We start from the raw sequence: 102,507 nt of genomic DNA on the forward strand, positions 1-102,507 counted from the left end.
GGGCCAACTGGAGCCCCAAACATCAGACCACCAGCAATACTTAGCACCAACGAGACCCCCAAGACCCCACCCCCTAACATGCCGCATACCAACACACTGTCGAGTCGAGACATTAATACAGAAATTATAATTTTTTGAAGGCCAATCTGCTCTGTGTGCTTCGGTTTCACTCGCTTCGGATCGTGGCGGCTGTTCGGGGCTCCAACCTCTTTCTAATGTCAATTGCTACGATACTACGTCGTCGATTGCTTGCTCTTTTTTTTTTCTCGCGGCTCAAAAGCTTTGCGCAGGCGCAATAAGAGAAATGCGACGCTTGTGTTTGAGAGAGTACGTCACTGGAGGAGCTGGTTGGCTCCGAGGCAACATCGTCACGTCACTCATTCGCTCGGCTTCGATTTTTGGCGCGCAATTTGAAACCTGAGTTAATGCCTTGCGTGTCCAGTTTGTCAAATTTGGCAGTGATTACGAGAGGCAGACAGACTGCTACGGGGATGGAGAGCCAGTCTCCCGCCAACGGGCGTCGACAGTTTGCAATTCGCCACGCGCCAACGCAAATGAATACGCTTTATACACCCGTACAATATTTATACCCACTACTCGAAGAGTACACGGGTATATTAAATTCGTGTAGGTGTATGCAGCAGCCAGAAGGAAGAGATTCCGATTCTATAAAGTCTGTACTTTTCCTGTATCTGTATCTATACTTGATTAGCATCAATAGATTTAATAGTCATGCGCCTGGCAGTCTCGTTTTGAAGATACTTGAAAGCCGAAAATGCAGAATAATAAAGAAAGTTTACATCCACTAGATTGCAGAAATACATTGCGATCGGATCACGATTAAAGCCAGAATGCACAACAAAAGTTGAAGCGCACCTGGCTTTCGAACAATATTATTTCTAGCGCATGCTTTTAGGATCCGTTCACAATCAAGTGTCGATTTTTATGTAATTTTGTTGAGATTTTGGTAATGGAGAGAAAGGAACCTATAAAGGCTGCATATTCTGGATCACCATCAAAAGCCGCGTCAGGCAAGTTCCTGGATGTTTAAAGACTTTTTCAAACTTTGGTTGTAAGATGAATTCTTTGAAAGATATACTCCAAAATTCTACATTGTATAGCCCTCATAAAATGAAACGGTCCTCAAGGGTATCTTAATCTCCGGTTCCCAAAACAAACCTCTCTTAAATGTTTCTGGCGGCAATTATGGTCAAGTATTGGAGGGGTTTTGGTGGGGGGCCAGGTTAAGACGTTTGTGTAATCTGAAAGGAATTTCTTGCGATATGAGTAGGCGATTGTTCATTGAGACACTGGTCGATGTTCGATTGGTTCTAATAAGCTTTGACAGGCATTCACTTAGATGTTCTTTCTTTATAAGAAGTACTCCGTGTGCCCAAATGTTATGGTCTGTGATGCCCCAATGGAACTTACCTATACCAAGTTTTTACTTGCTTAAGCTCTACCTGTATAACCTGGAAAAATATAACTATATAAAGGTTTATCTTTATCGTAGCATTTTCAAATCCCCAAGGTTCATAAAAACATTCTTGTTTGTCATTTTGTTTTGCTTGAAAGCACCTCAGACTGTATGACTTTAAGAACTTCCAGTTAATGTTTGTTCAAAGATTTTAGATAATTTTAAGGTTTTGTCTCTATCTTATTTTTGCTTAGTAAATTGCTCCACTTTCGAAGTCCACAAAAATTTGTCAATATTTTCCATAGATTCTTCCCATATATCATTGGATTTCCTCTCGGGACTGGGCAACGAAGTTAAGTTTTAGACGATCCATAAAGTGGTGGATCGGCCACAGCGTCTAGACTTCATTAGCCGTGTAATTTTGCGGAATTTATGTGGCAGGCACATTAAAAAAACACCGATAAACACTCGCACGAGAGCCAGTGCCCGGGGCCCCGGGACTAGGCGAATATGCCTAAACTGGTACTCTGTATAGATACGGAGGGAGGTGGGCTGGTGGGGTAGATGTAGAAAAAAGCTATGGTAATAAAATACTTGTTCCCAAAAAAGCTCAAAAGCACGCATACACTCTGACACAGATTCATTTTCATATTAGCGATTTTGTTTTATCGAATTTTAATCGGGAATAACTATGTTTTGGTGATATTGAGAATGATTTTGTTTTGTTTATATGATCATCATCTGTTTATGCGAAAATATTCTTTTAAGAAATAAAAGTAAGAAATTCAAGAACTTTTTATAAAACTCCTTAAAAAATCGTGGAATTACGATACTTTTCATATAAAAATATTATATTGCAAGTTAGAACTTGAATGATCATCAGGTCACAAATGTGCAGCGCTGGCATTATCAGTGGAATGCAATTTCGGGAAATTTTCCATCACGAGACAATCGACGGCATGAGTGGAAGAGAGGGATTCTAAGAGAACACTAGAGATAGAGAACTCGAGAGAGAAGAGTAAATTCGGAGATAACAGCTGCGTTGCCTACGTTTTCTTATCAGCAATGCCAAACGCGAAACCACCCAACGAACCAACCCACCCAATCACTGACCCATCCACAATCCACACACACACACACACCCCACAGCCCCACCTCACCGCCTCCATCAAATACCCCCCTCTGCCCCTGACAGACCGCTCTCTGATCAGCTTTCGTCGAAGAATGTACAAAAGGCATCAAATTTAAATTCCAAATGTATAAAATAGGTAAACTATGGCTTTTATTTCTTGATATCTACTGTATATACACATATACATTAGTGTGTGTGTGTGTTTGTACAAAAAACGTGAAGAGTGAGCGGCAAAAAAATAAAATAAAATAAAAGGCGGTTGGGTTGTTTCGTGTTGTGTGTGAGTGGAACGTAAGTGGGAGCACCGTGTGGAACTTGAATGGCCAGCAACGGAGAGCAAAGCTTGTTCTCTCTCGCTCTCTCTCTTTTCCGATTGTTGCTTTGCTTCGTTTCCTATACGAACGACGTAATACAAGCACATACACACACACACCAGAACGACCGCCTTTTTGCGCCACGAAACGAATGAACGATTGAACGACTGAAACGACGAATCAGTGTTCACAGTCGGCATCCAACTTTCCAACTAGAAGCAGCAGTGTTAACGATAGTCTTTGCGCGGTTAAAAGCCACGAGGTCGTTCATTTAAACACTACTTACCCCACCGTCCACCCACAAAAGCCACGATCGATCATGCGTTTGGCAAAAAAGAAAATAGAAAAAAAAGTGAAAGAATTGTGCGCCATCAGAAACATGTGAAAAAAGTGTCCCCACCAAAAAAAACAAAATTCGAAAAAACTAAAGCGTAAAAAGAACGCGTTCCGTAAAGCGTAGCGTAAAGCGAAATAAAAGCAAAAAGAGAAAAAAAGAGGGAGAGGGAGAGAGCAACAGCGTATATATGTACGTAGCACGATGCTTGGATGATCTTCGTCTCGAAGAAGTCACGTTGTTGTATTTTTCTATATAAAACGTATGGCGGGTATATGCGATTTTTTATTTTTTTGGCTTTGGGGGGAACAAATTTCAAATTTCAACACGCACACCATTTCGGCGGTGGTGGGGTTGTGTGTGTGTGTGTGTGTGCGCAAATTGGAGTAAACCTGAAACGTGTTTATATTAAAAATTTGGTTTATTCCCCTCCCATTTGAACTTTAAACAACATTTTCGGTTTTCATTGAATTCTCATACGAATTCCAATTAAACGGTTGTATGTGTGCGTGTGTGTGTGTGCGTCCAATTGGCATGAATTGATGACGTGACGCGATCATGATCCAAACACACTCTCTTTGAGTGCTTCTCTTTCAGCCACTCTCTTATCGTTTCGCGTGTGTGTGCCTTTGTGTGTGCTTTTCTCTTCTTTGTTGGGCTTTGCTGCTCTCTTGTATTGTTTTTATTTATTTCTCTTGAATTTGATTATAATTTTAAATATTTTTGTAAATACAGCTTAGCAAAAACCGCCGCCCAACAAAATACCCAAAACCCAAAACTGAGCAAAAAGTTATGCCTCATCAAAACCTGTAGGGATCTGATAATAATCCATATAAAAAGTCAAGAAAGCACAAGTTTTGCTCAAAACAACAGCATCATCAACTATAACCAGAAATACCCCATAAAAAACCCCATTAAAAGTGCAAAAATACAAAGTAAAACAGTGTAACAGCAACTAAAAAACATAAATAAATCGTCATCGGCAGCAGACATAATAACTATTATCTACAAAATATCACAGTCAACAAGGAGCAACAGTTTGCTGAATAATTTCCACAACCATTTGGCACTTTTTTGGCGGGTAAATAACTAAAACTATAACTAGAACTAGAACTACACAAATGTACACATAATATTGATACTATACAAAGAGCAGAGCTTTGGAACTGCTGTAGATCTATAGTTGCTAAGAGAGGGGTCTCCAATTTATGAATTTCTTTTAAAATGTAGAGCCTTGACACAATAGAGGTTTAAAAGTAACTTTCCTTCAAGTAAAGACCTATTCTTCACTAAAATTTGTTGCCAAATATATTGTATTGTCTTTGATAAATGGTAATAGTGGATAGATGTTCTATGAATTATTTTGGTTGGGTTGGTTCTACTTTGCGAATTTTTCTGCTCTTACCAGTAATATTTCAGCAAGGAACAATAATTTTTCTTTCCTAAAATTCCTCAAAATATCTGGAAGCAAAACCTTTTGCTTTTTCAAGATCAATAAGAAAGTGAGTTTCATTCAAATGATGAAAAGCAAAGTCACGTTCGATTGGCATTCTATGGCACTCGTGCGGGGTTTTATTAGTTTGGTTTTTGTGTTCATTTTATTCGACTATTTATTGTTCAGAGAAGGGAACCTGGGCGGATCGGTGGGGAGATCTTAATTAGAGCACTGCTGATAATGGCTCTAAAAATAGAAACTTCAGCGCCACACACCATCCACTGATAGCGCACTGGAGCCCCCGATCCCCAATCCCCGAGTGTCGTGTGTCACGCTTGTACATACATAGTCGTAGTTTGCTTTTGCTGTTTATGTTTCCCCGATTTCCCCCCCCGATTTTCGATTCTATTCGATTCGCTTGCAACTAGTACAACTAAAGTACTAGCATGTTTCTGTATTTTTAAACCACATTTTGGGCTCATTATTGACATTGAAATGCGATTAGGTTTCATTTTCATAAATGGGTTGAATACGCCACTCGGTTTGCCTGTCAAAAAGAGTTCTTTATGATAAGGGTTTCTTTTTTTTATACATATGTGTATCGTGGTACGGCGGTACGGTGCCAAGGTACAGAAGCTGATGGCCCACAGTGGGTCTGTGTGTGGCTGTTATCATATCTTGAGTGTTTGCTGGCCACAACGGTAGAACGTGCCGCACTGATAAGGTTTGTGGAAAATGTGCTAAAGTTTGTTGAAAAATGTTGCAATTAGAAGATGGGAGAAAGTAGGGAATGGAAGAAGAAAGGAGTGAGAGGAAGGCAGGAAAGATTACTTCCTTGGCTGCACTTCTCTCGACAGAATGATGGAATATTTATCAATGAAATGTGCCAAAGAATCGATGATGGTTTAGTGTCAATTAACGTTGTCATGAAAATAAATACCAAATCAAACCAAATATCATTTTCATGTGGAACTAAACATGCATGAAATAACCACCGATCCGCATCACACAAACACTATCGAATCCGCATTCAGTTGCTACCTCAAGATCATCCTCAATTGCGATGATTAACTGAAAAGAGGATGATCACATCACAAGTTTTCCATCTATCCATCAAATCGTCGATCGATCCACTGGTGGGCTTCGGAATCGTTTTGCTCTTTAATTATTTTAATGAATTCTACAAACATTGCACGCGCTCTTTTGCCTACTTCCTACATTTGCATTCGCTGCTGCTGCGCTGCCGCTGCATTCCTCCTTCGGTGACTGTGAACTATTGCACATTGCCTTTGTGCCGCCGCCGCACACTCTGGTGCTCCCCGCTCTTGGTTCTCCCTTGAACCGCTCTCTTTCCTAGCGCGTGTTTCTCTCCCAAGCCGCCACGTGTGTGTGTCAGGGGAGGGGGGGAAGGAAGAGATAGAGAGCGGGATGGAAAGAAAGGGGCCAGAGGCTCTGGGCTGGGCTGTTAGCTAACTGCACTTTCAATAAGCTTTTATTTGAATAAGCTTCCGCGATAATTGACTTAATAAATTATTAAATATTAACAGCGTAGAAAAAACCAGAATGCAGTGGGAATGCAGGCACTTGTCGCTGGAGAGGCGAGTGCTCCCAGCTGCTGGAATGAAAAGTAATGAGAAAATTATGGAAAGCATTTCCCTCTTGCCCTTTTACACGTGTTGTCCCCCCCACCCCCTATCTACTACGCAGAAAGAAATTGCAAACAAAATTAGGAGTAAAGTGGAATGCAGATACAGATGGAAATTGTGGCATAAATAGATTTTGTTGACCAAGGTTTAGATTTTTGGCATTGTCTAGGGGTTAAAGCCGTATAGCTTGGGGCAGAGATAGGAGCAAACGATAGGAGAGAGAGAGGGAGAGATAAGCGCAAGCCACAAAGAGAGACAGAGAGGGATAGCAGCATACCATAGCAACAGTTATAATGTGCATAAAAATATGATGTGCATTTTGCTGTTGCTATTCCTCTTTATCTTTGCTTTTATCTGCCGCTCTCTCGTTGCTGTTTTTGATAAGAAACGCACTGAGAGAGAGAGGTGAAAGGGGGAAGGAGCAAAAAGTGAAGGATAACTGGAATATAATTCAAACGTTTCGAAACGCTGGAAAGTAAGTCCATTGAAGAATCCGTGGAATTTGAAATCCATTTAGGATTCAGGGGAATCCAGTGGAATAAGATCCTGTAAAAGTAGAACCTAGTTTTGTATTATATTTTTTGAGGACTGCAAATATTTCGAACGGATTGTATTCCTTTAATTTCAGTCTTAAAACGACCTCTTTCTGAAACTTTAACGATCATTCAAACAACTTTAAAGTTCTTAAACCCCGTCTTCCATATAATTTTCTCGAAAAGAGTATAAGAATGCAATCCAATTTCAAGCTCTTTATCAGCAGGTTAGCTTTTGCTCGGAATATACTTAAAATACTTAAAAACCAAAGGTCGTTCCGGCGTTATGGAGGGTGACAAACCGCATACTGACACACACACACCCATACAGAGACATGCAACACACATGCACAGACGAGTAGAGTATAGCGGACAAGTGACTTCGATGTGGCCTCGTCATCGACATCATCATTATTATCATCATCATTATGATCCCCCACATTGTAGGGTCGCGAGGTGCTTGGGTTTTGGGCTCTGGGCTCTGGGCTTGGGCTGGGGCTGGGGATTGATGTCGTCGTCGTCGTCGGCTCATTAGGCAGAGGGCCGACCAGACCAGATCAGTGCAGACCATACCAGTTGTTGCTCTGTGTATTGTATCTTCGATGCCGCTGCTGTCCGATCGACCAGCTGTCAGTCTTGCCTTTTTTTTTTCTCTCTGTTTTAGGTTTCTTTTTTTATGCTGGATTTTTTCTTTTTTTAGTTTTTGGCTGGGGAGAGACCTTCTCTCGAGAGTTGACTTACTTTGCTTTATAATCCTGTTTGACGGGTTACGGCTGCTGTGGCTGCTGGGGAGTAGATCTCTTTTACTTCCACATTGCTGAACCAGGTCTTATGTGAGAGGGGCAAGAGCCAGACCAGACCAGGCCAGGCCAGGCCAGGGGACAGGCATAGTAGGCATACGAGTAAGAGTTTCCGTGCATACGAATATAATCACATGGTTTTGAGGGGCAGAGCCTCGCATCTGGCAGATAGTTTTGTGATCCCGGTTCGTGATCTTTCGGTGTCCCCTTAAAATGATAAGCAGAGTTACAGCAGCAGCAGTGGCAGAGCTGTCAAAGGAGGGTCAAGCCATGCCGCAGGGCCTGCCATTGTGGCGGGGTCACCATTGTGACCTTTTAGTTTTTAATTCTTTCTAACGTTATGCCGGGATTCCTTTTTATTGAATGTAGAGAAAAGGATACACGTCATAATTTTTCTGGATTAACCTCAAGCTCAGACTGAAGTCCTACGAATGTCGGGGTCACCAATTTGAGGGTAGCTTAATTTAATTTACTGATTTGTCGTTTCTAATTAGACATTGAATGGATTTTTTTTCATTTTAGAATCCTTTGACAAAACTACTATAGGTCACCCTTTTTTGATACCCTTTTCGGGGTCACCATTTGATATAGGCCATATATTCTCCTGACTTTCCGTTTACTTACCCAATACAAAATTTCCTATGTATTCTTTTGATGTTTAATTTTCTGGGTCATCGTTTTATAGACACATCATTTTGGGTCACCATTTGGTTGTGGCCTTTAACTTTGCATTCTTTCTTTTAATGTTTAACCCGATAATCTGTGGATTAGCCTAGATTAGGGTTAATTTGTTTAATTTGCTTTCTATTTATAGCTAGAAAACTATGATTTGACCTACTTTTCAGTGATTATCATTATAATGGCCTCCGCTCCAATCATCACTCCCTTAATGTGTTGCCTACGCCCCTGACTCCTACAATTTCGTGGCTTATCATCTGATCTCCACGGAGAGGGCAAGTTTCGTCTCGGGTCTTGGGAGCAGATGTTCTCAAAGTCAAGAGAATCTTTTTTGGTAGAACTGTAGGCGCAGCGCTGATAGCGGAACCAATACATATAGAATATTATGTTGTGTGTATGTGGGATCAAACGGAACAAATGAGAAAAGCTTGTGCGGAAAGCAGAAGAGAGGAGAGCCGAAAAGAGAGAACTATTAAAGGAATTACGTAACAAGTGTTCGGTTTATTTTTGTTTTGTTCTCGCTCTGTTGTTTTTCTTTTCTTTCGTTTCGTTTCGCTTTCTTTTCTTTCCTTCTTTTTGTTCTTATTCTCATTCAGATTCTGGTTTTATTTTCATTATATCTTTTTTTTATTGCCATCTTTATTTAGTTTGCTTTTGGGTGCTTTTCTTTTTATTATTATTTAAGATCTGTTTTTACCTTTCGTTGTCTGTTATGTCTCTATATAAGATACATAGTATATTGTTTGTATGTGTAGTGGTTGGTTGTAGAAATTTTCAACTTGTTGCGTGCCCCATTTACCATAACAATTGCCACACCTCCTTAGAAATTCGAAAACCAAAAGAGACAGCCCGAGTCATTTCCCTAATGAGGCGCTTGTCAAATGAAATTTTCGTACGTTTCGTGCTGTCCGTGACATTGAAATACTTTGCCCCCTCTCCCGCCCCAAATTTCCCCATACACATATTTTGTAATATACGAGAAGGAATAGATCTCGTACAAGACTATTTTCAAGGCTAATTTTTCCAACCGACACACCCACGCCGAGGGGAATGAATCATTTGATTTGTGAATATCTTTTAAAGATTACATATGGTTTATGGTTTGGTTTCTATATCGTGGGTTATGTCTGTCTGCCCAGCGGTTGTTTAGAAGTTTATTTACCCACCATATACTCGTATTTGCGATCATTAACATAATCTCTCACATGTTTATTCGAGAGTTGTTTTCCATTGATCTTCTAATTATCGGATCGGATCGGGGAAAAACACCTACGCAAATATGCGTCAGTCGAATGTTTTGCCTTTAATCTGATGTAATAAATGATATATGGAATACCCCATCTCTTAGTCTTAATCTAAATCTCTCTCTTAATTGGCTTCTCTTTTCATATCAAACGATAGGGCAAAAAACAAGAATCTACTTCCCAATCCACTATTTTCCCATCAATACGACGAATGAAGCTTTGTTTTTTCTTACATTTTGTTTTGATGTTATTGTTATTCTGTTCTGTTTTGTTTTGTTTTCTATAATATTATCAACTTCTATTGCATAGTATTCAATATATTCGCATTCGCAGTCGCATTTGGGGGACGTCTGTGCGACGCAATTTGCGCTTGGCCGAAAATACAATTCACTCGAAGATTATATTTAACAGCCAAATATGCAAATAGCAGCAAATGCTCATCTTAATTTACTTGAATTAGTTGGCAGCAATTAGAATTTTACACTCCCCCGAAATGGGTTATTTTTAGGTGGGAGAAACGCACTCTACGTCGCATTTGATACCCAGTAAAACGAGGGTAAAAGCGGTTTGTTGCCTAAGAGGGAATCATATGTGATCAGAAAGATGATCTGTATCTAGCCTTTAATTAGAGGATTCTGGGAGGGTTTAAGAGAGATTTTGCAACATACGATAAAGTTTCTGCCCAATAGAAATTAATGCTGTGATAAAGAAAGATATGATAACAAATGGTATGATGTGAAAAGGCATGACAAGAAATCGTACATTGAAAGTGGGAATCCATGAATATAAGGAAGTATACAGAAGAGTATGGAGAAATCAGAGTAAGTCTTCTAAAGGCGATGTTTTTTTTTAGCAGTTATAAGAGAATCCATATAGCCAAGATCATGATAGAACTATGGCAGGTAGCATGTAAATAATATATTCATAAATAAGGCTATAATTTATGTGGGATGTATTTACATATTTGGTTTAATCAGGGAGCGTAAAGAATTGCGTAACTTTTATACTTAGGTCGATTGCAGAGTATTATACCACGAATTAACCCTAACAGCAGGCGAGAGAGAAGTAGGTAGTCGAAGATCAAGAGAACATAGAGAAAGCAAACCAAAGACACGACCCTCCGAAGGTAGCCGAAGGTGTGTGTGAACCGAAAGCATTAACCGAATTGTTGCTCGAAAAGGTGCTTCGTTTCCTCTCTCTCTTTGTCTCTGTCGTTGAAATCTTGAGTAGAGAGTATATGCCATTCGATCATTGCTTCTGCTGTACTTTGATGTGTGTTTTGTGCTTTCTGTGTTCCCCCTCTCTCCCGCTCTCTCTTTCTTTCTTTTTTTGACAGCCTCTCAGAGTATTTCTGCTTTGATTTTTGTTTCTGTTACTCGCGTGGTGTTTTGCAGTTGTAGTTTTGTAGTAGTGGCTTAGGTCAGGTTGTTGGAATGTTTTTCTACCTTTTTCTGTTTCCAATTCGTTTTTGTTTTGTTTTTGTTTTTGCTTAGGGTTGGGGTTGGGGTGGGGGCACCATTATTTGCGGCCATAAACCTTTCGCTGGAAAGATATTATATAATGACAAAAACAACGACGACGGCGCGCGACCCTATCTAAATAATTACGTTATTTAAATACGCACACAACCCCATGCATATATGTATGTAGATAGTACATAATTCGGATTGTTTTATGGGTTTTTGGCAAAGTCTAAAGTTTGAGACAGCAGGCAGCAGCCCAGAGATGATTTCCTAGAACAAAAATCGTTCGTTGAGGCGACGCGATGTTCAGGTAGGCCGACCGCCACGAATGATTTTTAGGTACAACGAAAGAAAAAAAAGATCCCGAATGAATGAACTTCCGTGTTCTCAAGGCAAACGCTTTAGCCCCCGCCCGCCCCCGCCCTCTCTCATTCTATCACTCTCTACTCGTATCTACCTCTCTTCCTCTCTATTTATGTGTGTCGTTCAATGAACAAAAATATATGCGAATCTACGCACACGCAGATATGATTGAGTGCCGTGTGTGCGTGTGTTTAATTGAGTTACGCGCCTTTGCACACACACACTTTTCAATTTGTTTACAATATCACAATGAAGAGAGGGAGAGAGGAGTGAAGAGCAGTGCGTGCGTGTGTGTGCTCTTTAATTCCATTGAGCTTTTCGGCTCTCTTAGGCTAGAAGAGCGACTAGAGCTAGAGCCAGAAGCGGGTGAAGCTTAAAAAGGTTTGACATAGACATTCAAAGGGAATAATGTTATATTCTTTTATAAGAGAAAAGCTTGCACTCAAGTTTGATCGTTTTATGATCTCTCTTTTATATAGCAGCTCTTGTGCAGTTGTTGGGTAATGTCTAATAAGTCTGGTTTTTCAAGTGTATTACTTTCTTTTGGTTACAGACAGAGTCCCCATTCCCTATCAAGGTTCCCGTCCGATGCTCGTCAGGCTTCAATAACTTATCAGCAGTAGTCTCCCGGTCTGTCCGCCCATTCCAGACAGTGTCAATAGACCTTTTACGAGAGTATATACACAAACAGATTGTCTCTTCAGATCACACAAATATATATAGAGAGAGATAGAGAGGGAGAGCGACATGTTTGGACTTTTATTTTGATTACCCACCAAAATATATACTATCAACAATTATACGGTCTCGGACATTGATAACTGTGGTCGGTGGTCGCGTCGCCAGACTTTTAGACTAATTGAAATCGTTTCTATTCTCCGTTCTCATTCGTTCTGGTCAGTTCTGTGTGCTAAATTTAGTCATTCAATGCATTCATAGATTTTATTAAAATTAATTGATTTCCATTCCACATTTCAAGCAGCCCCTCAAACAACGCGTACGAGTGTACGGAATAATATTGAAATTCATAGAAAATATGTGTGGCATTTTGAGAACAAGATCATAACCTACATTATCATCGCATCGTATCGCTCATTGCCGTTCGCCTGGTGTTTCTTCTCTCTCTCTTCTTTGCCTTGGTAGCTGATAAGACGCTCTCTTAATTTCTTACTCTCTCTCTTTAACTTGTGTTCTCTCTTTATTTCTTTGTTGTTGCATTCTATGGACTATTATTTACGATTGTCTCCCCCAAAAATATCTATTGAGTCGAGTAATTCGTCTGTTTTTAGCGGTAGATTGGAATATCCCATCATAATCTTAAAAGATCTTCTAGTTTTAGTCAAAAGTTTAGGGAAAACCCTAAACGTCAAACGCCTTAACGATTTGGAAGCACTCAAGATCATTTTGTAATCGTTTTCCGCACGGAAACAATCAGAATGTAATTTTCCAATGAAATGATGAAACGATCACAGAATGATGTTGCACAAAGATACGTGTATTACAATGACTAGACACGAATTCAAGGTTGAATCTTCTCTTTCTTCTCTTCTTTCCAGTGACCAAAAGCACATCTTGAAGCGAAAGCTTTGCGTGTGTGTGTGTGTTTTTTTTCGGGCTGGCGAGGAGTGCTTGAAAATCTGCAAAGCTGCAACTCCACAACGAACAGTGGTACCACCCAATGATGGACAGCTTCGCGCAGGACTGGCCAACGCTGACCCACACAGACAATGGCCTGGCCATGGACCAGCTGAGCGGGGTGGTGGGTGGTGGCGACCTGCCCGGCGACGTGGGCTTCGAGCCACAGACACGTGCCAGATCCAACACATGGCCCTGTCCACGGCCCGAGAATTTTGTGGAGCAGGCCGACGAATTGGACAGTACAAAGGCCAGCAATCAGCAATTGGCAGCAGGAGGTAGGCATTTGTATCTTCTGTGTCTGTATCTGTATCTGTGTATCTTGTAACTAACGCATTTGTATCCTTCTATCCATAAAGACTCACAGCAGGCTATACAGAATGCGAATGCAGCCAAAAAGAATTCATCGCGTCGCAATGCATGGGGAAACCTATCCTATGCGGATCTCATCACGCATGCCATTGGCTCCGCCACCGATAAGCGCTTGACCCTCAGTCAGATCTACGAGTGGATGGTCCAGAATGTGCCATACTTTAAGGATAAAGGCGATTCGAATAGCAGTGCCGGATGGAAGGTAAGGATTGTCAAAAACCTTTTGAAGAATTTCATCTGCAATATTCTACGCTGTTTTGGGGGATAACACGTTTAAGTGGACATTATTTGTCAACTGCAATAGTTACAGCTACCTTTTTAAACATATAGGGTTTGAAATCCTATCCCTACCCCTTTCTGCAATCTCCTGAAACCATCTTGATTGGTTCAGACTCACTGGGAGAGAGAAGGGAGCATCGATTACTACTGAGAACTTGTTTTGTAATGGAAGTTAACCTTTTTATTGAACTTTTTGAAGATATAAAGAGTGTTTTCCACTTGACCAATGTCATTGAGAGATTAATTATGGAAGTGGAATTATATTTTCAGAAATTCTCAGAATCAAATTTGTATCTCTTAAATTTGATAAGTATTACCACATAAACTCCTTTTCAGTCTGTCCTTTGCTGATTTACATTCGGAGGAGTTACTCTAAAAGTTGCGTTTCCACTTTCTCTGGACACTTTATTACAAAATTTACTCCACTTAAGCGGTCTTCCAGGTCTTCAGCTTCATCTTTTACTTCCACTTCCAGTTTTCTTTTTCGTTTTTTCTCTTTTTTTTTTTTTGAGAGCTTTCTGCTCTGTACTATTGTATTTTGCTCTGTGTCATAATGGCTTGCTCTTTTGGCTTTCAAATAACAATTTCGTTCGCATTTCGAGCAACAAACACGCGGCGCAAAACGGTCAAGTTCATGGCCAAAGTCTATCCAATGGAGAAGAAAGAGAAGGAGAAGGGGAACAGAGGGAGAAAGTGAGATAAAGTGAAGTCTTTGTTTGGCTTATATATTTTTTTTGTAGCTTTGTTTTCTTCCACATTTTGTATGCATTTTTTCTTGTATCCAAAAATTATTTCATATTTCTCTTTCTCGCTGTCCACTTTCCCAAATCTTTTACTCCTTTCGCTCCTCTGTCTTCGGTTTGGATTTTTTGTGGAACGCTGCCTTTTTTCTTTTCTTTGATTTCTTGTATCTTTTATTTACATTTTGTTTGCACTCATTCATAAGTAAATAAATAGTAGATTGTACACTCGTTTATGCATTCAAAACATTCACACACACACTCGAAACACTCATCCATAAACATGGATACATGCGTACTACCTCACGCTTCATTTTCATTCATACTCAGAGACCGGTCCGCCGGGCCAGTGCCCCTCCAAAGACAATCAGAGACAGAGTGTCCGATCCACTCAACTCTGACCCCTAGCCTCTTGTGGCTCATGTCTCAACAGTTGCGTATTCATTTGCTTAGGAATAATATAACTTTGCGTTCAATTGGGATCAGGGTTGCAATTGTTGGTTGGACGTCTGTTATCGGTTAATCGTTTGTTAATTAATGTAATCGGTATGCGGGATAAGAGCTTTATGATTGTTATTCGTCTCTGTTATCAGTCTATAGATAATCGTTGATAAAAACTCTATAGATTGCTTTACCAAACCACTTCCAGTCCATGGATCTCAATTATTTTGATATTATTAGTTTGAGAAGAATTATAAGAAGCAATGAATGGTAGAAATTGAGTAGAAATCTAAAGTTTATAATCGTTTATGATAGCATATACAACATTTCCAGAAGTAAGGGTATTAAAAGCAATTAAAACCGAATCATCATCATTTTATAGAAGCTGTGGAATCTCTAGCTTTAATTAGGGCGCATCCCATCACATGATTACTATCTTATCCAAAAACCTCCCCCTAATTTTAATAGTTGTTTCCATTTCGAAATTTTACCAAAAATCTATACAAAATTTATTTGATTTCTGTTTAGTATTTCGTGGTGGATCTTTTCGTTTTTAATGGCATGGTTTTTTTTTGTTGTTCGTGTATTTCCCACTGATAACATACGCTTACATAGCCAAAAGTATCTGTGTGTGTGTTAATACTGTAGATTTTTTGCAATGTTATCAATAATTGCCACAAGTTCATTGACATCCTGCACAGTCTGCCATCTTTTCGTATATTTTGCTTGTGGACTTAAGAATTAGAGGATGTCCATCACGAAAATCTCTACTGATAGATGATTTTATGGAGGGGATTTTTTGTTTGCTTGGGATTTTTAGAGCTTCGATTTGAGTGATGTCTAAAACGCACTCGTTCCTGCAGGTCATGCAGCAGCGCCCCTCGGTCAATGCTTCAATCATTCGATCGACGAAACAGTCGGTACTCCCTATTGATCACGTGTTACTCATTTTGTCCATGGTGCTATTCAACTCTGATTCCCCCGAACCCCTTCCCCTTTGGATGGGCTCCTTCCGTTCATAAAAATCATTCGATCTACTCATATTTCTTCGTTGACTGCAGTGCGTCATTCACGTGATTGTTTTCTTTACCATTCATTTTTGCTGATATTTCATTACCCGCCACTAACCGAACCCCCCCACCGAACCGCTCGCTGGCTTTTGGCACCTCGCGAGTGATAAAAAAAAAAAATACAATTGCAGAATGCGCTGAAAATACGAAGTCGAAGACGTAGTCCCTCCGAAAGCCCGATACCCGAACCTCCCAGACAGCGCGCTTCCAGAGAATTGTTTTTGACTTCTTTCTTTTCATTCTGTATTTTGTATTTTTTGGGTTGGTTTTTTCGTGGGATTCGTGAACTAATATTTTCATTATTTTTATTAATGTGCGATGATGATTGTTTATAATTGTTTCGGTTGTTTGTCTTTGAGGGTTTCGCGGAAGTAGTCGCTCGCATGGGCCCCCAGACGTACCCCTAACCCGTACTCGACGAGGTCCCCCCATTTCGGGTACTGTTATGTTTTTGATTACGTGTTTATGGGTTGCGTTGCGGGAAAAAACAATCGAAAACGTTGATAAAGAATTTCGTACTAATATTAGGAGTATTTACGCGTCGTAGAAATACGCTTCGGTTGGACGGGGGAGAGGGGATAGAGTTTCTGGGAAAAGAAAATTGCAATCGTTGCAGAGTTCTCTTTAGCGGAACTCCTCAAAGAATGAGAATACTCGTACATTCAAGCACTTCCAAAGAACTAAACACACACACAAATTCCCATACAGACACATCCTCGAGTCTTTATTTATAGACAGTTTTCTTTGGATATTGAAAGGAAGAGTTTTAGAGGCAGTCTCCCTTTTTGCACATTCCTTTAAGAAATGTTTTGTGGACCTCTGCGGCTAATTTATGCAACACGTTGCCTGTTCTACCTGACACTTGCTTCCTCTGCATTTCGAAGCGAAAGGAGCTTCCTCTTCGAACACTCGTCGTAATAATAAAGAACGAAACGAGCGAAACACTCAAATGACATTTGTGGAATTTTAAATTCTTTTTTTTTTCTTGCCACTGCATTTCGAAGGCTTCTTCGGGATGGTGGACTGACTGGTGGCTCGTGGCCACCACGTTTTGGCCTGTCTTCTTCATCATCATCATCCACCCAGCCACGCAGCCACGAAGCCACCCTTCCACCACCTCCTCCTCCTCCTTCTGCTGCTCATCTTCTGTAGTTTTGGCCATTGAACCGGTGCCAAGTATTTCCCTCCTTCCTTGCCTCTGCTGCTCCTTTTAACAATTTATTTTTGTGTTTCTTTTTTGTGGTTTTCTTTTTTTTTTTTTGAATCTTTTAATTGGCAGCGACCCGCAACGTGTTATAAATATTCTTCTTGGAGGCCCCGCAACATTTTCATGGTTTTTATTCCGTCATTTTTTTCCTCTTTTTTTTTTCGTAATTATGTTTGGAAATTTCGTGTAATTTATGGATGCCTTCTTAGGTGGCATCACAGATATAGGAATTTATTTCCTGATTTTAGTGGCAAGGTGCGGGAAAGGTGAGGAATGTGGAGGAGGGTGGGGGTGTTGCCAGTGAGGGATGGGTTGGGTTGGGGGCTAAAAGATCAGATGGTGTTGAAGGATATTTGAAAGATTTATATGCTCAGCATTTGCTCTTCAACTAAGGTGGGGAAAAAATATGGAAGATTGAATGAAATACTCAGAAGGATTGGCAATGCCAATTTTTAAGACAAAACAGAAGAATTGGTGGAGAAAAACGCAAGTAAGATGTGGGAAAATAACGAAAAAGATTGTAGGCAAAGCTATAGAAATGAGGAAGTAAGAGTCGGAGAGAGAGAAGGAGAGATCATGAGATTTGGTGAAGATCTAAGGATTAAGAAGTACTTTTGGCGGATATTGGTTTTTAGTTAAAATAATAAAATATATTCAGAAAAAGTTTGACGCATGAACAAGAATTTAAGAAGAAATATGCAGAATATCTGCTGATAAAAAACACGATTCAAGATTTGGGAAAACTGAATTATTATCAGGGGAAAGTAATACAAAAATCAAAAGATCTTTAAATTTATTTATTTATTTTTTATTTATTTCATTTACAATTATCTGCTTGTAATGAAACATTGATACAAAAGGAGGAAAGAAGAGAAATTGAAAGTTTGTTAAGTTTAGGTGATTGTAAATATTAGATGTTATTAGCTTAAGGGATAGTTCAGAGGATAAGTTATAACAGAGGGAATTATAGTTGTGGCATATAACCCTAAAAGGTTCATCTCGGGCATAATGTGAACTAAGCGGTAAGCGGATTGGTCGAAAATTACGGGTAGGTCTAGATGGAAGATACTGAAGATAAAGATGCTGAGCAAATTCTATTCCTTTCCTAGAAGCTTCTCTTCTTGAAAGAATACTCAAGAGGAAAGTGGTACAATTTGCAGTGAAAGATAATAAAGAACCTGACCTAAAAACCCTGAAGAAGATTCTGCAGAACCATAGGAATTCGTAGAAGAAAGTGATACAATGTGCAGTGCAAGATGATGAAGGACCTAAAAACACTGAAGAAGATACAGCAGAACATTAGGCATTCATAGAAGCTTCTGTTGGGGATGTTCTCTGCACTTTTTCCATTGATATTTGGGCGTTCATTTCTTTGAAAAGAATGAAGGAGAACACTCTAACTGAAAAGAAAAAATAGAGCACAACCTGAGTAAAATCTAACACAAATGTAGAAGGGTCTGCATTCCAACAGAATGTTGCAAAACAACTTCTTGAAAGGGGATTTCCAATGAAAGTTTCTTCTGTGGAAAATTCCTTTGCCCCTTTCAAATGCCTTGTACTATCTTACAGCTAGGACTTTTCCCACACTTTCCATGTAATACTTTGATGTTCTAGCAGCACTTGCGTAGCCTTGGTTCTCATTCCGGTCCGTTATCAAGAAATGCACGTGTACGACTGCAGTATCTACGACTATAAGTCGCCTCAAAATGTTCCTGTTAAATGCGCATTAGTCAGCCGGTAGTCGGCCTGCCTGTCACTCACTTGACCAGTGCACAAATGCAGGGCAACAATTTGCAGGAGGTCGGTCGTAAGCTCTTCAAATACGAAGTGCATTGCATTGCACTGCTTGTATAAATAAGCAATAAAGAAAAAGACAGTAAACAATGGGCATTCATTAAGGGATAGGGCGAACAATTTACGATAGAATTTACGATAGAAGCGTGTGTGCGCGGTGCTGGCCAATCAATGTGACACTTTTGAGAGGGGGTGCCACACTCCATGTACCACTCTGGCACTGCACCTCCTTCTTTGGATAGTTTTTACCTTTTTTTGATTAGTGTTTTTCCTCTCATACTTTCACGCTCGTTAACCGACCATTAAGTATACGCAGTGTGAACGAGTATGCTGTTTTTTTGCGGCGCATTTCATTTGGCTTAAAGTGCATTTGAATGCAAAAACAATACACCGCGAGCGTAAACAATTGCTGTGCGCCATAAAACCGCAATAAAATCGAATACTTTTAACTGCTTTTCAGTGGGTTTTTGGCCTGAAACGTGCAAATACTGGAAAGTAATCAAAATTCAACCAACAACCAGAACAAGAACAAGATCATTAGAAGTCTACCATTCACGCATATTATTAATTTATAAATAAGCATTTACTTTGCGCCGAGCCCCCTTTCCCGTAGCCCCAACTGCCAGAGCAGACCCCACTATGAGCATTCGTATGTATATTTCCACATTTTATTCGCCTGCAACCCCGCTCTCCACTGCGTAGTACTCGGATTCCCTCACTGCCTCGCTGCTGCTAAAGAACACGCCCCCTTTTCGGGTTACTCTGGCGACACGGAAGCAGACGCGCCTTCTTTTGTTTTGTTTGGTTTTGTTTTTTGTTTTTGCTCAGTGCATTAGTTGCACTGACTTGTTTTTAGAAAAATGTTAGTTTTTTTTATGACCGTCACGGGGTGATATGTCATCGCCGCCTGGCACTTGGCAACGATATTATGGCATTGGCATTTGTGGTGAATTCATTACCAAACATTACAAGTATTTTCCTGAGAGAAAGAGATTAGGAAGATCCTGAGCTGTCACCGTGTGTCACCACGGTGTTACGTGGCCTTGAAATTGGTTGTGTACTATATTATTTTAGATGTAGGCCTTGAAGGCTCTAGCCTGAGATACAAGTACTGAAAGAGGCTCTCCGCAGTCAATGTGTTAAGAACATTTATTTCTGGCACTTGAAAACGATCTTGTGGCATCTGTGCGCTAATAATTACTTGACTTTTAGAGTGCTTCCGATAGTGATTAGAAAAATATTGAATTATCAGCACGTGTAAGGGAGCGTTGTCACTACATAGCCTTGAAATTGGTTTTGTAACAGAAGTAGCATAGTCTAAAACAGATATATCTCGGTTATAACTACGAAATAGATCCTATAGATCCTGAGATATCGATGCCCTATTAGAGCCCTGCATAAACGGGCAACCGAATCGATTCGCTGTGATTCGGTCCGTTCGAATCAGCGATTCAGCTCTTTCATAATTCCGTTTTTCTCTCTCTTTCAATTTAATTTTCTGGTAGAGAGAACGAGAAAGCAACGCACAAATTGGCTATGTGTGTATTGTATGTGTGTGAGTGTACGTTCTCTTGCTTTACACTAAAAAAAAAAAATAATAATAATAATTTCAGATATAGCAAGAGAATAAAAGAAACATATTCGTTAAACCAAAAGTCGAATTCGTATAGCCGAAGGCACACGAACTCTGTATAATGTTTTGAGTCATTTGAGGGACCCTGCTGATATTGACCGCAGTGCTCGCACTCGGTTTGTAGTGATTCGGGGTGATTCGAATCTGACTAAAGGGAGGATTCGTAATTATCGAACGCATTAAAGGGCCATGAGTAAAGCTGTGATATCGGGAATACTGTGGATTCATGCAGGGCTTTATTATACATACATATATCTTGCATTAATTCATTAATGGTTTAGTTTAGTACTAAATACACACATACATTGAATGATATTTATCAGTAATACGTTGTATGTTACATAGATCTTGAGTTATAGGCTTGGGACTTATTAAATGCTATACAAATATTTAATCACTCAGCAAATCTCATGATGCATTCTTTATCGGTTTATCTACATGTACATGAATACCAAATATTACTGAAATCGATTCAAAAGATACCGAGTAATAGATGGAAATATGCAATATATTTACATATATCATCGCTGAGATTATTGCAACACATTCTTTACATAAATACTAAATATTTCCAAAATTGCTTTTAAAGATACCGAGATATGCATCGTATATGTAATAGTAAATGCCTTTAAGCGATTCCAGTTATGTTCAAATGATCTTTATCCTAATCATTTCATTTAACAGATCTCGAGTGTGATAGGCCCACCAAAAGAGTTCTCCCATTTGTAAATACTCGTATGCCACTGCTCCGAAAATCTCTTATTGCCACTGCATTCTTCAATGATTTATGTTCCGATATGACTCGAAAATATTCCAAGATTTGGAGCTCCTAAAAACATGTTCTCGCCACTGCAATCCACAGTCGGAGGCGGAACCCCACAGCATCGATCATTCGGCCCTCCGCTTGGGGATCGTCTGTCTAGATCGTAACTGTGCGGCGGGGCTATTAATTATTCTGTACTTACTTTGCACTCGGTTTTGCATTGTGTGAGGTTAGGGTTGTGTGCGTTTTTACAGCCTGCCCCACGACGGAATTTGTTGTACTAATTAACACCACCACCGCACTGCCACTTGCCCCTCTCCCGGCTGTAAATTTCGCGCACATGATGTTTCTGCAATAGATGTATGTACGAGTATTGTAGAATTTATGTTCTGCTTAGAATTTTACGATTTGTGCACGAAACACAGCGCAGAATGCAAGTGGCAGGAGGCAGAAGGGAGGCCTCCCTCTCGTCTCGCTGTCTGGCATTGCCGCCTAGTGTCTGGCCCTGAGACAACACGCTCCCGATCCCTGATCCCCAATCGCCAGTCCCCAGTCCGTTGGGCTATGAAAATGTTGCGCACTGTTCGGTTTTATGGAGGGACAGACGGGAACAAAAAGTAACACAATTTTGAGTGGCAGAATTTTACGAGTATGCCACACATTCTGGTTTCGACAAATGATGACTCTCGATACCCAGTACTTGAAAGATACAGGGGTATATTCGGTAGGAAAACCAGAATGGATCCACGTGCCATCGAGGGCATACTCCTAGTAGGCAAAGCAATCATTAATGGTCATCAACGAGTCCATTCCCAAGACTTGGACTGGTTTTTAAAAAATGTAAACAGTTATTTATAAACCTTATTAATATGTATACGGAGCTGTTTGGCTGTTCTTCTTCGCAAATAAATATCAAAGTTTGTCCTCGTTTTTGTGCGCCTTCTATAGAGTCGTAATTGTGTGATATATAAATATATTAACTGCAATCAAGGCATCGCAAATTGAAACTGGTTTTTATTATTTTTTTTTTTTTGATAAAAAATTGCAAATTATTTATTGAGAAATTATCTCATGTGTTGCCCGGAGGGGGAGCGGCCTCGTCATCAGAGCCAGAAGCCAGAGGCCAGAACGTAGTCCAGTCCAGAGTCTGGTACGCAATAAATATGCAATAATCATAAGAAATAAGCCATAAAATCAACCAAACTTCAGGGGCGACGTCCCTCCCGTGGAGAGGCTATAAAACTAAGACAAAAGTAGAGCCAAGAAAGTGGAGATTACTGAAATATCGGAAACGATGGACCAAACGTTTTTCGATAACCTTTTTCTTGAGATAATAAAATTATAATTTCTCAAAAGTTTATGACCAAAAGGCGTCTGCATGTAGTGGGGGGCGTGGCCTAGCCAGACGATGACAACTCCAAATCCCATTGATTGCCGCTCAAAGACCACTTGCTGGAAGTTCCACCCACATTTATCATTTGGAAAGTTGGCCAAGAGGGGGCGGGGGGAGTGTCCATTCAATGGATGTCCAGTTAATGGCCAAAACGGGGAGTGTGTGGCCGGAAGGAAGGAAGCAAACTAATGGGGCGGCCACACACACACAAGCTCATAAATAAAGTTGTTTTTTTTTTTGTTGGAGTTCCGCCTTAAAGGAAAATGGCAATGGAAAAATGATTATTTAATTTTGTATCTCTCTCTTTAAGCCTCAAGCCTTAAGGCTGCCCCAAAATTCAGTCACATAATCAATCAGGGGACACTAAGTAACCCACCAGCCAACGGAGAAAGGGATTTCCCCTCTCTTATTTCGTACTTAATGAATGTCACACTGGGAGCAGAGCAGAGCAGCTTCATAAACATTGCAAAGGAATGAATGGCCGGCATGGACAGCAGCAGCAGACGACAAACACATTTATGAACTTGGCTTCAATTCGACGAGTATTACGATTGCTTACATTTTGGGGCAATGTCCTCGACCCGCCCACACACATAGACACACATATAGACAGAAATTGCACATCATTTGGCCCGATTTCGCTGGCCAAAGTGCAATTGCAAAAGTTTTGTGTGGAGCTTCCAGTTATAGCTCGATTGCTTCTACTCGAGGATACTCCTTTGCCCGATTTATACACTCACCAAAGGAGTTCCTAGCTTATACACAGTTCTGCAGCAGAGTAGAGCTTTGAATGGGAGATGTTAGACGAAGAAGTCCAATAGATTTCCTCAAGAACACTCTTTTCCCCCCCCAGAAAGTGCATCGAAACGTCTACCAATTTCCCCTTGAATCTTTCTTTCAATTCATTCCTTTGGTGTCCTTTGTCGTCGCCAACAAAATGCGACACTTATGGACTGCTTATAAAGTGCACTTGTACCGCAGACACATAATGACAGGCAGACAGACAGAAGGACAGCCAGGTCTTGCAGGACTGCCGCTGCTTAAAGGTTCTTTCGCCTTTCTTCAGGTGCTCCTTCGATTGACTTGCGGCTGGGAAACTATCATTTTTGTTTGTCATTTGATTTCCGTTTCCGTTTGGCACGCAGGCGCCGACGTGTCCTGCGATTAATCCTTGTTTGGCGCAGGCTTTGTCGCCCCAAAAAAAAATGCATAAAAGTTTGCCAGAAAAAAAAAAGGGAAACCGAAACACACAGACACACAGACAAAAGTGAAAGAAAAGTTTTGCAATTCCATATCATATCATCACATCATCATTGCCCCGATGATAATGCCACCGTCTGCCTGTTTTATGTTCCACATACTCGTACGCTACGTATCTTTACAATATTTGGGGACCCCATGAGCGGGGGAGGGGGGCTGCTGATATCAAGGGATGGCTGGGTTATATCTAGTTGCTAGGGGGAACATTTTTCCGCACTATACTCGCATGCTCGTGTGTCTATTGCTCTTTTATTTAGTTTGAACAGTTTGAAGTTCGTTTTTGTTTGCCGAATTGAATGGCTTTTTAATACAGAAATTGTTTAAATATTGATTTTAGAAGTGGAAGAAATGTTTACTTTAAAGTGCGAAATGTTTGAGGAGAGACTTTAAAGAGTTCTCTTTGGAAATCCCATAAGATCCGTGATAAACCCAGAAATGTCATTTAATTCAATATTTGATGGATGACAAAGGAATTGTTCTACTTTTCATATCTTTGAGGTATTTCTAGGGAAAGGCAACCCCCCCAGTGAATGTTCCCTTGTTGTAGGTCATTATCTGTGGGTCTGTGTCTGGGGGTCATTATCTAATCAATTTCTTGAGTTGCTATCAAACACGCGCCATAAATTACATACTATAAGGAATCCAATCAAGCAGCGACTGTTTCGTGATAAGTTTCCAAATGGTTTTTCAAATTTCAAACTCATTTGCAATTTAATGGCCACTGTCAATGATCGCTCTTCGATCCGTTCGTTCTTTGGGTAAACAATTGTCGAGTCGAATCGAGTCGAATCGAATCGAACCTCATCTGTTGCCATCTTGACTGCAAACTTGAAATTGTTTAAACAATTAATTAGTCTTTCGGTAAACAGAGCTTGCAGCAGACAAACCAGACAGACCCGAGGATACCAGAGGTCGAGGCGAGGCCGAGACCGTGGCACCACCATCGTCATAAGTTCTCATCGCATCGCAATCCTACGCTCCGATTTGTTTAGTCTTTGGGGGCACCGTAACCGTACCGTACCGTTCTGAAACAGAAACAGAAACTGTTTACAAAATGTTTTTTAATACAGAAATTAATTAAATTTTTTGACTTAAAAAAAAACCGAATCTAAAACCAAACTTACGGCTCTGCCGCCGCTGCTGCCATTGAAATTGTGTTCATTTTTATTCGCTCGCTCTTTAGCTAAGGAGTTCAAGGGTATATTGATGTTTTTGTTTGGTTTGTGGGACGATGAGGAACAACCTTAGGAGGGATAGAGGATGAACAGGGGATGAACAGAGGATGAACAGAGGATGAACAGAGGATGAACAGAAGAAGAACAGAAGATAAACAGAGGATGGACAGAGGATGAACAGAGGAAGAACAGAAGATGAACAGAAGATGAACAGAAGATGAACAGAGGATGGACAGAGGATGAACAGAGGAGACCGATCTAGACATGTCGTTCTGTGAGATATATCGTATGTACAATATGTTTTGAATGTGAAATTCGAAGAAAATGTTACAAAACGCCTTAGAATATCTTGTATGGTCTCCAGCATAACAATAGTGTAGTCATTATATTTGCCAGATCTGTTCATTATCTAGTGATATTCAAAGTTTCATTAAACTCTAAGAAGAATGTGCAATCCTGTTTTATTTCTGAAGAACATATGTATGTTTTCCGACTCTGAATTGCTTTCGGAATCATACTCGTTACATTCATGACTCTGTCTAGGAAAAATTCCATACAGATTGTAAAGTTATTTGTGCTTGTAGTCTGCGTTCTATCTATCTGTCAAATTTCCTAAGAATTGCATATGAGTTGTAGTCTGATTCATTAAGAATTATCTACCAAAGAATTATATATACTTGTGCATCAATAGGGTTTCATTAAAGTGAGACTATTATTTTATGGGTTTTTAATAAAGCTAAGAACTTTTGCGGGTCCCATTTCACACATCCTGTTAGGACACACTATTCTTCGTATTACGGGGTTTCTTCTTCGTTCTATCTCTACCATCTTCGATTTCTAGAGATGAGATCTCAAGTGGCAACAATCTGTTAGTAAATACATTTATTGTGATTCTTAAGAAACATTTCTTTGTTCTTTCCAGCAAATAATAACCCCTAAGCCTATAATCTATCTCTCTTATATTCTACTTATTCTCAGAGATTCATAGGGTATCTCTCAGTTCAAATCCCCCTTCAAATATCAATGGGGTTTGCTACTCGTTTTGGTATTAAATTTTAACTGCTGTCCAGTCGGTGGCATGCCAGCAATTAGCTGAATGAATGAGGTGCTGGGTGCAGGGGGGGCCAATGCCAATGCCGTTCCACCCGTTCTGCCCCCCGTTTTAGGGGAGAGAGACCGTGGGGTGGTGTGGGAGCCATGGAGAGTGTCGTTTTTAAAAATTTATATCTCAATTTCACATCTAAATGCGAATAATCTTTCGTTTTTTTTCCGCTGCCAGTGTGTGTGTGTGTGTGTGTGTGTGTGTGTGCTTGTATTTGCGAGTCCATTGGAGTACTTTGGGGTTTCATTTGATTTGTGTGTGAGAATCGCTGCAGCTGTTCTGCCATTGGATTGGCGCGATTCCCGTTCTTTCTCCCGATTACTCCTACACTACATTGGCCTACTCCCTCCCCCTACTACCCCTACACCTTTCTGATGTTAACCTTTTACCATAAACCGATATAGATCTGGGTGTCCCATGGAGGTTTTTTTTTGTGTACCATTTTGTTCCTATTTTTGTGGGATTTTTTTTCTAGATTTTTGTTGGATTTTTGTTGAATTTTTTGAAATGCGAACAACCACAAAAAACATTTGATATGCTGCGTGTTGAAAGGTTTTTTGTTTGAAATGGTTTAGAATTTAAATTTCTAAGCGGAATGGATTTAATTTTATAGTTTAAGGAGTGCAACGTTTAGATGAAGATATTTTTTAAACATTTATTGATTAAGACTTTAATTTAAAGGTATTTTAATAAGTTCTAGGAGACTTCATAAATTTACTTAGAGATTTTCCTATCAATAGTTCTTTCTATCATAGTCCCATGTTTGTTAAAGGAAACCCCAAGAAATTCCACAAGTAAACCTCCTGCTTTCCAGACCCTTCTAATGTAACACCACCTAGTACATGTCTCTGCCCCGCTCCCTTGCCCCTCTTTCAACAGCCACTTGCCGCAATGACGGGGGCGACCCAGTTAGCGCCACATGTCGCGATTCACCCACGGAATGCGCTCCGTTATTCCGCTCTCCAGTATAAGCCTCCGTGCGCCTGAATGGCCCCATGAAATATGCATATTTGATACAAGATGACAGCGTATCATGAGATACAGTGGAGCCCCGGACGCTGGGGCACCCCAGCCGAAGAAAAAGAAGATTGCAAGATTTAATATATTTTAGTGCTCTCTGCCCCCCCCGTCCGCCCCGTCTCTCTGGCAATTACTCATATAAATTATAAAGAAATGAATCAGAGCTCCCCTCTTGTAAGGCCAAAAGTTTTTGCTGTAATAATTGTAATTGGGGGAAGGAACTTTAACTATGATTTCCACCCATCGATTTCCATTGTGATTCACGCTCGTTGCACATTAATTGAACACGGAACAATAGGGATACGTCTACTGGCAGCATATCCTTGACGACACTCGAACGAAACGGCACGGCACGGCAAACTGGTATGAAATTTCCATTCCTTGGGTCTTTGCTCATTTGCTCCGAAAAGTAAATTCAATGGAAGCCCAGTTTTGTCGCAATTTTTCCCCATACATACAATATATATGTTTTTTTTTTGCCATGGATGCTAAATGTTATGTTGGTGGGTGGTGGGTGAATGGTGACCTATATCTGGATACTTTCCTTCGGATGGCTAGGCACACACTCACATAATGCAGCTCCTTGGCAACCAAGTGCGAGAGGGGGGAAAGGACTTTCCTCAGAGGGGAATAGAGGCTGGTCTCTTTGGGGGCCGGCATGTGGTCGCTGTCGCCGGAGTATCTCTCTCTGTCTCTCTCGATTTAATAGTCCCAATTAGTTAGATGAATTGTGGGTATGTGTGTGATCTCTGCTGCTGCTTTTTGGCCAGATTTAAGTTTATGAATATTCAATGAAGTGTGTGCCATAAATTATAAATGCCATTTGTTTGCATTTTGCCTTGATTTTATGGCCTTGAGCGTGTAAGCGCCTGCCAGCCAGCCTGCTGGTGCTGCTGACTGTTCTTAAAGGCCATCTTGTTTCTTTAAACCATTTTGCATAATATCACTAATAAGTTTTTACAATTTTTCTTGAGTATTTCTAAAAGAAACATAAATTAGTTTGTGAGGAATTTGTAAGGCTTCAAAAGAACAACAATTACAGATTAGGTTCCACCAATCGTTAGAAGAGACGAAGGCATTAATCTAGACGATTTGCAGGCCAGTCAAATCTTTGAGAGTCGCGGAACACGTGCCTTGACACTAAGACACCCGATACTCAGTCGATATATATCGAATTCGGAAAGCGCGTTACTCTATTGCCACTGTTATACAATATCATCATCGTAAAGGCAATTTCCTCCACATTCTAGGACAACGCATATAATTATCTTTCTCAGAAAGTTTCTCACATAAAAAATATCTCAGAAATACGAAAAATACATCCCCATAAAGTTATCTACAAATTGCTTTGCAATTGCCTTTGAAATGAATACCTCCTACTTTTCTAAAATATGACATAACCTTTTGCCTTTCCATTCACTTAACCCCTTGCCAAATCTTGCGAGAATTGAGAACTTCATTCTCAGATACAGATACAGTGCCCGTTACTCACCCACGCCAATGTGTAGATGTATATGTACATCCTGTTTCTGGGCGGATGTTGGTTCGGATAATTCCACAATCTGGCCATTAGCATAATCAGAACGTTTGCCAAAAGAAAATGTTTGAAAATGTTTACTTGGAGAAAGAGAAGGAAAAGGGAAACGACAGCCAGCAGTGGGACATGGGAGGATTAGGGGGGGCACTTAAACATTTAAATAAAAATGATAACTTTATGGACGAAGGGGGTAAAATTAGTGGGAGAAAATCCCAAAGAAGAAAATGTCATTACAGGACGACAGAGAGAGAGAGAGGGAGAGAGACTCACTCCTGGCCACTGACTGACGCCAAGTAAAAGTTTTCATAGGAAAAAGTATCTGTGGAGTAAAGCAGATCCATGAAAAGTATTAGAAAAGTCTGCTGAGTGGGGAGGGGGCGGGGGAGGGGCACTGTCTGTGCACAGGTTTTGGCGTCTGTGCACCACCCACCCCCTCACATGTCCTGTGGCAACGGTGATAAATGGCGCCAATGTGCCGCCTCGCGTCGCGACGCGTCGCAATCGTTTCTTTTTTTTTTTTGGGATGTGGCTGTGTGGCAGGATTGGGTGTCTATGCGGGTGGGTGGAATCTGTGGCAAGTTGCCTTTACAGTTAGTTTAGTTTTGTAATGCTCCATTTAGCTTCCTGCTCATATCTTCGTTTTTTCCAGCTCAACCTGCTAGTCCATCCTCAGCTTCTGCTGGCAGTCCTCTCTCTCTCTCTCCCAATCTTTTTTCCAGCCCGATGACAAGTCCACACTAAACGTGTTTGATTCCATTTGTTTCTTCTCTATTTATACCCATTTTCACTCCACTTTTTGCACACGATGACATGTAATTGTTGGACCCAGTACCCAGTACCTAGACAGAGTTATAGATTCGGATTGGACTGGGGTTCGGGTTGGGGGGCTTGTGTATGGATTGGATGTTGGTGTAGTCGAATGTCGATTTGCTGTCATTACGCTGCTTACACGCGGTTATTTATGACAATTGCTGGAAAATATGAATTGACAGGCGACGACGACGACAGCGACGACGAGGTCTAGTGAAGACGTCTTCCAATTAGAGGAGGGTATGCGTGCCCTGCCCTGCCCTGTAAACCATAAAAATGTCGACAGACAATTGAATGGCAAAACCGGCAAAAGGAAACGCAGCAAACACACACACACACGGAGGGAGCCTGGGGGAAAGTATTGCGATTGGGAGGATGGGGGGTCATAGAAATTGCTTACAAATTGTTACATCAGCTCAACGAACGAGCGAACGTTACGTCTCTCTCTGTCTTGGGGATTTGCAAATTTTGCAAAAGATATTTCTCTAAAAAATTCACTCCAATTTCTCTTGTGCTCGTTACAGAACTCTATACGGCACAATCTGTCGCTGCACAATCGGTTCATGCGCGTCCAGAACGAGGGCACCGGCAAGTCCTCCTGGTGGATGCTCAATCCGGAGGCCAAGCCGGGCAAGTCGGTGCGTCGCCGTGCCGCCTCCATGGAGACGTCGCGCTACGAGAAGCGTCGCGGTCGGGCCAAGAAGCGGGTGGAGGCCCTGCGGCAGGCGGGCGTGGTGGGACTCAACGATGCCACACCCTCGCCGAGCAGCAGTGTCAGCGAGGGGCTGGATCACTTTCCGGAGAGTCCGCTGCACAGGTAACTATCAAATGTGACTCTCCAAAAGGAGACTCTTCGTTTATAATTAGTTAGTCGCTTAGTCCTGTAGCTGGTAGTTCCTATGACTAGAGTTTTATATGTAGCTGGTTGAATATATTGGACCCTTAAGATCTTTCCGAAAGATATTCGTTCTACGTATGGCATAATTGTAGCTTCCACAATTCCAGCAAACACAGTATTCATGGACCTTCGACCTCCGACCTGTTGCCGCAGCCTCAGGACATCGCAATACCGAAAGGAAAGATTATGAACACAAGAATGTGTCCTTATTATTAGGTCCCTAATAGAGGCAACGTGATTCTGCTGGTGTCTCCAAATAAAGGAAGCAATTTAAGAATTCAAATTCATGTTAAAATATTTCAAAATTTTTAATATTAAATGAAATTCAAACATTAAACATGTTTTTTACTCTGCAATATTCACAAAAAAAAAAAGGTTTCCCCTTGAATATCCCCTTCTATTTGACGATAAATTATCAGCTTTTTGTGGTATTTATCGACAATTATCGCTGTTTATCGATATACATATACATCGAACTAAAACAGTCTTTCCTTTCCTTCCACGGGTAATATATATTTTTCTGACCTTCTGGCGATAATTATCGCTATTTATCGATATGTTTATCGAACCTGTTCCTTTCCTTCGACGGGCATTCTATATTTTTCAGCCTTTCTGTCCTTACGAACAGCAGTCGTTCATCTATCGATAGATATATAGATCTTCTTTAATCGATCGGAGTACTTGTCTTCCCTGACACTGTTCCTTCTTCGATTATATTGATCTAAAAAATGATCGTTAAACTGTGAGCGTGCCATCTGCTAATCGATTAATTGTTGGTGAGCTGATCGATCCACTTTGAGTGCCGTTTCCTATGATTACATTCGCATTGTCTCACACGCGATGAACGAGTGCCGTGCCCCAGAGCCATGGGAATGGAAATTAAAGCACGCTTCGCCACTGACACAGAAGATTGTGAGAGAATTGCCATGCATCACGAATCGATTCTTTATCTTCTAGAACTGTAGGAAAGGGTCAAATATTCATACTACCAATTTTGTTATTACTTTATAGCCCAAATAATACCCATTTAAATGTAGTTTTAAGAACAATTTAAGCATGATATCTTATTGCATAAAGTTTTAGTTAAGTTAAATTAGTATATATCTTAGCTCTTAGTACGTATCGCTTATAGAGCATGATCGGCTAGAAGTTTATTCAATCAACACTCAACAATCGGCGCTTGAGCTTCTGTAGTGCGATTGATTTGTAGAATTTTTTGAGTCACTTTTGGATCTCATTTTACCTCGTAACCGTCCGTCCTCCAGTCTTGTCTACATATAAGTTTTGTTCTTTGATTTATTGTTTTATGCATTTATTCTTATAATTTATCCGCAATTTTTTCTTTTTTGTTTTTCTTTCCGTTTTCCTTCTGCGTTTTTGTGTGCGATATTGAAGCGGCGGCGGGTTCCAATTGTCGCCTGATTTCCGTCAGCGCGCCTCATCCAATGCCAGTTCCTGCGGACGCCTCAGTCCCATACGAGCCCAGGATCTCGAGCCCCAGGATCTCTGGGGCTTCCCGGTTGACTACCAGAATACGACGATGACACAGGCCCATGCCCAGGCCCTCGAGGAGCTCACGGGCTCCATAGCGGACGAGCTGACGCTGTGCAACCAACAGCAGCAACAACAGCAGCAGCAACAGCAACAGCAACAGCAGCAGCAGCAGCAAGGGTCAGTTCTCGATGAGTGTTGAGAGTGTCTTTCGTTTGGTTTTGCCTTATGTGTGCCGTCCCATGTAACCCCACTTCCCAAACACACACACTCTTATGTTGTTCCTTTTGCGTTGATTGTTGCATGCCACAACACGTACATGTGCATGTGCCTTGCATGTCTTGCCACAGTCGATTCCCATTGGATGTCCATAGAAAAAACATGTCTATAAAGTCACCTTCTCTTCTCGTTCTTGCCACCCAACGATCGTACGGCTGGAGTAGGTTCAGCGCCGCCTCGGGCCTACCATCGCAGCCGCCGCCGCCGCCCTACCAGCCCCCGCAGCTCCAGCAGCAACAACAGCAGCAGCCATCCTACTCGCTGAACGGCCCCGCCCCCGGCGGCTACCAGACGCTGCAGCCACAGTCACAGTCCCAGTGCCTGCTGCACCGATCACTCAACTGCAGCTGCCTGCACAATGCGCGGGACGTAAGTACCAACAATCTACTACTATTTCAATGGAATCAATCATCATCATTCGGAGTGAGTTATTCGAACAGGGGGATACTCGTACAATTTGATTCAATCAGAGTTTACTGCGACTCCTATCTTAGGGACCTTGAGAATCGTCTGATCGTCAATACTAGCAATAAGAAGAGAAAAGATCAAAGAATCGTAGAATCTAGAGGGCTGTGATGTGATTTAGTGGAGCTATACGGACTCTACGGAGTGGATTACTTACAATTGGGAATTCCTGAGTCAACCCAGAAGGTTCTTATTTGATTTAGTGTCTCTACTCTTAAGACTGTGGGACAATTTCTGAATACTTCTGAATAGGATACAGAATTAATGTGGAAACAAATACAATTTATGCATAAACAAGTTTGATGCATTCTAAATGAATCTCCGACCATTAGTTAGCAATGCTACGTCATTTGTTGGAATATTTCACTGAGATTACAATCTTAATTATGCAATAATTGTGATCAATAGTTTTAATCGCAGTGCTTTAATGGTCTCAACTGTGATTGCAATGATTTTAGATTTAAATTCCTTTATGTTATATGAAATTTGTGTAATAACACTTCTACAAGACTTTGTTATTGAATCACCAAGCAGATCTATACAGTGTCTGAAATTCTATTATTTCTCTGATTGAAAAGATTTTAAAGGAATGAGAATGACAGTTCATGGGCTCTGATTATAATAAGTTCTTTTTCTCTTTTTTGAACAGGGTCTCTCGCCCAATTCAGTCACCACAACAATGTCGCCCGCGTATCCCAACAGCGAGCCCTCGTCGGATTCGCTCAACACCTACAGCAATGTGGTGCTCGATGGCTCCTCGGATCTGCTCGTACAACAACAGCAGCAGCAGCAACTACAACAGGTGAAAGTGGAATTTGAAGGTGAGCAACGGCAACGACGACGGGCTCTGTGCGAAAGTGCAACAACTCTTTTATCTGTATCCTATCCTGCTTTCTCCCCAAATCTTCTTCTAACCGCCAAATGTTGATGTCAAATGCCATAGATAATAACTGCGCGTCTACTTTGATAGGACAATGCCTGGAGGTGCTCAACAATGAGGCGCAGCCGATAGACGAATTTAATTTGGAGAACTTTCCGGTGGGGAACCTGGAGTGCAACGTAGAGGAGGTAAGTGAAAGGATTTATACTTGTTAATCAGAGATAATCACATGATTTTATTCTAGCTGCTGCAGCAGGAGATGAGCTACGATGGCCTGCTGGACATCAATATACCCTTGGCCAATGTCAGCACGAATGCTCCGCTGGTGAGCCTGGTGAACAATAGTACAACGCTGAGCAGCAGCAGCAGCAACCTGAGCGGCTCCACCACCACCTTGTCCAGCAGCAGTCTCAGTGCCGCCGTGCAGCTGAATCAGTTGCAGGCACAGTTGCAACAGCAACAGCAGCAGCAGCAACAGCATCTCCAACAGCAGCAGCACCATCAGCACCAGCAACAGTTGCTGCTGAACAACAACAACAACAATAATAATAATAGCAGCAACAGCAACAGCAGCCTCGATTTGGCCACTCAGACGGCAGCCACAAATCTGAATGCCGCACGGGTACAGTACTCGCAGCCCAGTGTGGTGACATCGCCGCCCTCATGGGTGCATTAGGATCCAGTCGATCGCTACCATCGATAGAGATGATTCATGTATGTTGTGTGTATGTGATGTCTGTGTGTGTGTGCGTGTGTGAGTGTGTGTGTTTGGAACGCCAATGGAACGCTTTAAAACGCTAATTCTAAGGACAATAGTGTAAAGTTTTATAAGCAGCCGCAGATGGGAAACGGATACGGAAATGGTTACGGAGCAGCTGCAGGATCAGTGAGCAGTAAGCAAGGAGAAGAAAGCAGGATGTAGGATGCAGAAAGGAGGAAGTACGAGCAGGAGTCGCCGCAGCTGGACCGCCACTAAAAAGTTTACAAAGTGAGTAACGAGCGCCCAATGAGAGCGGGGAGTCGCTTTCAATTTCCATCAGCCCTAAAAGCCATTCAATGTGACAGCATAAATTATGTTAATAATTTCATTTCACGGCACATTTTATGAATATGGAAAAAACGAAAAGTACTACGGACCGCCAACCTCCCCCAAAATATTCTTAAAGATTTTCCTTTCTGGTTTCGCCTTTTTTTCGTGTCCTGTTTATATAGAAATCGTCTCCACTTGACTTCATTTCATGATTCACTTGCCATGAATCTTTTATGGACATTCTTTTCGTGGATTTCCTTTTTCCGTAGTGTCTTATTATTTGTTGTTTTTTTTTTTGTGAGCTTCTTGTTTTGTCTGCCGCTCTTGAGGGCAATTACACGCGTTCAATTATCATAATACATTGGCGGGAGCGAATGGAAGAGGCATCACTTTAAGTCCTTTTCAATTTGAGCGATTTTAAAGTGTGGTGTGGCCATGCCCATGGCATGTGTCTGCCCCTCGTGAGTGAGGAGCTCACTCAAATTATAGCAAATTAAGTCAATTTACCTAAGCCATAAAATATGTAAGAGGCCACTTTTCGAACGTCGAACGGACGATGCATGGATACGTGGACCCCGTGGGCCGTGGACCCTGGCCCGTGGCCCGTGGGCAGGCAAATGTCCTTCCGCAAGTCGCGCTAATTTGACTCCCGTGTCCCGAGTCGAGGGAAAAACCCCCGAGCCAGGCAGCAGACAAGCAGGCATCTCTTCTCATGCAAACCACGGCGCAAATTCGTCAAGGCAACTCCGGGTCCCCGTCTTTTGGGGCTGGCAAGCAGCAGTCGAAAAGCAAATGCTGAAAAATTAATTACGTCCTTAGGGTGACTTATGCATGCCACCGATATTTGCCCCTCCACTAGCACCGCTGGGGTAGCCACTGTTTGGTCACTGCCCACCTGGAGGTGGAGTGGGTGGTTGTGGGGGTGGTTCGGCTGGCTGGCTATGTGGTGTGGGTGCAACTCAAATCAAGCGCGTTAAACGCTGCTAATATTGAAAAATTACACAGACTTAGCAGCTGGTGGGAGCGGACACAGGCTAATGGTTGAGATTTCCAGATTTAAATGCTTTGCTAGTTGAGGATTGAAAGTGTCTAGTGCGCTTATTGACGGGCCATTAAATGAGATTTAATTTAGAGAGATTTTTGTATGTTTTTTACTTGGATTTCGAAGGTGTTGTCTGCTCTTGTATCTATGCTAAGACGTGCTTAAGATACGGTCAAGATTCAATCAATTTCTGGCTATAATAATATTGATTCGAGCGCAACGTGTTTCTGTATTAGATCTCTATGATTCTGCGTGTTTCGAGTCCGAAACCTTTTCGAAACTGTGAAAAAGACTTAATTAAAAGTAGATCAATCCCAAACGGTACCAAAGAAGGAATATTCATGGATTGTATAAAGATTGCTGATAAAAGCATAGAAGAAGGAATTATTGTTATTACCATTTTCTACCAAGAAAAAGGAATTAGTTCTTTGATGGCATGGTCTTTTATAAGCAATGACTATTCCCACATGGAAGTGATTCAATACGTCAGTCTTTTTACACTCTAATTTTATCTAGCCATGGACTCGCCTTTTCCCACATTTCCCTAAACAAAACCGCGATCTATTTCTATCATTTTGTTAGTCCGTGCTTCCTATAAGTACAATTCGAATATATGGCATCCCAGGATCCCAGGATTCCCTGTCCGCTCAATTATTCTCAGCTCTGACTAAAATTCCTATTAGAAATAATCACTCTCTATGATTCTGTGTGTTTCGAGTGCCTTACATCTTCAAAATTGGGCAAATGTCTTAATAGAAAGTAAATCCTCCCAAACTATACCAAAGGAGGGATTTTCATGGATGGTCTACAGATTACTGATAAAAGCATAGAAGGAGGAATTATCTTACCATCTTCTAGCAAGAAAAAGGTATTACTAAGCAATGACTATTTCGACATGGAAGTGATTCAATACGTCTTTTTCCACTCTAATTTTATCTAACCATGGACGCGCCTTTTCGCACCTTTCCCCAAACGAACCCGCGGTCGATTTCTATCAGGAGTATATGGTATTCCCAGGATTCCCTGTCCACTCAATTATTCCCAGCTCTGATTAACATTCCTCCAGCTTGGCTTTCACTGCCACTGCCACTTCTTTACTTCGTTTTTTTTTGTCTCAATGTCGCACTGGTAACTGTCACTGGGCATTTCTGCTTTGTGGCAAAGTTTCTCGAGCAAAAAAAAACTGTCCGCAGAGGGAGACAAAAACCTTTGTCCTGTCCGCACACCCACACAAATTGAATTCCGCATTAAGTTCTGCTGTAAGCCAACAATTAGAAAACAGCAAAAAACAAAAAAAAAAAACCCAAAAAAAAAATGAAAGAAAGAAATAAATGGTAAATGGTTAGCAGAAGACCAAGTTGTTGGAGAAGAAAGTTGTAACTTTGTCAAGTTTTGGCGCCAATCGCATGACGTGCTAATAAAATCAGATTCCTTTCGGAGGAAGGAGGAAGAGAGGATTTCATTTCGAAATTTATGCCAAGTGCAAACTTTTGTGTTTGGCGCGGGGTCTGATTCTGGGGTCTGGTCCGCTCTTCTTTCGCTTCATTTGAGTGAATAATTTGAATTGCATCAGCGGATGAGGAGCGGATTTCCATTTCCATTTCTTTCACTTTTCATAATTCAGCGGCGACTGACAGGAGGGGTGGGTAGGGAGGGAAATTCTATTCTTATTATGCAAATGCCTTAAAGAAGCTGAACAGCGAGAGGCTGTTGCATATTTAATAAAAGAGAGCTCGTGTAACTTTAAGAAAAAGTCGCGGCTTATTAGCCAGTAGCGACACATCGTGCCACATGCCACTCAATAAGTTGCCGCAACATCTGGGCGGGAGCGGAGCCCGGGGAGGTGTCGGGGTCTATAAAAGGCGCTGAGGCGGCGCTGTAAACTCGTGAAGAGGTGGCAGGAGGAAATCACATCATCGTCCGCAGATTGACTGACTTGACACATAATAAAGTCACACTCAAATTATGGCTGCAGCTGTGCTGTGCCGCCATGCCACCGTGCCACCGTTCCACCGGGGGGCATGCCCCCTTCTCCAGCGGTTGCCCTGGTGAAACCGCGCGTGAAACACAAAGGCATTTTCAGGCAATTTATTAGCTGACAAAAAAGGAAACAAAAAGAAAATTGGGGAAAAATCTGGCGGAAAATGTGAATTGGGGCAGAAAAAAAATGTGCGGCTTCATTGTCCTGTGGCCTATCAGAGGGGATCAGAGGCAGGACCCCGAACCCGGACTATGCCTAGGCAACCATTCCAGGACTACAGGACTCCAGGACGTTTAGGTGTTGAAACTTGTCCGCAACTTGCTGAATAATTCAAAGAGCAGAAACTTTCCTTGCGGCCCCCAGCCTCACATTTGATTAAATTTTAATGCCAGTGCATCATTAATAAATTCCCAGCGGGTGCGGCGGATGAATAAATTGAATTAGCGACAGGATGTGTCCGGCGGGGCCTAATCCCCGCAGATTGTTTGACAAACTTTGGACAGGTTTGGCGCCGCAAAAGTGTCAGAACTAATTGTCCAAGAGCACGAAAATGGTGAAGAGAAAAAAAGGGACACTTCCACCACACCGCATTGGCATTCAAATGAAAATTTCATTATCCCGGACCGGCGAAACGGGATACGGGAGTGGAAATCAATTTGTCAGCGAGTGCGCTTCGCGACTTCATAATACAAATTGTCAGCAATTTAATAACATTTAAGCTGCCAGCCAGCGGTAACAATGATAAGCGAGGACACAGACGCACACACAGACATAGAGACAGCACAAGGACCTGCCGCAGGGGCAGGAGTGCTGGGGATCCTTGTGGCAACCCAACCGCATTTACACTCACTTAACTCGACACGATTCGGAGGTCGCTTCGGTCCTCCGGTCCTCCAGTCCTCCAGTCCGGGGCTTGGCACACGCTAAAGGAAGGAAAACAAAGCAAAGGAAGCAGGGGAGCGACAGGGTTACGGGGAAACGGAAAAACGGCTTGTGTACAAGCTGCTTAAGGTCCTTAAGGACTCAGAAGGAGAGACCTACACACAGAACGCACACTCGAGCAAATAAAGCTCTGTGAGCGATTTAAACACTTGTTGCATGGACAAGGGATAATGACGTGACAGGAAGGAGCGCACACACACACACACACACCGCACACCATAAGTAATAAAGCAAACAGGCAACACGTTTTGTAATAAACTGCAAGACGGACGGAAGGCAGGAGGCCACAGGACATGGGTAAAGGTAAAGACACCTGCAGGCGCCTTACCCGCCTTGCCAATCGGTCCGTGAAAGGCGTTGCAAATATGCCGGGGGCGTGGCAACTAATCACAGGCCAAGGCAGTGACACGCACTCACTCACTTCCACTCTGTCGCAAATTTAATGCCCAAAGGGGCGGCGGGTGGGTGTCGGCCATAAAGCGCACATAAGTAGGCAGTGCTTTCTGTTCACACTGTGTCCTGTCTCCCTCTCTCTCCGCGCGAAGCTTAAGGGCCGCATAAAATTCAATTGCAGGTCATAAAAATTGCGCGTGATCTACATACAGAATATAATTCAAAGCTGTAACTAATAAAATTGTCAGCGATAAGCGAGGACGAGCTTTGATTTTTATGTTCGGGCCACACCCCCGCCCCGGAGTCGGAGTGACAACAATTTCGCCACCAAAGGCAATTTATTGGTTATGAGCCCAGCAGCCAACCCGAGAGCAGCGCGAAATCTTATTTTAAATGTTAAGCGCTCTCGTTTTTATGGCATAATTTTCAGGCGTTTGTAGTTTTTGTCCTTTTTTTCTGGAGGTGGCGGGGGTGCTACAATTTGCATAAAAATGGCCATAGTTGAGGCCGTTTCTCTCTCCCTATCGCCCTCATCGCATTTGCTTATGAATATTTCTGATGGCTAGGCAGGCGACAAGTTACAAGAGGCTGCCAAGTGTCAAGTGGTCCTTTCCCCCATTCCCATTCTCTGGTAAAATCTGAATAAATTAGCCTCTCGGATAAGGAAGGATGGAATGGGATGGGCTTGGTCATTTGTAGAACATGCTGATTGTCCTTTTATGAAGTGTTGATGTGGCACTGAGATACTCCCAAGGGACGACGGAGACTGCGACTCATTCGATAAAAGTATATATTCTAATGGAGTTTCCTCTCACTTGTCTCGTTTCAGGATAAATCTGGTCGCTTCTTATCTAACATACATACAGTACATATACATAGATATATAGTTACAAAAATATATACGAGTATATATGCATTACACATAGAAACGCGAAGCATACAAATAATACCAATAATAACCAATAATTAGATGCTACAATTAGTGAAATTCTCTGCTGCAAAGAAGGTACGAAAATGGAAAGAATGAATGGAAAGGCAACGGAAATGGGAAAAACAACTTCCTTGTGCGCCTTGAGAGCCGGTGAAAAGTCAGCGCTAATGATGGGAAAACTGAAGAAATTGAATTGAAAATATGGTTAGTCAATAAGTTGAACTTTGTACATATTAATTTTAATAACCTTGACGTAATGCAACCAACAAACTATAATAATAATTATAAACAAACGTAAAACGTACACTAAATGTTCGATAAAACTACGACTAAAAAAAAAGGAAAATATTCATCAAGAAAACAACAGACAGGAAAAGCTATACAAAAAGAGGATATGATGGAAAAAAAACAAGAAGCATAAACAGAAAATAGAAACCGAAAGAAATTAGCACAATTATGTAATAATTTATGCTTAATTAATGTATTTAATTGAAAATCTAATTGTAATTGTATATTTTTTCTAGAGAGAGACAGCAAACGAAACCCTTAATGAAAGAAACTTGTGTAAAAATTATGCTTAAGACTCGCAATGGAATACGTAAAATGTTCTCTGGTTAGTAGTTAGTAGCTCTACCATAACCTACGCCTCCCCCGAAATGCGCTATTCACCTTTTGTTATATGAATATACACCTGTTTGTGTATCTGTAGATCGAAACGAAACGAAAGAAACCACACAAAACACAACCACTAAACAAAACCCACAGAACCCATTGAATGTAATTCACGAAATTTCAAATATTAGTAAATGTATGTAAATGTTGCCTGGCAAAAAAGTAGCAGAAACTCAAGCAAATCACACACTATCCAAAAAATAGAAGCGAATGCAAAAGCTGAAAATATTAAACACATACTTGCGCCTCATTGTGTACTATTATGGGCTAAATGTTAATTAATAACTAGATTGTACAATTCAAATGTAGTTCATACTATTTAAAACAAATGCAAAACGGAGTGAAGATGAATAAATCGATGATTCAATTTAAGAAACAAAAATAAATCAACGTTCAATGATTCCTCTATGGAGTGGCAAGCAAGGAGGCTGAGTCGTAGACCTGTGCCACAGATGCTGGCCCTATTGCAGGTGGTCCTAGATACTCGGTAGTTCAGCACGCGATACTTTTCAGAGTATTCGAAGATTATGCTCATCACATTGTCAAGCCACTTGCTGCTGCTGCTGGGCTTCTCCTTGGACTTCACATGGCAGCCAGATTTCATGGTCACAAAAATGCCATTTCATGGCCACTCCCATTATATGTACGCATATGGAATTGGATTCTCGGTAGCAATCTTTAAAGTTTATTCTTTCAATAAATAAAATCAACTATTTGTATCATTTAAAAGCGAGATTTATCCACCGAAATGATGGGTAAGACCCAGACCAGCGCCAAAGTCTGTCTTTTGATTGGAGAATGGGCCACTCATCCACTTGTTGGCCGATCCGGTCAGATCTATGTGCGTGTTGCGATCGGCAGAGGACCAGAGATTGGCACGAGCCTCGGCGCCCAGCTGACGACCGATGCCGGGGAAGTTGCTGTGCGTCACACTGGCTCCATGACCCCTGACGTGGGAGTAGTCCAAGGCGGCGCCATTGCGTTGGAACTCGAAGCCGTTGGCCAGCTTGTTCTGCGAAGCGAAAGCCTTGGCATCGAGGTTGTGTACGCCGTCGTTGAAGAGATTGGCATGGATCTCCTGCTGGAAGGCGTCCTTCACGCCGGGAGTGTTTGTCCTGGTCACAGAGGCACCATGGCCATGGCTGTGGGAAACGAGAGAAGCCTCGTTAGATACTTGTCTATGAGATGTCCATGTCTCTAGTGATCCACTTACATGTTGTAGGCCGCAGTTCCGCCAGTGGTGACTGGACCCGATTGGGTGTTGCCGGCCGCAAAGGCCTGAACCACCGCATTGTGATCGGGAGTGCCAATTGCCTTGGTCAGATCCATCCGGGCATCGGCGCCGCCAGCCGGGTTGGAGGCCAATGAGCCGCCCAGAACCTGACGACGGAAGCGATAACGAGGTGGTTGTGTCGGTGGTGGGTGGTAGGGCACCGTTTGGGCCAGTGCTTCGGCTATGGCTCCCAGGGCAACAAGTGCCACAATTATAATGCTTCCTTTCTGCATATTGTTTTTGGTTTGTGTTGTGTTGGCTTTTGGGACGAACGAACGCTGACTGATACCTGATTGTGGCTCACCTTTCGCTTTTATAGCAAACGATCTTCCCTACGCGAATACGAACGAGGGGGATCACCTCGTCAACGCGTTCCTTCTTCGATCTTACATCTGATCTGCCTTATCAGCTAGAAAATCCCCGCTCAGCACTCTTTGGGTGGTTTAATTTTGTTCCCCTCCATTAAGCCACAAAACAAAGTGCAACAAGTAAAGCACTGTCATGAAAGGAGGCTAGCTGATAATACTAGCATTCCGCACTAGTCGAGATTGAAGCTAAAGAGAAGTAAAATCCCTTTTGAAAGCATTGTGGTAAAGTAGTTAGAGGCTTGTTGGAAGCAATAAAATTCGGCAGATGTTCATTTAAAATTTCTGTAAACAGTACTAGTTCATAGCAGCCAGCTATAATAGTTTCGTTCTCATCTATCTTTCATAGCAGCAAGCTTCGATAGTTTCATAGCAGTCAAGTGTACTGTGGTGCCACCTATGAGTGACATACTATTTCATGTAGCCCTCTGGTGTCTTGTTTAAAGCCTGCACTACAAATTCCGCAACATCTGCTTCGCAACATATATGAAATCACCAAATTAGCAACACTGTTCTGCAGCAACCATTTTCATCGAAAAGTTGGCGCGATATTCAAATGTGTATTGCCTGTATTTCATTTTCTACCTGTAGAGAATATCGGAGATTTTGTATGCTGATTTTGTAGATCTGATTAATGTCGTTCCAACACATGGCTGCGCACCATAAGATTTCTTGCTCGCGTCGTGGGAATTTTAGTGTGTAGTTCTAACCAAACTGAACAATAAATTCTTATCTTTGTTTTCTTTTATGGTTTTTGTGTAAAAAGTAGTCAAGGAGGAAAGTTTTGATTTTACGAACTATTTTTGTTTAACGATTTTCGAAAGTTAATAAAAAAAAACCTCCCACGTGTGAAAGTCTGTCTTATAGTAATTTGATTAATTTTACGTTTTAAATTATTTTTCCGAAAAAATCAATAAAGAAAAACATTTAGAATATGGCACAATACATGCAAATATGCAGAAAATCAGTTCGAGTTTTTTAACGTCAATGGGGAATCATCTAAAATTGTGTTGCACTTAGAAATGTTGGAATAGCTTTGTAAGTTAACAGCATTTATAGCTATAAACTAAAAAACGTTTAACTGAAAAACAAAGTCATAATTGGTATACAAACGTATGTACATTTATTCTTCAGTGATATTCTCAAAGTTAGGGTTCACTCATCTCAGGTAAGTGCGCTCCAAATCGGAATTGAAGTCAACCCATCCCCTCTGCCACACCCATTCGGGGATCAACTATAGGATGAACATACATACATATGTAAGTGTGTAAATATTTGCTCGTACACTTCCGAGTACACTTCCCCATTCTGTCTTCCTCACTTCCATCTCCAGCTGATTCCGTATGCGAAGCACTACGTCAACAAATACTTACAACGCAGTACAAAATTTTGTAAATCAGCACCGTTTTGCTCTCAGTTTCGGTTTCCGCTGCAGTTGCACTTTCAGCTGATTGAACGTTGACCGCACTCACACACACGAATATGTATGCTGGTGCTTTTCACGTGAGGAGTGCCACAAAAGGCCGGAAACTTTCAATTCTCTTGCACTCGAATAGGAAATTTGTGTTTAAAGTTTGGTGAAGCAAGAGTGAGACAAACCGGCTGAGGCAGAGACCGAGACCGAGTCCGAGCCGTCTTCGAACCATCCATTGGGATACAACTTTCGGTTTTTGTCAGTTGCATTTCAAGCCTCGATCGCTGCAGTCACCGGATCGCTTGACCCGAAATCAGACCGTTAACAAGCCGAAACCGTAACAAACGCCTGCCATTCCCTTCACACCTGTAAGTTGATCCCAAGTTCCATAGTCACGTTTCCGTAATGTGCTCGGTTGTGTTCTCAGTTTCGTTTGTGGTCTACTTTCTAAATGAAAAATGCTAATGGGCGCTGGAGTGATGATCGTCTCGAAAGTGGGCACGTCATGAGCTCGTCAACTTCCTGACTGACAAACGACTACATACACAAAGAAAAACAGAGAACGCGGTGCTAATTCTTAATCAGCTCAACTAAATTGAAACGCTTTTCGCACAAGTCAGAGGCGCAAGTCGGGTGCGGTGCCGCATAACCAATGAGATGACATTTTGGAACAGCGATCGATGAGCAGGGCGGTATTAGTTACCATCCCATTTTCAGATTGTTTATGGGTAATGATTTGCTTATGATATAATCTGCTATTGACTTGTCAATGCAATTTGCATTTTAAGTATCGAATGTGTCTAAGCCAAACAGAAATGATTGGCAACATTACGAGCTTCTGGTTGGCTCTTGAGACTTTATGGGTACTCACGCAACGGGTATTAGCCTGTCTGTGAACATCGCACCTTTGTTGGCCTTAGGTCGTTTCTGTGTACACATGTGCTTTAAGATAGGGTTTCCATTTACAGACTTGGATATCGATCAGTGGCTTTCTAAACTCGTTTGCCATCCAACTCGTTTGTTTTCACTTTTCATTGGGAAAACCTTTACGCGCCCGAAAAATTGGTTACTGCCTGCGATTCTCGATATAATCAGATGCTTGGCATGCCAGGCAGGCCAAGAAAATGGCCTCTCAATTAAGCTTGTGAGTCAGAGACAAAGCCATAGGCAAAATCAGAGACAGAGCTAGAGACAGAGACACACACAAGCAGAGACAGAGAGTCAGTCAGTCGGTCTGAGGTGATCTTTCTATATATACAGCACATGCGATGCGGCTCAGGTTTAAGTTGCCGATCAGTCAGTCGTCAGTCGCACTGGAAGTACAAGCTCCGTGGCTCCGTGTAAAAAGTCAACCAACAACTCAAATTGACGACAATTGCTGTGGAAATTGGTAAATTATTCAATTAGCGGGAGACAGAAGATAAATAGAGATGGATGGTGGAAAGTGGGATTGACTCGAATCAGGAAGAAAGTGAACTGAACAATAAATAAATAATAGTAACTATCTCACAAGAATGTCCCATTGGAGTGCCAAGCAGTCTGTTGAAGCATCTGTCAGACCGCCCATTCGCCTTGTGTTGTCCGAGATGTAATTGCCTGAATTTTAAGACTTTGATTTTGCAGTTTCTTTGCATGTTTTTCGTGTGTGGCGCTTTTTTAAGTCAAGGTTGATCTTTCGAGACGAGTGCAACCGGTTTTGGCCTCGACTCGAGCTTGATAACAAGCCAAAGCTCTCGAGGCCTGGCCACAGCCCATAGCCCGACTAGTTGACCAGCAATTAGCGACCTGTCGTTAAATCTATATCACTTCTCTTTACAATTAGCCACAGGTAATAGTACTCGTACAATAACAGCAGCAAAATGAAGCTCAACTCTGGTCTGTTTTTGATCTGTGCCGCCCTGCTCGGATGCTCGACAGCCACTGAGGTCAGGCCCTGCCCGAAATGTGAGTCTACCCCGAGAGTAAACTTTGGAATATATGTAGATACTAAATCTCTTCTCATACTACAGCCAAGTCGAAGGCCCTGAGCTCCAGTGATGTGTCCATCTCCAATTGTCCCAAGAACAGGTGCATACTGAAGCGCAACACGGAGGCCAGCATCATGATGAAGATCCGGCCGGAGCGCGACTTCCAAGAGCTCAACTCGGACATTCAGGGCATCATTTTGGACGTGCCACTGCCCTTCCCCGGCTACTACGGCACCAGTGCCTGTCCGCACATCTACGATGAGGCTGGCGAGAAGCAGGTGGGCTGCCCGCTGAAGGCCGGCCAGACGTACACCTACAAGAACAGCTTCAAGATCCTGCCCCTTTACCCCACCGTCAGCCTGGAGATCCACTGGGGATTGGGCGACAAGGAGGGCGATGCGGCCTGCTTCCAGATACCCGCCAAGATCAAAGCCTAGGCCAAAGAGATTGCGATGTTAGCTTTTATTAAGGTTGAATCTCTTAAAATCGTATCTGCATATCATAGTTAGGGATTAAGTACGGTTAAGTGAATGTGAATGAAAGCAAAGTTCTTGATATCGTTTCCAATATTGCGGCATCCAGCCAGTGACGCAATACTGAGCCTGCAGAAGACCCCTGATCCGTTCGATCAGTTGTGAGCTGTGTCTGATAATTCTACACATACATATACATATGTACTATAATTTTAATAGTAATAATAATAATAATAAAAACCAACAACAAATTTCATTTACATTTTGAATGCTATAAAGTGGAACACTCCCCCAATTAACCTGATCTGCTCTCTACCGATGGGATCTTTTAATTATTTGCAATTTATTCTTAATTGAGGCCCAACATGCAATGATGGTGGTGTAATAAATATCTTTTCATTTATCTTTTTTCTATGTTTGCTTAGTCGTTTTTCCGCATAGTTTTGACAATTAAATGAAGTATACGCCTGGGGGGTTCAATGTTCACTTCTTGAGTTCATAGAGTTCGCTGAGAGTCTGTTGCTGCTGCTCGGCCTCGGCCTCTCCCTCAGCCTCAGCCTCGACCTGGGCTTGGGCTTGGGCCTGGGCCATGATGAGAGCCTCCTGCAACTTGCGCCAACTATCGGCGGCAGCATCGTACTGTCCGCCGCCCCTGCCACCGGCCCCCAGTCGTGACTGCTGCTGTTGCTGCTGCTGCTGCCGCAGTTGATAGCGATGCTGTTGCCTCATCAGTTGCGCCCACTTCAGATCGTTGGCCTCATGGTTGCGATTGTTCCTATTCCGTTCCTCGGGGTCACCACTTTGTGCAGACAAGGCAGGAGCTCTCGGGGGCATGTTGTTCAGGCTGCTGATGTTGTTGGTGTTGTTGGTGTCGTCATCGGTGTCTTCACGAATGTTTTGGTTGTTGTTCTGGTTGTTGTTATAGAGCTGCTCTGCCAGAGTTTCCACCGCAAGAGGATTGCCGCCAGCCTGGGGAAACAGAACGAGTAAAGAAACACACTTATCATGAGCTGCATGCCATCTTACCTTGGCTGCAACTGCTGCCTTACCACCGGAACGCTTGCCGTGAGCTGAGAAAAAGCCACAAAGTGTGAACTGAAAAATCGATGGACTACTCCGTGAAACACTTACCTCCCCAACAGGAATGTCCGTATTCCAAGCAGGAACCTGAAAGTATGAAACATATTTTCCTATTTAGAATAAATCATCATCTTCTTTGGATCCACCACATCCACAGCAGCCGCATTGACGGGCCAAGACTGTGTGTGCGCATAAATTTATGGGTAAATGAGCCGCAGCTCAGTTCCCTGTTGCGCCTAGGCAAAGGTTTTTCTTTAAAACGGAAAAGGAAAAGTTAAAGGTAAGCCAGTGAAAGCCACAGGCCACAGTGGATGCTGCAGTTGTTTATTGTGTGCTTGGCTACTAATGTCGCGACCCATGATAAATGCGATCATTACGGCACGGCACTCATATGCTAGAGTCAGAGCGGGTTGAGTAATGCACTCAGGCGGATGCCTCCCATTTGGTGGAAGGTGTTAGGTGTGGGAGTAGTCATGCCTCATCATCATCCTACCTGTGGCGCTGTAGCTCTTATACAACGTGTCCTTGATGCGAAAACTCTTGCTGTTGCATTGTGTGGCCCGAAAAGTGTTGAAGAGCCAAGAACTAATCACACAAATGGACGGCAACGCATCAGAAGGCGTCAGCAATGAAGGGCTCAGCTGGGACATGGACGGACACGTGGATACGGATGTGAATACGCTTTTGCGCAACTGTCGCTCCGGTGAAAGTGTGTGAATGGAAGCAGCATGGAATAGGAGATCTCTGGGTTACACAAAGGCAACAGCAGCAGCAGCAACAAGTTCCATGACGCAGATGGCTAACAATTGGCCTGGATATAAGCGTTGGGGATGTCGTCGGATAGGGGATGGGGTGTGAGGAATGTGAGGGCTGTTTGCATAAGCCAAGATAAATATAAATGTCAGACCAGACGATTCTATCATGACTCCTCCCTCGGCTGTTGCTACCCTGGCTATATATCAAACATGTAATCATTTGTCAATTACTTAAACCGTGGATTAATTGTTGCCGGGCCCTCACAGATACACTAAAACAAACAACCAGCGTACAGACACACACACACACACACACTTGTTGACAGGCATAGAGGCCATCAGAGATAGCGGGCTTTCTCTCGATGCCTTTTGGGGCGCCGCATCGAAGGGCTGTCATTAAACGAAGGCTCCGTTTAACAGCCGCCCACTTCTGTCACCCACCATCGAACATCCTTCCTCCCTGTAAGGCTTCCACCATCACCTAATTACCGTGACCCTCACTTTTAATGGCCATATCCTTGATCTTGGTCAACTCGGAAACCGCGTTGGCGTCTCCACTTCGGGGTAATGGCATTTTTTAATAACCTTACCTCAAAACAGTTTGCCTGAACTCACTTTTAATGGTTTTTTCTGGCCAAGTACCTAAGTGAAGTGTAGCTATATATGACGTAAAACATCTGATTCTATTTAATTGGTTTGGGGATTCACCAGAATAAGGTACTCGGAGAATGGTTGATCATTTATGGCAGAAGCATTTAATTTTGAATATCATTCTGGCTGGTTTTGCTTATTTATATGTCTATTAGCTGGGAGTACTGGTCAGATCAGGTCAATCAGATTTGAATACAAAATCTGATTGCTTTATGGGTATTTTTTTGATAGTCAGAAGCGTCGCCAAATCTCAAAACCGATTCGGGCTAGAATCATAAAAAATTCGTACACATCCGTGTACGATGTTTGATTTCGCTGGCTCTTAAAATTATACATAGAACCCCCTTCTCTTCAAGGAATCCCTTGCGAGCGAATATATCTCTTACATCAAATCACTTTGATGAGATCATCCAGTGCCTATTAATGTTATGATTGCCATATAGTCGTGTGGGCTTATTATTTCAATACTAGTGAGATATACCTATCATTATTAATCATTAGATTTATGAGAGTGGGTTCATAAATTTCATTATTGCAACCAGATACCCTAAAGACCTTCTGATGAGTGACTTTCGATCCCTAACAACTCCAATTGATCTCCTCTATGATGTATTTGATGCGTATTTCAAGCTGAACCTAACCCAATCTACAATCTGCATTCATATCATCCACCTTCATCCACTGAAACACCCAACTCTTTGATCTCTTGTCTATTCCCAATCTCTGACCACACCCACTGCCACCACCAGCAGAAGGGAATGGATGTGGACTGCCTGCCATCCACAACTGCAATGCCTGCAGGCGGCACAGCTTGGCGGGTTCACACGTTCGCTTTGGGTTTTTTCCCGCTGAATTTCCCGCTGTCTCTTAGTCCATCGTTCTCCGTTTCCACCGTGGCTGTGCCGCTTACCATTGTCGGTTGTCGGTTGCCGGTTGTTATTTGGCACGCAGTGTGGATTAATTTACGACAGCAATTGAAAGCGTCGACGCATTTGGAGGGTAAAAGTGGTAAACCCAGCCCCCTCCGACCGTGATCTCTGCTCCATGCTTCTCCATGTTCTGTCCTGCCTTCGCGGTGACTAAGGAATTTGTATAGAAAACCCAAAAGGGAAGCCGCTGAATCAACGGGCAAACAAAGGCGTATCAACAGGAAAATGTGCATAAAACTGAAGCTGATAAGACGGATTAGAGGCAATGGGAGGACATGGGGGAGTGCAGGATTATGGGATGGCAAACCAGAATATCGGAGTATAGGTAATACGGGTTAATCAGTTGGTAGTTTGGTATTTTTATGGCCCAGATAAGCCAGAAAATTCCAAGAAACACTTATGATCATGACGCAGCAGCAACTGACTAAAACGGAAATAAGAATTTCACCATTTTCAAGGGCCCAAAAGTATGCTTCAAAAATAACACTTTATTTTAAACAGATTTCCAACCATTTTAAATGAAATTTAAACCAAATCTTTTATGATTTGTGTGTGTTAAGAATATATTAATATTTATTCTGGAATTTTCTGAAATTATTTTACCTGACACCAGGGCAAAGAGTGCCACAAATACCAACAAAGTCCAACTGCACTTCATGTACCACATTTTCAAGCAATTTAATTACTAAAATCTGCACTTAAAATTGTTTTAATTTTTTTACAATTTTGTAATGTCTTTTCCAATTTGGTATGTTTTCAAAAACTTTGAGAATTTTGGTTAAACTGTTGCTAAACTTTCTGCAATTTTCACCTCCGAACTTGTTGATGCCAACACTTTTCGAATTGCCAACAAAATGCGGTCGACCAACGGCTTTTATAGCTACTCGTAGAGGAAGCATGCAACCAGCATGGTTCCATTAGAGCGCCAAAAGATAAGGCAGCCAATGGAGCCAGCCCGAAACAGACCCGAGTCGGACACTCGGGCACGAAGAAAACGCCGCCAATGAGCATAGAGAGAGGCGCCCACGCAACAGGCTGCCTGCCCCATGGACAGTAGAGTGGCGTTGAGTGGGGTGGCCTGTCGGTCTTGGTGTTGGTGTTGTTGGTGTGCCAGGTGCGTAGTCGGAGGGGAGTCTCGTCTCCACACCTCTCATGGGAGGGAAAAGTTACTGCAGCTCGGCCCCCCCACGCACAAAGAGTTTACTTTGTGGCTGACGTCAAGGATTGACTTTTAATAACAGTGGCAACTCTGCCTGTAGGCAAATCTGTAGGGCTGTCGTTTCCAAAGATGTAAACTCTATCCAAGTAGACTGCTTCACAAATGTCAAAAATATTTCAAAATAATGCATTTATTTTCTAGCCTCGTTTTTCTCATTTCCATCTTGGGTCTTCGCTCAAGAGATCTTTTACTATTTGGCTTCTACCAGACTCCACTGTGTCAGTGGGTTACCAAGTGCAAGAACAATTTTAAACAATTTTCTCTTTAAGTAGTTTATTTCAAAGCTTTGTGCAACATAAAATCATATGTGGCGCCCCATAGCGGTATGACTTGGCCGCGTGTGTTCTATCACATTCATCTCAACGAGTGTGGGGGGTGTGTTTGGGTCAAGTGTGTGTGCAAGTGGAAGATACCAAATAAACATTTACCACATGATAATCATTTAAATTCGAACGCAAGTAGCGCAATAGCAAAATGGAAATTAGTTTCTTTGCTGCGCCGGTCTAAGTGTGGTTGGGTTTGTCAGCGTGCAGGTAGGCTGACAAACCCCAGTGTACGTGTGTAGGGTGGTTATGTGTTGGTGTGGGGATCCCTGCATCCTACTCCAGCTTCGCCAGGATGTCGCTCTCGCGGAAGAGCTCGTACTCGCGCTTGTCGTCCATGTCCACCTTAGTGCCCCCGTACTTGGGCAACAGGACACGATCACCCTCCTTGACGGCGACGGACAGGTGGCCAGCTCCGGCCGGGTTGCGAGCGCCGGGTCCAACGGCGACCACCAAGCCCTGCATCTCCTTCGGCACCGACTCCTCCGGCAGCAGTATGCCACCTGCAGTGGTAGTCTTCACCTCGAAGCGCTGGATCAGTATGCGGTCCAGCATGGGAATGACCTTCTTAATAGCGTTGGCCATCTGAAAATATTTCCGAAAAAAAATTTTAGTAATTTTGTTCACAAGATTCGAAACTAATTTAAAATTCTCACTTTTGCTGTCAGGAAAAAATTTTTTTATTTTATTTATTTTTTTCTTTTTTTTTTCTTTTTTTTTTGTTACGATGTGCTTCGTTTCACTCTCGACTGAGAACTGAATTTTCCTAGTCCTACATTTGTTCAGAAAAAATAAGTCCAGGCAAATGCGATGGAAGAGCAAAAAGAGGTTACTGCGATTGATAAAAATTAGTAGAGTTAAAAGCTGTCAATGTTTCGGTTTCTGGTCTAGTAATTCCCATCGTTGCATTCCCTGTCAAATGACTCATCTACGACGAATATAATGAATATAAATCAAATATAATGACCACAACTGTTCTTTCTGCAGGTGGTATAATGCTTATATTAGATTATGGTATGCAATAAATTGAAAAATAAATAATGTAACCACTGGGGCAGTAGTTACCGCAATAAACAGCTGAAAGCCTTAATAGTTCCGTCTAACACGGTCCAGCCCAAACACAAAGCCAACCACATCGCTGCCTGGTCGTTGCTGGTGCACGTCCGATGTCCGTTATGTTTTTCGCTTTGATTAATACCCACGCTGGCGTCAGCGCCACCTGTTGGTAGTTGGGCTTACTAAGCTTAGCGGGTGTGGGGGTGTTTTGGCTTCTCTTTCCGGAAGTTTTTTGCCTCTCTATTGTTCTGCTTTCTCTCTCTCTCCGCGTGTGTCAGTGCGTGAGTCTTCCTTCCTGCCTTGTGTGTGTGTTGTACGTGCTTAAGTGTGTATGTGTGAAGCTGCGTTGGTGTTTGTGGAGCGGTGGGTGGGTGGATGAATGGGTGGGTGTGTTTGTCTAAACTTGTAGCGCGTTAAATGATGTTAGAAATTTTGTTGTGCTTAACTTTTCCCAGGGCTTCTTTTTATACCCCTACATAATACACCGCGTATTTATTATTTCAACAAAGTAAATAATGGTTCTTTAACCCCATAAAGTGTATATATTACTGATCAAAGTATACATCCCAGTATACGTCTATATATTCTGCATCAAAATAAATATCCGAATGGATTGAGCTATGTTAGTTTTATATCCTATCATTTCCTTCCCATCGCTCATTAATTAAGACTTTTGGCTGAAAATTCAATCAGGACCTTATTTTTGGTGCTAGCGTTGTTCTATATATTGGGGGTTGCGACAATCATCTGAACATTCGGTCGTAATGAGAGTCTTTGTAAAAAAAACCATTGTGTTTCTTAAGATAATTCCGCCAAAGTTGCAGTGTATATGATTGGTAATATATTCATGTAAATAAGATGAAAATAAAAATATACTTTCGCTATATAATTATACCCTTTTGACTGTGTTCAATTTATGGATCATTTAAAGCAAAGTCTTTAAGGTAAAATCGAACATCAGGAATAGAGCAGCAAGGGTATCTAAAGCATCGGTACTCGAACCAAACCATTCTTTCCGGTTTTTTCCTTTCTGCTGCTTTGCTCCCTCGATTCGCTCGTAAATCACAAAACTTCATAATTTCTACGTCACTTTTGCAGGCATGTGTTTTGTGTGTATGTGATATATATTTGTTCGGCTTTACGTGACGTTGGTGGAACAATTTGATGTGGTTTATATCCATTTGACTGTTTCACTCTCGCTTTTTTGTTGCCTTGTTTGTTGTGTGTTCCTTTATGGCCCGCTGCGCTTTGGGCTTTGACGCATTTGCCACCTAGAATTTGTTAGCTCCTGCCAACGGACAGGTCCTATATGCAATTGAAGTGAACCTCCACTCTGTCTGGGGGTACAAATCATACAGGGCACTGGCATCCATTTGGTTGATTGCATTTTCATGACAATTTGCAGGATTACTAATGCGCCACGGAGTCCGCGCATTTCCATGACCTTGAACCATCCGCCTGGCACCTCATTAGAATTTCATTTGTAGTCGGGCAGACGACAGGCCACAATCGATACAAAACCCAAATATATTTATGGGCAAATTACATTTGGAGCACGGCGAATCCTTAGTAGTTGCTGAAGGGAGATAGAGAGACACCGGGATGCGGAAAAAAAGGCGAATGGTTATGGGAATATGCTAAGTTTTATTTGTGGAATAATTCGGGTATATCGTTTATTATAATTCCTCAAGGGTTCCTTCCCATTGATTCAACAGCGTCGTTGGCTGTTCCATAAAGTCAATGAATTATAATCAATCTTTAAATGTATTTCGATGACAATTTCTGGCTTCAAGGTTGTTGAATTAAAGCGCTACAGAAATTAAGGCAAGCAGAATGCGGTAAACTTTATTTGATGAATATTTCTGGAAAAAAACCCTCAGATTGTATTAAATACATCGACTTGAAAGGAATATGATTTCCAGAAGTAATTTTACTGAATAGTCGTACCCTTTTGACTCTCTTAAAATTATGAATCAATCAGAGCAATGTCTCTAAATATTATATATTTATGATTTCCAACTGAAATTGCTTTTAAAAGGAGACAGTATTTGAATAGAATTAATGACTTTTTTTAGAATCTTAGCTTCTAAAATATATATCGAATATTTGTGCCACATTTTTGTTGTTCTGTTTGGTTTAAGCATATTTTCTTAGACATAGAATTCGCAAAGCTATATGTACTTGCTTTCTTCTTTCTATTCTTGAGTCTGCAAAGCATTTGTTTCCAGCGTAAATCCCCTCTAGGCGTGCCGCTATTAAGTTAATTGCAGAGAGCGAAGCACATTGAATACTATTCTTATACTAAATAGCCGTAAATCTTAATGCTTGAAAGACTAGCTCAGGCGAACTCGTGCCGACACTGATTTTGATTCTGTATGAATGAAAATCTTTATAGTAGATAAATGTATAGTAGACAGAGCGAGAGAGCGAGTAATTAAGGTCTAATTGCAAGGCAAATGAATGCAAATGCAGGTTGTACTAAACGCTTTGGTAGCAGCAGCAACAGCAATAGCGGCCGTAGCAGTGGACTCGGTAAAGACAAAAACAAGTGACTAACTAAGAATCTGGCTTAAACAATATATAAATAAATTAGCATTCGGAAGCAAGCGGCTCGATGAGAGGCTGGAGATTGAGTTGCCTCTCGTCCGCCTCTAGTTGATCTGGGCATTGATCATGGCGTACTGGGAAGCGAGCTGCGGCTTGGCCAGGGCCAGACGATCATGGTGCGGGGTCTGAGAGAGAGTATTCGAGAGGTAATTGATAGATTGATAGTCAGGGTACCTATAACCGTACAACCCACCTGCGTTAGTGTCTGTTTCGACTGTTGCGCATCCGCCGACTCAATGGAAACGCGTTGCGTCTGGCTGGAGGAGTTCAGGGCTCTCCTCAACCGCTGCGACTCGATGTGGTTGCGGGAGTTCAACGAACCCTTGGACAACTTTTTGCCAAAGAGCACGGCCTGAAATAGGGATATCTATGGGACTATACAGTGCGATACAACAATGATCCCTACCTTGAAGGCCTCGCGGAACTTGTTGCTCATGATGTTGTAGAGCAGCGGATTGATGCAGGTGGAGAGATAGTAGAGCACCCCGGAGACGTAAGTCATCACCGTGTAGAGAAGCTCGTGCTGTTCGTGCAGCTTGGCGCCCCGGGCGGGGGCATAGATGGCAATCAGTCGCTGGGCATGGAAGGGGGCCCAGCATAGGAAGAAGCAGACCACCACAGCAACTGCCAGGAGACAGATAAAGATAAAGAGTGAATGAATGTTGAAGCACTTTGTACTTTTTTTGGCAATCGCCATAATCATAAATGAGAAACGAGAAACGACAAATGACAAATGACAAACGCAATAAATTGCCCAGAGAGCGACTGATTAACAGGCTTAGAACGATTAGGGGCATATGGCCCGATGTCTGATGTCTGGTCTACCCCAGGGCTGCATAATTACCGAGCATCCTCAGCACACGCCGTGTGCCATAGTGATTGAGTCGACCCCGCACGGAGCTCAGCTGGGCGCCCGATCCCCCACCATTGATGTTCACCGCGGAGTTGGAGCCGGCGTAGCGGTACAGGATAGTGTCCGACTGCACACTCTTCAGCGGCGGCCTCCGGGACGGCGCCAGAGCTGGGGCCGGGCCATCGCTCAGGTTGGAGCGGTAGAGCTGTAGGCCTATCAACAGGTACAGCACAAAGATGATGGACATGGGCGCAAAGAAGAAGATGAAGGTGGAGAGCTGAAACGAGTGCTCGACGATGACGCGCACCACCACGCACTTGTCCACGCCGGCGTAGCTGTTGATCCCGAATTGCGCCGCCTGCGGGATGGCTGTGAGCACGGCCAGGGCCCAGACGAGACCGATGATGCGTATGGCCCGACTGAGCTTGCTCATCGCCTGCCCTAGGAACGGGTGGCAGATGGCTATGTAGCGCTCCACGGTGAAGGCGGTGATGGTCAGGACGGTGGCATTGGCCGAGGTCTCGGCCAGCAGACCGCGTCCCAGGCAGAAGTACTCGCCAAAAACGTACGGATACTTGGACCAGATGAACCACACCTCTTGGGGCACGCCCGAGAGCAGCAGTAGGAAATCGGAGATGGCCAGCGAGAAGAGGTAATAGTTGGTGGCCGTGTGCATCGAGCGGTTCTTCTTGATTACGATGCAGGTGCTAATGTTGCCCACCACGCCGCTGAGGAATATCAGCGAGTAGACGACTGTCACCGGCACCACAATGGCCAATGGATCGCGTGCCGGTCCGAGCAGTTGGCTCACATTCCCAGCCGTCCACAGGGGGACGTTGTCGTCGGTGGCGCCGGCCAGGATCTCCGATTCGGAGTCGGAGTCTGGCATATTCGTGTCCTCTGGAACTGGAACTTTTCCCCTTACGAAAGCGGCTTTTGTTTTCACAAAATTTCCACTAGCTGCGATAAATTCCGATGCCGTTTATCTGCCTGCGGTTGTGTCCCCCCCAACTATGCTAATTATAATAATTCGATGACGCGAACGGAGACTCATCCAGCGACTAGTCTGCCTGGTAGCGTCTTGACTCTCTCGACTGTCACTGGCACAGGCACTGGCACTGCCACTGGCACGCAAACGCACCAAATTACCAAGCGGCGAGGTCGATCTCCGATTCCCGATCCCCGTACCGTTCCCGGCTACGATAACCGTATTCCGTAGTCCGTTCCCGTCACTGCACTCGCACCCGGACGTTGACTTGGCTCTGATTTTGGAGGCACGTCGCCTATAATCGGCGACAACTCTCGACTTGTAAACACACAGAGCGGCACAGAGCGAATCAAGTTTTGAGTCCGTGTCCCGTCTCCATTCAGCAGCAACCGTACTCCAGCGCGCTCCGAACTTATCTGATAAGCAGTGGCGACATTTCATTCAGATTTGTATCTAAAAGCTAGCGACGAAGCGTCGCAGTTTTCCCCCCACATGAGAGAGTAACGTGCGCGACATTAGTGCTGGAATGAATAGCAAGGAAATGTGTGATGTGCCATGGGTGATGGAAGTACAAACATATATGAAAGAGGAGATTAAAATTTATTTATTTATTTTGAAATTGTGTTATTTTGACAAAAATGTGTATTTTCTTCTCACATATAAAATTTCCAGTTTCTAGTAAATTTAAAACATACAAAAATAAAGTAGATTAAGAGAGGACCCTACAACCCTACAATAGATGCGTCTTTTAAGAATGATGTATGGTAAGTTCTTATAACTAAAAAAAATAATAGTTCCTTGGTCGGAAAAGGAATCTTTTATGTAGGAAGTCCCATCGACTTATAGCAGCCACTCGGGATATTGATAGGAAAATCCGTAGTTAGACTTGTTTAACGCAAACCAGTGTTACTATTAAATTTCTTAAGAAAGGCAACAAAATAAAACGTGGTTCATATTTCCAATCAAAAGAGCAAACCTTATATGTTGAATCTTCAGATCTTATTACGTGGCAATCTACCATTATCCATTCAGTTATTCCATGCACCTTACAGTCACATTTATGGATCCGTCTCGCCCCGTGGTCGCACCCATCTTGTGTGTATTTTGGCAACCATATTTCATAGTGGCTATGAAGCAGGCAACTTTGGGGCATTAGCTACATTTGGGCAACAAAAAGAGCAGCCACACGCTGGCAGAGGCGCTGGGAAAACTGGGAAAAGTTGGCCCGAATGCGTTTTGGCATAGGTCTGTCGCACCACGCCGCTGACGAGTGACATTCTCTATGGCCACATAATATTTTCATTCATTTGTTTCGTTTCGTTTAGCACGATGCTAAGTGAAGACTGCCACCCCGTGTCTAGACCCACAGTCCCCCCGTCCAACCCGATAATCGGGCAAACCCCATGCCCCCATCAAGCCTGGTCACACGACCCATCGATGGGTGTCAAAGTGCGTGCGGCGCGGTGCGGTGCCTGCGGTGTTTGGCACGAGTCAAACGAGCGGATGGATGTCCCCCGTTAGCTTTTCAATTGCAGCCGAGAGCTTTTCAAGCTTTCGCCAACTGCATGCGAAGGGTGGGAAAAATCCCATCAATCAACGACATCGAATGATGAATGAAAACTCAAGGGTGCAACCCACGTCCGAGTATTCTACAAAAACAAACACATAAGAAGTGTGTCTAACATTCAATAGTTATGCATGTTTATTGAAGTTCTTTAAAAGTTACTGTATGTATATGTATGTATATTACCAGTAGGATATTTATTAAAGTATTTCCCCTTTCAGGGCTACTATTATCCGATTATTATTATCTTGTAAATTAACGCATAAGTTCATTTCGAATAAACACTCAAAAAATGTACGTAAAGTAAAGTTCTTCAAAAGAATTTCTTCCAAAAATTAAATTATACCTTATCTGCTTATCCCAGGAATACAACTTCCTTTTCACCCCAATATCAAACGATTTGACTTAAAATTGTTCGCGAAAAATTTCATTTAAAATCAAGGGTTGATATATCTATATACGTATGTATGTATGCGGTTATTTTGTGCTTGACTAAATATCTTTGAATTCTTATTCTACCAGCCTCTTTCGTATATCAAGCTCGAAACCCTCAAATGAATTGGAATCCAACGATGATAGCGATTCCTCAAGTGATTGGACCTTCTTTCCACTTCCTACATTGACTATAGTTCGTAGTATAGACACAAAAGCACGAGTATATATAGTAATTGTGCTACAACTCGAATAAACATGTAGATCCACCAGTATAATGGGTTATACAATAAGAGTACATATATTGTGAGTAGATAAAATCTTGTTATTGATTACATTTGAGTCTTCTTAATCTTGTTCAAACAGTGTATATCTGTTTTTAGTATTGCACAATCCGAAAGTGTTTGGTCAGTAAAGGGAAATCAGACCAGGTCGATCCTTGTTTGTGATTATTGAACATTGCAATGTTGGGATAGATGGGTTCATGTTGGAGGTACGCGTTGTGTGTACGTTGCTACGATATTTGGCTTGTGTTGTGGCTGATCTGAAGGTAGCGATCAATGGGGATTAAAACTTTAAGATTTCACCTTCAAGGGGTTCTACACGATTGTGCAGTGATAGCGGATTATTATCTTTATAGATTATAGACGTATATACGATGGACGCTTTGCTTCATCATATTTCACTGGGCCTTCTGTTCCGTTCTTTTCTGTCCTTAAACTACGACTTCAATGACCTCAACATCCTCGTCCTCGTCGCTGCCGTAATAGCCCTGTCTCCCCCAGTTGTAGGGGAGAACCCTGACGTCCTGTCAGTGAATGTACCTCTCCTGCTATAGGAGCACCTGCTTCATTTGTGGGCGCTGCTTCTCGATGAGCCGCTGGGCCTGCTCCTGGTCCATGCCGTCGATGGAGCAGGCAATCAGCTCCACCATGTTGTGCCCATGCCTGAGTATATGGTGAATGGACTGCAGTGTGAGTCGCATGCAGTTGCTTATGTTGATGCTCCGCAAGCGCTTAAGATTGCGCATAATGTGCCTCACGGTGTCATCTTCGACTTTCATGCAGCTGGCAATACACAGCGTCTCGATGGCCGGAGCGTTGTGGGTCAGCGCCTCGAAGCCCTCGGCGTAGAACAGCGAGCAATAGCCCAGCGAGAGGATGCGTAGCTCTGGCAGAACCAGCGCCTCCTTCAGGACGCGATCCGTCAAGTTCTTGCAGCCGCGTATGTTCAGCTCACGTAGTCCCCGGAGCCGGCTGATGGGGTATGGAAAGTCTGGGCAGCCCAAAAAGCCTTTGTCCGTGATCTTGATGCAGTATTCGATGTTGAGTTGACGCAGACCCGTCTGGTACTTGCAGATGAGGGACATGGTGCGGTCGGTCACCGCCTGCCGACAGTTGTCCAGGCTGAGCCGACGCAGGTTATAGAGTCGCACGAGCAGCTCACACAGGGACTCCTCGTCGATGAAGCAGACCTCCTCGAGATGCAGCTCCTGGATTACATAGTTGGGCTTGGAGGCAATCCCCTTGAGAAGGGCCACGCCGGTGAGCTCTCGGCAGTAAGCCATGGTCAAGCACTTCAGCTGACCGGTCAGCTGGCGCAGGGCATTGATGCAGGCAGAGTTGAGCTGCACGCAGAACATGAGGTCCAGGGATTTGAGAGTAAACTCCCATTTGGAGGCCACATACAGGAGCAGTTCGTTGGTCAGAGAGAGCATGCCGGTGAGGTCCAGTTGCCGCAACGGAGCCTCTTGCGGCATCGCCCTAAGAATGGAGTCCAGAAGGAGGAGGTGACAGTTGCCTGACAGCTTCAGGACGCCGAGGTTGCTCATGGCCTCGAATGCTAGACACCACGGCAGCGTCTCGACGCTGGGGGAGCAGCTGAAGAATATGTCTATGTACTCCAGCGTCTTAGCATGGTCCCGGAGCACAGCTACCAGGACGTCCTCGTTGTCGTGGGTGAACTCGAACTGCAGGTGCCGCAAGCGCACCTTATTTGTAGGCTTTCTCAGCTGGAGCAGCATGCTCAGCTTCAGCGCCGAGTCCAGACTGACGCCGTCACACTCGAAGGCCTCCAGGTTGATGAACTGCTTTAGGTTGATCCCAAGATTATCGTCAAGCACGGTGGTCGCGGCAATTGTCAACACCTTCAGGTTGGGCATCTTTCCGTTTATGTTGCGAAAGACGGGCGCATGGCTCACCTGTAGATGCCTAACCTCCGGCCCCACCAGCTTCAAGAAGCCGTCCAGCTGCGGGGACTGCTTTAGGTTCCGCAGCTCGATCCGCTCGAAGCTCAGTTTCGAAGGTGCGTTCTCCACATGCTCCCTGATTGCTGCCAGATTGTGCCTGGTCACAATCACCTTGCCCTGTAGCATGAATTTGCGACGGTTGACCAGGTCGCGACAGTGCCAGGACACCATCCGCAGCTGCTTGAGATCGTTGTAGGTCAGATAGGACATGACCTCCAGCCACATCTCGTTGGGCAGCATATCGATGGGAACTTTTTTCTTCCTCACTGCCCTGCGATCCTTCTTCTCCGGCGAGAGTGGCGGCGAATCCGTCGAACCCTTGTTTCGTGACAGCCCCAGCAGCGGCATCATCCTGAACTCTATTTTCCTATGTGCCTGCAATGGGAATAAATGTATCTGTTAGGTACATGTTATGGAAAGGGGTATTTGACCTGGTAGCCATGGGAGACCATACTGCAGTCGAGGGACCACCCTGGTCTGCACTGCTCACCTGCACTGTTGCCAGGGACTTGCACCGTTTCCAGGGCCCAACCGCTGCACTTTGCCACCCACACTTTGCGCAGCCAGGCGTCCAGGTGGTAGGACTCCCACGTCAATAGCACTTACCTGAGCGTAGGTGTTGCTCAGCCTCTCCAAGAAGCGCCTCTCGCGACGATGACTGGGTTTTCCACACGCAATAAGACTATTACCCATCCAGTGGCTCTATCGTTTGTTCAGATTTCGTTGAAAACCGGAAATATACTGTTTTTAGCGCCTCTGCAGAACTGCGCCTTCACTTCGCTATCTATCCCCGAACCTGATTTTCGGTGCCTCCGCACAGAAGCGTTAATTGGGAAATAGTCAAATGGAACTTTTTCCGTTGATTGACAGGGTTTTGCTGTTGTCTTGAAACACTTTTCGTTTGATTTTGCCTTCGAGTTTTTCGACGGCAACCTGCTGCCGTTGTGCACCTTGGAAAATCCAAATGTGTTTTCCAGGCAGCGAACGACGGAAAAACGAACCAAACCACTTGCAGCACAGCTGTGTATCTAATAATGAAAATTTGATTGTCGCTGCAGAGATACTTGCAGCACGCATGCTCTCACCCTCTCGCTCGCTCGCACACGCACCCCAAAAGGGCCAGCGCAGTGTATATTGAATGAAAGGTATGGGCGGTAGAAACAGCAGGGACCTATGCTGCTGTTATTTCCTCCATATAACCTTCTGGGGTTTTAAGTCCGTATTAATATTAAATAGGTGCTTCAATTTATTTATTAATTGTAAACAATTCAGTATATTGCAAAACAAAATAATTTGAGTCAGCACCACATCTCAGCTGAAGCACATTTGGCAGGCAAATAGGCCTTTCCAAGAGTGTTAGGCCAAACCTTTTATTAATACACAATGGACATGCGCACAAAAGTCAACTCTCTTGCTCTTTTGCTGCGAGAGACACTCTTTTTACTGCGTTCTATTTTGTTTATGTTTGCTGCTAGTGACCCACATACAAAAAAATGACGGCGGCCTTGATGTGAGAGAGGGAGAGCGAGAGAGAATTTGAGAAAGTATATATGTACATACATATGTACGTATGTATGTACATACAAAGCTGCGCGCGCAGAAACCGAAATTTGTGAACACACAGCTTAACGCATACAGTGCGTACTTCTTACCTTTGAGAGATCGGGAGCAACGAAATCAACAAAGTTCTGTAGTGGATGCGAGTTGTTCACAGCTTAAATCGTACATTGTGTATTAGGAGGCGTCCGCATTACTTACCCCTCGCCCAGTAGTGTGCACGCGGAAAATTATGAAAACCGACAGGAACGGATAAAATTCGGTGCTGCAACTGAATATTTTCAATATATTTGTGTGTTTCTTCCAACTGAATATATTCCAATATTTCGAATTCAATAAGACAGAATCTCTGAGTTTACGCCAGCTTAAAGCACGATGTACATACATACATACATAATATATGAAGAAATGAACCACCCAATTGGTTCCGGGCAATAGAAATGGCGGAGCGTTTAATTGTCAGAGTTGATTATCACGCATATCGATTCACAATTTAAAGTATCCGAAGTTACGTTAATCAGATGCTAAGGCATATCTTGTTGTGTTGTAGTCCTAACATTTTTCGGTATGCCGTCAGTCTTAAGGATGTTGGTACCCGTTGTTATTTACACCTCAGTAAAGCATTCGACTTTGTAAACCACTCCCTCCTGGCACAAAAACTTGACCTTTTAGGATTCCGCCCAACCTCAGGATTTTGAATTGCAGCTACCTTGTCCCAGGTTTTAAGGGGTTCTCTTCACAGACTCCCTCTCTTCACCAGCTAAGGTTAATTCTGGAGAACCACAAGGCAATATATTCATCAGTATTAACAAACTCTTAAGTTCTCATACATATGTATATGCGGATGATGTTAGGCTGATCAAGGACATAAACTTCACCAGTGCTATTAGATCCACTAGAAAAATAATTATACCGTCGCTCTTTCGCTTTGTAGATCGAATTATTCCTTTCATGAACCGTTTGGAGTCAAATTCTCGGATTATAATTGTCGCTACCATATTATGTCTACTACTAATTCCCTTCCTCTTCTTGAATAAGTAATACTCATATACCTTTCTCGTATGAAGTAATTGTATCTGTATTTAGAATGTATGATTAGTTCTTTTAGTAGGTTTAGTTGTAATTTTACTGAATATTAGTCTAACTGCTATCCTTCCTGCCTGTACGCGATCGGTTCGATAATACGCGTCGCGCATCATGTGCCTCGGTCTGCGGGAGGAGAACTGCGTTCCTGCCGGGATCTGTGTCTTGGTGTGGCATGGCTCACTTGATGGTGCAGTCATTTCATATCAACGTCCAAATACATTCATCAGTTATCGTTGCTGTTTTAATATGCCTGTGCAAGGAACAGCTCTTCTATTGTAATTTGGCTTTGATTGAGTGTTGAAAATGGTTACTGCGAAGGGACTTAGATCTTTAAACGGTTGGAATTCGTACTACCACCTAAGGCGCTTTCCAGGTTATATGGAGTACAGGCATACCTTATAATTATTTCCACACTTGTAAGATAATTTCCACTTATTGCAGGTATTCTCATAGATTGTGGAGGATTGGCAAAGCTGCAAGAGCTGTAATTTAGCAGAGCTACAATTAATGCACTTCGACGACGGAACAGGGAAGTTTGTAAAGTATTGTGAAAGCGGAGGACTCTTGATTTATTCTTTTAATTTCAGCTCAATCAACCCACTGAAAAAAACCACTTATTTGGATTCCTAGCTGCAGGACCCCATTAACTGCAGCCATGAGTTGGACTATATATAAGCCGGTTGGAAGCGTGGTGCTAGAGAACAGTACAGTAAGCCACGATGAAGAACACCGAGACGAGGAAACCGATCAAGATGGAGGACTTTCTGCGGCCCCAAATGTTCCAGCAGTGGACCCGGATGGTGCACTTCGCCTGGAAGCGAGATGGGTCCAATCGTCTGGTAAAATCATCCTCGATTGGCTTCTGGATATCAGCGGTTTTAAATCTGGTGTTCTTTGCGTTCAACGGCTGGGACATTATCGGCCATCTGATGATGGGCAAGCCCACCAATCAGAACCCGCCCGTGCTCTGCATTACCATTTACTTTTCGATCCGGGGACTGATGCTCTTCTTGAAGCGTCGCGAGATCATCAACTTTGTCTACGCATTGGATCGGGAGTGCCCCGTAGACATTGACAAGCAGCATGAAATACGTCTGGAACGTACTTACAGCTCTTTCTGGATGCGCTATCGGTTCCTGCGGGCCTATGCTCATTTGGGATTGCCCATGTTCTGCTGTCTGCCGCTGGCCGTCTATCTGCTGACCAACGACGGCCTCGGGGCGCCTATAACCCTGCACCAGCAGCTGCTCGGCGGTTGGATGCCATTCGACCTGAGGAGGAACCCCAGATTCTACTTACTGGTGTGGTTATTCGATGTGTCGTGCACTGCCTGTGGGGTCTCCTTCTTCCTGACCTTCGACAATCTGTTCAACGTGATGCAGGGACACCTGATAATGCATCTGAATCACCTCTGCAGGCAACTGGAGGCCATCGATCCCGCAGAAAGCGTGACCAATGAAGTTGAGTTCTTCGCAGGTCTGAGGACTCTAGTGCAGCGCCAGCAGCTCCTGAATCGTTTGTGCGGCCAATACAATGACATCTTCAAGGTGGCCTTCTTGGTTAGCAACTTTATGGGGTCCGGATCGCTCTGCTTCTATCTGTTCATGATCGCGGAGACGACGGATATATTCATGATAATTCAGTACATTCTGCCCACTATGGTTCTAGTGGCCTTCACCTTTGAGATCTGTCTGCGCGGCACCCAGCTAGAGGAAGCGGTGAGCCATCTCATTGCATGCCAGCATGATATTCTGTGACCTCTTCCTTCCACAGTCTGCCCGCCTGGAGTCATCGCTGAGACACCAGACCTGGTACATGGGCAGCAGGAGGTATCGCAAGTTCTTTCTTCTGTGGCTGCAGTACTCCCAGCGCTCCCAGAAGCTCGGGGCCTTTGGATTGATCGAAATCAACATGGTGCACTTTACCGATGTGAGTAGATAAAGTCGAATATGGATTATTTTTATATATTTCCTTAATTTTCAGATCATGCAGTTGGCCTTCAGACTCTTCACATTTCTAAGATCGCAATAGGAAATTCATCTTTAATAACGGAATTCCATAAATTCTGTAGTGAAGTGAGTCACAAGCAACACACACTGTTATCTTACCCTTTTGGAGGGACCTGTAGTTTTCAAAGCGAACAATATGTTGTAGAAATTCTCAATATATCAGCCCCTCTTTAGGAGACTTTAACTAGCCATATTCTTCTGTTTTTGCTTATTATTTCTTTGCTAATCCTTTAAGCTATCCATTCGTTTATTCATATAATCAAAGATACTTTTATAAGATGGTAATATATAATACAATAAGTAGGTAGAGCTTTTAAGCAAATCGTCTTCAAGGAGACCCGCGTGTAATCCTAACCCTTAGTAACAACTATACCTGAGCACCTCCAGTTCCAGTGGCTGGCATCATTCCTACGGATGCGGCCGCGTATGTGTATTCCTGGCCATTCTCAGAGATGAACGTCGAGGGCCGCCTGCAGTTCCAGTGGCGAGTCGCGGCAGACGTGGATTAACAGGTGGGCCCATAACGCGATCGACAGGATCAGCTTGAATCTCAATGGGCGGCAAAGGAGAGGCAGGAGACCACTCCGAGCTAGAGCTGGAGCCTGGAGAATCGGATCTGTGTGAAATACAAAGGGATCATTCTACATACATTTAATTACAGATAGGATTGGCCTGTTACCCCGCTGTGTAGATGGGCGGCAGCTTCTTCTCGTAGCTGCTGGTGCTAGGCGTGACGACGCCCGCATGGATTTCCTGCTGATAGAGGCCGTAGAGCTCTCGCAGCTCGTCCGGCAGATCCACGTTTCCCTCCTCGATGAGCCGCCTCTGTGAACTGATGATGTCCTCGCACAGGCGCCGCTGCCTCTCGGCCCGGAGCAACTGAAGGTCACGTCGTCGCAGCTCCGCCTGGCGGGCCAGTCTCTCCGCCTGCAGGGACACTTTGTCCGCCTCCAGCTCGTGGACGCGACAGAGCAGGGCCAGCAGCTCCCGCTCCTCGTCGCTGCTGATGCGTTCCGGCAGCTCCTGAAATTTAAAGACAGTTAAAGTCTGCGGGATAACTGATTCTGGGTGAGCTTACGTCCTCCAGCTTGACGCCCTTTTGGCGACACTGCTCCAGTTCCTGCTCGGTGCGCTCTCGTATCTCCTTGTAGCGTCTGTTCTCCTTCTCAATTGCCGCCAGCTCGCCCCAGGCATTCTTCAGGGCCACCGAACCCTCGGATTCGACATCTGTACAGGAAAAATCAATCCTCTCTAAGCTAAGCAGTATCCAAGAATGCTTACCATCCTCGCCCATTGCATCGTAGAGCTTGCCAATGCGTCCCTGCCAGTGGGAGATGATCATGTGCTGGCGTTCGGCATCCAGCTCTAGGCCCAGGAGGTGACTCTCGGCCTCTAGGAGCTTGCGGCGTAGCTTCATTTGCTGCTTAAAGGTAAGCACAATCTGCTCCCGCAAGTACCGCAGCTCCGTCTTCCTTTGATCGTCCGGCTCCTCGACCTCGACCTCGACTGGCGGTTGCTGGATGCTGGCTGTCGTCGCCATCGCCGTTGCCGTTGTTGTTGCCATTGCAGCCGCTGCTTTTCCGCTGCGTGGCCTATCGGTGAGCATTTTGGTGCGCAGGCGGGAGACTTCGTCGCGGAGCTCTGAGACCAGGCTCTGGTAGTGCTTGGTGGGGAAGTCCTTGAACTCGTCAATGTACACAGAGTTCTGCAGTTTGGTGGTAATGCTGTTGGCGCGATCCGCATACACGAGGGTGTTCTTCGTCTCGTCGCGGTGCTTGCTCTCGGGCGCCACGTGGGCGATCATGACTGTCTTGCAGCGGCCGCTCAGGGCCTCCTTGAGCAGGCGTGTCAGCTTGGAGTCGCGATAGTTGACGTAGCGGGCCCCGCCGGACAGGGCGTTGATGCAGTTCCCCAGCGCCAGGAGGCTGCGGTTGATGTGGGCCCCCTCCTGGAGTCGCTTGCCCCGGTTCTTGGTCTTCTTGGCCCGCTCTGAGCCAGCCAGATCGGTGAGGAAGAGACGCCCCTGCTTGGTGCCCAGCGGAGTGCGCGTCTGAACCGTGATACTGAGCAGGGCGTGGCTGCGGGAGGAAGTCTGGTTGGCGGCCGTTGGCTCCATGGTCCGGGCCTTGTTACCCTTCATCAGAAGGCCCACCACCTCCTTGCGACTGGACGTGGTGATCTCCGATAGACCGGCCACCGTGATCCGCTGTCCGCGATTATCTTCGCGCAGCTCCAGCGGTCCTCCCGGATTGAGCAGATCGCGGATGAGCTCGTTGTAGATCTCTAGATACGAGATGGAGACCTTGCAAGCCCCCTCCTCCTCCACGGACTCGATGTGCGCAAAGATGTCCTCGATAGCGCGCACCATCAGCCCGATGTCCTGGCTGCTCACATCCGCCTCGCACCCGGAGGCAGCAGTGGGCGGGGCACGGTCACTCGTCGCTGGCTTCTTGCGCGGCACAGGGCCGAGCATGGTGTGCGTCTTGCCGGATCCGGTGGCTCCGTAGGCGAACACGGCCGCATTGAAGCCGCTGAGCACATCTCGCACCAGCGGCGCCGTGGTCGTCTTGTACACCTGCTCCTGTGTATCGTTCTCCCGGAACACATGGTCGTAGGAGTATTGCCGCGGACGATTCTTGCTGCCATCATCGTACAACAGCGATCCACCGGAGATCACGTCGATGCAGCGCTCAGCGGCCTCCAAACTGGGACGTACTCGAACTGCCACCTAAAAACAGATTCCGGATTAGGGATTGCTTGTGAGGCGATGTAGACATCTCCTCCTCCTGCGACTTACCACTAGACGCTCATCCTGCGCGGTTTGCGCCGTTGCAATGGCTCGTCCTTGGGAGGAATTGCTTCCTCCACTACTGCCCGACCAACTGCCAGCTCCCGCACTGGCTGCCATGTCCAATTGATGGTGGTCAGTGGTCGAATGTCCTTTGATGGACACGTGCCGCCTGGCCTGGCTGATGACCTGCCGGCTGCCGGGGATGGGAACCAACAAAACCATTACAAATTGTGTCAATTTGTTGTCAACAATCGTACAAATGTCATCAGCCCGGCAACTCCCTCGCTGGCGCGCTGTCCTAATGGATTTGTAAATTTGCGCGCCAAGGTCCTGTCCCGAATGAGTTTGAAGCAAAGGGCTGGGTCACCCACGAGTCCTTAAGGGTCCTGCTTACCTCTGGAGCAGTTGGCGTGAGCCATAAATCAAGCCGTGAACTTGAACACCCCCAAAGTCTCTGCGTGTCTTGGCATGCAAATCATTGAAGGTTTTTCCCGGGAGCGGGAACAAGAGTTCGATGTCAGGTCATCGAGTGGATACTTTACTGTGTACTGGTACTCAATAAACTGGGGAAAGTTCCATGAACCTATCCCAAGGGTCTATAAACACCTTGAAGACTTTAGGGGAGTAATAGCTTCTGGAAGGTTGTTCTGAAACCCCACCATGAGTTTCCGAATATAGTTTAGGGCTTTTCGCACCCAAATATATCATGTTTGTTTCAAGGCAACGAGCTATCAAGGTATTGTACTCAGGGACATGAAAGGACCAAAGAGGTTTCAATGAACTTAAAAGTGTTAGGGGACTATTAGGTTCTAAAATATTGGTTTGTTTTAATCGCCCTGAAAGATTAATCTTCTTTTATGGTCCTGTTAGATTTTCCTCTTCCCAAAATATCGCGAACAACTTGTGACACTCAAAATTATCCGATTCATGTTCATCATTGATTATGTACTCAATGATTCTGGACCATCCGAATCTTTTTGAATACCCACATATTCGCATAGTTCTGGAACCATCCGGAGTCTTCTTGTGGCGACTGTACTCAATGAAAGATGGAATCCCTTGTGATCTAGAATCTACTTTCCGACTACAGTTCTTCCATCACTTTATCCACTAGATTGGCTGTTGCAAAACCCATTTACCTATCAATTCAGGCTACGTGCTAACCTCTGACCCTCAACCAACTGTCGCTTCAGCCCATCCTATCCCATAACTATTTAATTTAATTGAAAGCTGCTTAATTATAAAACGTGTGTGACCATCGAAGTTGTGTGGTGTCAAGTGAAATACATTATTAACTTTAATGCCATGTCCGGTGGTTGGCAGTAATAGCCCAGAAAGCATCCGCGGCGCGTCACTTTCTCCTCAAATATGTACACAAATTACAGGCCTCGAGTGTCAACAAAGGGACATGGTCATGGCTGGGGCTCGAGTGGGGGACACTCTTCAGGGAGTGCTCCGACCAATAGAGAACGTCAAACGATGAGGGACTCCGCCACAACTAATTTGATAATACTACGTAAAATCGATTCAAATACTTTAATGAGCGCCAACCCAATCCCACACAAAATCCTTCCCAACCCCCGAAAAGAGTCCAAAGCAAACCGCGAGTGGAGAGACCTCAACACCTTTCCCAGTTCTCGTTTCATATTCCACGTACATACATGACAGGCTTTTGTCGTTTATTGAATTTGTGTAAATTGCCAGCAGACACGACAGCCGGTGGACAGGTGGACTCCTGGCGGTCTTCTATGTGGAGGCAAATCGCTTGGAATGCGATTGGAGGTTGAGTGGTTGGCTGGTTGGATAGGGGGCTGCGTGGTTTGCTTTGTCTTCGTTTGAGGCTAATGTTTTTAATGTTTTGGTATGGCGCGTTTTGATTTGCCTCTCTCTGTGGGCTACTGAACCCCCGATCCCCGACAATGAGGTGGTAATATTTGTATACCACATTCTGCCCCCGTTTTAGTTTTCTTTTTTTTTCATCCATAGTGGAGCTCATTAGTGGACATCGGGAGTGGGAATTGGAGCAGAGGAGGAGTGGGGATTTGAGTGCCTTTTATGAGGGGAAACCACTGTTCAAATGGGTTCAGAGTCCTACCGCAGGGGGGAATTCCCGACTTTTTGTGGTGAGGCACAGTTCCAACGCATCAATCGTAGATAAGTAATAACAGTTGGCAAAGACTCTTTATGGTTAATGATTTTGACAGGCCTCCTAATGAGCCAAACAATGAAGAGCCTTTTGGAAAATAAGGGACCCTAGACTGACTGACAGACAGACAAAGGTTTTCAAGGTAAATACGGGCTTTAGATAGAGATCCTATTGGAAAAAGAGGTACTGAAACGTTGAAAATTAATTGAAATATTGTCTCAGCAAAGATCAGTACCTATAATAACCCATTAAATAAAATCATCAATTCTTTTTAATCTAATACTGGACCCCAACTATGCTAAATACAGAACAGAGATAATCCTTATACAACTTATACTTATAAACTTATAGAAAACTAGTACAATGAAAGTAATTCATTAGTTCGATTAAAGAAAGGTTTCTTTCTCTGAAAGAGAGGTTTCTAAGAAAAATACGGCTATAAAATGGAGGCTTTTTACAATAGAAACCATAGATTGCCGCAACCAATTTATAAAAACTGTTGATTATTTCTGTACTTACATATGTACCTATGCATATATAAGTGAAGGACCTATAAGAACCAAGTCTAATCAGATAAATCGAATGTAACTATTCAATAACTGATCCAAGAAATATGTTTCCAAGCTTCAGATAGGCATCAGAATAACAAATCAATGGAATCCATCTATATTGATACGGGAAAGTAAAATACCTGTAAGAACCTTGTCAAATGAGTTTCAGTGTCTTCATGGATTTACAACAGAAATGATTCCAAGCCAAACAAAGACTGTAGACAGAACAACAAACGTTGACAAATCGCTGGAGCCGTTATTTTAGGCTTCGAAAAAGTGCTACTCTCTCCCCGAGTGCTCCTCTGCCTCTACCTCGTATAAGAACCAAGACCAATCACGGTTTAACCAAAGTTGCCCAAAGGCTTAGACTGTAATTACCCTCGGGGGAACGTTGCGTATACGTAGCAGGCTTGTGATTGATGGCCAGGATTGACTTAATTACCCGAAAGCCATTTCTCTGGGTACCTCCGACCATGGCTATTTTTAGGCACCTCATCAGGTAAAGTGACCAGCCCCCTGGCTGTTGCATTTCCAGCTTAAATGACGTCATGCAAGTGCGAAAGCTTTAACCTTCATTAGGTTTTGGGGTAAAACATGAAAACGTGTGGTGTGTAGGGAAATGCTGTGCGTGATAAGGTCTCAAGAACTTGGCCAATAAGTGGGCCAACTTATCCGCATTGTTTGTACACACAGTCAGGCCGAAAAGTATTCGCATATCTCACACATTCGGCACACAACAAAATGGCCAGTGGCTGGCTACGAGACTGGGGAGGGGGTGCTGGCCCCAATCTCTGACATGAAATAATGTAATATTTTACAGTTGAGCTGAAAGCAAACCCGATTCGAGGATAAGGCAACCCCCAAGTAGGTCAATTAAATGCGGTTCCTGCAGAGCCCCCTTCCCCCATTCCTGAAACATGCTCTCGTATTGCAGAACTCAAAGATCGATTATATAAAGAAAACATTTGATAACAACTTCTGAAGCACCTCTGCAAAATGGCGCACTTACAAATAGTTTTGTTTCGTTATATCCGCTGTGTTCTTTGCTGTGTCACTGCACCCGAAAACCGAAGAAACTTTACCGTCAAAAAGTTTTAAAACGGAAGAAAAAACTGAACCGGTGAACGGACGAATCGGTTGGGGGTCGGACTAAAACAAAAAACTTCCGAGTTACAACCGGCTTGAACCTTCCGCGACGACGGACAACACTCAACTGGTCAGAAATAACGAAATTATAGGCATAGCAGGACGTATCCTGGCCCGAGCCCAAGCGTTGGGTTGGGTGGGGTGGGAGAGACGGCACGGTACAATCAATTTTTGTTGTTCTTTGTGGGGGGTTGGGTTCCTTTCGGTTGTTTTTCGTTTGTGAATTGTTGAAATGCTAATGCGCCATTTTGCATACATTTCAGGTGGAGTTTGAGCAGCAGTTGGCCCTCGCATCGTGCGCTGGTCAAGTGTCGGATCCGAAGAACTATTTCTTGGGGTCTGTTGGGGTCCACTTTAATAATTGTCGACAAATAAGTAAGGCATTCTCGCGAGGCTTAGCACATTTTATGCAAATCACTCTGACACAATCGTCTGTCGGACGGCACGTCGAAATGGTGAGGCATTTCCGCCACGTCAACTTCTACTATTCCCTCAAATAATAAATGAGTGCTTTTTTCCGAGTTTATTTCATTTCCTTGATGCGAACTTAAAGTTTTCTCTGGGAAAACAGGACAAGACATTGAAATGTTTATGGAGCAGCATGTCGATGTCGATGGGGGAATGATTATGATTGATTGATTGACTGATTCGGTCGAGCGGCCTAAATAAAAGAGTGTTGGCATACCTATAGTACACCCATCCATCCATCCAGTTGGGGGAGTGAGTGGAGGATGGATGGATGGATGGATGGAGGGATGCATGTCAAAGGACTTGCATTTGCATTTCACTTTTTGGCAGGGCCTCCCTCCAATTAAGAAATTTTCCTTTATGGGCACACACACGTGAAGGTCAAGAAAAACTACACGGTCAAGAGTACAAGGACTGGCGCGGTCTAGTAATTGAAATTTTTATTAGCTATTATTCATACGAATACGAATTACGAGTACGAGTACATGGTAGAGCGTGTTGCATATTGTGTATAGATTTGATTTGATTCCGTTTTCGGGCAATTCCATTTCCATTTCGACTAAATATATAATTGCAAACAATATTCACGTTGCGGTTCGTAAAAGTGCAGACAAAGGCAAAAGAAATTGCAAACGCAAACGAATACGAAATATCTAACAAATTAAATGCTAACTGAAATTTGTTTAACCTACGGCATTATTGCTGGATGTATGGGGGGATTCAGGGGGGTAATGATCCAAGCGGAAGGCAAACAAACAAAGAAAAATCGCTTGACAAAACTGTGGGCAAATATTTGGTTTGGCTTTCCACGGATGCGGGCGGGGGGTGGACAGGACACGAATTCGTCTAGATATAGGATTCGAATGTCTTTCGTTATTAATTATTAACTTGCTTTTTGCAATATTTTCTGCTACTAAAGTGTAAATAGTTTGAGTTGGCAGCAAACGCGCTCTCAGGGCTCTGCTAAATGCGTTCCAAATGTACTCCGAATCCCTCTTCGATCTCCCCTTCGGCAATTCGGAATGTGGACAATGGATCCTGTGCTTGGTATTAGACTAAATGCAGCTTGAGGCTGATTTCTGAAGAGTCTGACAATGGAATACTTGTTCTCGCCTTGTGCCTAGTGTTTGTGTGTGTGGGTGTAATTGTATAATTGTCCTTATCAAAATATGCTCAAAATCGTTATCGTCATTGTCAAACGGGTCTGTGCCGGTCTTTAGCTTCCAAAAGAAATCGCAAAAAGATTTTAGTAGTCTCGTGTGTTCTTTTGGGAACGGCTGAAGACGGGAAAAGACCAGATAATGCAGATTATTGTAATGGTTGGCATGTTTTTAGAATACGAAGCAGCGGCAGCAGCTCTAATTAGACGCAGGGCTCCACATAGTTGCCCGGAAAGAGGCCGGTCACGCCATCCATGACGCCCTCCCACCAGCCATCGTCGTTCTTCTTGAGCACATACAGCACCGAGCTCTCCTGGAAGCTGAGCTCATCATCCTTGTCCGCATAGTAGTCATAGATGGCCACCACTGAAAGTTATTCAATAAATATTCTGTTCTACGGTGACCCACACACAGGGAAAGCCTCACCCTTTTCTATAAAGTTCTTGGGCACCCAGCCAGGCAAATTTTGATCCTCCGGCACAATGGGCGCCAGTTGGGGGCCCGTCGAGGTGCGTGGCCTGCCAAAGTCCTGGTGCTCATCCTCTGGCGGCGGCGGTGGCGGCAAAGGCGGTGACTGCGAGCCCGGACGTGCGAAATTCAAGCTGAAATGATTCCTGTGTAAAGTCAAGGGTTAATCAAGTGCTGCGGATATATGTGGAACATAGAGAAGTAACATGCAATTTACCGATTCGGATTCCTTGGATGTTGCATAGAGAACAATGAAATGAGTTACATATACAGGCAGATGCAGGGGATGCGGTTGCGGGATGCGACTTACCTGTTGATATTGCGACCCAGCGTATGCATTCCGATGTGGCTCTGCTCGGTCATCTCGTGCTGCGACACCGTCAGCGGCGAAGGAGGAGCTGCTAAGTATCAAGAAGCGATTATTAGCCTTCGCTGGGGGCATCACTTCAAGCTAACTCACGTGGCATACTGCTCCTGTCGTCGTAGGTGGTAGGCGGCGGCGGTGGCAGCGATTGCATCATGCCCGCCGAGGGTAGATTCACATGCGTGGCTATCTGCTGGCTTGGGGGCATGGGCAGCGCACTGTATCCCGCGGCACGCTCATTGCCCGCTGCCCCTCCGCCCATGGTGGTGGTGGTCATCGTGGTGCTGGACGAGGCCGTAGACATGCGCTTCGGATGCCCGATCGGATAGTTGGGAGCGTAGTGCGAGGGCACTTGCGGCGGATTGACCACCGGCGGAGTGCGGTACTCCCGTGAGCTCTTGCCCAGCGTCCCGGTATTGCTCACCGACTTGCCCAGGGTGCCCGTATTGCCCGCACGCGACATTTGCGGCGGTGTCGGGGGCTTGGTGGTGGGCGGCGGACCCACCGAAGGCGGTATAAGGGATTGCACAGACCCGTGGCTGGAGCCGCGGTGCTTCTGACGCACCTGGTGCTGGGCAGAGTTGATGCCATGCCCTATCTCGTCCAGAATCGAGTAGTCGATCGGTTTGCGCACATACTTGATGGGCTTCTCCGGATTGATCGGAGCCACAATCTTGAATTGCCGCGAACTCACTTTGTTGGCGGTCAAGACGCCAATTTCCCTGGAAAGAAGGGTTTGAATATCGAACAGGACACAGGGGAGACACCGCGCTTACCTCCTGGCCACCTTCTCCTTGTGAATATGCACCGTCTGGGCGATGTGATTCATCTGCGACTCCATCTCGCTGAGCTGCTGTGCCTGCAGCTCGAGGAGCTGCATGTAGCTGTAGGCCAGGGTGTTGATCTGGTAGGCGACGCTGGCCAGCGATTGGGTGGTGTAGTTCTTGGTGGCCTCCAGAGCCCCCTTCTTGTTGTCCGCCCGGTAGTAGGTGTCCTCGCAGTAGTCGGCCACCCGCTCGAGATTGGTGTAGCTGTCTCGCAGGCTCTGGCGGCCGTCGGGGATCTCGGTGCGTATCAAAGATGCTAGTTCGTCCATTATGTTGTCACTGGCCATGGGGGCTTCGGTTAACATGGGTGTGGATGCTGTCCAAAGAGGAAAAACTATCAGCTTTACTTCGTTTTTCACGGCATGTAAACATTTAGGGCGGTGACTGGCCTCTGCTGACGTCGGCAGCGACTGCGAATGCTTCACCAGCGACAGAGCTGCTCTCTGATTGCCCACCAGACCGTGGATAAACGCCGAACCTAATTGCTACTCACTTTATTTACTATGCGATTGCACTATAAATGCTTTTTTGTGTCGATTTGGTCGCGTTAAATGCAATTAAATGCAGTTTTTCTTTACATTTTACCAAGCGCAGCGTGATTTAGCTGGAGAAACATCGATTACACTATCGAGTTGCTATCGATGGTGCCCTTGCACTATCGTTGCGTATGTTATGAATATGCCCGTACAGTATTTTCATACCAATCCTTTGGTCACACTAGGCGGCTGTGAGTAATAATTTCTTTCGATACAATTGGATTTATTTTTTAAAATGTCTCATCAAACGGGTATTCGAGGTTAGTTCTTATCTAGAAGCATATTAAAAGCAAGGCTAACATTCCTTTGTGCTTCCGCAGCTAACGAGCAACTGGCAAAGGTGCTTGGAAAGGCCAAAAACGGGAAGTTGCGGGTGGTAAAAGTATCCATAGAGAATGGTGAGTGGAATCTACTTATACACACCATGTATACTGTGTATCCAGTGATAAGCACACGGCTTCCGGCCTCTCTTCCGCCCCCACAGAGCAGCTCAGCTGCAGCGCCACAGCTGATGCGAAGAAGGATTGGGAGCGCGACTACGATAAGCTATTGGGGCCGCTGCTGGAGGAGAATGTGCCCTGCTACATATTGTACCGGCTAGACGCAAAGATACCGCTGGGCCACAGCTGGCTGCTGATCAGCTGGATCCCGGACACGGCCAGCATCCGGCAGAAGATGGTGTATGCCTCCACCAAGGCCACGCTCAAGACGGAGTTCGGCTCCTCGTACATCACAGAGGAGCTGCGCGCCACCACTTTGGAGGAGACCACGCTGGAGGGCTACCGCAAGCACAAGCGGGACTTTGCTGCTCCCGCACCGCTGACCATGCGCGAAGAAGAGCTCAAGGAGCTGCGCAAGACAGAGGTGCACACCGAAATCAGCACGAACACACGGCACCAGACGCTTGGAGGTATCTCCTGCCCCCTGACGGATGCCACGGTGGCCGCTGTGCAGGATCTGGTGCGTGGCAACTACGACTACTTGCAGTTTCGCATCGATCTGGAGGAGGAGCGCATCCATGTCTCCCATGCGGCCCAGGTAGAGCTCTCCGCTCTGCCCAAGCAGGTGCCCGAGGATCATGCCCGCTACCATCTGTTCCTGTTCCGGCACACTCACGAGGGGGACTACCAGGAGTCGTATGTGTTTGTCTACTCCATGCCCGGATACACGTGCTCAGTGCGCGAGCGCATGATGTACTCCAGCTGCAAGGCGCCGTTCCTCGAGCAGCTGGCGGCCCTGGGAGTCGATGTGGTTAAGAAGGTAGGTGGAAAGGTCTGCCATTCCGATTCCTCGGCTAATTTTATGCTCCTTCAGCTGGAAATCGACAACGGTAACGAGCTGACTGAAGCCTACCTGCTGGACGAGCTGCATCCAAAGAAGATATTGCATCGTCCGGCATTTGCCAAGCCCAAGGGCCCACCGAATCGGGGCGCCAAGCGCCTCACGCGTCCCTCCAATGAAGACTAAGTCTGAATCGCAATCCCCACCGAGTCAATGCTCTGCTGCACCTTCTACTTTCAGTTTCCTAGCAAAGCATTTAATTTATTTCATATTACATGTCTACATGTCTTCTCTTCTTTATGTTGTCTTCCGTATCCAAGTCTTTACTGTCCTGAATCGTATCCAAATCCTTAGTTGCACTAGGCATCAACTGAAACAACGCATAGCAGCAGCCATTGTGGGCTTCCTTAAATGTATTTCTGTCTAACTTAAATGGACATATATGCAATTTATTTAAATTAAACTCTGATCTAAGTCTACATTTTGTACACTTTTTACTTAACGGAGTCCAGGGATACCTCTTCGGGCACACGATTGTCGTGGGCCTTGAACAGCTCGGGGTGTTCGTCCTCTGACAACTTCTTGAATGCCGCCTGAATGTTGTCGTCGCGATTCACTCGCCACTTGTACTGCCAGTACCGCACCTCCTCCATGGATGTGCCCGAGGCCTTCATCAGCAGCAGGGAAGTCACGCCAGCAATGCCACCAAGGAAACCACTGATAATGCCGCCAGCAGCCATGCCCCGAAGACCCAGATTCATTTTGTAGGTGGCACCAGTTAATGAGCCAGCGGCAAGGTACTCGTAAATGGAGGATTTGTCGCGATAAACTGAGATGCAGGTGATGATGCCACTAAAAGAGAGACAAATAGTCAGTTGGGATCTATTTTAAGTTCATGCTTGAAGCACTCACAAGTAGGAGGTCGTGAAAAGACCCACACGCCAGCCCCATTTGAAGCCGCCTTTGGCAAAATTCACTGTGAACTGATCCTGCAGTTTTTTCTGTAATCAAAACTCAAAGCTATACGATTAGAGCGCTCAAAAGTGTAGGCCAGACACTCACCTTGGCATCAAAGTGGGATTTAAAGGCTGTGGCCTGATTGTTCTCCATAAAATTCATGTATCCCACCCGCGATTGTGTAACGCCGCCGTAGATCGCTCCAATGAGGAAGCCCAGGAACCCAGCCTGGTAAATGGAGTTTAGCTCGGAGGATATGCTGCCAAATTCACTGTTTAACCATGGATAATTATCATTAGTCCTGGAAAAGTTCTTATTATCCACATTTTACTCACTCAATCGTAAACATATGCTTCAGGCGCTCGAGTCCAGTTTCATTTGGCGGTTTACTGGCCAAATAGGCTTTGTATGTTTTGTTCTCCTTGTCGACGATGTCGTCGGGGGAGTCCTGTATGGCCGGCAGAATGCCGGCAATCAGAAACCGGCCTCCTTTTCTTAAAAAACTCATTCGAAAATATTATCGCCGTTGAATAACAAGAAAAACATGCGAAAGACCAGCTGTTGACCGGCTGTTGTTTCAGTGCTGCAGACATCGCTGTTGTCGATGTCTTGAGAGCAAAACATCGATTAAGCAGCGATGTTAGCACCGATGTTTTTCTAGCTCTAAAATTTATTGTGAAATATTGCGTTTTTAAGTTTTAAAATAAGATTAAGTCGATAAAGTACAGTACTATTTATTTATATGATTTAAGTGCTATTGCACTCTAGCAAACTCGACAAAATGATGTACGACAACGAGGAAGGTGTGAAAAAAAGATGCCACAAGGCACGCTGCTGAGCAAAAAACTAACATGGCGGCATGGAGCACTAGCGCTCCGCTCGCGTTCTTTGTTTTGTTACTAATAAACGCATCATTGCAGAGCTGTTCGAGGAAGAGAATGCAGAGGAGATCTCCCACGAGCTGTGGCAGGAGGCCTGCTGGATCGTAATCAACGCGTACTTCGATGAGAAGGGTCTGGTGCGGCAGCAGCTGGACAGCTTCGATGAGTTCATTCAGATGTCTGTGCAGCGCATTGTGGAGGACTCGCCGGCCATCGAGCTGCAGGCAGAGGCACAGCACACATCCGGGGAGGTGGAGACGCCGCCGAGATTCTCGCTTAAGTTCGAACAGATCTATCTGTCGAAGCCGACGCATTGGGAGAAGGATGGTTCGCCCAGTCCCATGATGCCGAACGAGGCCCGTCTGCGGAACCTCACCTACTCGGCCCCCCTGTACGTGGACATCACAAAGACAAAGAATGTGGAGGGCCTGGATCCCGTGGAGACGCAGCACCAGAAGACCTTCATCGGCAAGATTCCCATTATGCTGAGATCCACGTACTGCCTGCTCTCCCAGCTGACGGATCGTGATTTGACCGAGTTGAACGAGTGCCCGCTGGATCCCGGCGGCTACTTCATCATCAACGGCTCCGAGAAGGTGCTGATTGCCCAGGAGAAGATGGCCACGAACACCGTGTATGTTTTCAGCATGAAGGATGGCAAGTACGCCTTCAAGACAGAGATACGCTCCTGCCTGGAGCACAGCTCGCGACCCACATCCACTCTCTGGGTGAACATGATGGCCCGAGGCTCGCAGAACATCAAGAAATCCGCCATTGGCCAGAGGATCATCGCTATCCTGCCGTACATCAAACAGGAGATACCCATTATGATTGTGTTCCGTGCCCTGGGATTCGTGGCCGATCGTGACATCCTCGAGCACATCATCTACGATTTTGACGATCCGGAAATGATGGAAATGGTCAAGCCATCTCTGGACGAGGCCTTCGTGGTGCAGGAGCAAAACGTGGCCCTCAACTTCATCGGAGCGCGAGGCGCCCGGCCCGGCGTGACGAAGGACAAGCGTATAAAGTACGCCAAGGAAATCCTCCAGAAGGAAATGCTGCCCCATGTGGGCGTCTCCGATTTCTGCGAGACAAAGAAAGCGTATTTCCTCGGCTACATGGTGCACCGGCTGCTGCTGGCCTCGCTGGGTCGCCGGGAGCTGGACGATCGCGATCATTACGGCAACAAGCGCCTGGATCTGGCCGGACCCCTGCTGGCCTTCCTCTTCCGCGGCCTCTTTAAGAACCTGATGAAGGAGGTGCGAATGTACACACAGAAGTTCATCGATCGTGGAAAGGACTTCAATCTGGAGCTGGCCATCAAGACGAACATCATCACCGACGGCCTGCGCTACTCCCTGGCCACCGGCAACTGGGGCGACCAGAAGAAGGCCCATCAAGCGCGTGCCGGCGTCTCCCAGGTGCTGAACCGGCTCACCTTCGCCTCCACCCTGTCCCATCTGCGTCGCGTTAACTCGCCCATTGGCCGCGACGGAAAGTTGGCCAAACCCCGCCAGCTCCACAACACGCTCTGGGGCATGCTGTGTCCCGCCGAGACTCCGGAGGGAGCCGCTGTCGGTTTGGTCAAGAATCTGGCTCTGATGGCCTACATATCCGTAGGCTCACAGCCGTCGCCCATTCTGGAGTTCTTGGAGGAGTGGTCCATGGAGAATCTAGAGGAGATTGCACCCTCGGCGATTGCGGATGCCACCAAAATCTTTGTTAACGGCTGCTGGGTGGGCATCCATCGGGATCCCGAGCAGCTGATGGCCACGCTCCGAAAACTGCGTCGCCAGATGGACATTATCGTGTCGGAGGTGTCGATGATCCGTGATATTCGCGATCGTGAGATTAGGATCTACACAGATGCGGGTCGCATCTGTCGGCCGCTACTGATTGTGGAGAATGGATCGCTGCTGCTGAAGAAGACCCATGTGGAGATGTTGAAGGAGCGCGACTATAACAACTACAGCTGGCAGGTGCTGGTGGCCTCCGGCGTGGTGGAGTACATCGATACCCTTGAGGAGGAAACGGTCATGATCGCCATGTCGCCGTATGATCTGAAACAGGACAAGGACTATGCCTACTGTACGACCTACACCCACTGCGAGATTCATCCGGCCATGATCCTGGGCGTCTGCGCCTCCATTATACCCTTCCCCGATCACAACCAGAGTCCGCGTAACACCTATCAAAGTGCTATGGGTAAGGACTCCATTCCCCTCTGGAGTATGATTCCTACTCTTGTACTTATACTCTCCTCATTCCACAGGCAAACAAGCTATGGGTGTGTACATCACCAATTTCCATGTGCGGATGGACACGCTGGCCCATGTTCTATACTATCCCATGAAGCCGCTGGTCACCACCCGATCCATGGAGTATCTGCGCTTCAGAGAGCTGCCCGCCGGTATCAATTCGATTGTGGCCATTCTCTGCTACACGGGCTACAACCAGGAGGATTCTGTCATCCTGAATGCCTCGGCGGTGGAGCGAGGGTTCTTCCGATCGGTGTTCTACCGGTCGTACAAGGATTCGGAGAACAAGCGTGTGGGCGATCAGGAGGAGAACTTTGAAAAACCCCATCGCGGCACCTGCCAGGGCATGAGGAATGCCCACTACGACAAGCTGGACGACGACGGCATCATTGCTCCTGGCATTCGTGTCTCTGGCGACGATGTGGTGATTGGAAAGACCATCACCCTGCCGGAGAACGACGACGAGCTGGATAGCAACACCAAGAGGTTTGCCAAGCGAGATGCCTCCACCTTCCTGCGTAACTCCGAGACGGGCATCGTGGACCAGGTGATGCTGACCCTCAACAGCGAGGGCTACAAGTTCTGCAAGATTCGAGTGCGCTCCGTGCGCATTCCACAGATCGGCGACAAGTTTGCCTCCCGTCACGGACAGAAGGGAACGTGTGGGATCCAGTATCGGCAGGAGGACATGCCCTTCACCTGCGAGGGACTGGCCCCTGATATCATCATCAATCCCCATGCCATCCCCTCTCGTATGACAATCGGGCATTTAATCGAGTGTCTGCAGGGCAAGCTGGGCTCCAACAAGGGGGAAATCGGTGATGCCACGCCCTTCAACGATGCCGTCAACGTGCAGAAGATCTCCACTTTCCTTCAGGAGTATGGCTACCATCTGCGTGGCAACGAAGTCATGTACAATGGCCACACAGGACGCAAGATCAATGCTCAGGTGAGTCACACAGAGAAATGAATTTTTGAGCTCTCTTTCAATGGAAATCCTCTTCTGTTTAAGGTATTCTTGGGACCCACATACTACCAGCGCTTGAAGCACATGGTGGACGACAAGATCCATTCACGTGCCCGCGGCCCTGTCCAGATTCTAGTGCGACAGCCTATGGAGGGCAGAGCCCGTGACGGCGGCCTGCGTTTCGGTGAGATGGAGCGCGATTGCCAGATATCTCACGGTGCCGCCCAGTTCCTCAGGGAGCGTCTCTTTGAGGTCTCCGATCCGTATCGCGTCCACATATGCAACTTCTGCGGCCTGATCGCTATCGCCAATCTGCGCAACAACACGTTCGAGTGCAAGGGCTGCAAGAACAAGACGCAAATCTCCCAGGTGCGCCTTCCGTACGCGGCCAAGCTGCTCTTCCAGGAGCTGATGTCCATGAACATTGCGCCCCGTCTGATGGTCAACTGACAGAGCGCTCCTATTAATTGCCCTAAGCCCAAGATTGAGGAGCTCCTCCCAGCAGCTCCCATTAGCAGTTAATTATTAAATTACCATAATTGACACCCAATTTCTTTCTGTCTGACGGTCTCTATTGTCTCGCTTCGCGCAATTGGAGCGAATGCTTGTGCTGCATTTTAAAAACGCCATCAGACGTGCCACAAGCCATCCGCCTACAATTAATTTTGGGCGAAAGTCTGACAAGAGTTCAAGAGTTTCAAACGGAATGTGATTTATTTATTTGCTTATTTCGCATTGTTTTCAATCGGGTATAAGGCCTATACTGGAAGATTTGGGAAGTAATATGAGTATCAATAAATATTAAATATTATAGATTCTGTGTACTAACATTATTTGATAATAGCGGAATTTTATACAGTGGTAGATAATTCCTTTGTATAGCGGTCGAGTAAATTAAAGAGACGTATCCTACAAATTGTGAGTGCTATGATTAGCAGAAACCAGCTTTTCGAAGTAAAACTAATCTTTGGGGTCTTTAGAGAAGTCTAGGTGCAAAATATAGTAGTTGTATCTCTAAGATCGATTCGAAAAAAAACACCCAAAAGGACTTGATGCTGATCTGGGCTCTTATGGATTGTAAATGAAGAAGGTATATATTAGATCAAAATCATTTTCTGCGATCCATATCTAAGAACAGGACTTTTGATCCTAATATACTCGTAGTACTGTAGTCAATGAATCCATGGGCCTTTCTTAAATTGAACATAACAGATCCACCTGCTTTGAGTGTATCCACAGTTCGACTTTGAGTAGGTAGCATTTCCATTTCGTTTTATGTTTTGTTATGTTTTTGTTGCTTTCTTTGATTTTGACGTAATGCTTTGGCCCGCGGTCTGTGACGCCCAATGACAAAAGGGATTAGTTCTTTGTTGCTGCCTGACGAAGCCGGAGCTGGAGATGGAAGTGGAGATGGAGGTGGAGGTGGAGGTGGAGCTGGGGCTGTGTCTGAAGAGAGGAGAGAGGAGGCTGGAGCTTTAGTTCGACGTGCGCCGAAGCCGCCAATTGAGTGACAGTTATTAATTGCCGCTTGACGTGGCTCCAGCCCCGACCAAGTTCATGTCTGAGCCCATGTTGATGCGAATGTTAATGCTGATGGCGATGGCGAAGGCGATGCTGACACCCATCATTCAGCAGACTGATCCGTGCGGGAGCGCCTTTGCCTTGTTTGATGAATAATTGAAATTGCGTGTAAATCCTCCCGCAAAGTGTCTCTGATAAGAGGTTCAGCCCCCAGCAGAACACAGAAGCAACAACGAGAGCTGCACTTAAGGTGTCCTGAGGTACGGTATTTATTTATAGCGTCTTAAAAATAACTTAAATTACTTCTGTGCATCGTTAAGGTGCAGCGCATTCGCACCCCTCTACTTATGTATCTCCGTTGCGGAACACACTGATGGCGTAGAACTCGGGCACTCTGTAGACCTTCAGACGCTCGTGACTAAAGCGCCCGTTGGTGCGGGCCTTCACGTAGAAGAAGTCCTTCAGGCCCAGCTCCTTGCGCTGCGAGGGTTTCTCCTCCTCCACAACGAGGCGCTGCTGCTTGGGCCGGTACCCGCTGGACTTGTCCTGCAGCAGCTTCACGAAAATGATGTCCCTGTCGTCGTTTCCTCCCAGGGTACGTGCCTGGTAGAGATTTGCTCGCTGCTGCGGATAGATGAGCAGCGGCTGGATGGGCAGCACTTGGCTGGGCGATGTGGGATAGGCCGCCAGCTCATCCAGTTCGTTGTCGTTGAAGCGCAGAGCAGGAGCTGCCCAGGATGACTGAAGGGAGACCATCAGCAGGACAAGGCTTAGCGTGTGTCGAAGGAAAGGGCAGAGCTAGGGGGAGACAAGAGATAAAAGCTGTTAGAAAACTACTGGAGGCAAGAAAACTAAAAAGCTGAGGTGTTAGATCTTCAGAAGGGATAGGTCCCTATTGAGGAGATACATATGATAAAAATAGAGAAATTTGTAGTTCAGAGATTCCCTAATGACGAAGAATACGTGAAGGAAACCCACAAATGAATTTTCATTGAGTAAAAATCCAGAAAAAATAGAGGTGTAACCTTTATTGAAGCAAAAAGTGCCTATCAATTCGATTTATAGTCTGAAGAAAGCTATAATCGATGCTCAACATTACTTAATACACTTTGGCGATAAATCTTGCCGAAAATAAAGAACCAAGTCGTAACTTTTAGTAGCGATAAAACAGCGATTTGCATATCTAATTATATCGACTTGATCTCCAGATCTGATTCAACTAATTGAGAAATGTGACCAACCGGAATCGGTTCCAGTCAAAACAGGGGCAGGTGCTGGAACCCTAGATGATTCGACACTCTTTATGGATCGATTCTTGTCTTTGAATTACCGTTTCCATTGCGTTTGATAAATCACAGCTCAAGTTCGATCGACAAAAATCGAATTTGTGATATTGTAAGCGGCTTTGGTTCGCTTCTTTTTTTGGTATTATTTTTGGCACTCCTGCTCTTTCGGTCTATAAAAAGTAATATCACAGAAGTCGGAGGCGGCGGCGAAGACGGAACGATCAAGCGCGACGTGCAAATGTCAGAGGCAGACTGGCGTGCGACAAGGCCAAGCGGACTTCATTTACCACCAAAGTCGGGCCTGAAGCTGTGGCTGAAGCTGACGCTCAAGCAGAGGCAGAGGCGGACTCTGGATTCGGACGGGACTGGAGTTCCATGGGCAGAGCTTCAGCAGAGCTGTCAACAAATTGCAAACGTTGTGCAAACGCAACGCGAAAGATGGCCAAGAGCTGCTGCTGCTGCTGGGGGATCACTCATTATTTGTGCTATTAATTGATCAGTAGGTCGGAGACCCGCACGGGTCAATGCTATCAGCATACAATATTTATCAATCAATTCGGTTTTAAGCTACACGATGAGCTCAGGCTCGGTTCCAGGCTTACATTCGGCAGCTGCCGCCGGTAATTTTATGCTGTGATGTCAAATTTATTATTACTGCCTCTGTATGGTAAGCAAAATAAATAATGTAGGGAACAAAAAACACTCAGAGAGGTATATTTAGGCACGTAGAAATGCTTAATTAGCAAATATTTGCGCTGCCTTGAGTTTGGTAAAGAGTTTTGCACATTTGTTAGATAGTTTTACGAGTGTTTGTCTCTTTCCTTAACAAGTAATAATTGAATAATTTCTATGCTTAGTGGAGGAGCAGACGATCAAGATAAATACATTTTGTTTGCGGCTTCTACTGGTGCGGCAGCAGCTGCTGCTGATGATTGCTGGCATATTAATCATACGCACCTTGGACCAGCTGCAAATCAATTACAAGCTTAAGTACGAGAGCCATCACTGCAGGAAATGTGAAATAAAGTTAAGTGAAATAAAACAAGAAGGGTGGGCTGGCTATACATACATTTCTTCTGGTAAAAGTCATCATACCAACCTCAATGGTACCATAAAATAAATAACCAAGACTAATTGAAGCAACATAACAAGAGTTGTCAACAAGCGAAATTTAATCGCTTTAAATGTGAAATTATGGCCTAAATGGCAACGGCAAGAAAACAAACTGCCAAAGAAAATAACTACCGTTTGGACAACACATCATCGCATAATCAAAACACATTTTTTTCGCCCGATTTCGCTCGACCATAGATTCGTGACTGATTAATTGCAGCGCATCTGAAGGCAGAGCCGGAGAGTTGGAGAGACCTCTCCTCATTACTGCTGTGGGTGTCCGCACTTTGCATATTTGATTTGTACTTTCGTTTTGGACTCGTTTTCATTTTGATTTCATTCTTTTGGGACAAGAAGCGTACGCTCTTAATGAGACCATTCGCATGCTGTCGGGGGAATCGTGTAAAAGTGGAATACTTAAGAGTATGTTTGTTTTTTTCTACCTCTATCGCTACTGTTTACCAGAAAAAAAGGGAAAGCTTTTCGATTCGATTTTAGAGGTGTCGGCATCGGTGTTTGTGGCGCCAGCATAGCCACAAATTGTGGTTTATGCGTCTGGCCAAAAGCCATAACCATACGCAATGGTATCGGTTTTTTGGAGTGGGGGAGGGAATCCCCATCGATGTGTGCTGTATACTGGAGTAACAGGTGTCGTATAACATTGCCAGCATTGAGGGATTTGCGGGGGGATTAGGTGGCCGTCAATGGGCGGAGGTAAAGGCAAAGGTTAATCCGAAACTGCAAACAATGTGAGCAAATTTGATTCAAATAAAAATAATATGTCGGTGTACATACTGAGAACGAGAAGGGTATGGATAGGGGAGTGTGAAAAGGTTATTGAATTGGCTGTTTATAGTGTGGTATTGGATTTATGTAAAACTATTGGAAGAATGCCAAATATTGTATGTCAAAGAGCAATAAAACAATGTGTTATATGCTGTTAAATGAATTTATGAAGTTGTTGAATTAATGTAAAATAAGTGGAAGAATAGAAATACAGAATCCCAGATATTTTGTATGTTGTTAAAATGTATATGTACATATGTATGTACATGTCATATATATGGTTTTTTCCCGTTTTATCGTTTGCCATTTTATATAATTTTTAACATAAACAGGAAGGCTTGACACATTGATTTTTATATTTATATTTATTTTGCATTATATTAGTTTTGCTGATTTATATTTATTTACAACCTAATGAGAGGGAGTTAGGAAAGCGAATGTAATTGCTAATGTTTTCGTTAAATTTCGTGACAACATTTTGCCAATGGAATTCGTTAACAATTTTTTATATTTCGCATATTTTCGCGAGTTTTTGTGCCAATATCTTATGCAAGTTGTTGATGTTTGTGGAGTTATATTGTAAAGGGATTATATATCAGACACACATGAAGAAAAACAACATGCAAAAAAAATAAAATGCGGACACAACAAAAAGGGTACAATTTCATTCATTGAATATTAATCTTTACAGTTTCAGTGAAACAAATATTAAACCTTTAAAAATCTCCTTTGGTAGCTGTTAATTTTTTCCCCGGTATCTGTTTCCATTTAAATCTTTAATTTTTAACACATCTATTGTCTGATGTGATGCATCATTATTCGCTTTTTATCTGTAATAAAGAATATTTTTCGTTTTAATCGCTGAAGCTTTAAAGCCATTAACTGCTCATTGGGAAATAAATAAACGAGATGATTTATTTTTACATTGCACACAAATTGTATGTGTGTTTTTTCTTTTGTGGATAATTTTGATTTCGGTTAAAGTGCAGAGTAATATAATAATCCCCGATGGCCAGATTTAAGCTGATAGTTCTGTGTCACCACCTCTCGCCGTGGGGACTGTGCACTTCTTTCTTCGCACAATTTCCAAGCAGAGTGGAGGGAGCCTCATTAGCATTGTTAATTGATAATTGTGTGTGAGTGGTTGGAGGGGAGTGGGTGGGGTGGGTTGGGTGGAGTCTGACAAAGAGAGACAGCTACAATTTATAACAGAATAATCATAATTCTATTGGGGAAACAGACGAGAGGCATCGTCCTCTCCCTCCTTCTCTTTCTGCTATATTATTCATGTAAATGCGAATGTTTAAGGGTAGGAGTATCTGTCTCTGTGTGTGTGTGTGTGTTGGGGAGCCTCTTCTCTGTCTATGGCTTTGTTCAAATAGGAAAAGCCAAAAGGTGCTTAACTATGAAATACGATGACAAGACAAACGGCGGAGCCCCAACAAGCGACGTTTGCTGCGCGTTTTTAATTACCATAATTACATAACTGCACACATATACTCTTACACTCCCACCACCCACCCACCCACACACGCACGCACACTGGAGAATGTGGTCCGCGCCTGAAAGTATGCAACACCGAGGTACATATTATAGATGGCATATTAAGTAGAAGGTAAGGCACCACTGGTGTCTATAAGGTATCTATATCTGTAATGCCCAAGAGTGTAAGTCCATATATCCCTGCTGTTTAGCACCCAAACATACATATGTTAATTCTCATACCTTACCTTCCATTTGAAATACCCTGTGACACCCTTCCATCTATCTACAAGATGGTCTGAGGCAAAGGGCCCTCTTAACTGTTGTTATCGCATAAACTTAAATAGTTTTTGCCAGCCACTTTGCGGCTTTTAAGTTATTTTGCGTGCACCACTTGAGTGAAGCACTTTTATTTTGGTCGAACAAGGGTTCAACTGGGCGCTCAAGGGTCACATTCTGTGTGTGTGCGTGTGTGTTAAAGGGGTGTCTTATGGGATGGAACCCGACCCGGGCTTAGTTTGACTGTCTAACTGGCTCTGTTAATTAAATTGCAAGTCTTTCTGCCAGTGATACTCACACTCGCACGCTCGCACCTCTCAAACCCAATTCCTGGCCTCAAATTAAGTCAAAGTTTTCCATTTCCATTTACTGTCTGATGTCTCCCGCTGTCTGCTGCATAATTTCCACCACCCACTGCTGCTGGTGGTGGGGTTTTCTTTCTTGGGCTCGTCGCGTGGCAGCGGCGAAAACTTGGCTAAATGGTTTGCTATTAATTTTTCGTGGCATGTCGGTTATTAACCTGCCTCCTGTTTGCTACCTCTTCTGCTTGCTATTTTCTGCTTGGTATTGCACTCATATTTTTTTTTTTTTACAGTGGGCGTGATTGTGCCCTGGGCGTGGCTGACACAGTTTGGGAATCAGAGCCAGAATCAGAGGTGGAATTGGTGTGGCGAAAACTAATTGAAAAATTACCAAGGTAAGACTGTAACGCCTTTAAATTGTAACATAAATTAGGAAGAATTGCAATGCCAATTGGGGATTGAACGTATTATGGATATGGAATAAAATATGTAAGAATTATTTGGGTCAGAATATGAGAGAAAAAGTTAAATTTACGGAATCATTATCCCTTTCTCCATCGTCAAAACCCTCTCCAGCTCTATCTTTCTGGTCAGCAATTTGACTGATGTCTGGGACACGTAAATGCTTCTGGAATTGGCTTAATGGCCATCAATAAGTTGACGATTTAAATTGAATTTCGGTCACATCTTCCATTGTCGGACAATCGAAGTGCATTTTGGCTTTCATAAATAAATAAGATTGTTAAATTGTCCACGCTCCAGAGGCTTCAGGCTTATTCCCTTTGCGAAGGCAAGTCCGTGCCCCAATCCGGGTCTGTGGTTCCGTGTGCATGACTGCTCCGGCTACTGTCTGTGCCCCCACAGGCCCCCAGGCCACCTTCTGACCCCCAGCGCACATTGTAAATGCGGCTCGACAATTTGTATGTTTGGCCAACTTCCCCTGAACTCTGCGTCTTGTCTGTTTGTCACTTTCTGGCATTGGATTTGAATACGCTTTTGATGCTCATCACGTTGCCGGTCAAAAATTGACTCTGGTCGAAGTTAGAGGATGCTGGTTCAGGGTCCTGGGGTTCCCGACCACTCCGTGGATCAAAGGCGCATTTAAGCAGCTTACCGCAAAATGGAAAGCGATTGAAATTTTCATGAATTCCCATTGCCCCCAAAAAGCGCACAGCACTCGTACCCTCCACAACAAAATTCGCTGCCATATGGTATTCCATTCACAGACTTGTTTGCCAACTTTCCGACCAACAATTAGTCGCTTTCCAACTGTTTTCCCGCCGAGCCATTAATTGAATTTCGCCCTCGGTTTGATTTTCAATCTTCCTGCGTTCCGCAAACTCAAGTTAAATGTGGCTAAAACCCAAACAACTGCAAACTACAGAAAAAATACCCCCAATAGAGGAGCAGCAGAATCTCTGAACTTTGATTGCAAATTTCTTTGCCTTCATCGAAACAATTTGTAGCCGCCCCTCTCTTTCGCTCTCTAACATTGACTGTGCGTCTCGCCTTTCCACTCGTCGTTTTTCTAATTTTTCGTTGCATTTTTAGTCGGGTTTTCTTTTTTAACATTCTCTTCTATTTTTCTTTGCGTGTCTGCTTTTCCATGTCCAGGGGCGGACTGGGATGAGATGGGTGGGCCCATTTAATGACTTATTTATGGGGCGTATTGGGTTTTTGGAAGTGCAAATTTGATCAATTAAATGATAAAGATATGAGATGAGGTTCTATCACGCTAACTAACTGAGCACTAACTATTATTCTGATTGCAAAAAGGATCCACATGGTGGATACAGCATCGTCTTAGTTCCGATGTCCTCTATCCGTGATTGTGGGATATTTAGTGGATATTTTCAATCTTTCACTCCACCCAAACTTTAAAAGCTTGATTCCGCTCCTGGCCTCTGCATCATAGTTATTTTGCATTCCCCGATGTTTTTCTATTTTCTGGATTTGGAGGGACCATTTTTTCGAGGAAAGCCGGAACTGGCAAAAGTGTTGCTTGCAAATGTTTACAGTTTAGTTGTGCGGATGTGATAAAAACAATTTGATTGCAAAATAAACTGCACAGCGCACTGGTCGGAAGGGAGAGAGTGTCAGATGTCCGGAGTGCGGGCAGAAGTGTAGCAGAGTTCTGTGAAAATTGATATAAAGAAAAATCTGTGATTGGGAGCAAAAGCAGAGAGCACTGAACCGGAATGCAGATGGGGAAATGTTTGATTGAGTCCGAGTTTGTATTGATTTTGGACATCGGTAGGCGGACGGCACACTGAAAACGGAAATTCCCCGAAAATTCCACAAGGAAACTGAATTTTTGCTTAAATCACAGATACTCGTCCATACATTTACTTTTGCAAAGCTGCAGCTCACTTTCGGCTCAAAATTTGATGGATGCTGGATGCTCTGGGGGTCTGATTCAGTTAGGCAATCATTCGATGGGTTAATTGGGTGGGCTTGTAGAGTTGGTTTGCAGTCTTCTACAGTTGTAAGGAAGGAAATTCCGTCGGACATGATCCGATGAGAGAATGTGTGGACAGGAAGCAATTTCCTTTGCCTGAAATTTGATATTAATGGTAAAACATGTACACTCCTTAAAAAACTAACAAATGAACCTCCATGAATCATGTCAGTACAGAATTTGATGTAAATACTTCGATACGTATATTATAAACAGATATACATATGACTTCACAGCAGTTCCCTATTTTTATTGACCTATCTCTATAAATATTTATCTTTCCTAATTGCTGCCTGACAAACCTATTTTTAGACCTATTCGAGAACTGACCTTACCCATTAATTAACCAATTAATTAACCAAGCCAAGTCCAGTACTAGCTCAACTCAAACATTGACTTATTGAATATCATATCATATCATAGCCCGAATCAATTACGGAATTACCTGTGAATATAAATGTGTTTGTCAACTATTATGACATCTTTTATTGAATATATTATATTAGTGGTTTAGCAACGAGCTTATCTATAAGTAAGTTTGTTTGCTTTCCTTCAGGTGACAGTACAATGAACCCTTTACTGCTAACAATATATGTACGTATCTCCTTTCAACTATCATGCATGGTAAAGTACAAAGCGTCCTTTGGCTAAACCCCCTTCAGGTCAAATCTGTGTCAACTTTGGCCTGTGCCTCAGCCAGTCTGCCCGTCTGTTCGCCTGTCCGCCTGTCAGTGGGTGAGTTATGTGATTAATGGCCACAGCTTGGGGTCGGTCGGGCGACTTCTATGCGGTACTAATTACATAGAGCCGGGATAGCCAAACGGGCACAAAAAACTCATTAACGCACTTGCAACATGTCCTAAATATAATATTCATAATAGTTTCTCCATCGCTGTCTCTTGTAACCCCCCCACTCCCTCTATCCCCTTCTCTTTCACGCTGTCTTTGCTGTTGGAATATGCAAAAGTTCCCGAAAGCTGTAAAAAAAGAGAGCTAAAACTAAAGTAGAAATAAAAACGTTCTGTATTTCGGACATAAGCGTAAACTTTTCTGTGAGTGTTGCCTTTATGCAATTTCCGTATGAATGCGGGCACAGAATGATGTATGTATGTATGTATGTGTGTCGGGAGGGGGGACTCCTGACTCCACGTATTCGCATTACACATGAATGAGTGTTTTTGTGAATGTTGGTGTGGGGAAAGCGTATGTTTTACATGAATCACGGTTAGTTTCGGGATACTTTTGCGCTTTTCCGACCGGGCAATGTGTACATAAGCCACAAACGTGACAACAAAAATGCGGGCGCCCTCTTGGCCTTTCCTCTCGGTAAATATATGGTGTGCTTGAATGTGTGTACCGTGTGAAAAGTGACAAAAGCATTGACAGGAATCAAAACTGTCCGCACAAAAACACAGACACAACTACAGATGCAAAACCAAGCGGTTGAAACGTTGGGAAGAACCAAAAAGAACCTTTACTGCGGCCAGGTATCATGGTCATGGTCATGGTCGTGCGAGCAGATAAGATGAGGTTTCGAATGCGGATGCTCGGATGTGGATGTGAATGCGCCAGCCAACTTTTATTGATGGCCAACCGCAAACTTTTTGGGGTCATTTCTCTTCTTGTTCAGGTCCTATTAGTGCTGTCTGATTGGGTTCCATAGCTGGAACTAGTTTTCAAATGAACTTTTTATAGGGAACTTAAGAGATCTGGCGACTTGGTAGATATTTGATTCGTCTGACGGGCATTATTGGTGTTAAATGATCTGCAGATCTATTCCTTCTTTTGTTATACTTTTCTCTAATTTCCATTGATCCATTTCCCGCAGCTCCACAGCAGAACCACTCAGCACTGTCGATATCTGATCTAGTCCCTATTGAGTCCACACCCGCATCCCTGCCTCGTATTCCCGTATTCCTGTGTCTTGGGTTCTTTTGTGTGCTTAGCCAACTGTCAGGCGACTGTCAATTGTTAATTAAATGTATACCCTGGCCAGATGTTGCCCCCGAGTTCACTTGATTTGTTTGACCAAGCGACGGCCGGCGACTTCTCGCCTTGGGACCGGACCGGACTGTTTCTGTCAGCGACACACATCCACATCCACAGCCACACCACTCTCCAGACTTTTGTATATACATTTATTGCCAAAGTTTCGTCCAATTTACGTAGGCTTTATGTTAATATTGTTATGGCCTTGACAGTTTTATTGCTCTGAACTAATAACTTAATTGACAATGGGGATGCGCAGGTAGGCTGGGGGACGTGTGCGCGGTGCACCTGTTGTCCTGTAATCGTTGTAATTTATTCCCCAACCCAATTGACTTGAAAACGAGTAAACGAGCCTCAATTAATGCTGCACCATTTGATTTATTGGTCTGTGAGCGCAATCAACAAATTATATGAGAGTTGGTTATCAAAGGGAAGTCTAAAAGTATGCAGCATATTTAAACAGTTTGCAGTTAACGGATGATTGTTCTGCTAGTTGTCCGAGCTTCCAATTATGGCCAGAATGTCAATGAATATGTTAATTATATCCAAGTAAAGGTTCAAGGCCGCAAAGATGTACTCTTCGGGGCTGATGGAGTAACGGTGGCCGCCACCCATCATCAGCTGTGTGTCGTAGATCAGGTACATGGAGAACAGAAACGCGCTGACCGAAGCATAGATGAGGGTGAGCATGCTGCCACCCACAAATACAGCCACAAGCCCAAAGATCAGGAGGATCACCAGCAGTGTGATGAGGAGGCCTCCCATCATGGTAAAGTCGTACTTTGTCTGCATGGCGAACAGCGTGAGGGCCAGGCAGACGGCAGCCGTGATTCCCACGGCCATCAGGACCTCCGTGGGAGCAAAGCGACAGGCCGACACGCCCAGCAGCAGGGACTGGGCCACGGTGAAGCCCCCCAGGAAGATGAAGTTCATCGGTGTCTGGCGGCGTAGGCTCTCGCTGCACACCAGCCCCAGCAGCGTGGCCAGCATCAAAAACAGGGCCACAAAGAAGACCCACCTATTCTGCAGGGCGTACATCTTGACATTATCGTTGAATACGAAGATCGACACGGCCCCGAAGGTGGCCACCAGTTGAGACATCAGTATAAGGTACACCTTGCGGATGAATCCCCGTCGGATGCTGCCATCGTTGAATCCTATGTTCTTCGGCTGGCCCTCGGGATCGCCAGAGCCGTACGATCCATACGGCCCCAAGGCCAAGAACTCAGCTTGAGATCCTCCCAGATTTCCGTACTGAATGGGTTGACTGCCGACTTGCATTGTTAGTTCTTGTTTTTTGTTCTGTGATCACAAATGTTTACTTGTTTTTAAACGTATGTCCAGCTCGAGCGTTTGGAGATACTTCCAGGCCTAAAATAAAAAATCAAATGATTAAAGGAATCTAGGGGTGATTGAGAAGTCGGAGAAGGTTTGATTTGGCTTACAGCAATCGTCGATACTTGCTAGTACAATAAATACAGAGCATGTGCTTATTCCCATGAGTGAGATCCCATTCGCTTGAAGATGTGTCATCGTACTGCAGAGGCCTATCAATGCGAGATCTGTTACCAGGTCTTGGCTACCAAACAAGATCTATTACTGTATTTGCGACGACCGACAGTGACAAAGCTTTTGACATAGAGACATATTTTCTTTCTTTAAACAATTAGATACCTACACTGCAGTATAGGCCTTCGATGACTCATCCCAACGTTCGACCGGGATGTGCTCAGCGTGCAGAGTTTATAATATAACGCTTAATATATCTTAATTTGCACGATCGTCTGATTCGGTGCCGTTGGTGATGGCTGGAACCTTGTTTTTTTAACAACTGTGTATCGTGATCCCGTCCGATATGGTCCGTCCCATCGATTGCCAAATCGATTCAATAGTATCGAAAGAATTTTGCATGAAATAGTATTTAACATATGTACATACAAATTAATAAATATATAATAATATTATCACTCTTTCAAAGGTACGATTGAACGCTTGCAGACGGACATGGTGAAAGAACGACCTGTGCCATAACACCCTCAGCAGCATTGGAAATGGAATGGAGTTGGAATATACCAACAAGTATATCGTAAACGGTCACCCTGATAAATTCGTACAAAATTGAATCGATAAAAAAATTTATAAATTCTTGAACCACCGCATCGAGCTTGAGCGTCAAATTTCAATTAGAAACGTAATTGCTCTTAAAAAGGAACCAGAAGATGGTTTATCAGCTATACCGATCGTCCACCGTGGGCATCACGTTGCAGGATACTCTCGACGAACTCGTCAAGGTGAGTCCCAGGCAAAAAAGCCTTAAAGCGTCGCGTCTCGTCGCAAATGCAAGAGCCAATAAGAGCGAGAGTTGTCCATTGCAGAACGGGCAGATGTCGCCATTTCTGGCCTGCAAGGTGCTCCAACAGTACGACGTGAGCATCAACAAGGTTTTCAAAGAGAAGGTGAAGACGAGCCTCACTTTCACGGGGTCACGGCTGAGTTCCTACCAATTCTGCGACAGTGTCTGGACCCTCAGGCTGAAAGATGTGGAATTTCGCTCGAAAAACCACGTGATCGTCAAAGTCGACAAGGTGAAAATTGTTGCCTGCGAAAGCGAAGGAGGGAAAAAAAAAACAGATATGAAGGCTCAATGAAGAAAACAAACAAACAAAAAAAAACCAACGTAAATGTGGTGAAATAAAGTAGATTAATAACCAAACAAATCAGCACCGTGCTTCAGTGTTAGACTACGTGAAAAAGAGAAAGAGGTCTTTGTATTTGCAATGGGAGTTTTGGTTCGTTCTAGTTCTTTCTTTCACTCTACTCGCCTTTTCTTCTTTCGGTTCTTGGTCCATCTTCTTATTAGTCTTTCGTGTTATTCTTGTTTGGTTTGAGTTTTAAATAATTTTATTTGAATTTATTAATAATTTGCACGCGCTTCAGCAACTACCAGGGATGCACTTCAGAAAATCGATGCCTTAGATCGGTGAAGTCAAACCTGAAAGAAATGCCTGGCATAAAAAAGCATATGAAGCAAACGAGTCTGATCGGACATATGAGGCTGAAATTTAACGAAAAAGGTGAAGAAAAAACGTGTTTTTCGGTTGATAAAACGTGGTCCATTCCGTCAGTCTGTCTGTTGTCCGGAATTATTCGGAAGGCCTGTTTTTCCATTGATTGCTATGCACATTATACATACACCCATACCAGCAACGAAAATTCTCCTGTCTCTGGAAACCATAATCACTTTAATTCTAATCAATCCTAGGAGGATGAAGAATTTCAAATAAAATGTCTTTTCACTCTTTAAGCCCCACCTATGCGGCGCAGCAGCACACCTTCACATACACACATAAACACACTAGCACATGCTGCATCGTAAATCAAATACAGTTTGAATTTTTGATGAATCATCCGTAAAAGTCATCCCTGAAATTTGACATCCATATGTAGCTTTTTCAGCTTAATTCCTAGCCAAAAGCGAACAGCTGCTGAAACAAATTTTAACAAAAGAGAAGAGAGATATGTATGTAAGTACGCTATTTGTTTCCTATTTATTTTCCTATTGATAAATTGTTGTAGTCTGAATGGGAAGAGAGCAAGACAGCTTCTTGCTGCAGAGGATACGGCAAGACGAATAAAATCTCACTTTTCCACTCGGTTCTCAGAAAATGAATGACACGCAAAATGAGGACTTTGTGAGAGCTCTGGCGGTGTTCACAAGCCAGGTCGATTTGGCGATGGTTCTGCCACGGAGTGAGCCAAGGTCGAGCCGGTGAATGGGATCGTGCAGCCGGTGGCGATTCCGCACGATGCTGCAAGACCTACAATAGTCCGGATTTTCCCGGTGAAACCCCAGCGCGAGGAGCAGCAAAGTGCTACCAGGGCAAGGCCTTCTTGCAATCCTGGTCCGTATCGGCATCGCGGGCACAGATCAGGTTCGTTCCAGCTTCCCATCGTGGTTGTTGTCGCCCTCCAGTTCCACGAGGACTGGATCAAGCTCAATATTCAAGATATTTTGCTAATCCGGAATTTTGCTAATTGAACCGAATGCCGAAATCCCAAAGCCACAGCCAGAGTTTGCTCCGTGCGAAGCGGGACTCTTGGCCATTCAATGACTCGCAGTATTGGGCGAAGTTTGGAGAAGATTCAGACTATGACCACTTTGATGAGCGTCTGGCTCGGGGCATGTTGGATATGTTGGTGGCAGGGAATCAGTTCGAGGGCTGGGACTAGTTCCTGAACAAGAAGCAACGGATGCTGGAGATCGCAATGCACTGCTTCTTCACTCCGCAACTATCTACTGAGTTATACCTCAATTTATGGAACGGATCGCATAAGCCAAAAAGTGAGGCGATGACACACTCTCAAAAAGCTGACCTCCTAAACATTTTATTAAATAAATTTGAGTTGTATCGGTCAGAAAGTGACGTATCTTAATGTTTAGTTTCTCAGAGATAACTACCATAAAAAATACGAGGGGGAACGTTGTGAGTTGCTGCGGACACCGCAACTCTACAGTTATACCCGATACTAAGTCAGTATGGCTCTCCTGCGGCAGACGCCGCTAATATTGAACCACACGACAAAGAGTGCGTGCGAGAGAGACAGAAAATCAGTCTGAGCGTGACGTCGGGCGCTGCGAAGCCAGTGCAAATTGATTTGTTCCTTTTGGCTATAAAAATTATCTGATCTGGTCCAGATTCAGCAATCTGATAGATATGGTCATTATCTATGATTCTGCGTTTTTAGTTTTCTCAAATGTGCAATATTGTGGATGCAACAGATTTTCGTCTTTTGTGGGGGCGGAAGGGGGTGGGGCGAAATTCTGAGATACGTTTTATAGTGAGATCTAACAGAAGTGCGGATAGCAAATTTGGTTACTCTAGCCTTAATAGTCTCTGAGATTTGTGGATGCCCCAGTTTTTCGTCCTTTGCGGGGGCGGAAGGGGGTGTGGCGAAATTTGGACACGAAACGGTCAAGGTCCGATATCACAGGAGTGTGGATACCAAATTTGGTTGCTCTGGCTCTTATAGGTTCTGAGATCCTTGAACTCATATTTTGCAATTGGCAAAACCGACCATGAAACCTGTGTGTTAGAGAGAGACAGAGCGAGAAAGAATGAAATTGTTTTCATCCTCTACGATTCTGCGTTTTTGGTTTTATCGTATCTTTAAAAATGTGGATGCCAAAGATTTTCGTCCTTTGTGGGGGCGGAAGTGGGCGGGGCGAAGTTTTGAAATATTTTTGTAGCAGTGACATATCACAGAAGTCTGGATCCAAAACATCGTTGCTCTAGCTCTTATAGTCTTTGAGCACTAGGCGCTGAAGGGGACGGACAGACGGACGGACGGACAGACAGACAGGGCTCAATCGACTCGGCTATTGATGCTGATCAATAATATATATACTTTATGGGGTCGGAAACGATTCCTTCTGGACGTTACACACATCCACTTTTACCACAAATCTAATATACCCCAATACTCATTTTGAGTATCGGGTATAAAAAGGTTTGAAGTGGCGGTCCGCGTCCGAATAACTTTGACTTTACTAGCTTCCTCTGCGAGTAGTTTTCCCTTACAATCTGCTTGGTGAGTGGGTCAATAGTTTATGGCTTGATCTTGACTACCATCGGACTAACAAAAGCAACAACTACAACAGGTGTTGCTCACAGACCCCAAAACTCAGGCTGAATGCCCCCCATCTCCATATAGCACTCTCACATTCGCTTCTGCGCCTTGACTTAATTCAGCAAAAAATTGAGAGCTTTTTTCGTCCAGTTTTGTTGGTTGGATGGAAATGAAAATGCTTTTCAGTGTTTTCAGTCCCAGCTCCTTTGTGGGACTGGAGTGGACGGAGGAACCGATGGAGGAGTGCACTTGGCATTTTCTGATTGCCTAGCTCCCCATTTAGACGTAGTTCTCTGGCAACTAAAACCGGACACTCTACGCTCTACATAAAAAGCATTTATAATTCCCTAATTTGTGGTACAAATAGAGGGGAATCCTCCACACAAACTGAGTTGACAGTTGGACAAAATCTGGGTTGTTTTCCTTTTTGGTCGCATGTGGGGCCTGTCAATTGCTCCGGAATTTGAAAAGTGACGGTGTGCCCAGACACTTTTGTGCCACACATCAATCAAAATGCCATTTAGTAGGGCCATGCCCCAGGACTCGGCCAGGACCTGACTCTAGCACGACACGTGTTGCTTTTTAAAGTGAATCAGGCCCAGACCCAGATCCAGAGCCAGACCCATTCCCTTCTCATGCCCATCTCATGGAAAGCCCTGAGCTTTTGTCAAACAACTATCAACAAGTTTTTTTTCGTCTCTTTTTTTGATGTTTTATTTTTATTTTTTGGAGGGTAAGGATCTGAGCCCCAAGGCTGAAGTGCGTCACGTGTCAACCTAATCCACAAGGGTCGGGGACTGGGACTGGGACTGGGCTAATGAAAACAGCCTTAGCCAAAACAGAACAGGGCCAAAAGCATGAGAATGGGAAACTTCTAAGACAGGGTGCGACCACAGGGGCGTGGCTGACTGGCTGGCAGCCATCTATCAACACTTTCCAAACTTTAAATGAGTTTTCAAGCGACACAAAAAGTTTTGCCCGAGCCCCAAAAAAAAAGTAAAGCCAAAAACTAAAGAAATCGTAGCGTAGCAAGGAATGGCTGGCAGGAATGGCCACCAAGCGCAGTTGAACCACAAAATCGATGACAAAAGACCGAAAGCCAACAGCAAAATGTTGGCCAGAAGTTCAACAGAATCTCAAAAAAAAGGCAAATGGGACACGAGCCAGTGATTCTGGCTTAACAAATACTTGCCCATAACGAGGTATCCAACAACCAACAACGAACTCTGAACAACGACCAGTGTCCGGCACCAAAAAATATTAGGTTCATACATATAATGTGTTGTGTATACTTCTAGTAGAGGGTAGAGCCATTGCAATTTAATCTATGCAAATCCACAAGAAAAACTCATTTTGCGGATTTAAAGTTGATAAAAAGTACGCTGCAGCCCCAGCAGCAGCAGCAGCCCAAAAAAAATCCACAAGAAATGTCGTTGACAATACCCGTGGTACTCCTCCGTACTACTCCGTACTTGTGTATTCACCCACTCCAACATTCGTATTTATTTTATGGAGAACAACACTAACACTCCACTCCACTCGACTCCGTTCCGTTCCGTGTTTCGTGTGAATTTTATGCGGAGAGAAGCTCAATTTTTCTCGAGTCGCGACTACCGAGCCCCATTTCCTTTATTTTATGCATTATTACGGAATATTTTATTTTCACTCTGGTTTTATTTTCGCCAGTTTTTTTGTTTGCTTGTTTGTCATTGTTTAAATTTTTTCTCATTGCAGAGTCGGCTCCGGTTCCCAGCGCCAGCGCTGTCCCCATCCTTAACCCTTTGTCGCGGTCATTAAAATTTACAATACGCCAAGGGCAAGAACCTCCAAGAGGGGCAACTGCAACAGCAGTCGTTGAGTCGCTATATTATTTCTGATGCAGTCAACGCTCCTGCTCGGAGCTACAATCAGTTTTTATTTTTGCAAAGTATTTCGGGCTATCTTTTGGTGCTGGTGATAATTAAAAACATCTCTGAGCTTTAAACTAAAGGATTGTTAAGTGGTAAAGAGGGCATTGAAAGTGATTAAAGAATACCTTGTAGATGGAACAAAAGGGTTGAGTTCCGGCTGCCCTCAATCTTGAAATGCGTGTTGAAGAAATTTGATATACTCGTGGCATCCAGGAATACTAGCTGGGACAGTATGAATATTTGCTTACGGACAGACCTAGGGATATTGTATATTGTACGTGTAAATTGTGGAACCTGAATGCAATACTGAATACTGAAATCTTCTGTAAATTCAAGGCCTGCAATACAATAATATGTATTGTCTTGCACATGAACTGAAGTCTTGAACAGAGAGTGTCCAATAGTTGCACAGGATATGCAGGATATGAGCGACCCAGAATTATACCAAAAGGGTACCTGAAGGGCGAGCTGATTCACTTGCTTCCTTAAATTATAATATTCGCGGAGTAGTTTCTTAAGCATCTCCCAATCATCGGAGGAAGACAGCTTCGGCATTGTAGTCCCTATAAAATCTGAATAGTGCAAAATTCGTGACGGTCCATATTATAGAAGCCCTCAGTATGAGAATCCCATATATGATAACTTTAAAAAACATATATGTTAAGTCCGACAATTACCAGAGACTAGGATTTCTTTGTCTAAAAGGAATGAGAAATGAATCGAGTATTTAATGTAGTAACTAAAGTGTGTACTTAATTTCTATCTTTTGACTTTAAAAGATATTAGAATGCTTCAGAAATAGTTATACAGTATGTACTTATCACGCACCATTAATATCATATGGAAATATCGTGGAATGTAATAAGTTTTCCTTTCTTGCTATTAACTCTATTATATGGTCACTGAATCCTTTACTTTAAGACTGGATACTTCATGGCGCCCTTCACAACAGAATCCACTTACGTTTATTCAGACTCTGCCGCTGGGTCACCTCATGCATACGGCAATCCAATTTCCATTGCCATCACTCAGTGGCTGGGAGTCTGTCATGCAAATTGGCAGCTTTATGCCCTTTGCGGTTCAATGACTCCATGGAAAATCCACTCTAGGATCCTGCGAGGGGAAAGTGTTTAATATGCTGCACATTTTGTTCGCCTGCGGCTGCTTGCAGTCCATGATTTTCAGCTAGAGATTCACAGCCATTGCTCCTCTTCTAGTGGCAAAAATATTTTCCAAGCAAGCAAAAATATTTGCCAATCACACACATAGAGAAAGCAAGAAAGGAGAGAAAGTGAAAAAGAAACAAGGTTTAACCGCAAAATGTCCATAAAGTTCATGGTCATTGGCTCATCATCGAACGCACTCAGACAGTGGTCAAAGAGAGAGGAGGCGAAGGAATCCCTACAGCTCCAGACAATCATTGAGGGACAGGACCTGGCTTAAGTCTCCTCCTTAACTCAAGTTGGCTGCATTTTTTGCCAAGTTTTGCTCTTTTCAGTGAACGCC

The 102,507-nt window shown here is 44.2% G+C and overlaps 16 protein-coding genes across 26 annotated transcripts; 6 read left to right on the top strand and 10 right to left on the bottom strand.

The window, feature by feature from the left end:
- The first annotated feature begins 3,025 nt into the window (after positions 1-3,025).
- On the top strand, positions 3,026-40,980 carry LOC108156556 (forkhead box protein O). Of its 4 annotated transcripts, none has more exons than XM_033388679.1 (11): positions 3,026-3,125; positions 3,933-4,278; positions 12,916-13,272; positions 13,354-13,568; positions 30,115-30,407; positions 31,884-32,159; positions 32,423-32,627; positions 33,373-33,544; positions 33,694-33,791; positions 33,848-34,591; positions 39,821-40,980. In XM_033388679.1, exons 3-10 carry the CDS (start codon positions 13,038-13,040, stop codon positions 34,277-34,279), a joined length of 1,926 nt encoding a protein of 641 aa, XP_033244570.1. In that variant the 5' UTR covers positions 3,026-3,125; positions 3,933-4,278; positions 12,916-13,037; the 3' UTR covers positions 34,280-34,591; positions 39,821-40,980. The 4 variants fall into 4 exon arrangements, with proteins under 4 accessions (XP_033244570.1, XP_017143568.1, XP_033244569.1 ...); XM_017288079.2 differs by having other exon boundaries at positions 3,027-3,125; positions 33,667-33,791; XM_017288078.2 differs by having other exon boundaries at positions 3,041-3,459; positions 33,667-33,791.
- Positions 40,981-41,251: 271 nt separating this feature from the next.
- LOC108154337 (attacin-A-like) lies at positions 41,252-42,159 on the bottom strand. The gene is made up of 2 exons (XM_017284598.2): positions 41,808-42,159; positions 41,252-41,736 (listed from the first exon to the last, which is right to left on the bottom strand). Exons 1-2 carry the CDS (start codon positions 42,098-42,100, stop codon positions 41,331-41,333), a joined length of 699 nt encoding a protein of 232 aa, XP_017140087.2. The 5' UTR covers positions 42,101-42,159; the 3' UTR covers positions 41,252-41,330.
- A 1,747-nt stretch (positions 42,160-43,906) lies between these two features.
- Positions 43,907-46,292, top strand: LOC108157617 (ecdysteroid-regulated 16 kDa protein). 2 transcript variants are annotated; one of them, XM_017289754.2, is made up of 3 exons: positions 43,907-44,014; positions 45,469-45,590; positions 45,656-46,292. In XM_017289754.2, exons 2-3 carry the CDS (start codon positions 45,506-45,508, stop codon positions 46,048-46,050), a joined length of 480 nt encoding a protein of 159 aa, XP_017145243.1. In that variant the 5' UTR covers positions 43,907-44,014; positions 45,469-45,505; the 3' UTR covers positions 46,051-46,292. The 2 variants fall into 2 exon arrangements, with proteins under 2 accessions (XP_017145243.1, XP_017145242.1); XM_017289753.2 differs by lacking the exon at positions 43,907-44,014 and adding an exon at positions 44,927-45,036 and having other exon boundaries at positions 45,656-46,290.
- Positions 46,094-50,361, bottom strand: LOC108157616 (neuropeptide CCHamide-1). The gene is made up of 4 exons (XM_017289751.2): positions 50,105-50,361; positions 47,218-47,253; positions 47,113-47,156; positions 46,094-47,055 (listed from the first exon to the last, which is right to left on the bottom strand). The coding sequence occupies exons 1-4, from the start codon at positions 50,166-50,168 to the stop codon at positions 46,570-46,572; spliced, it is 630 nt and encodes a 209-aa protein (XP_017145240.1). The 5' UTR covers positions 50,169-50,361; the 3' UTR covers positions 46,094-46,569.
- Positions 50,362-50,976: 615 nt separating this feature from the next.
- Positions 50,977-51,807, bottom strand: LOC108154369 (10 kDa heat shock protein, mitochondrial). The gene is made up of 2 exons (XM_017284634.2): positions 51,700-51,807; positions 50,977-51,628 (listed from the first exon to the last, which is right to left on the bottom strand). The coding sequence occupies exon 2, from the start codon at positions 51,626-51,628 to the stop codon at positions 51,320-51,322; it is 309 nt and encodes a 102-aa protein (XP_017140123.1). The 5' UTR covers positions 51,700-51,807; the 3' UTR covers positions 50,977-51,319.
- Positions 51,808-54,032: 2,225 nt separating this feature from the next.
- LOC108157784 (pyrokinin-1 receptor) lies at positions 54,033-56,715 on the bottom strand. Of its 2 annotated transcripts, none has more exons than XM_033389992.1 (4): positions 55,551-56,715; positions 55,113-55,330; positions 54,900-55,073; positions 54,033-54,831 (listed from the first exon to the last, which is right to left on the bottom strand). In XM_033389992.1, exons 1-4 carry the CDS (start codon positions 56,446-56,448, stop codon positions 54,751-54,753), a joined length of 1,371 nt encoding a protein of 456 aa, XP_033245883.1. In that variant the 5' UTR covers positions 56,449-56,715; the 3' UTR covers positions 54,033-54,750. The 2 variants fall into 2 exon arrangements, with proteins under 2 accessions (XP_033245883.1, XP_017145463.1); XM_017289974.2 differs by having other exon boundaries at positions 54,034-54,831; positions 54,900-55,058.
- A 237-nt stretch (positions 56,716-56,952) lies between these two features.
- On the top strand, positions 56,953-65,646 carry LOC108157334 (odorant receptor 88a). Of its 2 annotated transcripts, XM_033389993.1 has the most exons (5): positions 56,953-57,311; positions 63,876-63,967; positions 64,022-65,152; positions 65,208-65,363; positions 65,418-65,646. In XM_033389993.1, the coding sequence occupies exons 3-5, from the start codon at positions 64,154-64,156 to the stop codon at positions 65,463-65,465; spliced, it is 1,203 nt and encodes a 400-aa protein (XP_033245884.1). In that variant the 5' UTR covers positions 56,953-57,311; positions 63,876-63,967; positions 64,022-64,153; the 3' UTR covers positions 65,466-65,646. The 2 variants fall into 2 exon arrangements, with proteins under 2 accessions (XP_033245884.1, XP_017144839.1); XM_017289350.2 differs by having other exon boundaries at positions 63,876-65,152.
- On the bottom strand, positions 58,523-61,829 carry LOC108157332. Its single transcript, XM_017289348.2, has 2 exons — positions 61,398-61,829; positions 58,523-61,166 (listed from the first exon to the last, which is right to left on the bottom strand). The coding sequence occupies exons 1-2, from the start codon at positions 61,482-61,484 to the stop codon at positions 59,376-59,378; spliced, it is 1,878 nt and encodes a 625-aa protein (XP_017144837.1). The 5' UTR covers positions 61,485-61,829; the 3' UTR covers positions 58,523-59,375.
- A 20-nt stretch (positions 65,647-65,666) lies between the features above and the next one.
- On the bottom strand, positions 65,667-72,844 carry LOC108155470 (kinesin-like protein KIF19). Of its 2 annotated transcripts, XM_033389991.1 has the most exons (6): positions 71,941-72,844; positions 68,241-68,427; positions 66,725-68,171; positions 66,522-66,670; positions 66,123-66,466; positions 65,667-66,059 (listed from the first exon to the last, which is right to left on the bottom strand). In XM_033389991.1, exons 2-6 carry the CDS (start codon positions 68,349-68,351, stop codon positions 65,852-65,854), a joined length of 2,259 nt encoding a protein of 752 aa, XP_033245882.1. In that variant the 5' UTR covers positions 68,352-68,427; positions 71,941-72,844; the 3' UTR covers positions 65,667-65,851. The 2 variants fall into 2 exon arrangements, with proteins under 2 accessions (XP_033245882.1, XP_017141780.1); XM_017286291.2 differs by having other exon boundaries at positions 68,241-72,844.
- A 123-nt stretch (positions 72,845-72,967) lies between these two features.
- On the bottom strand, positions 72,968-75,985 carry LOC108155471 (abl interactor 2). 4 transcript variants are annotated; one of them, XM_017286293.2, is made up of 7 exons: positions 75,858-75,985; positions 75,314-75,680; positions 74,634-75,259; positions 74,484-74,571; positions 74,391-74,402; positions 74,132-74,319; positions 72,968-74,071 (listed from the first exon to the last, which is right to left on the bottom strand). In XM_017286293.2, exons 2-7 carry the CDS (start codon positions 75,667-75,669, stop codon positions 73,908-73,910), a joined length of 1,434 nt encoding a protein of 477 aa, XP_017141782.1. In that variant the 5' UTR covers positions 75,670-75,680; positions 75,858-75,985; the 3' UTR covers positions 72,968-73,907. The 4 variants fall into 4 exon arrangements, with proteins under 4 accessions (XP_017141782.1, XP_017141781.1, XP_017141784.1 ...); XM_017286292.2 differs by having other exon boundaries at positions 74,484-74,574; XM_017286295.2 differs by lacking the exon at positions 74,391-74,402.
- Positions 75,986-76,048: 63 nt separating this feature from the next.
- On the top strand, positions 76,049-77,658 carry LOC108155473 (twinfilin). The gene is made up of 4 exons (XM_017286296.2): positions 76,049-76,160; positions 76,221-76,298; positions 76,385-77,160; positions 77,215-77,658. The coding sequence occupies exons 1-4, from the start codon at positions 76,136-76,138 to the stop codon at positions 77,365-77,367; spliced, it is 1,032 nt and encodes a 343-aa protein (XP_017141785.1). The 5' UTR covers positions 76,049-76,135; the 3' UTR covers positions 77,368-77,658.
- On the bottom strand, positions 77,610-78,746 carry LOC108155474 (RPII140-upstream gene protein). Its single transcript, XM_017286297.2, has 4 exons — positions 78,474-78,746; positions 78,244-78,409; positions 78,094-78,182; positions 77,610-78,033 (listed from the first exon to the last, which is right to left on the bottom strand). Exons 1-4 carry the CDS (start codon positions 78,644-78,646, stop codon positions 77,676-77,678), a joined length of 786 nt encoding a protein of 261 aa, XP_017141786.1. The 5' UTR covers positions 78,647-78,746; the 3' UTR covers positions 77,610-77,675.
- Positions 78,747-78,777: 31 nt separating this feature from the next.
- LOC108155469 (DNA-directed RNA polymerase II subunit RPB2) lies at positions 78,778-83,060 on the top strand. The gene is made up of 4 exons (XM_017286290.2): positions 78,778-78,941; positions 79,059-81,227; positions 81,295-82,229; positions 82,293-83,060. The coding sequence occupies exons 1-4, from the start codon at positions 78,920-78,922 to the stop codon at positions 82,695-82,697; spliced, it is 3,531 nt and encodes a 1,176-aa protein (XP_017141779.1). The 5' UTR covers positions 78,778-78,919; the 3' UTR covers positions 82,698-83,060.
- Positions 83,061-84,008: 948 nt separating this feature from the next.
- On the bottom strand, positions 84,009-85,182 carry LOC108154404. The gene is made up of 2 exons (XM_017284674.2): positions 85,099-85,182; positions 84,009-84,566 (listed from the first exon to the last, which is right to left on the bottom strand). Exons 1-2 carry the CDS (start codon positions 85,105-85,107, stop codon positions 84,114-84,116), a joined length of 462 nt encoding a protein of 153 aa, XP_017140163.1. The 5' UTR covers positions 85,108-85,182; the 3' UTR covers positions 84,009-84,113.
- An 8,639-nt stretch (positions 85,183-93,821) lies between these two features.
- On the bottom strand, positions 93,822-94,855 carry LOC108154310 (protein lifeguard 1). The gene has a single exon (XM_033390157.1). The coding sequence runs from the start codon at positions 94,742-94,744 to the stop codon at positions 93,953-93,955; it is 792 nt and encodes a 263-aa protein (XP_033246048.1). The 5' UTR covers positions 94,745-94,855; the 3' UTR covers positions 93,822-93,952.
- Positions 94,856-95,499: 644 nt separating this feature from the next.
- LOC108154610 (transcription initiation factor IIA subunit 2-like) lies at positions 95,500-96,180 on the top strand. The gene is made up of 2 exons (XM_017284926.2): positions 95,500-95,754; positions 95,839-96,180. The coding sequence occupies exons 1-2, from the start codon at positions 95,683-95,685 to the stop codon at positions 96,109-96,111; spliced, it is 345 nt and encodes a 114-aa protein (XP_017140415.1). The 5' UTR covers positions 95,500-95,682; the 3' UTR covers positions 96,112-96,180.
- Positions 96,181-102,507: the final 6,327 nt, after the last annotated feature.

Source organism: Drosophila miranda, chromosome 2, assembly GCF_003369915.1.
Source record: "Drosophila miranda strain MSH22 chromosome 2, D.miranda_PacBio2.1, whole genome shotgun sequence".
NCBI classification, from domain to species: Eukaryota; Metazoa; Arthropoda; class Insecta; order Diptera; family Drosophilidae; genus Drosophila; species Drosophila miranda.

Excerpts from the sequence above, each read along its gene's own strand:
- LOC108156556 (XM_017288079.2), top strand. The coding sequence starts at position 13,038 with ATGATGGACAGCTTCGCGCAGGACTGGCCAACGCTGACCCACACAGAC. Across the intron at positions 32,160-32,422 it reads CAGCAGCAGCAGCAGCAAGG|GTTCAGCGCCGCCTCGGGCC; the intron begins GTCAGTTCTCGA and ends CGGCTGGAGTAG. Across the intron at positions 33,545-33,666 it reads GGTGAAAGTGGAATTTGAAG|ATAATAACTGCGCGTCTACT; the intron begins GTGAGCAACGGC and ends CAAATGCCATAG.
- LOC108154337 (XM_017284598.2), bottom strand. The coding sequence starts at position 42,100 with ATGCAGAAAGGAAGCATTATAATTGTGGCACTTGTTGCCCTGGGAGCC. Across the intron at positions 41,737-41,807 it reads GGAACTGCGGCCTACAACAT|CCATGGCCATGGTGCCTCTG; the intron begins GTAAGTGGATCA and ends CGTTTCCCACAG.
- LOC108157617 (XM_017289754.2), top strand. The coding sequence starts at position 45,506 with ATGAAGCTCAACTCTGGTCTGTTTTTGATCTGTGCCGCCCTGCTCGGA. Across the intron at positions 45,591-45,655 it reads GGTCAGGCCCTGCCCGAAAT|CCAAGTCGAAGGCCCTGAGC; the intron begins GTGAGTCTACCC and ends CTCATACTACAG.
- LOC108157616 (XM_017289751.2), bottom strand. The coding sequence starts at position 50,168 with ATGTGGTACATGAAGTGCAGTTGGACTTTGTTGGTATTTGTGGCACTC. Across the intron at positions 47,254-50,104 it reads ACTCTTTGCCCTGGTGTCAG|GTTCCTGCTTGGAATACGGA; the intron begins GTAAAATAATTT and ends TCATACTTTCAG. Across the intron at positions 47,157-47,217 it reads CGGACATTCCTGTTGGGGAG|CTCACGGCAAGCGTTCCGGT; the intron begins GTAAGTGTTTCA and ends GCTTTTTCTCAG.
- LOC108154369 (XM_017284634.2), bottom strand. The coding sequence starts at position 51,628 with ATGGCCAACGCTATTAAGAAGGTCATTCCCATGCTGGACCGCATACTG.
- LOC108157784 (XM_033389992.1), bottom strand. The coding sequence starts at position 56,448 with ATGCCAGACTCCGACTCCGAATCGGAGATCCTGGCCGGCGCCACCGAC. Across the intron at positions 55,331-55,550 it reads GCGTGTGCTGAGGATGCTCG|TTGCTGTGGTGGTCTGCTTC; the intron begins GTAATTATGCAG and ends GTCTCCTGGCAG. Across the intron at positions 54,832-54,899 it reads CGAAACAGACACTAACGCAG|ACCCCGCACCATGATCGTCT; the intron begins GTGGGTTGTACG and ends ACTCTCTCTCAG.
- LOC108157332 (XM_017289348.2), bottom strand. The coding sequence starts at position 61,484 with ATGGGTAATAGTCTTATTGCGTGTGGAAAACCCAGTCATCGTCGCGAG. Across the intron at positions 61,167-61,397 it reads TGAGCAACACCTACGCTCAG|GCACATAGGAAAATAGAGTT; the intron begins GTAAGTGCTATT and ends TTCCCATTGCAG.
- LOC108157334 (XM_017289350.2), top strand. The coding sequence starts at position 64,154 with ATGAAGAACACCGAGACGAGGAAACCGATCAAGATGGAGGACTTTCTG. Across the intron at positions 65,153-65,207 it reads GCACCCAGCTAGAGGAAGCG|TCTGCCCGCCTGGAGTCATC; the intron begins GTGAGCCATCTC and ends TTCCTTCCACAG. Across the intron at positions 65,364-65,417 it reads ACATGGTGCACTTTACCGAT|ATCATGCAGTTGGCCTTCAG; the intron begins GTGAGTAGATAA and ends CTTAATTTTCAG.
- LOC108155470 (XM_017286291.2), bottom strand. The coding sequence starts at position 68,456 with ATGGTTTTGTTGGTTCCCATCCCCGGCAGCCGGCAGGTCATCAGCCAG. Across the intron at positions 66,671-66,724 it reads CGATGCAATGGGCGAGGATG|ATGTCGAATCCGAGGGTTCG; the intron begins GTAAGCATTCTT and ends TTTCCTGTACAG. Across the intron at positions 66,467-66,521 it reads AGGGCGTCAAGCTGGAGGAC|GAGCTGCCGGAACGCATCAG; the intron begins GTAAGCTCACCC and ends TTTAAATTTCAG.
- LOC108155471 (XM_017286292.2), bottom strand. The coding sequence starts at position 75,669 with ATGTTAACCGAAGCCCCCATGGCCAGTGACAACATAATGGACGAACTA. Across the intron at positions 74,575-74,633 it reads CGACAGGAGCAGTATGCCAC|CAGCTCCTCCTTCGCCGCTG; the intron begins GTGAGTTAGCTT and ends CTTGATACTTAG. Across the intron at positions 74,072-74,131 it reads CAAGAACTTTATAGAAAAGG|TGGTGGCCATCTATGACTAC; the intron begins GTGAGGCTTTCC and ends AATAACTTTCAG.
- LOC108155473 (XM_017286296.2), top strand. The coding sequence starts at position 76,136 with ATGTCTCATCAAACGGGTATTCGAG. Across the intron at positions 76,161-76,220 it reads TCATCAAACGGGTATTCGAG|CTAACGAGCAACTGGCAAAG; the intron begins GTTAGTTCTTAT and ends GTGCTTCCGCAG. Across the intron at positions 77,161-77,214 it reads GAGTCGATGTGGTTAAGAAG|CTGGAAATCGACAACGGTAA; the intron begins GTAGGTGGAAAG and ends ATGCTCCTTCAG.
- LOC108155474 (XM_017286297.2), bottom strand. The coding sequence starts at position 78,646 with ATGAGTTTTTTAAGAAAAGGAGGCCGGTTTCTGATTGCCGGCATTCTG. Across the intron at positions 78,410-78,473 it reads AAGCATATGTTTACGATTGA|TGAATTTGGCAGCATATCCT; the intron begins GTGAGTAAAATG and ends ATGGTTAAACAG. Across the intron at positions 78,034-78,093 it reads CTTTTCACGACCTCCTACTT|TGGCATCATCACCTGCATCT; the intron begins GTGAGTGCTTCA and ends TCTCTCTTTTAG.
- LOC108155469 (XM_017286290.2), top strand. The coding sequence starts at position 78,920 with ATGATGTACGACAACGAGGAAG. Across the intron at positions 78,942-79,058 it reads GATGTACGACAACGAGGAAG|AGCTGTTCGAGGAAGAGAAT; the intron begins GTGTGAAAAAAA and ends GCATCATTGCAG. Across the intron at positions 82,230-82,292 it reads GACGCAAGATCAATGCTCAG|GTATTCTTGGGACCCACATA; the intron begins GTGAGTCACACA and ends CTTCTGTTTAAG.
- LOC108154310 (XM_033390157.1), bottom strand. The coding sequence starts at position 94,744 with ATGCAAGTCGGCAGTCAACCCATTCAGTACGGAAATCTGGGAGGATCT.
- LOC108154610 (XM_017284926.2), top strand. The coding sequence starts at position 95,683 with ATGGTTTATCAGCTATACCGATCGTCCACCGTGGGCATCACGTTGCAG. Across the intron at positions 95,755-95,838 it reads CTCTCGACGAACTCGTCAAG|AACGGGCAGATGTCGCCATT; the intron begins GTGAGTCCCAGG and ends TGTCCATTGCAG.